The 121,896-nt window shown below is 36.3% G+C and overlaps 18 protein-coding genes across 26 annotated transcripts; 10 read left to right on the top strand and 8 right to left on the bottom strand.

The window, feature by feature from the left end:
• Positions 1-376: 376 nt before the first annotated feature.
• LOC117782304 (lactosylceramide 4-alpha-galactosyltransferase-like) lies at positions 377-1,747 on the bottom strand. The gene is made up of 2 exons (XM_034619394.1): positions 1,194-1,747; positions 377-1,134 (listed from the first exon to the last, which is right to left on the bottom strand). Exons 1-2 carry the CDS (start codon positions 1,721-1,723, stop codon positions 555-557), a joined length of 1,110 nt encoding a protein of 369 aa, XP_034475285.1. The 5' UTR covers positions 1,724-1,747; the 3' UTR covers positions 377-554.
• Positions 1,748-2,830: 1,083 nt separating this feature from the next.
• Positions 2,831-6,059, top strand: LOC117782302 (pre-mRNA-processing factor 40 homolog A). The gene is made up of 6 exons (XM_034619392.1): positions 2,831-3,382; positions 3,446-3,678; positions 3,737-4,791; positions 4,848-5,213; positions 5,282-5,362; positions 5,430-6,059. The coding sequence occupies exons 1-6, from the start codon at positions 2,949-2,951 to the stop codon at positions 5,718-5,720; spliced, it is 2,460 nt and encodes an 819-aa protein (XP_034475283.1). The 5' UTR covers positions 2,831-2,948; the 3' UTR covers positions 5,721-6,059.
• Positions 6,060-6,551: 492 nt separating this feature from the next.
• Positions 6,552-9,259, bottom strand: LOC117782303 (splicing factor 3B subunit 2). Its single transcript, XM_034619393.1, has 5 exons — positions 9,124-9,259; positions 8,432-9,066; positions 7,400-8,369; positions 7,096-7,340; positions 6,552-7,031 (listed from the first exon to the last, which is right to left on the bottom strand). Exons 1-5 carry the CDS (start codon positions 9,145-9,147, stop codon positions 6,659-6,661), a joined length of 2,247 nt encoding a protein of 748 aa, XP_034475284.1. The 5' UTR covers positions 9,148-9,259; the 3' UTR covers positions 6,552-6,658.
• Positions 9,260-9,430: 171 nt separating this feature from the next.
• LOC117780529 (histidine protein methyltransferase 1 homolog) lies at positions 9,431-10,844 on the top strand. 2 transcript variants are annotated; one of them, XM_034617090.1, is made up of 4 exons: positions 9,431-9,601; positions 9,877-10,113; positions 10,178-10,344; positions 10,408-10,844. In XM_034617090.1, the coding sequence occupies exons 1-4, from the start codon at positions 9,502-9,504 to the stop codon at positions 10,816-10,818; spliced, it is 915 nt and encodes a 304-aa protein (XP_034472981.1). In that variant the 5' UTR covers positions 9,431-9,501; the 3' UTR covers positions 10,819-10,844. The 2 variants fall into 2 exon arrangements, with proteins under 2 accessions (XP_034472981.1, XP_034472980.1); XM_034617089.1 differs by having other exon boundaries at positions 9,874-10,113.
• A 1,009-nt stretch (positions 10,845-11,853) lies between these two features.
• On the top strand, positions 11,854-14,324 carry LOC117781197 (palmitoyltransferase ZDHHC23). Of its 4 annotated transcripts, none has more exons than XM_034617949.1 (4): positions 11,854-11,886; positions 12,115-12,247; positions 12,940-13,830; positions 13,888-14,324. In XM_034617949.1, the coding sequence occupies exons 3-4, from the start codon at positions 12,983-12,985 to the stop codon at positions 14,069-14,071; spliced, it is 1,032 nt and encodes a 343-aa protein (XP_034473840.1). In that variant the 5' UTR covers positions 11,854-11,886; positions 12,115-12,247; positions 12,940-12,982; the 3' UTR covers positions 14,072-14,324. The 4 variants fall into 4 exon arrangements, with proteins under 4 accessions (XP_034473840.1, XP_034473837.1, XP_034473838.1 ...); XM_034617947.1 differs by having other exon boundaries at positions 11,865-11,886; positions 11,959-12,247; XM_034617946.1 differs by having other exon boundaries at positions 11,858-12,247.
• Positions 14,325-14,692: 368 nt separating this feature from the next.
• On the bottom strand, positions 14,693-20,066 carry LOC117781195 (calponin homology domain-containing protein DDB_G0272472). Its single transcript, XM_034617945.1, has 5 exons — positions 19,845-20,066; positions 16,583-17,964; positions 16,128-16,518; positions 15,020-15,543; positions 14,693-14,963 (listed from the first exon to the last, which is right to left on the bottom strand). The coding sequence occupies exons 1-5, from the start codon at positions 20,064-20,066 to the stop codon at positions 14,813-14,815; spliced, it is 2,670 nt and encodes an 889-aa protein (XP_034473836.1). The 3' UTR covers positions 14,693-14,812.
• A 690-nt stretch (positions 20,067-20,756) lies between these two features.
• LOC117780799 (serine--tRNA ligase, cytoplasmic) lies at positions 20,757-22,528 on the bottom strand. Its single transcript, XM_034617460.1, has one exon. It carries the CDS (start codon positions 22,434-22,436, stop codon positions 20,934-20,936), a length of 1,503 nt encoding a protein of 500 aa, XP_034473351.1. The 5' UTR covers positions 22,437-22,528; the 3' UTR covers positions 20,757-20,933.
• A 257-nt stretch (positions 22,529-22,785) lies between these two features.
• On the top strand, positions 22,786-24,142 carry LOC117780676. The gene has a single exon (XM_034617303.1). The coding sequence runs from the start codon at positions 22,877-22,879 to the stop codon at positions 24,011-24,013; it is 1,137 nt and encodes a 378-aa protein (XP_034473194.1). The 5' UTR covers positions 22,786-22,876; the 3' UTR covers positions 24,014-24,142.
• Positions 24,066-26,104, bottom strand: LOC117780678 (protein cornichon homolog 4). The gene is made up of 4 exons (XM_034617305.1): positions 25,925-26,104; positions 25,716-25,843; positions 24,624-24,818; positions 24,066-24,351 (listed from the first exon to the last, which is right to left on the bottom strand). The coding sequence occupies exons 1-4, from the start codon at positions 26,000-26,002 to the stop codon at positions 24,279-24,281; spliced, it is 474 nt and encodes a 157-aa protein (XP_034473196.1). The 5' UTR covers positions 26,003-26,104; the 3' UTR covers positions 24,066-24,278.
• Positions 26,105-26,210: 106 nt separating this feature from the next.
• Positions 26,211-26,877, top strand: LOC117780677 (zinc finger matrin-type protein 5). The gene is made up of 3 exons (XM_034617304.1): positions 26,211-26,426; positions 26,491-26,625; positions 26,682-26,877. Exons 1-3 carry the CDS (start codon positions 26,297-26,299, stop codon positions 26,795-26,797), a joined length of 381 nt encoding a protein of 126 aa, XP_034473195.1. The 5' UTR covers positions 26,211-26,296; the 3' UTR covers positions 26,798-26,877.
• On the bottom strand, positions 26,636-29,606 carry LOC117780675. The gene is made up of 4 exons (XM_034617302.1): positions 29,048-29,606; positions 28,822-29,014; positions 27,747-27,973; positions 26,636-27,689 (listed from the first exon to the last, which is right to left on the bottom strand). Exons 1-4 carry the CDS (start codon positions 29,458-29,460, stop codon positions 26,873-26,875), a joined length of 1,650 nt encoding a protein of 549 aa, XP_034473193.1. The 5' UTR covers positions 29,461-29,606; the 3' UTR covers positions 26,636-26,872.
• A 558-nt stretch (positions 29,607-30,164) lies between these two features.
• LOC117781806 (S-phase kinase-associated protein 1-like) lies at positions 30,165-30,981 on the top strand. The gene has a single exon (XM_034618673.1). The coding sequence runs from the start codon at positions 30,339-30,341 to the stop codon at positions 30,780-30,782; it is 444 nt and encodes a 147-aa protein (XP_034474564.1). The 5' UTR covers positions 30,165-30,338; the 3' UTR covers positions 30,783-30,981.
• A 1,041-nt stretch (positions 30,982-32,022) lies between these two features.
• Positions 32,023-39,783, top strand: LOC117780726 (RNA-binding protein 5-B-like). Of its 3 annotated transcripts, none has more exons than XM_034617363.1 (13): positions 32,023-32,147; positions 32,215-32,350; positions 32,434-32,796; positions 33,204-33,429; positions 33,490-33,559; positions 33,853-33,926; positions 34,326-34,403; positions 35,305-35,431; positions 35,543-35,779; positions 36,666-37,142; positions 38,279-39,098; positions 39,156-39,402; positions 39,466-39,783. In XM_034617363.1, exons 1-13 carry the CDS (start codon positions 32,144-32,146, stop codon positions 39,580-39,582), a joined length of 2,976 nt encoding a protein of 991 aa, XP_034473254.1. In that variant the 5' UTR covers positions 32,023-32,143; the 3' UTR covers positions 39,583-39,783. The 3 variants fall into 3 exon arrangements, with proteins under 3 accessions (XP_034473254.1, XP_034473255.1, XP_034473253.1); XM_034617362.1 differs by having other exon boundaries at positions 32,057-32,147; positions 32,209-32,350; XM_034617364.1 differs by lacking the exons at positions 33,853-33,926; positions 35,543-35,779; positions 36,666-37,142; ... (1 more) ...; positions 39,156-39,402; positions 39,466-39,783 and having other exon boundaries at positions 32,040-32,147; positions 32,209-32,350; positions 35,305-35,428.
• Positions 39,784-40,527: 744 nt separating this feature from the next.
• On the top strand, positions 40,528-41,985 carry LOC117781984 (queuine tRNA-ribosyltransferase catalytic subunit). The gene is made up of 2 exons (XM_034618881.1): positions 40,528-40,703; positions 40,764-41,985. Exons 1-2 carry the CDS (start codon positions 40,615-40,617, stop codon positions 41,917-41,919), a joined length of 1,245 nt encoding a protein of 414 aa, XP_034474772.1. The 5' UTR covers positions 40,528-40,614; the 3' UTR covers positions 41,920-41,985.
• Positions 41,986-43,479: 1,494 nt separating this feature from the next.
• Positions 43,480-57,457, top strand: LOC117780286 (dnaJ protein homolog 1). Of its 3 annotated transcripts, none has more exons than XM_034616745.1 (6): positions 43,480-43,705; positions 50,150-50,300; positions 50,372-50,673; positions 50,751-50,979; positions 51,037-51,406; positions 56,722-57,457. In XM_034616745.1, the coding sequence occupies exons 3-6, from the start codon at positions 50,448-50,450 to the stop codon at positions 56,947-56,949; spliced, it is 1,053 nt and encodes a 350-aa protein (XP_034472636.1). In that variant the 5' UTR covers positions 43,480-43,705; positions 50,150-50,300; positions 50,372-50,447; the 3' UTR covers positions 56,950-57,457. The 3 variants fall into 3 exon arrangements, with proteins under 3 accessions (XP_034472636.1, XP_034472637.1, XP_034472635.1); XM_034616746.1 differs by having other exon boundaries at positions 50,150-50,311; positions 51,049-51,406; XM_034616744.1 differs by having other exon boundaries at positions 50,150-50,311.
• A 3,913-nt stretch (positions 57,458-61,370) lies between these two features.
• Positions 61,371-61,975, bottom strand: LOC117780287. The gene has a single exon (XM_034616747.1). The coding sequence runs from the start codon at positions 61,925-61,927 to the stop codon at positions 61,394-61,396; it is 534 nt and encodes a 177-aa protein (XP_034472638.1). The 5' UTR covers positions 61,928-61,975; the 3' UTR covers positions 61,371-61,393.
• A 3,804-nt stretch (positions 61,976-65,779) lies between these two features.
• Positions 65,780-67,809, bottom strand: LOC117779688. The gene is made up of 3 exons (XM_034615961.1): positions 67,604-67,809; positions 66,155-66,277; positions 65,780-66,084 (listed from the first exon to the last, which is right to left on the bottom strand). The coding sequence occupies exons 1-3, from the start codon at positions 67,807-67,809 to the stop codon at positions 65,931-65,933; spliced, it is 483 nt and encodes a 160-aa protein (XP_034471852.1). The 3' UTR covers positions 65,780-65,930.
• A 35,311-nt stretch (positions 67,810-103,120) lies between these two features.
• LOC117781755 (cocaine esterase) lies at positions 103,121-106,271 on the top strand. The gene is made up of 2 exons (XM_034618573.1): positions 103,121-104,078; positions 105,033-106,271. Exons 1-2 carry the CDS (start codon positions 103,146-103,148, stop codon positions 106,173-106,175), a joined length of 2,076 nt encoding a protein of 691 aa, XP_034474464.1. The 5' UTR covers positions 103,121-103,145; the 3' UTR covers positions 106,176-106,271.
• The last annotated feature ends 15,625 nt before the right edge of the window (positions 106,272-121,896 follow it).

Genomic DNA, 121,896 nt, shown 5'->3' with positions numbered 1-121,896 from the left:
GAGCAAGCGGGAATGCTGATCTGAAGAATACTCATCTAAGAGATATGCTGTAACACAAATTTCGAAATCATGCCAACTCATTAATTTATACGTTCAAAATTGAAAGAGGTAGAGGTAGAGGCGAGAAACTGTGGCTCTGCATTTAGATTCGCCCACCTGTCAAATATTTAGAGCCGTAATTTATTTTTGCGTCCTAAAAGCTTATTCAAAAAAAACTATAAGAAGTATTCCTCTGGTTGGCGAGCAAATCTAGCGGGGGGCAGAGCCCCCTATTATACACGTATAATGTATAATATGTGATTATGTGCGCCTTCTAAGTTATACTTGAAGAGAGCAGACTATTGACAGAAGGTGTCCGTCGTTTACCACACATTACAATTAAGTCAGCATTTATTGGATTTTATTATAAAATACATACTTCAACTTATCTACTCAGACGTATAAGAATTTTACATAAACAATTACTAGAAAGAATGCTTATTTTCAGCACGCCGAAGATTTAATACTACATAGAAACAGACAGACAGAAGGAGAGGCAGGGAAAAAAAAGAAACTTAAAAATATTGACCAGCTGCCGCATATGACTTAGGACAATGCAATTCCGCGTACTTTCCATAGGCGTTATTGCTGCCTACTTTAAAAAGGGTCCGGAACGAAGCCTTATTCCATAAATGTATTAAATATGAATCCTTAGTCCTTGTCAAGGTATCGTTTAGGAACTTTGGTAAAATGAAATGTGTCCATTGTGGCCATTCCAACGGAAAAAAGGCACTTGAATTGAACACATGGAAACCAACACAAAGTTGGGGATTATTCAACAATTCTTTAACATTTGCATTGCAATATTTCGGTATCACACGACTTATTAAACTAGGCCCGTTAGATACATAGTCGTTTCCATTGTAATGTTGCTGATAGTCGCGTAAAAAGAGTTTCGCAATCTTGTGGCCAATGCCCCTGGGCTCCAGACTGATTACAGCATTACCCAAAGTCATATTATCATGGGCACCCACATAGTTCAATGGCACGTTCTCCAAGCTACGTAACACTACCACATCCAAATCCATATAGACGCCTCCAAAGCGGTACAGGGTCAATAAACGAAGCAGATCAGACATGTGCTCTGTCAGAAACCTGAGTGCAACAATAATTTTAGAAGCGGGTGAGGATTGTAATAAAGAAATAATGTATACTTTGACCGAAACAGATCTCGCTTTTCAAGCCAATCTTCTATTGGTGTATCCTTTGCGTAACGCCTGATATTTAACTGCCGGAAATTAACATTCTTGTAACTTTTAAGGGCATCATAAAGGGGATTCTTTTGATCATCAGAGATGTAGGTGGAACTTGCAAATAGAACAAACACCTGGAAATTTGGATTATGTAATGCAGCCGATTCGATGGAGCAGGCCTGTCTCGCCGTCAAGTTGAGTATATATTGCGAGTATGGAGAACGGCATCGCGTTTCGTGGAAAAATATGGATCGGCCTGCAGGAGGTAATGTATCTGAGAGTAGAACGTCTTCAAGTCTTCTAGGTCCTTCATTCCAGCTATCCGAATCTGTTTCCATAAAACATTCATAGGGTGAAAATGGTCTCCGTGGTGAAAGTGGTGTCCGTGGTTTCCGTTGTGCATGAAATACAATAAAAAACAGCACACAAAGAACCAGAAAGCAAAGCACTAAGCGTCGTCCACGGCTTAAATAACTCAGCCCTTGAAACATGACTATACTCACAGCCAGTCTAAACGTAACTTGTGTTTCTGAAATTTAGAAGTTTTTAAGAAGTTTACCATTTACCATTCCAATGCCAGCTGTATTTATACAGGGCAAATAGTGGTAACGATGTCAGCGATATTCAAAACGTGTCGTCAACAAAATTTTCTTCTTAACCTCTTTTATAAACTTCTCTATTTATAAACCCTTTCCATTATAACGTTTCCATTATTTAATAACTTTTATTCGTTGCTTGGTCAAATACCAATATATATCTGTACTTTTGCAATAAAGAACAGGGGGGCTCCGCCTCCTGTTCGCTTCGCTCGCGGTGTGGTGCGGCTACAGTCGAGCACGCTGACAGTAGGATACCCTGTATTAAAAGTTGATTTGGCAAAAATCATAATTTTGACGAAATAGATTGTAAAAAGTAATATATGCATTCTGTAAAGAAATCTTCAAAGATTACGAATCCAAAAGGGTTTTGAAATCGAGTAAAGATTGTGTGCGTGACAGCCTCTCAAAGTTGACTCATTTTTGAGTGCGCGCACAAATGAGCAAATTTTACAAGAATACAGACTTTTAAACCGAATTTGGACAAGTTATGCGACTGATCTTTACTCTAAAAAAAAGGTTTCTTAATTTATTTATTTGTTGTAGCAGCAATGTTTACAAAAGCACTTAAATTATATAAAGAAAATTAAATAAAAAATAGTTCATAAATGACTGAATAAATTCGCTCGTTCATTTTGATTCAGAACCAAACGACCCAACACTTGGCGCCACCTTTTGGATTGCTTTTAATCGCAAATGCGCCACCTATGGAACGTTCATTCAATCACTTTAGAGGATAGTTCAATCGAACTTAATCGGAACGAGGAAGTTTTATAATTTAAATGTAAACAACCAGTTTATTTGCAAAAAAAAATTAAAAATTCTAGCTTCAACATTTAGAAAATGGACCATGGTTGAAAAAATGGCATTGTAATTAAAAATGATCTAGATCAGCTTTCTAGGTCTGGCAACGTTCAAATCAACGGCAATCTTTCTTTCTGCTGGGTGGCAACATGGCAACGCTGCACCACGCACCTAAATTGTGAATGTCAAAAGGAAAGAGTGTAAAAGACTTGTTAAAATTTTCAATTGTGAAAAGCATCAAATTGGCTGGCGCTACCAAACGACCGGTACTCGTACCAAACGTTAAATTCATTCAATTTTATAGCAAAATAGTGAAATGAATGTTCCTCCTAGCGCTGGCAATGGCAATTCAGCAATGCCGATGCCGCCATCAGCAGCGATGGGCGGCATGGGATACACGCCGGGTATGGTGCCTGTGCCGCCATTCAATCTGCCGCCGCCAGTCTTTGGTGCACCGCCGCCACCCGAACTGGCAGCTGCATTTGGTGCCCTCGCCTCCAATACGGAGTGGACAGAGCACAAAGCGCCGGACGGACGACCGTATTACTATAATCAAAACACAAAGCAAAGTTCGTGGGAAAAGCCAGAGGCACTAATGACGCCCGCCGAGCTGCTTCACAATCAATGCCCCTGGAAGGAATACCGATCTGATGCGAACAAAGTATATTATCATAATGTGGCCACGAAGGAAACATGCTGGGAGCCCCCACCAGAGTATCTGGACATGAAGACCAAGGCTAAGGCCGAGGAGTAAGTAACAGTTACATGTCTTCTGATGGCTATAATTGGCTTAAAACTGTTTCCCTTTTGCAGAGCAGCCGCTGCGGCCAAAGCTGTGGCTGCCATGACGTCTTCAAGTCTGGCGGGAATGGTACCTCATGTGGCATTAGCAAATATATTGCCAGCTGCGTTACCCGCAGCGCCGCGCATACCCACACCCGAGATTCACTCGCCCCTGACACCGAGCAGCAATGAGAACAGCTCCTCAGCAATGGATCAGGCCATGGCTGCCACACTGGCGGCCATCGAAGTGCCCCAACAGAATTGTGAGCATTTTAATGCCCATTTTAACTAACCTACTTAACAATTTTATTGTTTAAATAGCTAAGAGAGATGACAAATCCGGAGAGAATGCCGCGCTTATGTTTAAGGACAAGCGTGAGGCGATTGAGGCATTCAAAGAGCTGCTGCGAGATCGGAATGTGCCCTCGAATGCCAATTGGGACCAGTGCGTTAAAATCATATCAAAGGATCCGCGTTATAATGCCTTCAAAACGCTGAACGAACGCAAACAAACCTTTAATGCCTACAAGACACAAAAGCTGAAGGATGAGCGTGAGGAGTCGCGACTGAAGGCCAAAAAGGCTAAGGAGGATTTGGAACAGTTTCTTATGTCCAGCGATAAGATGAACTCGCAAATGAAATACTTTCGCTGTGAAGAGGTTTTTGCAAGCAATCGAACGTGGACAACGGTGCCAGAACCGGATCGACGCGATATCTATGAGGATTGCATTTTCAACTTGGCCAAGCGTGAGAAGGAGGAGTCCCGTTTGCTCAAGAAACGTAACATGAAAGTACTGGGAGAACTGCTAGAATCAATGACCTCCATTACATACGCCAGCACGTGGTCAGAGGCGCAGGTAATGCTGCTGGACAATGCGGCATTTAAAAATGATGTAACGCTGCTCGGCATGGACAAGGAGGATGCGCTTATTGTGTTCGAGGAGCACATACGTACTCTCGAGAAAGAGGAGGAGGAAGACCGAGAACGCGAAAAGAAGCGTTTAAAGCGACAGCAGCGTAAGAATCGCGACGGTTTTCTAGCCTTACTCGATTCGCTGCATGAGGAAGGCAAACTCACCTCCATGTCGCTGTGGGTGGAGCTGTATCCCATCATATCCGCGGACATACGCTTTTCCGCCATGCTAGGACAGAATGGCTCCACGCCACTAGATCTTTTCAAGTTTTATGTGGAGAACTTGAAGGCTCGTTTCCACGATGAGAAGAAAATAATACGCGAAATTCTCAAAGAGAAACAGTTTGTCGTTCAGGCCAAGACATCCTTCGAAGACTTTGCCACGGTTGTGTGTGAAGATAAACGATCCGCCAGCTTGGATGCCGGCAATGTCAAGCTGACCTACAACTCGTTACTGGAGAAGGTAAGCTTCTAACTAACTTGCAGTTGTGTTAATAACTGACTCTTCCCCTCTTGCAGGCTGAGACCATTGAAAAGGAGCGCATGAAGGAAGAAGTGCGACGACTTCGCAAATTGGAGAATGAAATCAAAAACGAATGGTTAGAGGCAAATGTTTCCGTCGGAGAGCCCTATGAGAGCGCAAAGAAATTAGTTGAGCACCTGGAGGCATTTGCACTGTATGAGAAAGATATTGGAGTTGAAAAGATTTGGGAGGACTTTATTAAAGAAAGCGAAGATGCCTGCAGTCATCATCATTCTCGATCGCGCAAATCGAAAAAGAATAAAAAGCATAAAAAACGCATACGTTCCACCTCCAGATCGGATATAGAAAACGAGCTTGTGGAACTGGAAAAGTCCAAAAAGCGACGCTCGAAATCACGCTCAGTAAGTTGGATTTTTCCAATACTTAGATTGGGGTCAACATTACTCATATTTATTGTTATTCCTTGCAGAATTCGCTTAGTTCGATTGGCAGTATTGAGAGTGAAAAACTGCTTAAAAAGAAGAAAAAGCGTAAAAACAAATCGCGTGCTGTGAGTTTGCAATACTTTTACTTTGTTATTTCTATTTCAAAATATATATTTTCATTGCTTTTTGCAGTCCTCTTGCGAATCTGAACTTGGCAATCAATCTCCAAGCATGGGAGCTGCTCTGCAACAAAATGATTCCAATTCGCATTCACCGTCAAAAAAGAAGAAAAAAGAGAAGCGCTCCAAAAAAGATAAGGAAGCGAAACGGCATCGAAACATCCGATCCACAACACCTATCAGTCCCGCCGCTCTATCAGATTCGGCGACATCCAGGAATGAAGAGCTTACGCTAAGCGACGGTGAACTGGAGTCAAAACGTGCCGCACTCCTGGCACAACTCAATGAACAATTAGATGAATGACCAGTTAAGGTGATGAGGTCAACAGCTAAATAACAACAAAAGCAGTTAGCATTAGTTCAGCTATAGCCATAACATAGACAGTGTGCGCATTGCACCCAAGTTGTATACATAAATGCGTTCAACAATCTCCAAATCTGTGGACAAGTTGCAACGTACATCTTCTAGCGCACATCTCTATTTTGCTTTGCTCTGGAATACTTGACCATAGCAGAATCATCCACACAGGCAACAAATGTAAGTTTTTTGACAGCGATAAGTTTGAATGTAAAGAAATTACAATATTATTATAAGTGAACAACAAAATAATATTATTTGCACTTTGTGTGACTACAAAACCAACAGACTTATTCATTTACTTTACTAAAACAAGTGGGAAAGGCCATAGTCGGGAACCCGACCATAGCATACCCGTTACTTATTTCAATATTTATAAAAGTTCTTGAAAGATATTACTTGTATTACTTTAAAAATATTAAATCGTCATAACTGCCGTTCTACTTGTCCGATCTTGATGCGATTCAGTGGGATAATAGATAATATTACTGGTGTTCTTCGCGATTTGTGTAGGCCGAAGGGACGTGTCAAAAATGTAAAACAAACTTGTTCTTCTTCTTGTATAAAAACCAAAACAGCAAATCATATTTCAGCTACCAATTCTAATACGACTTTCATAGAGTAAATATCAAAGTGATATATTTGTTATACTGCATTTCTTGCAAAAAAAAAAAAGAATATATTCCTAAAAGTCTGCTTTAATCATTTCACAAATTGAATGGGCTAATAGCTATTCATAATCCTATTCTCAGGTAAAAGACAAAAAACCTTTTTAAATTCTGTTCTATTAGCTTTTAATGACATTATTGGCGTGTATCTACTTCGCTTATAAAATTTGAAGACTAAAAAAGGAAACAGAAAACTTCTTGATGTTGCTGTTGGTGTTAAAACTTGAATTCCTTGTACTTCTTTGTGGTTTTTGCTGGATCTGTTTGTTGTCGCTTGCGTTTCGACTTTTGACGCGCGACATGCTCCGCCAACATGTCGGACAAGTCCTCTTTCTGCAAATGATTCTGCTGCTCGCGCATTTGTTGCTCATAGCGTTGAGCCATTGCATCATTATCCAGGTCCAGTTCACTGGGATCCAAGGCCAGCTCGACAATGCCTTCGCGATCTGTAGTAGAGCGCACGGGCGGTTGCTTATTGGCCAAAGGCCCGCCCCCAATGTCGTAGACATGCGTAGAGCCCATCATGGAGGCACCTATGCGATCCGTGCGTTTCTCTGGCAGCACTTGATACAGAACGGGCGTTTCATTGCTGTTTAAAGAAGTGGAATATGTTAGTTTTTTGTAATTGAAATTATAAATCAATGATCGCTTACTCTTCCATTTCGGCTTCGATCTTCTTCTTGCGCAATTCAATATTCTCGGGAGTTTCCATGCCCGTTGGAACACTGGCTAGACCCGAGGGCGTGACCAGACCCTCAACTGGCGTAACTAAGCCGGTTTCATCTTGTTGATTACCCAGATCCTCACCATCCTCTTCCTCCTCCTCAGAAGACTCCTCCGATTCCGACTCCAATTCACCCCATTGATTGCGCTCAATGTCCGCTTCATCGATGCCGTTCTGTAAAGTAAATAAAATTTTTGTGTAGTACAGAATTGATGTATAATCTGCGTACTCACATCTAAATCAAGTGCATTCATTCCGAATACATCGCCATAAAGTGGTTTGCCATTCTCATCAACTGGCGGCTTGCCCCAGCCACCCGCATGGTAACCAAACGAGGTGCCCTCTGGTATGGGCGCGTTTAAGCCGGGTATTTTCAGATTCGGATACGAAGGCGGCGGTCCGTAACGTTGTTGAGCAATTAGCCAAGGTGGCGGTATTTTGTGCGAGTTGGGACCCACTGGCATGCCCAATGCAATGCGTAACTCCTCGGACAGATCACCGGGCTTCTTCTCCTTGAGTCGCGTCTCAAACTCCTTGCCCTCGTAGTAGAGATCACCATGGATGGTCATACGTGGCTTTGTTTGCCACTTGAAGAAGGCGTCGTGCAGTTTCTGGTAGTCAATATCAATTTTTCCCATCTTGGGGCGAACACGTTCGCGCATCTTTGCCTTGAGCGTTTTGGCATCTTCACGCTCCTGCAGCGATTCACGCATCTCCATGATGCCCGTCTTCTTGATAAAGGCGGGCAGATCAAAGGGCGGCTTCTCAATGCCACGCTTGCCTTGTAAATACTTGCGCTTGAAGCACCAATGACGTGGCACCTGCACCGTATTGCGATACGCCTTCAGCTGTACGAGCAACTTGGGATCGCGTGCGGTCACATCGTGCATTTCAACGACATCCGGACGCGAGACCAACTGCTTTAGCTCGGCCACGCTGAGACGTGTGAGTTTCTTTAGTTTTCTCTTTGATAGCTTCTCTTTGTCATCCTTATTGTCGTCGTCGTCGTCCGCATCATCGTCGTCATCATCATGCATTTTATTCGAGGACTTTTTAGCCTTGGCCAAAGCTTCGGCATCCAGAGCTGCCTTGTCCTTCTCAACGGGCTTCGGCTTGTTTTCCAGTTTAAAGATCTCAAAGACACGATAGAATTGACGGTACATGGGCGCCAGATCCGCAATTGTTATTTTTTCAGGCACATATCTGTGTTTTTAAAGCATTTACTATAAGCAATGATGCAGATTGAATATCAATGATGCACTTACTCAATTGTCACATCATCCTCGCCGTTCTCTGTCTGCTTGCGCTCTTTGGCCTTATCCTTGTCGTCACCTGAACGTTCCTTTTTCTTTTTGCTGCGACCCTCTTTCTGTGTATCCTTTTCTTTCTCCACAGGCTGCTCTTCATCACTGCCAGTCGCCTTTACATCTTCCTCGGGCTCTGCTTCCCTTGGCTCTGAGCGACGCGACAGCTGCTGCTGTCGTTCGTATTCCAATTTTTGTCGTATTCTCTTATTTTGCTTCTTTCGGCGTTTCTTCTTTTTGTTTTTGTCCGCTTTACTTTGTTTACCCGGTTTATCGGTACTGACACCGTTCAATTGGTTACCGGCATCGTCATCGCTGTCTTCGCCGATATCGGCAAAATCGCCGTCTTGCGACGCACCATCACCACCTGGGCCCCCACGTCCATCGACATCGGTGTCGAACTCAGCCACACGCTGATCCTTGAGAGCGAGCACATCTTCCAGAGCTTTTGGCAGCACTAAATCTTCATCCTTCTTACCATTGTCTGCTTCATTAACCTCGTCAACGTCGCCGGCTCCGCTGCCATTGCTAGCCGCATTCTCGTTCGTTTGTTGCTGCTCAAGTTGAATGGACATTATTGTCGCCGGTTGACCACCCTGTATGAATTGGCATGTGATTTATAATTCAACTTTTTCTACTGACAATACACTTACATCCCCGTGAATTTGGTCAGCCATTTATTATTTTAATAAATAATAAACAAAATATTCCAGCAAAAACGCAAATTCTAGTGATGTCAATGCTGTATTTTCGATTGACTTAGCGATTTCGATAGTGTCGGCGATACTCTTTTGACATCAGCATGTTTGTTTTTCGATAGATCAGTGAATTTGCAGCGTGGTTTAGTTTCGTCTGATTCAACAACAAATTTTTACCAAAAGTAGTAATAATAAAGCAAGGAAATAATTTTAATATTCTATATACAGTGTCTTGAATTAAATTCCAAGTTTATTTATCTTTTGCAGAATCAGGAACGTGCCGATAATACAATAAATAAAAACAAAACAAACAGGGTGATTCTAGTGCAAAAAATGTTTGAGTTCAATTTTGAAGTCAATGAACCGGACTCATCGGATATCGCTGAGAGTCCGTTCAATAAGCCCAAACTTCACCAGGATAGAGTTGTTCAACGTAATTTCAATTAAATGATTAAGCTCAGTCGTTAAATTTGTAGTAAGCTAATGAGTCGAGCATTCTATATATTAGTTTTTTTTCTACCAAATAATCATCATACGATAGTTATTGCCCGACCGCCACAAAATGTCGACGGTTCGGATCTAAGAATGGTCAGGCGCGCAATTTAAATCACAATTTTAATTAATTAATTTAGCAACAAGAATTTATTTTATTAAACCATTCACATTTAAAACTAATCTGAACTTTTCAATACATCTCTTATTTAGAAGCTGACAAAAAAATTGACTGGTATCTGGCTGAACAAGTAGAGCCAAGTAAAGACCTATTAAATAATTTGGATTTATACGAACTTAATGCCAAAGAGTTGTCTATTGGAAGCATCGAAATGCGTCATCTTATAGCTGGCTTTCTGCTTGAGGATATTAAAGCAAACAACGATGAAGTCAGTGGAGATATAAAAAAATCCGAAGAAACCCACTCAGATTTAATAGCCGGAGTTTATGAAGGCTTGTATCGATTAATATGTACTCATAAGTACATTTACAAAGTCTAACTGATTTTTTTCTGAAGGTGGAGCCAAAGTTTGGGAATGTACCGACGATTTATTGTCATATTTGTCAAAAACATTTGATGAGACCCACTGGAAGAATAAACGAGTCTTGGACTTGGGTTGCGGCTCTGGACTTTTGGGAATATATGCTTTAAAAAGTGGTGCTAAAGTTGACTTTCAAGATTATGTGAGTAACCACTAGTTTTTTGCGGATTATTAAGCATAATATAATATTTGTAAATTATTTTAGAACAAAGATGTTTTGGAGAAAATAACAATGCCAAATGTACTGCTTAATTATAAAGAGGAGTTAGCGGACGATGAGAAAATAAAACTGTTGGAAACGGATAGTAATTTTTATGCTGGTGACTGGTCACATTTTACGGAACTTACGAAGGATCTCGAGAAATATGACATAATCCTAACGTCTGAAACTATATACAACATTGAAAATCAGCAAAAGCTATTGGATACATTTAGAAATCGCCTAAAATCAGACGGTAATGTTCTAATAGCCGCCAAATCACATTATTTTGGAGTAGGAGGAGGACTTGAGCAATTTATTGAGGTTGTAAAATGTGGGAAAGTTTTTAAAGCCAATAATCTTTGGCAGGCTGACGAAAATTTAAAACGCGGCATTGTTGAACTAAAATTGCAATAAAGTAAAAAGAAGTACATATACAGGTATTTGTGTTTAATTATTAATAATTGAAAATTAAAATAATTAGGGAATCAGCCCGAAAAAAATATAGGTTACGGTTTCGGTAAGAGGTTCTATTTCAGTTTTTTTCTTTTGGTTACGGTATCAGTACCGGTACGTGAAGGTACAGCAAATCAATTTTGAAGCACTTTGAAAGTTTAAGGTGTCGTCTTATAATAAATATGACATCGAAATAATTGGCAAGAACTAGAGGTCCAAAAATATAAAATTTTCTAGATGATACAAATTTAAATGCAGAATCAATTTGGGGGCCAAATCATGATCAAAATGATATTCCGCTAGGTTAAGTTTTGATAAAGTTATAAGAGATCAAAGTTTTCGAAGAAAAATGTCAAGGGGTAAGCATGGAAAATTGGATGATAGATAGCTTTGAATCGAAAAATATCAAATTATTATTATCATCTAGATAAAAATTTAAATGCAGAATCAATTTCGAGGCCAAATCATGATCAAAATGACATTCCGCTTGAAAATCGGTTAGTTTTTAATGAAGTTATGAGAGATCAAAGTTATTGAAAAAATGTCAAGGGGTAAGTATGGAAAATTGGATATAATATTGAAAAAATACCAAATTTTCTAGGTGATAAAAATACAAATGCAGAATTAATTAAGAGGCGAAATTATGATCAAAATGATATTCCGCTTGAAAATCGGTTAAGTTTTGATCAAATTATGACAGTTTGAAGTTGGTCTTTAAACACAACCGGACCGGTACAAACGTTTCGGTATTCGTTTCAGTTCCAGTTTCAGTTCCGGTACTAAAAATGAAACAATTAGTTTCGATTAATGGTTCTGGTACCGGTTCCGATGTTATTTCCTGATAATAATAATTAAAGGCCGATAAAGGGGATTTATGTGAATATCCAAATTTGTTTGGTGCAATTAATTATTTGACTAACTGTATATCGGTATAATACCGACTATTTTTTATGCGATTAATGTATGCTTGAAGCACCCTGTTAAAAGGGGCGAATAGTTGGGGTTTTGTTTTTGTCGCGACGCGACTGTGTGAGTATTATGCCGATAAAAATTAATTATTTTTAATTATAATCAAATGTTTAACTGCATACATATGTGAAGCTTACAGTGGGCTTGTTTTTGGCCTTAAACTAATTTCATCAAATTATTATCCTACACGCTGCGTGGATAACGAAACAATTACCAACTCTGCCGCCGGCCCCACTGTTAATCAACGTCTCCTAATGTCAACCACAACCTCGAATTTTATTGCTACAGCAACGGAAGCGGAGCGGCAAGAGACGGAAACGCAAAGTCTTTGCTGTTGCGAATATATTGGACAAGATAAGCAGCACTTTCACATACTAGGATGCTGTTGTAATTGTGAAGACTTTGACTTGGTATGCACGCGGTAGGCAACAAAAATAAGACAAACATAATACACTTACACCCTGTCACAGTTGATCAACTGCAGAAATGCATTTGAGAGATCTGCAGGCTTATACCACATACCCACATTTTAAACTATACAGTTATGATATCCCGTGGGATTACGTCACAACATATCGATTCGTCGATTTTTGCTTAAAGTCCAGTTGGACTTTCTTCTAGTTGGGCAATTCTGTATGAGGTTACCGGACTATCTGCAGCCGGGTAAGCTAGTGAATTCCCAACAACGGCGTTTTTTGCGATGCTATGGAATTTGTAGTTTTTTCGGAAAACTGCCAAATGAGCAGTGAATGTCTTGAGGAAGATCTTACGAGATGTGATCTCTCTTATACATAGATTATGTAAACACATGACAGGAATGTCCTTTTATCAGGGAATCAATTTCGGCTTTATTTCTTTCGGTTCCGGTATCAGTAACGGTATGTAGCGGTTTAAAAATTAAATTAAAAGAATTAAAACAACAAATAATTTTTATAATAGTGTACCGAAAGCGCACCGGTATAACCGTTTCGGTTTTCGGTTCTTAAAAAATAATTTATTTCGGTTGACGATTCCGGTATTATTCCCTGCCTTTTATCCATCTTCAGCCACTCTCTTATTTCAAGATTTCTGAATTGCTCTCTTCAAATTAATAAAACTTTTGCATATTTGCAGCCTCATCACGTGTAAACGCATCAAAGCGCGCAACATAGACGGCATGTTGATTGCCTTCCAGGATCGCCTGCGTTTACCATGGCGCGGTGGCGCCAAACGCATATCACCAGCTGCCCTGGCGCCCGCTTTGATAGTGCCTCTTATGATGGGATTGGCGGCTTTAAATGCCAAGACTGCAATTGTGCTAATGCTATCGTTGATAGGATTTGTCAGCTGGGGATTGCAGATAGCGGAACGCACGGCGACGAGAACAACGTTCTTTTTGAGCTGGATTGTCTTTTCGATTATCTACATGGTGGTGATCTTTGAGTGCGAGGTGCCGCTACTGGAACTCTTGCCGGAGGAGAACTATATATTGCTATTATTTTCATTTGGAGCATTGTATGCGCTATATCGCACTAAGCAACTGGCGCCGCTGAATCTGGTGACAGCACAGTATGGCACCACGCCCAAGGATGAGCTGCCGGGCATCACGGAAGCCTCCAGTGGCGAGGAGCAGGCCGAACAGCAGTCACAAGACACTGTCCTGGGCATTGAAGATGATGACGACAATGAGCCGGGCATAAACTCCGAATCCGCTGGCCTCATTCAGCATGCCCAGCCCAATATTTGTGAGACATGTCGCAAGGTGACACCGAGGCGCGCCTATCATTGCGCTGTCTGCGGCAGTTGCGTTAAACGGCGCTCCCATCACAGCTATTGGCTCAACTGTTGCATTGGCGAGCGCAATTATCTCTGGTATCTGGTGACCCTCGTCCTGTCCGAGTGTGCCTTGTTGCTGGGCGCCAATCTGACATTGACAGCGGTGTGTCATCCGTTTCTGGTGGTGCGTCTGCTGGGCATTCCATTGCTCCTACCCGACGACTGCAGCGAGGTCTTTGAGGACTTTGAGTGAGTGCAGCACATCGAATTAGTTTATCCAAGAAGATTCATTTGTATTTCTTGTAGATTGGGTATATCCTTCATTGTGGCCGCCTATGCAATCCTCATCTCTGGCTACATCACCTGTGTGCTAGTGCGTCAATTGTATCTGTGGTATCGTGACACCACTTTGCATGAATATAAACGGGTTCCAGCCTCAAATGGCAATCGCAATCGCGTCTGGAGCAACTGGCGAGCCATTCTAAAGTGATTAAGCACAATCGCTAACTAAATTGTCCTAAATACTGGCACTTATTAAGGCCAAGACAATTGCAATGTATTCATTTTGTCTGACTAAGCTGAATCCTGAGCTATAATTAGGCCTAAAGTCGTAATATCCTCTTGTAGACATTTAGATTATACCTATTGTTTTATGTGATCTTATGTTTTTCTAGAGAAGGCGCACAGTTTAGGCTTCTAAATATAATAAATCTAATTATAATAAAATTAAAAGCATGTAGCATATTAGATAACGCTGCATTCTGATAATCTTAATAGATACTCATAGATAATCTTAATATGCTTCAGATAAAAGTGTCAGAATCAATATAAATTCTAAACAATTTGTGTTGAGGGAAAAGTAAATACTCAAGTAATAACAAATCTTTGTACTTTTTACAATTATTGTGTTATGTCAGCTTTAGTAATTAAATTTTCCTATATTTATTCTCTTTCCACCACAATAAAATTAAAATTTTGTCTCGGTTCTTACACATTTTATCCATTATAAAATGTAAATGGATAAAAAAATTATTAAAACAGGACTAAGTAAAATTTTTTGTAGTGCAAAGAGGATAAATTTTCATTAAATAGTTAATTGATAAGTTACTAGTTGCAGTCATTAGTCTAGTTGCAATTTAATCAGAAACAAAATTTTTAGAATTAAATAAAATCAAAACGTAAAGGAAAATTAAAAGAATATACAATACAATATATTAAAGAAATCCTTGGACTACCACAAACTGTCCTCCCTTGGCTTGTAGTCGGGCAACAGCTCCCAGATTTTCATGCGCCAACGCTGACGCCGCTCCTCGGTCTCCTTTTCCAGACGCAGAATCTGCGGCAGACGTTGCCAGCAGTCAAGGACCTTCCACTTCAGATGCCTGCAAAGAAGTAACCATAACAGTTTCGAAAGAGACTTCCATGGATAGACACTTACCACTCATGATGCGAGATGGACTGTCGCATTTTTGTGTCCTCAATCAGGCGACAATGAATTGTGTAGTTGAGCCAGCGATTGAACCAATGCTCTGTGGCATGCAGAGCATACCAATCAATGGCCACCTGCATCTTTTGGCGCTCCTCGTGCACATAGAGCACCCAGCCATGAAGGACACGACGTTTCAGCGCCCGATAATAACATTGATCTGCACGAATGCGACGTTCGCGTTGCCGGAACTCGGTGAAGCTGCGCCAGGCATGGAAATACTTGCGCTTGTAAAGGCGCCGAGAGAACTCCTCGCACTTGACCTGATTATCCCGCTTGCGTTGAAGCAAACGCTTAAATCCCTCCATGCCGACGCGACGCAACAACAGACGACGACCGAACTCCAAGGCCTTCCTTTGATTCTCAAGGAAACGTTGACGCTCGCGCTCCTTCAGCACTTTGGCCATCTTCTCCTGGCGACGCTTCTCCTTTAGCACCTCCATGCGCAACAGTTTGGCCTCCTCATCCTGCTGGCGCTGTAGTAAGAAAATACAAAAAAAATATATATATTAATTTGTTGACCTAACTGATGTCTGGAGATTAACGTACAGCACAAAAGGCAAGAGATAGACGACTGAAATTTGTACATTAACTAGGTGTGCTTTTTGAAAAATTCTACCTGGCGTGTGTCAAAATCGACAATTAACTCACAGTCAAAATGAACTGAGCTGGAAGGGTTTCATAGTTTCATTCTATTACTAAAGGTCCTTCTGGTGTTGATCAGACGTTCTGGTAGATCTAAACTCCATATAAAAGAACGGTACACTAAAGCAAAGCAGAAAATTTTGACAACTATTTGCTAGAAAACTTTCCGCCGACGGAAATTTCTGCTCTACTCTTTTCGGGACTTAAGCATGCTTAAAAATTTATGAAAAAATCAGGTTCTTACTTATTAATTTGTTAACATATTAAAATTTTTTTGTAAATTGAGAAAATATGACTTAAAAATGATAGTAAAAAATAATATATAACTGAAATGATATTAAAGAATAAAAAGTGTATAAGTGCCACTGAAATCGAAACCACCGAAAATAACACAAAGCCGTAACTTGGAACTTACCTTGGCTTCTTCAATGGCCAGCTTGGCTGCCTCCCGTTCCGCCTCCGCTTGTGCTCTGCGTTGACGCGCTTGCTCATGACGCACGCTCCGCTCCAGTGCCCGCTCCTGCATGTGCTGCAGGAAACGCGGCTGGAGCAAAGCCTTGCCTTGGAGTCGCTCCAGCTCCTCATCCTCGGCATCACGGAGACTGCCAATTAGCTGCAGGCACTTGGCCTTGGCCTTAGCCTTTGGATCACCGCAACGTATGACGGTCTTCAGCTCCTGCTTGAGATCCTCGCGTGCCTCCTTCGCCTCATCGCTGAGCTTGTGGAGCTTGAGCTGCATTATCAAACGCTCCTGTCGCTCCAGCTTGATGCGCTGCAAATCAATAATGTCCTGCTGCACCTTTAACCTGGAAGGCAAGCCGAAAGAGGGATTATGGAGGAGCAATCCTCTCAAGAAATCTAGCTACATACTTATTCTTAAACTGTTTAGCCATCTTGACCGCCTCTTCGCGCTGCTCCAGCGACTTTTGTGCTATTTTGTCGGATTCATTTGGAGTGGGATTTTGCTTGATGCAACGCTGTCGACGCTTCTCCTGCCTGATCTTGTCGAGAAATACGTTGATCTTCTGCACACGACTGCCTTGTGAATTTCCCGAGTCCCGTTCGATCTTCTCCATTGTTGTGTAGTGTATCCACTTGAGGAAATACTTTCGCATGAGATTCAGTTCGGAATTGTCGCGTGCTTGAAACAGTTGCTCAATTATCCGTTGCTTCTCGTGCGGCACAGATTCGGCTTGCTCATCCTCACTGCTGCTGCATGGCTGACATGACTGGACTTCTGGCTCCAACTGCTGCTTGGGCTGGACAATCACCCGGGGTAATTCTATACGACGGATCACCAAAGGCTCCAACGCGAGCTCAACTGCTGAAGGAGTCTGCTCCGGCTTTGAGATGGGCGTTGGAGAGTTTTTGTGCTTGGGCAGTTGGAACTGCACATGCTTGGAGCCTGTTGCATCCTCCAGTACCGCGTCCAGCTGCTGTTTCTGCTGCTCAGCTGCTTCCAGCTGCAGCTCGTAAAGAGCTTCCTCCGCCAGATCCGAGATGACGGAATCAATGCCATCGCTAGTGTTGGAGCAACTAGAGGATTCTCGCTGTAGCTTTGGCGGGTCATCCGGATCCGTCTCCGGTTGCTCCTGCCGGTGTTGTTGCTGCAGCTCCTCCTCGTAGCGCACGGTGCGCAAGTGCAGCATTTGACGCTCGGCAGCGGCACGCATTGGCTTCAGCAGCTCCTCGGTGGTCAGCAGTGGACTTGGCGTGCGGCAACGTTGTAGCAGCTGGGATCTGCTCTCGTCCAGCTGCACTTGCTTGGCAAACTTACGATACTCGAATGTGTCCAATTCCGCACACGCTTCCAGCTTCGATTGCTTCACTTCCAGCGCTTCCTTCACTTGCCCACGCTCCAGCCAAGTATGCTCTTGGTCTGCCTCCGGCTCAGCCTCCAGCTGGCGTAGCAATGACGTGGTGGCCACCTGCTTGTGTGCGGCACACAGCTCCACAGCCTGACTCAGAGCATCCACCGGTGTCTTGTAGAAGTCATCAATGTGCCTGGATGCCTGCGCCAGACTCTCCATCAGTGGACCATGATTGAGCTTAAAGTCTGGCTTAATGGGACGTACATGAATCTTCCGGTCCAGCGTGCGAGGAGGATGTTGTCTGGCCAATTGCTGGCGAAACTTTTGCAGTTGATTGTGAATGTAACGCTGTTCCACCTCCAGATTGTGCGCCTTGGTCGACTCCAGTGTGCTGCCATGTGCCACAGTCGCCAGTGGCAATTTTCGTGGAATTTGAGCAAACTTAAAAAAAAAATTAAAATAGAAAAAATTTATTCCAGTGTGCTCCACTATGAGATACCCTGTCTTAAATAATAGATGGCTTAGTATCGAAAAAATATCATATTTTCTAAATGATAAAAATGTAAATGCAGAATCAATTTAGAGGCCAAATCATGATCAAAACGACATTCCGCTTGAAAATCGGTTAATTTTTGATGAAGTTATGAGAGATCAAATTTATTGAACAAAATGTCAAGGGGTAAGTATGGAATATTGGATGATAGATGGCTCAAGGGGTAAGTATGGAATATTGGATGATAGATGGCTTAGAATCGAAAAAATATCAAATTTTCTAGATGATAAAAATCTAAATGCAGAATCAATTTAGAGGCCAAATTATGATCAAAATGACATTCCGCTTGAAAATCGGTTAGTTTTTAATAAAGTTATGAGAGATCAAATTTATTGAACAAAATGTCAAGGGAATATTGGATGATAGATGGCTTAGAATCGAAAAAATATCAAATTTTCTAGATGATAAAAATCTAAATGCAGAATCAATTTAGAGGCTAAATCATGATCAAAATGACATTCCGCTTGAAAATCGGTTAATTTTTGATGAAGTTATGAGAGATCAAATTTATTGAACAAAATGTCAAGGGGTAAGTATGGAAAATTGGATGATAGATGGCTTTGAATCGAAAAAATATCAAATTTTCTAGATGATACAAATTTAAATGCAGAATCAATTTAGAGGCCAAATCATGATCAAAATGACATTCCGCTAGAAAATCGGTTAAATTTTGATGAAGTTATGAGAGATCAGAGTTATTGAAAAAAATGTCAAGGGGTATGTATGAAAAATTGGATGATAGATGGCTAAATATTGAAAAAATACCAAATTTTCTATATGATAAAAATACAAATGCAGAACCAATTAAGAAGCCAAATCATGATCAAAATGACATTCCGGTTCAAAATCGTTTAATTTTTGATGAAGTTATGAGAGATCAAATGGAAAATTGGATAATAGATGGCTTAGTATCGAAGAAATATCAAATTTTCTAGATGATAAAAATTTAAATGCAGGATCAATTTAGATGCCAAATCATGATCAAAATGACATTCCGATTGAAGATCGTTTAAGTTTTAGCAAAGTTATGAGAGATCAAAGTTTTTGAAAAAATGTCAAGGGGTATGTATGGAAAATTGGATGATAGATGGCTTAGTATCGAAGAAATATCAAATTTTCTAGATGATAAAAATTTAAATGCAGAATCAATTTAGAGGCTAAATCATGATCAAAATGACATTCCGCTTGAAAATCGGTTAATTTTTGATGAAGTTATGAGAGATCAAATTTATTGAACAAAATGTCAAGGGGTAAGTATGGAATATTGGATGATAGATGGCTTAGAATCGAAAAAATATCAAATTTTCTAGATGATAAAAATCTAAATGCAGAATCAATTTAGAGGCCAAATTATGATCAAAATGACATTCCGCTTGAAAATCGGTTAGTTTTTAATAAAGTTATGAGAGATCAAATTTATTGAACAAAATGTCAAGGGGTAAGTATGGAATATTGGATGATAGATGGCTTAGAATCGAAAAAATATCAAATTTTTTAGATGATAAAAATTTAAATGCAGAGTCAATTTAGAGGCCAAATCTTGATTAAAATGACATTCCGCTTGAAAATCGGTTCAGTTTTGATCAAATTATGACAGTTTGAAGTTGGTCTTTAAACACAACCGAACCGGTACAAACGTTTCAGTATTCGGTTCTTGACAGGGCTTTATCTCGGTAAAGGTTTCAGTTCCGACAGTCAAACTGAAACGGTTAGTTTTGATTAACGGTTCCGGTACCGGTTCCGGTGTTATTCCCTGTTTATAACTTACCATCTCATGCCGCATATCCATTATAACACTCGGATTAAGTTGCTTTTTGGGTTCCCCATCGATGAGCAGTTGAGATTGCCGTTTATCCACGTAGTCCACCTCAATAAAGCGACGCACTGCATCCGTTTTAAACGACAGCGGATTTGCATTTAACTGCCTTTTCCGAATGCGATCCCAACGCGTAGGTTTATTCGCTTTCTCTCGACGTTTCTGATGCGACATTTTTAAAGATTCTCGAAGATTTCAATTGAAAACAAATTGATTTCTGATGAAAGAAAGGCAAGGACTGCTTGTAAACAAGTGGAAAGCGTTGCTCAGGCAACTATGAGTAGCCGGTGCTCAGCTGGAAACAAATTCTACTTGTATTATAATGTCATAAAGCCGAACTGGAGGCCGTTGCTACGGGCAGCAGGGAAAAGCAATCACCCAAAAAATTGATAAGGGTACGATAAATGTACATTAATCGGGATATTAAATTTAGATGATCAGAAAATTAATGCAATAATAAAAATTTATATTTTTCATAAGAATTGAGTCAAATTTCCGTTAAACTATTCTATTTATTTTACATAAAGAAATCATATTAAATTCTAAATTTTCCTTATAAAAAAATGAGCAAGAAAAACCAAAATAATATTTTTTCATGTCACTTTTATAGATTTAGTTTGCAAATTAAATCTAGGTCAGAAAAATAAATCGCACGAAAACCGTTTTAATCGGAGCAATTTTGGAAGTTTACCAAGTGGAAAAAACAGCAGACATTTCCAAAATTAACTATTCTCGAATTTGAATTAAATCTTGCAGAGGTAACAAAATAATTGGAAGTTGAAAATATAAAGAGTTTATATCCTTACAGATTTGAAAAATTCTTCGTTCAGCAGCTTTATTAAACAAATTTTCGAGCTTTTAAGCTTGTTGATAAAAAACTGTTTTGTTTTTTATTTTTTGTTGCATTTTGAAGCGCATTTAATAAAAAGGTTTGCTATAAATGCGATAAATATACGTAAAAAATAACACAATTTTGGACTTGTAAGCTTATAATATGCCGAGTGATAATTGGATTAGGATGAGAGTGTAATCATTAATGAATTATGCAGCTGGATCCTTTTTGTTCTTCTCCTTCTTGGTCTTTTGCTTATCAGCAGCGGCTTGCTCCAGATCGATGGGAGCTGGCTTCACGAATGGAATCTCGTCCTGAAACTTGGCCGGCATGTACTTCTTGAGTGGCTCCGGCACCTTGATGCCCGTCTCCGTCTGATGAGTCTCCAGAATAGCGCAAATGACACGTGTGGCAGCGCACATTGTGGCATTCAACATGTGCACATAGTCGACAGCGGCGTTCATCTTTTTCGTTTGACCATAGCGGACGAGCAGACGTCGCGCCTGGTAGTCCAAGCAGTTGGAGCAGGAGACCAGCTCTCTGTATGCACCGCTGCCGCCGAACCAGGCCTCCAGATCGAGCTTCTTGGCGGCGGCATGATTGAGTGCTCCGGATACAATGTTGACCACGCGATAGGGAATGCCCAGGGATTGGCAGAACTGCTCGGCGTTGCCAATCATTTCGTCCATCATCTCCCAGGATTTGTTGTCGTGCGGTGAGGTCAACACAAACTGTTCGACCTTCTCGAATTGATGCACCCGAAAGATGCCGCGTGTATCGCGTCCATGTGAGCCAACCTCCTGGCGGAAGCAAGTGGACAATCCGGCGTACTTAATGGGCAACGATGCTTCTGGCAGCCACTCATCGCGATGGTAGGCTGCAATGGGCTGCTCAGAGGTGGCAATCAGGTATTTCTCATCCGTGCCGACTTCCTCAGCACGTTCGCTGCCCTTGCCGACCACCTTGTAGAGCTCCTCATCGAACTGGGAGAGCTGGGCGACCTCCTGCATCACCTCTTTGCGCATAAAGAAGGGCGTATACAGAGGCACATAATCACGAGCGTATAGCAAGTGAAGGGCATGTTGAATAAGCGCCTGTTCGAGGAAGACAGCAGCTCCAGTCAAGAAATAGCCACGTCCACCGGACACCACAGCGCCCTTCTCCGCATTCATGCCGTCAATCATGACAATGAGATCCACATGCGAATACTTGCCGCGTTTCTCGCAGTCGCCGTACGTGCGCTCCACACGATTCTCGTCCTCATCATTGGAAACGGGCACCGATGCATGCAGATGGTTGCCCACCTCACGCAGCGCCGTGTTGCGGGCCAGCTCAGTCTCGTCCATGGCCTTTTGGTTCTCGGTCATGGCATCGTCGATGAGCAGACGCACTTGCTTGATTTGATTTACCGTCAGCGGATGCAGGGACTCGGCGGTGACTTGCGTCAGATCCGAGCGTATGTCCGCCGGCACTTCGACGCCCTCGGCACCAACCGGCTCCTTCTTTTTCATCTTCTCGCCAATGACTTTGCTGCAGACGTTCTTCACCTTGTTGAGATTGTCGGCGCGGTGACGTCGCTGCCGCCATTCGCCGTCTTTTTCGATGACCGTCTCGACCAGTGCCACATCCTTGAAGCGTCTCTTTTGATTCTCGCGAACTGCCTCGGGATTGCCTCCCTTGTCGCTGCGAAACAGATCCAAGTCCAGTACCATTTTAAGCGACGCTTTTAAGCTTTATAAAATTCACGACTAATTTCGTCAGCGTGTGTCACAACGTGGCGACTATAGATATGGGTCAATATTTAAGTAACTGCTACCTGTCACTTCTATTTTCTACCAACAAGCGGCAATTGATTTTATCAAAACATTTATCAAAAAAAAATTAGTAAAAACGAGGCGTATACAATTGTGTATTTACAACATTGACTCAGAACTGCAATAATACAAGCAAAGAAATTTGAAAATGATAAACAAATCACAGAAGTAGCAGTCACAATTTTTAAATTCATAATGCACATCACTAGTCGGCCAGAGCAAATTTATTCGCTGACTTTATCGATATTTGTTGCGATTGACGATATTTGCTAACAAGAAAACAGAAACAAACTCTTGCGAAATAGGTCCAATTGGAAATACTTTTAATAAATTCAGCCATGGATTTCATTGAGCGTGAATTGTGCGACATAAGAAATGAATGCAAGAATAAATTAAACCACAGCAGAATCATTACCTGCAATACAACGCTTGTGCGGGTGGATCTATTGCCGGACAGAGCGAATCGCACATTGACGGTTTGCTTACGTTTTCCGGCAGATTATCCACAGAGCTCATCCATCATGGTGGAGCTGAAAAGTCGCGTTTATTCGGATAAATTGCTGGCCGAGCTCACTCGACTCATGGATGAGCATGCCAAGGAGCATATGGGAAAACCACAGGCATTGCTTGTTTTGTGCTTTGCCTTGCAGTATTTATCGGACAATCCATTGTGCGTGTGTCTAGACGAGATCAAGCAGCTGCGCACAGATATTAAGTCCAGAGAAGTCGCCGGGAACGTTGCCAGTCAACTAAAGCTGCGTCAGCGCACCAGTTGTGTGGAATTAATTGCTAGAGGTGGTCACTACATCTATCGCATCACAGCCGTTGTGCCCGATGATTATCCCAACCAGTGTGTCGAGATGCGTGGCCAGGAGTCCAATTTACCCAATGTCCTGGTGCGTTACCTCAACGGACAATCGCGGGAGATTGCCCGTCAGTGTGTGGAGCCGCCGTTGCGTCTAAGCAAGGATGAACTCGCCAACTTTCGACCCGTACACAGTCTTTATCGCACCCTCAAGTTCTGTTTGGAGGCGACTCGCGATTTCCATCTTGAGCTGTGTCCAATTTGTGATAATCCCGTGCTGCAAACACAGCCGGAGACAGTGGTACTGGATGACCGTGAAGATGCGTTTGTCGAGCGCGTCTACTGCGGCCATCTGTTCCATCAGGGCTGTCTCAAGCACTATCTGTCCGAACCTCCGTTTCCCAAGGGCGGCAAACTCTGTCCGGCTAAGCGACGTCATCCACGCTCCGACGCACAAACCTACATGGGGAACAAGGCAACTGCAGCATTGATAGCAACTGGTAGCAGCTGTAATAAACTGGACAATGGAATGGGATTGGGATTGGGTGTTTGCGGCATTAAACTGGCCCATGATCGTTGGGTTCTCAACATAAAGACAGCCGAAGCACGCTGGGCACAAAAACAGGCCCGACAACGTGAACTGGAGGAGGTGGTCGACTTTCTACAGTGAAATACAATGCACCAACATTTCTGTATATAAATTATAATATATTTAAATTTAATTTGTGATGTATTCGAATACGCTTTAATGGCTGAAGATGCTAGGTTATGAAATAAATAGTAAGATGATTATGATTACAAGCTAATGACTTGACTTGGTGTATAAATTGTGAATTGGTCAAACATAATGCAGATCGAACAAATTATGATCTTGTCTGTTGTGCGACTAGTTTGCTTATATAGATAGTTGTGTACTTGGAAGCCCTCCCGAACTATTAGAAACCCGTGACGATTTCATCATCCTCGTAGCGCTTGATGGGATCTCCTTTAATTAGCGATGATATAAGACTGTAAAGATGCACAAAATTTGGAGATTAAATACGATTGGGTACAGTATGTTAGTAATTGTTGTAATAATATAAAAAGTTTACACATTTTTTCTTATTTTTCTTTTTAAATAAATAAAGAAAAGCTAAATCCAAAAAATTTTCTCTTTTTGTAATGAAAATTATTTGGATATTTATACCCTGTGCGGGTATTTCCAGTTTGTGTTACACAGATGGAGGCTTGGCAGACCCCGCTTATTTTTTATTACTTTTATTAATTTGCCATCAACTTACCAGTACAAACCAACGAAGAACATGATAAAGTAGTAGCCGAGGTAGATCATACAGTTCCTTAAGTGCACCTTCAGCAGACCACGACTGTGTATATCGACGGGATCGTAGACTCCGAGGCTGTCCCGACGCTGTCGATGTAGCTCATAAAACAGCCACACGACCATTGGCAGATTGAGCACAAACATTACCCAGTGGCTGCAAACAACAACAGATTTATAAATCAATTGTTATTATCATAGAATAACACCATAACCGGTATCGGAACCGTTAACCGAATCAAAACCTTTCATTTTTCGTACAGGATCTGAAACCGTAACTGAAATTAATTCCGAAAACCGAAACGCCTGTACCGGTACGGATGTGGTACAATTGCTAGGTCAAAGAGTTGACAAACTTCCTACTGTCATAACTTGAAGAAAACTGATCCGATTATCAATTTGAATGCCAATTTGATCATGATTCGGTCTTTAATTCAAAATGCATTTAAATTTTTTGCATTTAGAAAAATGTACTATTTTTCGATCATCATAGCCATAGTTCCACGTTAATGGTAAATTTTAAATCTCAAGTTTTTACTTTTAATCAACTCCTTACATCTTAATTATTATAAAACGACCCTTTAAACTTGATTCTGAGGCCTATCATTTTCTTGTAAAAAAAAACATGTCAAAATTAAGAAATATTTTGAATTGTAAAGTTGCTAGGTCCGAGGCTTTAGCAACTTCAAACTGTCATAACTTTGGTAAAACTTTACCGATTTTCAAGCGGAATGTCATTTTAGTCATGTTAGTTAGGCTCTATATTCATTCAGTATTCAAATTTTATTAAATTCATTGAAAAAATTGTATTCCTGTGGATCTAGATATTTATTCGATGTTATAATTATTATAAAACTACTCCTTATCATTTTAAAATTTTTCTAAATTGATTTGGTGTACCGTTACGTACCGGTACTGATACCGAAACCGAAAGAAGAAAAATGAAATATAACCTTTTAGCAATATAGATGTTTCGGCGCGTACCGGAACTGAACCCTTAACCTTTATTGGTTTCGGTTTGATTTCTTGATTATGAAAAAAATGTGTTTTTTACCCGGAGATGAGCAGAAGGAAGCAGAGTAACGCATGGGATCCAAATTTAGGTATAACCCAGAAGTTTAGGCGTCGACAGCATTCCTGGGCATTTAGATAGTCACACTCCAAGTCGGCCAGCGTTAACACCTATCAACAATAACAACCAACAATGTTTTAGATTGATTTTTATTCCTTTCCGGCTGTTTTCGCACACAAGCGGCAACTCACATAGTAAATTAATAGCAAAAGTATGGCGCCATAAACCAGTAGCGTAATGCAGAATACAGCTGTTTCGGGCAGAAACATAATTGCACTAGAGATTCACTTTTTACTTAGAAATAGCTTTAAATTAATTCATATAAATAATTTGCGACATTTTCGCTATTGTTTTTTTTAATTGGCTCACATGGGCAGTGCTGGAAAGTGCCTCCAAGGTATTTTATGTTTGGTGATGCACTTATCTTCGATATATTGATGGTATCGAAAGTGTCTCGATGGTTTTACAGCACTAGTTTAGAACAGGTTGGCAGCTCCATACACTTTACATTTTTTGTTTTGCTTGTAAACAAACAAGCGAATATTAATAATTTGCATAATCTAATGGGAGGAAAGAGTTATTATTGTGACTATTGCTGTTGTTTTATGAAGAATGATCTCAATGTGCGAAAATTACACAACGCGGGCATCTCACACACCACCGCAAAAGCAACTTACATGCGTCGCTTTGAAGGTCGACAAAGTTTTCATCTATACTAAATATTAATTAATAACAATATGACTTTGCATATATTTAGATCCGCGCAAGATGTTGGCTGCGGAGCGCATGAAAAGGCCGTGTAAACGTTATTTTGCTGGCTTTTGTAAATTTCAGCTACTCTGCAATTTCGGACACTACAGTGAAAAACAGCTAAAGCAGCTGGAAAAAATTGGTAAGCGATATTTTTGGTTTAACTCAATTTATTAGTCACTTATAAACTATTTGCAGTGAGTCGATTAAAAAATAAACGATCCAAAAGGAAAAAGAGCTCACACAAAAGAAAAAGTAATCTGCCGCCGTCCCTTCAATCCATGAATTTGTCCAAACTGAAGAAAACCAATTAGCAGTTGGACTGGGGCTAAATTTAATTAATATTAAATAATTTTCTAGTTAAATGAAATAGCTGAACAATTGTACAATTAAATTGATTTTCCATTTAAAATGCTAATAACCTTGTCCATAATGCGGGCAATTTTTAAACTGATGCGCAAAAGACGAGCAAATTCATAGTGATATGATTTTGGGCTGTGTCCACTAAGGTTCTCCTCATCGGGATCGCTCAGATGGGCCAATAGGAAGTAACATAAGTGTTCCATTTCTCCCTCAACGGCAAAGTATAAACTAGCATTTCCCGCACGTGCTTCGCTCGCATTTAAAATCTCATTTTTGAGGCGACGTCCCATTAGTTTCTCCTTGTTGTGATGCAATCTGTCGCAGGCACGTTCATAGAACTTGGCAAACGACTTCTCATCTCTGAGTTCAAGACTTCTACTGCTCTCTTCTGTCTTCCCGCCGTCTGACTCCTCACGCTGATAGACGGGTGCACCCAACTGTCGCTCATCGATGATGTTACAAATGATCTCAGCCATTTTATAACGATTGTGACGCACTGCAATGTGGAGAGCTGTGTATCCATCATCGTTGGTTTGCAGCAGCAGATTCAGGTCTATGTGTAGCATTAACTGACGCAGTGACTCTAACTTGATGTTGTTTATGATGGCCAAGTGGAGAGCCGTATTTGAATCCTCATAGATATGCATGGGAAGTACGCCGGCATTTAGTATAATTTTTACTATTTCTGGATGACAATCGGTGGTTATGGCCAACTGTAGGCAATCCTCTCCATCCGCGCTAAGCAGCTCATTGAAATCCACATTTTCCTTCATCTTTGACCAAACGAAAACCTGACGTTGCAAACCTTGAATATTGCTCCTCAAAATGGCATCGTGTATGGGTCTAAAAAAACATTGTAAGTTACTGTTATTATCCAAAGGATAACCTTCCTATACATACAAAAGTCCTTCCTCGGACATAACATGAGATATTAGGAACTCATTGGACATTGTGGTAAGAATTGTACGTTGAATGCCATCGTTGATATAATCATCTATTTGATCGCAATACTCATTTAAATTGATGTCACTGAGGCAAGCGGAGAAATTGGATGCAACTGAATCTCGACGTTGCAAGGAATTTGTGTTGGGGCTGCTGGATGTCGCTTTGGGACTTGGACTAGGTTCCTGTAATTAAAAAATTAATAAATATTTCAAAATGTATCTTTAAATCAACTTAATTTACTATCTTAACTTATTTCATTCACAACATAAAATCGTTTTTAAGTTTTATAATTTTATTGTTAATTGATTAATTTTTATTAAAGTCCTTTTATTTTTATTTGTTTAATTTTTGTTGTATTTTATGCATAAGTTAACTTTTTGACGACAGATTTTAATTGACGTTAATAAATAAAAACAAATACAAATCAAAAAGGCTATTTTGACACTATTGTTCTTATGGCAGTCGTATAATGATTAGTTCGATATAAGCTAATTTTAGTCGGGTTCTATATTACACATAAACACAACTTCTGAGTTTGAAATACAAACAACCATCAAAATATTTAATCTTTAATTTATAACTATTCGTTCCTATGGCAGCTGTTTAATTTATTAGTTCAATCCGACCGATCTGAATTATTATTATTTTTAAAAATAGTTAACCCCAATGACTCTCCTTATTTCTTTTATTTTCAAATTGTTCTTTAAAAAAATGCTTCCATTAAAAATCCAACCAAGAACAGGTTTCTTTTGTGCTTTTCTCTTTGTCAAAGCAATTACTTGACATACTGTGTATACTGTCAAAATGGCGGATCTGTTACCTGTACGTGTAAAAAAGATATAAGTTTCATAGAACTCAGACAGACCTGGTTTTACAGATTCAGGTGGACCCCTGAGTAAGAATATATAGTTGATCAAGTAATTCTCTTAACAAAATAAATTATTAAAAATGTTATTCCTTATTTTTTTTTTTCGAAAACAATTTCTGGATACTATGCAATAATTTTAAATTAAAAATATGTTTAACTTACGGGAGTTTCCAGTTTCTTCTTCTTGATCGGCTGCAATGGCGTTAGTTGCTTGTCCTCGCGTTCCTGCCATGCCATTTGGGCTGCCGATCTTTTGACCACCTGTGGAACACATGTGTTCCGTTTTCTTCCACGTTTGCGAGGTACTTTCACATTTGGATCGGGGGGTTTATCATTAACCGTGCTCTCCACGACTGTGTCTGTGGAGAGTTTGGAGGGGGGGCATTCTTTCTTAAGGGGTGACTCTGGTTTCACACTAACTTTAATATTAGTCTCATTTTTAATAGGTGACTTGCTTTGTGTCTCTTTAGTCTCCAATATTTCGGATTGTGTTTGTGTTGACGCATTCACTTTTAGGGGCTTTTCTTCATTTTTGGAGCAGTGCTTACACTGATTAGGGTTTGAGATAACCGATTTATCACTACTACGCCCGTTGATAGCGTCAATTACGCGCTGTTGCAAAGCCTTATCGGGTAGACGCATTAGCAATTTAAATATATCCTCGTAAATGGACTGAAAGGACTTGCGCTGCATGTATGTATTCGTGATTACATTGGTTTGCACCCCGATTTGTGGTTTCATTTTAATATCTGACGTTGTCACACGAATCTGTTGAGATTTTGTTAATAACACTTTCTTCATGGTTGTCACTTTATTTGTAACTCCTGCGCTTGCTAAATCCGTTCACTCGATGTTGTCACTTTCGGGGGATTTCTCGTTTTATTTTGATTAAATAAAATATTAAGTTGGTTTTTCCCCATCAAGCGTGCACAAGTAAAATAAGAGTTGTATTGCATCGTTCACTTGAACTACACTCAAGTGAATAAACGAACTAAATCTGGTGACGGTTTGCTCAAACGAGTGAGTGAACAAAAAGTAGTTGCTCCATAAAGTGAGCAAGTGAACATGTAGGAGTTAAGTTTTTTTTTTTTTATAGTTATTTCTTATTATTTTTAAAGATCGATTGCTAGAACTTCAAATGGGATATCTGCTTAGTAGATTTAGTCATCCCTGAGCATGCCGATATTATTAATAATTATCTATTTTTTAATAAGTAAACATACTTTTTACTATCCAAAGATTTCCGATTAAAAAAAATACATTTTTTTTTTAAACGAGCATGTTTTCTTAACTTAATTTAACGTATTATTATGTTCATAAATTAAAAAAAAAAATGGTGTAGTTTTAATATAATTTTAAGTGAGCTTGTGAGCGAACTGAGTGTGTTGGCTCACTTTGAAAAAAAAAGAACAAGTGAACATGTTCACCTAAATGAGCAGTGTTTACCAACACTAGCTTAAAACAAATCAAAACCAAATCTGGATCAGTTTATGGAATACCCCAGATGCTTGCTCACATTTATCGTACAACGCAACGTAGTTTACGGTCTTGTACTTATCGCTACAGAGTAAATTTCAATTTATAATTTGTAGCTAAGTTTATTTCGTGATTAATCAAGGCAAAATCGCAGGAAATCGAATAACCACGCTTCTGCAAATATTTATTAATTGTGATTCAATATGCCAACCATCAAGTTACAGTCGTCGGATGACGAGATTTTTGATGTCGATGTACAAGTTGCCAAGTGCTCTGTTACAATTCGCAACATGTTGGATGATTGTGAATCGGAGGAGGATGATAACGCCATTGTGCCATTGACCAAAGTGAATGCAAAGATTTTGGGCAAGGTCTTGGAGTGGGCCAAGTATCATAAGGATGATCCTCAGCCAACCAAGGATGATGAGAGCAATAAAAAAAGTACCGCTGAAATGAAATCATGGGATGACGAATTTCTTAAGGTCGATCAGGACCAACTCTTTGAACTGATTTTGGCCGCCAACTATTTGGATATTAAGAGCTTGCTTGAGTTAACCTGCAAGGCTGTCGCCAATATGATCAAGGGCAAGACTCCAGCGGAGATACGCAAGACATTCAACATCAAGGATCCCGCCGAGGAGAAGTAGATTGGATGGAAAATCGGCAGGACGAATGGGGAGAACGCACTGTGGCTTATTGGCACCCGCTAGTTTTGGAAGGCTTCGTTATTAATACGATAAAAAAAAAAAACAAATTACAATAAATAAACTGAAGTGATGAAATTCATGTTCGCAAGAAAAATGAATATGCTTAAGCAATTACGAATTAAATAAGACTACAGAATCTCTATTCCGATTTGAAAGATTTTTTATTTCTTAGAACTTTTGACTTGTTCACTTGCGGTTTATGCGGGTATTGTTCTGAAAAAGCTCGTATTTTTTAAATTCAACGCATTTACGATAAGGAATATTGTTTAATAAGTGAGCCTAGCAGTTTTATATATACATATGTAGAAGATTAGTCATCAAGAAATTCGGAAAATTTTTAAGGATTTCAATACAGTTGCCGTCTGACAATCTATAAATATCAAAGGCTTGACATACATTGTCTAATATTTTCAGCAAACAAATCAAAAATTTAAAAATTTTAATAGTACTATATTGTTATTTTTATGTTGTCAATAACTTTCTCCATGTATATTTTTACATATTTACACATTTGGGTTTCTTTTGTAGTGTTTCTTGAAACCTATACGATTGACAACACTTGTCAAACCTAAAAAAAAAACTTTCTCAACTGACAGAACTAACTATAAAATACCTGAGTTGGCAACAGCGGTTGCTTTCAATATAGGGGCTAACGTTATTTTGAAAATGTTAATCAAATTTATCATGTTATTTTCCATTGATTTAAGTTGGCGCTGGTTAGCAACGCTGCAGGTTTTGTTTTAGAATTGTTCATCGTAGTTCAATTGAAGGATTTAGTTCAGTAGCTTAATTTTTGATGAACGATTTAAACTTTCAATAGTTAAGTAGTTCCCTTTTTTTTCATTGTTCGTTCAGTGATTAGAATCCCAACATAGTTCGTTAAGTGGCTAGGATTAATATGGACTTGAATTTTATATTTTTTAATAGCAAATTACTACATTGAACTGAATTTTTGTGAAGGTTCTAAATTTGTATATGTGTTATCATTCTACCCAAACATTCTATTGACTCTAAGTAAACTATTTATTCCATATTTATTTAATTTAAATTATTTTTAATACTGTTTTTCAACGAATAAACATTATTTAGATTTTAGTCACTGAACTAAGTGACCTCCAATCAGGGATTAAGTTCGTTCGTTCACTTTGGGGACTAGTTCATTTGATACAACCCTAATTTGTGTGAGTGACAGCAGCAGGCCAAGTTTTTTCCATAAATTTTTTATTGTATGTGAATCTATTGTTAACTAATATTAAATGTACTTTAGAGCTTGTGCGATAAGGTTTTCGTAAAAGTTTCAAATGAGTGAGTTTTGTGAAAGTAATTGTTAGTTGTACGTGCGTATTTGGAATTGATACGAATTCAGCCTCAGGTACGCGTAATATGGAATCGCATTCACGATATGGACGCAGTTTTTCTGGTGCAAGTGGTGGCGGTGGTGGTGGCGGGGGCGGGGGCAACAATAGCGGCAACCACAGACGCTACAGCCGCTCCCGATCTCGGTCCCGGTAAGCATAACCGCACACTTGCTTATATAAATATAGAATCTAAATCAATTTGCATACCAATGCAAATTATTTATGTCTTGCAGCGAACGCAGCCGGGAACATTCCGGTTACAGGCGCCGCAATTCTCGTTCACGCAGTCGGGAACGTTCGACGCATCATTATCGCAACGCTGGCAGCGCCGACAAGGATTTGTATCGCGATCTGATTAACGACGATTATAACGAGGATCGGGGCAGCAACTACAGCAACTATAATAATTCGCGAAATAATAATTATCACCATCGGCGCGACGATAACTACGACAGTGAGCGAGATCGGGAACGTGAACGTGACCGTGAACGTGATCGTGACCGTGATCGGGATCGAGATCGTGATCAGCGCTGGAAGAACTACGATCGAGAGCCACGTGAACGTAACTCCGACTTTGATAGAGGCGCAGAACGCAGGTAATTATTTCCAGGGATTGTGATATTTTCAAATGTATCTTTATTCAATGTATCTTTATGATTATATATATGCAGAAATGCAAAACAACTGAAAACCAACCAAACACCTATACATTTTGGTTAGATTTCGGTCTGTTTACATAAGCACCCACTAATTTTTAATGGGATATCCTGAAAAATAAAATCTACTTATTTTAAATGGGTGTTAAAAATTTAATTTTATGATTTTTAAATAATAAAATTTTGTAATCATTTTTTTTTATTTATATTCAAAATAAATATTATTTGGATAAAAAACCAGAACTAAAAAATAATTCTTTTATTAAGAAAGAGGTATAAAATGTTTGTTGTATAAATCTATTGCTGCTCTTGTTCAGATATATTTTTAACTAATCCTTTTCCCCCAGTCGTGACTTTCGTTCTCATAATAATGGCAATGGAAGCAACAACAACAACGCTTTGGCTGTTGGCAACAATCGTGATCGGGATAGACGTTATTCCACCGAAGAGGACAGCTATGATAGCGACGAAAGCGATGATAGCCAGTATCGTCGTAATCACATCAGAACCAGCAACGAGGCATTGAACCAAATCATTATATTTGGTCTGAAGAAGCACATCACTGAGGCGGATGTAAGTATCTCAAGTAAAACCCTTTACAGTTCTATTAATCGGAGGTATTTTGCTTAATAGATTATGGGAGCGCTGATCCAAGTAAATATGGAGCCCTCTTCCATAAGGCTCATAAGGAAAAGACCTACAGGTGGGTTATAATATCGATGCAGTTAGTTTACCATATCTAGTAATACGAATTATAAACACAAGGCGTAAGTATTTCTAAGTGTTAACTTGGCAGTAGTCCGGCAAAGTTCGCACCAGCAACCAAATTGAATATACATTACTTGGCCTTCAATAAAAAAGAAAAACAAAAACAAAAAAAAAACGACAACAAAACTATAAACAAAATACAAACAATACCCAAAATGTTACAAAAATATTAAACAATTTACATTTTTTGACAAAAACATTTTGTATCTGCTTCTATCTAAAATTTAGGTGCATCACGCGGTTTCGCATTTGTCGAGTTTAATACCGTTGAGGAAGCAACACGTTGGATGGAATTAACTCAGGTATCACAACAAGAAACCAACCAAGAAAACAAGCTCGGCATCAATAATTGCGAAATATGTGCCTTAAGTTCAGTTTAACCCCTCCATAAATTGCAAAATTATAATATCTTTTTAGTTAAGATATTTTAAAATATTTATTGTCTGATTTTCGAGATGTCTTCGTGTGGGAACTGAACTTAAAGTAAACATTTCAATTTATTGCGTTTACCCAATGCAATAATGCAAATGGAGAACCGACAACAACAATCAAGTGCAACGTTATCAAATCAACAAACAACTGCGCGTTTAAAACACAGAAGCAACCTGGTGACTGTGTACTCTGTGCAACTTATCCAATCCCAAAGAACAAACTCTAATCGTTCTCATTCTCTCTTCTCTCTTCCTTCTTTTTCCGCTCAGGGCAATCTGAAATTGGGCGATCAACGTGTTTTCCTGCAATACAGTCATAAACGCATTACAGACTGGCATTGCGTGAAGGTAAATAATTGGGAACAAATACTACTTACTTATAATTGAAATTAATTGGCTTGTCCTATGACATAAAAAATTAATACTATATTTTTGTTTCCTTTTATAATTGTACAACCGTTGTAAAGAATGTAATGGCTTTTTCTGACAATTAATTTATGCTTACTCATCCTGCATGTTACTAAAACCTATAATATATTCTTACCAAGCCTGCAAAATTTTGAGAAAGGTTCGGTTCGTTGGTTCGCACCATAGAACAAGATTTAGGTTCGGTTCGCGAACCGTGTTGTATACTCCTTGATCACAATATTTTTGTTCAAAAATTAATAACTGGTTAATTTTAATACATTAATTTTAACGACTTTATTATTTTAATTTTTGCTTGATTTTTATAACAAAATATTTTTTAATAAAAAGTTAGTCTTTTGTGAGTAATCTAACTTATTGCTATGATTTACAAATGACTAAATATTTTATGCATTTGGTCGCAGTCTAAAATTCTTGCGTAAAAAGCACGAAATTTATGAAAATATTTTTTTCGAACCGAAGCTTTATTTTAAGAAAGGGATTTGGGTTTGTGGGAAAAATTTGTTCAAGGTTCGGTTAGTGGTATCTGGTTAAGGTACCCCAAAAACGCGACCCGAACCGGCTCAGCGAGGTTCAGTTCAAAATCGGTTTGCAGCCATACTTATTTACTATTGATCTGATTGGGGATTTCCTTAAATATGTCAATAGTTTCGATTTTATTTTTCATAGTAAACGTAGTAATTTAAATTTGTGTTTTTTTTTTAGATTTACTTACATTTATTAAAATGTATTTATTATCTTTATTTTTACTTTTAAACTGTATTTTAAATCCTTGCTGACAATTAATAGGTAAATAATCAATTGATAAATTCTTTTCTTTCAGTGTGGCGTCTACAATTTCAAGCGTCGTTTCTCCTGTTTCATGTGCACGGCATCGCGGGCGGAAAGTGAAAGCATCTATTCTGGCGGCGGCGAGGGCATTGACGAAGTTAGCCCGATTCTAACAAAAAGTATACAAATCAATACAAATCTCCATTTTGTCAACAATTCCGATTCAGTTGCGTTGTGATCATTTTAATTGAAACGCTTTCCCCCCTCAACCACTTCCTAATTCAATGCAGAGATCATGTTGCGTAATCTGGATGCGCTTACCACCGAGGAGAGTGTTCTTACCGCCCTGCAGAAGGTGCTGCCAAAGTTGGCCAAAACAATTACCAAGGTGCTCATCAGTCGCGACACTTTGACCCAAACTTCTCGTGGCTTTTGCTATCTACATTTCGAGACCCTTGTCGATTCGATGGATGTTCACAATGCATTAACAGCACTGGAGACGCCGCTGCGAATCGATGATCGGGATGGTGAGTTGACTGCTTTGCAATTAATGATTATTAACTAGTCGTTGTGATAGAAATATGCATTAATCAGGTGAGTTCCGGAAATGTAAACCAACCAAAAACAAACCAAAAGTTTTTGGGAGTACCACTGAGTAACATAGATTTCACAAAAGTTAAACGTAATTATCGAAAGAGGCAAACATCTTTAATTGATAATAAAAATCAAATAATATCTAATTTTATTCTTATTATTGTTTGTATTTATACAATTTCGGTTAAGAAATAGTCTGATTCTTGCTAACTCAAGTAAAACTAATGAGAGCGTTGTAATGTTTTAAATTTGCATATTTTGCAAATAAATACTATTAGTCCAAATTTAATTTCTGATTTTAAAAATAAATATTACAGATTAGCTTTCGATTGGAGCTTTTGTAATAAAAAAAATTATAATTAAAAATAAATAAGCACAGTTTTAAAATCAGGAACGTTAAATAATGATTATTTTGTTTTTTTTTTTTCAATTTAAACAAATAATTCACTTTTAGTAACCTTAAAAGAACGTGAAATTTTCCAAAATTTTTCCTTAAGGCCTTATCTATGCGATTTCACCATGATCTTAAACTTAACTTATGAATTATAAATTAAACAATAATTATTGCTGAACAAAAAAATATAACTCAAAAAATTATCATTATTTTTGAGCAAAAAAAATAAAACTCATTAAAGCATGATTATGATTTAAATTATTTTATTTTTTGATCAAAAATAATCAGAAGTAAAATAATAAAAATTAAAGCACTGATTATGCTGTAATTTTATATTAAGACTAAAAATGATTATAGTCCCTGTTAAAATACAATTATTTTTCCTGCTATATTTTGATAAATATGTGATTTAATTTTATTTTCAGTATGCGTCAGCTATTGCATGGACGCAGAGGATCGTCAAGTGGCGTCAAAGGATTCACAAGGTGAAAATGTCGGCGGCACTCACAATAGTGCATTGGCCGCCGTGCCGCCTTCAGATGCTGGCGGGGAATATACGTTGGCGGATGTGCCACGTCTGGCGGAGTACAGTGCCTCATTGTATGCATCGACGCCGGCAGAGCATGCACATTATGTGCAGTATTATACGGATTACTATGTGGCCGAGATCAAGAAGGGCGGTGGACATCTGATTGGCGGCGGTGAGGCGCAAGTGACGGAGGCGAATTCAGGTGCAGCCGTCGCACTTTCGGCCATTCAGCGTAAACAGAAGAAGATGAGCAGCATTGAGACAACGGCCACAGCGGCGGCAACAGCTGCAGCCCAGGCGGCTGCCGCAGTAAAGGCGACATTTGCGGCACAGGCTGTGGTTGCACCCAGAGGGAATGATGGCAAAACTTATCGTAAGTCAAGACGTTTCTTTTTACCCAGGGATTTCAAATAAGAGTTAAACCCAAAGAATGGGGTATCCTATACCCAAAAGACAACTTTTTGGTGTATATTGAAAATTAAAAACTTCATTACAATTAACATTTATAATGAACAATTTTTTATAAGAATAAAAAATACGAGTTATTTTATATTTTTGTAATAAAACCAGGGAATAACACCGGAACTGCAACCGTAACCGAATGAAAATTGTCTGTCAAGAACCGAATACCGAAACGTTTATACCGGTACGGTTAAAGAGTTGACCAACTTCAAACTGTCATAACTTGATCAAAACTGAACAGATTTTTTAATGGAATGTCATTTTGGTCTTGATTAGGCCTCTAAATTCATTTTGCATTCAAATTTTATTAAATTCTTGATTAGGCCTCTAAATTCATTTTGCATTCAAATTTTATTAAATTCTTAAAAAAAAATATTTTCCTCTTGATTTTACTAGATATTGATTTCGATGCTAAGGGTCCCCCCTTTGAAATTTCGAAAATTCAAAATTTTAAATCTCAAGTTTTCACTTTTAATCAATTCCCTATATCGTAATTAGTATAAAACATCATTTTAAACTTGATTCTGAGACCTTTAATTTTTTTTTAAAAAATCATGTGAAATTGAACAATAATTTGGACTTGTAAAGTGACCAAATCCGCAGTCTGACCAGCTTCAAACTGTCATAACTTGATCAAATCTGAACTGATTTTCAAGTGGAATGATTTTGATCATGTTTTGGCCTGTTAATTCATTCTGCACTCAAATATTTGAAAATTCTTTAAAAAAATTTGTTTTGCCTTTTTTATATCGATGTCATATTTATTATAAAACGACATCTTTACATTTTAAAATGTTTTAAAATTGATTTGTTGTGCCGTTACGTACTGGTACTGATACCGAAACCGAAAGACAAAAACTGGAATAATACCTTTTACCGAAATATTATTTTCGGGACGTACCGGAACCGAAACCGTAACCAATATTTGTTTCGGTTTGATTCCCTGAATAAAACATTTACATATTATTTATTTTTTCAGTTTTTATTTTAAAACAAAATGTTCAGGTCCCTTCTATTTACTAATTGTTAGCTAATTTTATTTTACAGCTGTACCCGATGTGAGCCGTTATCAGTATGATGAAACCTCTGGTTATTACTATGATCCCAGCACGGGTTTGTACTACGATGCACACTCTCAATACTATTACAACAATGAGACTGGCGCCTATCTGTACTGGGATCAGCGACGTAGTACGTATATATTGGCTACGCCTGCCTCGACACAAGCAGCCTTGCAGGAGTCGCTGGCGCTGGAGTCGCAGGCCGAGCAAAAGGATGAGGAGTCGTCCAAGAAGGAGAAGGGCAAGGACAAGGACAACAATAAGCATGACAAGGTTAAGGTGGCTAAGAAGATCGTCAAGGACATGGAGAAATGGGCTAAACAACTGAATCAGAAGAAAGACTACACTGTGGTGGCCACACCGCAACCCATACTGCCTGGACGTGGTGATCCCGGCGAGGGGCCGAGCACATCGCGTGCTGCAGCCGGCGCCTATGCAGATGTGGGCTTCTCCATACTCGAAAAGAAGGAGCGTGGCAAGTTGAGCGACTATGTGGCAACACCAGCCGCTGCACCAATGAATAAACTTGTTAATTCCTATGGATCCGACTCCGAGGAGGATAATGCTGGTGCTGCAGGCGCGCAGAATTTGAATACGGCTGCTTCCAGTGGCGCTGGCGTAGACGAAATGGACTATGTGGACTTCCAGAAACTAACCTGCCTACTGTGCAAACGTGCATTTCAATCCCATGACATACTGCAGAAGCATTTAAAGATGTCCAACTTGCACAAGGAAAATCTTGCCAAGATCAAATCGGGCAATGCTGCTGGCGCCAGCAACGATGATGCAGCAGGTCCAGGTCTCTCGTAAGTTTGCCAGTCTTCAAGTCGAAAATCAATTCATGATTTCGTCTTTATTTCCAGCTATCGAGATCGCGCCAAGGAGCGCCGACTAAAGTATGGTGAGGGGGATCCGCCGCCGCCGAATCGCAGTCGTGAGCGTTTCGAGCATGAGATTAAGAGTATGCAAACACGTCAAAAGGATGGCGGTCCCGCACCCGCTTTGCCCATCAGCTCCAATAATGTGGGCAATCGGTTGCTTCAGAAAATGGGCTGGTCGGAGGGTCAGGGATTGGGTCGCAAGAACCAAGGACGTACGCAAATCATCGAGGTAACTTGTCAATAATATGAATTCAAACTATTGCTCATTGTGTTTTCTCCGCTTTATTATCAGGCCGAGGCGCGTTCCAATAATGTGGGATTGGGTAACAAGAGCGGTACACTTGCTCCGGGTGATGATTACAAAACATACATTAAGAAAATGATGAAATCACGCTATGAGAATGCTTAAAGTTGTTTAGTTATTAATTGTTTATTTGATTGCAATGCAACTAAGATAATTGACAAACAGAATGTTTACCTCAACTCTCACAACTTTACATAAATTATATCATCCCAATCAAGAAACTGATTTAGTTAAATACAAGTACATAGCTTATAAATGTATATAATAAATAAAGGTTCGCAAGAATGTCAAATCGAATTAATTCTATTTAATGCAAAGATTTCGTTTTAAATTAGGTAACGGTCTATTTGTATAAAAGAAGCGAACAAAAATGTCGGTTTTGTTTTACATTTTAAATTAAACTGTTAGGAAGTGCAGATTGTGTTCAATTTCCAAAGTAAGTATATCAAAATCTGTATATTAAAGTTGAAACTTTGAAAATATTTGCAGAACTTTTCTCGATTTTTAGGATTAAATGAAACTAAACTTATTTACACGACAAAATCCCAACATATACTAAAATATTATCTAGTTTCGAATTCAAAATGTTTATTAAATTGTTAATGTTTTGCCAAATCTTTGCTAAAACGAACTTAATTCATTTAAATTGCGCGCCGTTTGCAGATTTTTATCATTTTTTGCATTGCATATTTCTAGTATTTTGTATCGATAATAAATCGATTTTTGGAATTGTACTTATTTTTTAAGTACAAAAAAATCAAACCAGATCGGGAAATTTTGCAGGGTGGCAGCCTTTGCACCGGTTGCAATCTTCCACACCAGTGCTGGCAACTTTTTAGGGGAAAAACAATAGCTGTTTCTGTCTGGAGGGCATCTAAATTTGTTATTGTGGGCAGTTTGTACAGTTTAACTGAAAATATGATTAGCAAAACTTAACTGAATATATATTTAAACTTGCCAGTTTTCAAGCTAATAGCAAATTTGAAATTATTCTAGCAAACGAATTCTGAAAATAGCCATATCTAGCTATTAAATAGCTAAGTTGGCAACAGTGGTTGTTTACGTTTTTGTTACACGTGCTTTAAATTTAATTTTTTAATAAACTGTGCGCTTATTAAGGCTGTATTCGTAAACAAAATGAGTAGCAGTAAAATTCCGCCGTTGACCTATAAGGTTGTGGCCGAATGCTCCGTCTCCAAGGCGCGAGCGGGCCTAATGACGCTGAGGTAAACATGGAATTGTACAAGTTTGTGATTGTTTTGCTAATTTATTTTAATTTAATACAGGCACAGTGAGGTGCGGACACCAGTATTTATGCCCGTGGGCACGCAGGGCACGCTGAAGGGCGTGCTGCCGGATCAGCTAATTGAGATGGACTGCCAAATTCTGCTGGGCAACACTTATCATCTGGGATTACGGCCCGGCATTGAAACATTACGTCGCGCCGGAGGATTACACAATTTCATGGGTTGGCCCCGGGCGATACTGACGGACTCGGGTGGCTTCCAGATGGTGTCGCTGCTCCAACTGGCCGAGATCGATGAGCAGGGCGTGAATTTCCGATCGCCGTTTGATAACAGCGAATGCATGTTGACGCCGGAGCACTCGATGCAAATCCAGAATGCCATTGGAGCGGACATAATGATGCAGCTGGACGATGTGGTCAAGACCACGACGACCGGTCCACGCGTCGAGGAGGCCATGGAGCGCACCATACGCTGGGTGGATCGCTGTGTGGCGGCACATGCCCGTGACGAGGATCAGTCGCTGTTTCCCATTGTCCAAGGCGGACTAGAGATTCCACTGCGTGAGCGTTGTGTCGCCGCACTGATGGAGAGACAGGTGCGAGGATTTGCCGTGGGAGGCTTGAGCGGCGGCGAGAGTAAACATGACTTTTGGCGCATGGTTCACGTGTGCACGGATCGCTTGCCGCGTGATAAGCCGCGTTATCTGATGGGCGTGGGATTTGCCGCCGATCTGGTAGTCTGTGTGGCCCTGGGCATTGATATGTTTGACTGTGTCTTCCCCACACGCACCGCCCGGTTTGGCTGCGCCCTCGTCGACAGCGGACAGATGAACCTGAAGCAGCAGAAATACAAGCACGACATGCAACCCATTGACAAGGAGTGTGAGTGCAACACGTGCAAACGCTACACTCGCTCCTACTTGCATCACATTGCCACCAACGAGAGCGTCTCCTGCTCCCTACTCAGCGTCCACAATGTCGCCTATCAGCTGCGCCTCATGCGCTCCATGCGAGAGGCGATACAACGGGATGAGTTCCCTCAATTTGTGCTCGACTTCATGGCTCGACACTTTGGAGAGCAGCCCATACCTAGTTGGATACGGGAAGCTCTGAGCGCCGTGCATATTGAATTGCCGCCTGACTCGGTGCAGAATGTGCAGGAGGTGCAGGTCAACCGCAAGGAAAAGAGCAGATAGATATATTTGGACAGAAAATATATTTAAAGTATATTTTTAATAAACAAGATAGATACAAAACTTAAATTAATTTAAACCCATTTATATGGATTCCTTATACGAATGTCGAAAGCTACTACTCAAAATACGAAAATTCAAAAAGAAAATTAATTTGGAAACCAAAGCTAAGAATACTGTTATTAGGAATTGTTTCAACCGGTTTCTCCTATGGCAGCTTTGTGATATAGGAAACCAATCAGAACAAAATTTGGTCAGGATGTATAACAACTTAATTGCATATTTCACCAATTTGGTTAAGATATCTCAAAAAAACAAACAACTTTTTCAAACTAAAACTTGATTTTCGACTGAGAGTCTCTATGGCAGCTATATGATATAGTGGTCCGATTTGAACCAAATTTGGTAAGGATGTATAACCCCAGCCCAGATGTATATTGTGTCAGATTGGTGCAGATATCTCAAAAAACCAAGAAGTTTTTCATACTATAACTTAATTTTCGACCTATCGCTCCTATGGCATCTATATGATATAGAGGTCGGATTTAAAAATAAAAACAAACTTGATCTGCGTACGTTAACCAGGAACCTACGTACCAAGTTTGAAGTCTCTAGCTTTTACAGTCTCTGAGATCGACGAGTTCATACAGACGGACATGGCTAAATCGACTTGGCTGTTGATTCTGATCAAAAATATACATATTTTATGGGGTCTGACACGCCTCTTTCTGCCTGTTACATACATTCGACCAAACACATAATACCCTTTCTTGCTTTATTTTAATGGCCACAGGGTATGAAAATTAATCAAATACAAGCACCCAAAAGTATGCAGTAGTTTTTATTAGCTAGTTATTTATATAAAGAACTTTAATATAGATTTAAATAAGTAACGGGTATTCTAAGGTCGGGATCTCGACTATATATAGCCTTTCCTACTTGTTTTTGTACTGTAAATATTTTTTGTGGTTGAAATCCTATTTTATGATTCCTATTATTTTCTTTTATATTTTGGAGTCCTAAAATTTTATTCTTTGTTTTTTTTTTATATAAAACTCTTGGTTCCTTATAAAATATTCGGAATTCGAATGAGGTACCATTTATGAGTTTGACTTGCTATAATTCTTGCATACCTTATGTAAGGGTATTAAAATACTAGTTTTAGCTTTGAGAGCTTTCTGTATTCTGTCCGTGGCGTTAAAAGCTCATTGCTTACCTATGGGAAAAAGCTTGGCAGACATGACGCATGCGAGAGACATCAGAAGCGGCAAAAAGATCAATTCATTTTCGATTTGTACTTTGCATACATATATTCGCTTTTCTTTCTTTCCGTAAGGCACTTGAGGTGTGTGTGTGTAAACGAGCATTTACACCAGTAATATGTATGTATTAACATAAATATGTATGCCCCAAAGCGTCTGCTAGTGCTTCAACAACAAAAAAACGTGCGAGACTTGCTCTTTAACTCTCGCGCGCTCTTCGACCATAACACATGCATATACAGATGTATGTACATACATAGATACATACATACGTCAGACAGAGATCAGCAGGCATTTGACAGCAGTGCGGCCAGACTGGCCATTCAGTGAGTCTCAAAGCGTCGTCGTCGTCGTTGCTTGTCGGTGATCGCTCGAACGAACGAACGAACGTTTCTGTCGTTGTTGCGCTTTACGCATTTCTCGGTCTACGCGAATTGACAGTTTTCATTTTTCTTTAAGCCCCAAAATACAAATAATAATCACCGCGCTAATAAAAACAGATTTATAATTTGAAATCACTAGCACTTGTAAGATATTATTATTGTTGTTAATTTATAGGTAATCATCAATCACAACAACAACAACAACTGTTGTAAGTGCGTGTGTGAGTGAGTGAGTGAGCGATAGTGAGTGAATTGTTGTTGTTGTTGCCGTTGCTGGAGTTGTTGGTGTGCGTGTTATGTGTATGCGTAAGAGTGTGTGTGTGTGCTACGTTCTGCCTGTTGCCAAATGTGGTCAAAGCAAAATAACAAAAATATATGCATACATATGTACATATATACATACTTACGTGCATTGTAAAGTGCTTTTTATGGCTTGAAATATTTGGCGAGTTTCTGTCGCATTTGTTGTTGTTTGCAGCAGGCTGCATTCTTATTGGACTAACGAGTGCGTGTAAAGTAACGGTTATTCGTATCTATCTACATAAATACATACAATTTACCTTTTTTTTGCCCAGAAATCATCTGCACATCTGCAAACTAGCCAAAATCCAATCAGAATTTTACTTTTCATACAAATATTTAAATAAACGTTTGGCTTTTAATTTTCTTCTTCTTTTATTTATATTTTGGTAGCCATCGTTTTGCTTTTGGTTTTGCCTGTGTTTTTGATTTTTCATGGTTTCATTTCTTTAAATAAGTTTTATTTTTAGCATTTTTAGTTATTTTTGTGTATTTCTTTTTTTTCTCACCAACTTTTTGCTTTTCTGCTGCTTATTTCGTATATTCTTAGCGATTCTTTGGAATATATAAACAGCATACATCTCTACATTTTATGTGTGTGTGAACAGATTTGTGGGGGATGCTATAAAGGCTGCAATACAGGGTGTCTTAAAAGGGCCTGCATTTGCAGGTGGTCAACTCCAATTGGAATGCTTCCTATAAGAGAGCAGAGAGGGAGAGAGCAACAGCCTCAAAATGTCAATAAAATTATATATTGCTTTCTTTAACCCTCCACTCTTATTACAACAGCAATGCAAGAGTAAACAGCGATTGAACAGAAGAAATTGAATAAAATAAAGATTTTTGGCCTCCTAAACAAATTTGAAGTAAGTTGTGCCCTGTTAAGTGGGAATGTGTGGGAGTGTGGGTGAGCGTGAGTGACAATAAATAAGAGAGTACTAATCATAATCGTAATCACTTACACACACACACACTAAACTTATACACATGCAGACTGTCAATCTTTACCGTTAGCAGTCTATCGTTTCTGCAGCTCTTATTTGTATTTTTAAATTATGACACACACAAATAAAACAACAACAAAAACAAAGCATTGCTCCTACTTACGCTCTCTCGCACTCTCCTTCACTCTCTTTTTAAATGAGCGATATTGTGAGAGAGCGCAAACAACTCTTTGAACAGCTGCTGAGTGGGCGGGTGGCCTCTGTTTGCTGTGGTTGTTGTTGCCTTAAAATTTGCCACACTTAATTCAAATGAGCCGCAAAATACAGCTCGTCATAAAAGAAAGAGACGGCAAACACGAAGAATTGTTGTGGCTGGCAATTAAGCAAAAGTAATCGGAATTATGGTGGAAGAGCAAACTTAAGGAAATACACTTTAGCGCTTTTGTGTGTTCTTTTCCTGTTATTGTAATTGATTAATTACAATTTTTTGTGCGATTTTCGTGTTGTCGTTTTCGTTTTAACAAGTGTTAAAAATATTTTACTTTTTTTTAAAGACTCATACATCCCCCTTCTGTTGAGGAAGTATTGATAAATGTGTGCACTGAAGTTTTCTAAAAAGTGCAAAGTAAATAAAAGTGAAAAAAGGTTCTTAAAAATAACGAATATTTACTTAATTAAATTTAAGTATTTTATAAAGCAGTGCAAGCAGTTTTCAAGCAGTTAAATCTAAGCTTCCTTTAGCCTTTATTTCTGATACTCTTTTTAAAACTTTTGTGATTGATGTTGATTTGAAATATATGTATATATAATAGAAACAAAATTTATTTGATAATCAAAATGATTTTTAGTGCATATCAATCGCTTACAATTGATTTTTTTTAAATTTTATTGAGCACTAATATTTAAAACGAAAACAAAGTTCACACAATATTATTCCATCAGTAGTAAAAACATTCCGAAACAAGTTCTCATCTTCATATGCAAATTTGTCGACAAACTGTAGAGAATGTATATATGTATGTGTAAATGTTCCATATGTTTGTACTATTTTGTTTTAATAGTTATTCTATGCAAATTGAGTAAAAACACACAGGTTATGATTTTAAATAAAAAGCAAAAATGAACGGAAATTGAATTTTTAGCAAGGAATTTAAATGAATTAAATTTGCAACTAAACTGCAACTTTGACTAAAAGTTGAGTATGTTTAATTATTTTTATAGTAAGCTAAATTAGTAATTACACAACTTTTTTTAATTTTTGCAACAATCTCTCATTGAGAGCAATGCCATTGGAAAATGTGATTCATCCTAAAATTCGGCTCGCACATGTTTTCTCCAAAAATATTTGGCTTATTTGCTTAGCATGTGGGAGTCCACTGTGGACAGGTAAATGCCGCTAAAAACTATTTGCGCTGAGTCATTTCATCTATTTTCATAGCGGATTTGGGGCTTAGAAACACCTACAAATCAACATTCTGGAATCAATCGTAGATACTTATTGGTTTTGTTGTTGTTTTATGTAATTTTGGCCATTCCAGTCTCTTTGGCTAATTGTTATGAACGTTTTTAGCTGTTGTTTATTTTGGCTACTTTGTTTGAAAAACATTTTGCACAAGTGTGGGTGAATAAACTTCATGCTGCTTGACTTTTTGCTTAATTTTAAATAAACAGCTAAAAAAAAGTAACCACGACAATAACAATGACAAAAATAATAAATAAAATGTGGTTGTCAATGAATGAAGCTGTTGTTGACTTTGAAGCAGAGAGCGAGAGTGAATGAAGTCGCTTTGTGCCCTCATCACACACAACTCAAGACAAATCGAGTTGGTCAACCCAACATATAAAAAATAAAAAAAAAATAAGAAAAAAATATAAGGTTTACTAACCTTGAAAACTGGAAAGTGGAGTTTTTTCAAGATGCTTGAATCATGTTTAAATTGAGTTAAGATATTGAGCTATGGTGTGATTGAGTTACCATACCAAGTGTCTGAAGTACACGTTAATATCATTTGTCATGCCAATGAGCATCATTCGTGTCATTTTGTATAACTTTTCTTTGATAAATTGGCTGCAGTGCAGATAATCCAAAATTAATGGTTCATATTAAGACTTTATTGCAAATAAGAAAGTCTTCACAATCACTATTATGTTAAAATAATCATAATTCAAATTCTCTTATCTTAGAATTATTACTATATGTGATTTATGTCATTGAGTTTAATCTTAACTTTTTTCCATCATTCCTCAAAATCAATGTTCCTATTCATTAATATTTTTTTATTTGTTGCACATTCACGACATTTATTCTAATAAATTAAATTTTAAACTTAACTATAAATCAAAAAACAATTTAGATTTTTGTAGATTTTTAATATGCATACTATTAAATGTTTACAAAAGTTTACAAATATAGTGAAGTCTGATGCTTCTGTATGCCCTTACCTATAACCATATTATCTATCTAAGTGTAATCAAAGTTTTTAATCCCTTCCTATTCCAATGTATTTAAGTTTGCATGATATTAAGTGAGCAGAAGACAAAATAAATATACTCAATACAGGGAATTGGCCAGTCGTGCTCTTTCATTGGTTTACCTTTGGTTTTGCTTTAAAATCCGTGGCACATAAGTTTCGGTTGCGCATTTGGTTGCAAATTTATGAGCAAAAAGGCGTTTTGAGATCATAAAAATTGGATAAAAGTAAAGCGCGGCATTATAAATCAAGTTCAATTCAATTAGAGCGCAGGGGGCGCCATAATTTAACGTTGGCCTCATAACCTACGACAATTTATTAATTTTAGCCCGCACAAACACACACACATGCACAGTTATATATGTATACACGCACACACAGTGTTTATTACACTCTCAACCAGAGTTAACTAGAAATTTTAAATTGAAATTGCATATGCAAAAATGGCAAAAATGACACTAAAAACATAAAAAGCAATACGATAATAATATATATAAATTAATGGAGAATATATGTATGTTTATTCCTCTACCTACAATATGCATACGATATTGCCATAAATTGTTAAACAAATGTTATATTGTAATCAATAAGTAACGTTCTTTCTCTGTGTGTGTGTGTTAATAATTTATGCGCCAAGCCCACCCACACAGAGAAACATGTTGTAAATGTCAATTGGAGAAGGTGGGGAATATTCATTCTTATATATAATTCGAGCACTCGCCAACAGCATGAATTTATTTGCAGCTTATACTCATTATTTTAGCACGAACAATGCGAATCTTGTTAATAATTCAATAACAAAAACATCGAATGAAACGTGCGCGAAAATTTCAATTAAATTGTCGAAAGCAAAATCACAATTTTTTTTTTATTTTTAAGTATTCTGAAGTGAGATGTAATCGCTTAATAGATACCCTGTAAGCAAATAAAGCTATAGTGTCAAAATGTAGAAAAGTTTTAATTATTTGTATATGTTTGTTTGGAAATTAAACAATCAGAATAAGCTTTTTAGGTTTACGCGTGCTTTTATCGATATATATATAAGAGAAAGTTGAATAGTAAGTGGACCCTAATGAACATGATTGCAGGGAATATGATTTATTATTTTGATTGCAATATAGAATCTGTAAATGAAATAAAAACTCGATAGACACAGAGATTGTGCCCACACTTGCATTTGATTGCTCATATTTTATTACAGGGTATATAAAATAACTGCAACATAAAAGAGAAATATATTCACCTTGCGTAATAATTTTCAAAAATTATTTTTGGCCGTACGCAACGCAGAGCAGAGTTTTTATATGCTCGTCATCAAAAAAAAAAAAAAAATAAAAATAAAAATTTAAGCAAATTTGCCAGAACCGAAATGTGTGGAAAAAATGATATTTATGAGCACGACGCAATGGCCTTGCTACTATCCGCAACCCCGAATCGCCCCCGAAAGACGCGCCCATGTGGCACACATTTGGCACGATTCAACGATCGGCAGAAAAAAGATAGAAAGATAGATAGATATATGGAATACTCGTAGATAGCAATTATATATGCATATCCATACGATTGCAGCCGACAAATGTCTGGAATGGCGCTGATCGCATCAATCGGCAAATTGCGCGCATTATTGACAGCGAGTCCCCCATGAGACATGTGTGTGTGTGTGTGTGTGCGTGAGTATGTGTGTGTGAGTTACGGCTTCAATTTGAGAAGATTGCAAATTTGGATTTGGATTTGGATTCAAGGCAGGCGAATTGGCAGCAGACATTTGCTTGACAAGTTTTATTTGTTGCAAACAGCAGAGAAAAAATATTATATTCCAAGATGAAATCAGTTAAATTCAAGGCAAAAAATTGCATTGTGAATGGCGTTGTCAGGCGTTGACATGTTGAATGTTAATGCATTTGACATGGGAATTGCATTAATTTCAACTTGAACTTGACTAAGGGCAATTCAGATCAAAACTGGGACAACAGTTTAGAATCTTAATTAAAATGCACAAGTAGACATATTGCATTTGCATGATAAATACTTTTAATAAACATACTACTGCACTATTAATTGACAAACATTAAATGCCTGTTCAATTTGTTGATTTACCAACTTTTAGAAACTATTTTCCTTATTTTGTCATAAAAAGTGCGGGTCTATTGTTGTGGTTAGTAATTATACTTATTATACTCAATTCCAAGCTTGATTAAATTTTCACAATGAAATGTCTTATTAATTTTGTGAGTGACTGCCGATAACCGCAGATAAATCTTATTGTTGTTCTCAACAAGGAACAGTTCATATTACATACAATTCCTAAGCACATATATAATTTAGTTGCTATGATCTGATGTTGTCAGTTTTTAATAGAGACATTCATAAATGTCATCGTCAATTTCAATTCTTGCGCTTGTTTCCACTCAATTGGACTTTCTCAGCTCTTTGTTAAGGTCAATGTGAATTGGCTAGCGCACAAATTTCATAAATATTTCGTTAGATATACATATCAACATATATAGATATAGATATGTGTGTTTATTGAAAGATATTAAAGAGTTTACCCGGCTCTTGTGTTTATTTGTTAAATGCTGAACGAAAAAATAAATAATTTTTAATTCCATTTGTATTTGCATTCGCAAAAATTTAATTGAATTGTGTTCATAAATATATCCATCTGTATTCCGTACTCGTAAACGTACTCTTGTACTGATCTAAGTAAAAATATCCAATGCCCAAATCTCTCGTTTCTCGTATCTCTCGAGTGCTAAATTTAACAAATTGCGTGGGCAGAGTTCGTTCGGCATTGAGCATGGCCAAGGCGACATCTTGACTATCATCATAATACTTATTTTTGTCGATTTTCAATATTTTGTTTCTTTCAGAAAAGCAAAGAAAAACAAACAAAACAAGCTACAAAATGCATGTGCCATTATAGAAGGGAGGAGCATTAACATAGAAACTAAGTCACGCCTGAAACCAGAAATATACACATATATGGACTGTAGACAAATAATTTCTACAACATATGGTATAGTAAATCATCCGTGAGTATTTTTCAACAAATGTCAAGGTATTTAAATAATAAAAAACTTTCAATATTGCAGATCTTAGAGAAGAGCGCATAAAATTACTTGGGAACTTCATAAATCTATATAAAACTAAGAACACACATCACACAATATGGGCAAAGATTACTATAAGACTTTAGGCATAGCGAAAACTGCCACCGATGATGAGATCAAGAAGGCCTACAGAAAGCTGGCACTACGCTATCATCCGGATAAGAATAAAGCCGCAAATGCCGAGGAGAAATTCAAGGAGGTCGCCGAGGCATACGAAGTACTTTCGGATAAGAGCAAACGTGAGGTATACGATAAATACGGCGAGGATGGATTAAAGAGTGGCGGTTAGTATTTAAATATACATATACAACAATTATGCCTGTGACAACTATTTCATTCATTTGTTTATTTAATTCATCAGGCACTCGAAATGGCGGCGGAAAGAACAATTCATTTACATATCAGTTCCATGGCGATCCACGAGCAACATTCACACAGTTCTTTGGCAACAGCAATCCCTTTGCATCGTTCTTTGACATGGGCGATAATCTGTTTGATAAGAATGTCTTTGATTTGGATACCGAACCAGATTTCTTTTCATCGCCCTTTGGTGGTCTCGGCTCTCGTCATGGCTTAGGTAGCGCCTTTAGGTAATTGAAATTATTATTTTTATTATTATGTATCAGTTTTTTGCTAAACTTTCGTAGGCCATCTTTCAGATCACACTCCTTCAATGTGCACACGCCGTTTAAAAAGGAACAGAAACAAGATCCACCCGTCGAGCATGATCTCTATGTCACACTGGAGGAAATCTATCATGGCTGTGTTAAGAAAATGAAAATCTCACGTCGTGTCGTCCAACCTGATGGTAGCTCAAAGAAGGAGGACAAAGTGCTTCAAATATCGATAAAACCCGGCTGGAAATCGGGCACAAAAGTCACGTTCCAGAAGGAGGGCGATCAGGCGCCTGGCAAAATACCAGCGGATATTGTGTTCATCATTCGGGACAAACCACATGCCATGTTTAAGCGTGAAGGTAGCGATTTGCGCTATACGGCGAGATTAACCCTCAAGCAGGTGAGTTCTACCAAACACTTTATACCGGGGACCGTAAATAATGAGTATGTGTTTTTTTTAATAAAAAAAAAACACAAACTTATAATTCTCCTAGAAAATATGGATCTACACCAAAATCTTTATAAGTTTACAATCTCTGAATTTCCGCCATGATTTTTATAATTTCCTTTTTTTTTTTTAATGATAATCATTAGTTTTGAGTAATTTAATAAAACTTACACCATAATCATTATATTTGATAAAAAAAATAAAAATCAAAAACAATCATTATTTTTGATTAAAAAAAATAAAAATCAAAAATAATCATTATTGTTGATAAAAAAAATAAAAATCAAAAATGATCAAAAAAGATTTTAATTTTTTTTCGCTTTTTTTGATCAATAATAATGATTGTTTTTGATTTTTATTTTTTTGATTAAAAATAATGACTATTTTTGATTTTTATTTTGTTTTGATCAAAAATAATGATTATGATGTAAGTTTTATTAATTTACTCAAAACTAATGAGGTAAAACTAAACCAAGTAATTTTTATAATATAACTTATAATGAGTACGGTCCCTGCTTTATACTATTAAATTAGGCTAAAATATTGACTGTCAGGGGTGCCACAAAATCGAAATCAATCGAAAATCAATCGAAAATCTCTCAAAAAATGTATGTAGTTTATAGATATATTCATTCTTTTCTATATTTATTTAACAAATTTGTGACGATTCTTTTTTATTATAGTTTAGATCTTTAGATTGACATTTCATTTATAACTTTGCGACTGAATTTGGTACCAATTGTAAATTTTGAAATCTAAAATTGGATTATTTGTATTAGTCTTCTGTGTCATGTTAGTGTTGAGTTTAACCTAAAATTGCGGCTATTAACTTTACTTTGCTGTTAGGTAAGATGTTCATCTCCATGTTTATTTTAACTTGACTAATAGCTTAATTTTGTAGTGTAATAAATGTAAATGCAATTTGCATCATATCTATTAGAATTTCTGATAATAATATGCTTAACTGAGATTATAATTGGAGCCTTAAGGAGTCAATTTGCTCCACTGTCAAGTGCTGTTTTGATCAACAGGGTGGATAAAAGACGACTTGGGCTGGGTTCTCACAGTATGGCGCTCAATTAAAGTCTGGCCAGCGCCTAAATCAAATTATAATGAAATCAGCGTTATGGTTATGGCAAATTTACCATATACGCTGCCAGTTGACCAGACAACGTTGTCAGAGCCGAATGCTGAGATATGGCTGGCAAATTTGGTCAACATGGTCAAGTTTCAATTAAGCGTAAGTCAAGCATTCACAGCAGTTGGTCGGAACCGGGCCTACACACGTACACACAGTTAACAGGTAACAGGTAACTTGGTAGGCAGTTCATGACGTTGAGGTGTTAAAGTATTTCACAGCAAACTGCGTTAAAATTTTCGAGGCGCAAACAAACTTCGCGCTCATTCACAATTGATATTCGCATATGGCGAGCGAACCAAAAATATATTTTTAATGACCACAAAAACAAAAACAAAAAGAGAATTCAATAATAGAAAAAATGGAAAAACATCAAGAAATAACATGCCAGGTGGAGTGTAGTCATGTTAAAATTGTTAATTGCATTAACTAGATTAAATAGTTGCTATCTAAGTCTTGACATTTTTAACATTTTATTGCTTGTTAGTGCGACAAATTTAGTAAATACTTTTGGGGTCTCAGTCTTGCCCGGTTTGGCGAACATTTTCACATTTTCCATCGTGCACATATTTTTTAATTCTATAAATTATGAATACCATTTTGGTTGACTCTCAGTTTAGCTAAAAGTGTCATGTTGTTGCTTCTATTTAGAAATATTTGACACGGTTTTTTCGCCGACTCGTGATAATTATGATGCCTTGCGGAATTTGGAAATATAGAAATATATTTTTTTTTATTTGATTTTTCAATTATATGCATTACAGCTTGTTTTTCTTCAAGCCAAAGTGAATGAGACTGTAAATTTTTGTCTTGTCAAAATTTGATTGAGTTTCTTTTGTATTTTAGATGATATATTGTTATCGACATTGAAAAGTGTAGATAACCAGATGGAATATTGTTTTAAAAATGTTGTTCTCTTATTTTCAAACATATTTTGCATTTAGATATCTATCATATTTTTGTTTTACTTAAATTAAAGTTAAATTACTTTCAAATTGTTGTATTTTGCAATGTCTCTCTTTTCTATCTTTGTCAAACAGTACTATACTTTTTTATTTAAGCAGTTGACTTGCAATTATTTAAAATCGGTTTCTTTTATGGAGAAGAAAAATTAAAAAAACTAATTGTAAAATGATTTTAGTATTCGTCTCAATTTGAATTTTTTCAATTTACAAGCAGCCCATAAAGCAATTAAAGCGCCATATAAGTACTTCACATAATTGGTCGCAACAAAATTTAATATTTCCCATAAATTACATTAAATTTAATATTTCCCATAAATTACATCATCGTCAACGTTAATAATAAGAATAAAAAAAAAAAATACATCATTCTAAACAAGGTTCTTATAACTCCGTAATATTTGGCTGCTTTACAAACGAAATGGGATCATTAAAATATTGATGCACTGATGGCACTGACCTACTATAATAATGATTGAAATAATAGATAGATCTATAGATATATTTGTAAATTTTAGATGAAATGCAAACACTGCGTTCGAGTGTCTGCGTCAGAATCTGTGAATGCAGCTCCCTAAATTGATGAATGCCAAACAATTGAACGTTGGTTATGTGTTGTCTATCTATCTATATAGTATGTCTATGGATAGTATGCTTGTGTAACTGATGGACGACGCGCCAGACGCCACAAATTTTGTTTTTTTTTTTTTTTGTTGTCGCTGTTGTGAAATGTTGTCTGCCATTGTTATTGTCTTTCATATTTGGTTGGCGTTTTCAGCGAGAGTCTGGGAATGAGAATATTTCGACTACACCGAATCGGTAGCTCAATACAAAAGCATTCGACGGTTTGGTTTGCATTTTGATGACAGTCGTCATCGTCCTTCACATTGCAAAACTCGGCAAAAAAAAGGAGAAAATGCTTTATGACATGCGATTGAATGTCGCTGATTTGTGTTTCAAACACTTTTTTGTCTATGCTTTTTATTTATATTTTTCCGAGCTTAATTGTCTAGCTTCGCATCTGAAAATGTCTGCAGAACAGTGAGAAGGTTCTTATGCTTACTATTATCCCAAAAACAAAGCTAACTAACGTTAAAACAGATAAAACTGACATTTATCACAGTTTACAAATATTTAGTTCTTGTTAAATTCGAATAATATACTTGTTGTCTATTATTTTAATTTTGAAAAAATTTGTAAAGTATGTTTAGAATAAACAAGGCGAAACTTGAAAGCTTTAACGTGATTTTACAATATTTATCGATAAGTGTTTTTAATTTTAAATAATAATATATGACAATAAGTTATAAGTTTTATAAAATCTTACAGATTTCCTTATCTTTTCGTTACGCTTTACAAGCTTTCAAGTTGCCATTTTAGGTTTTAGATTTGTGACTAAGCATAGTAAAAAGTATTCCCTCTGCCCTCTTTGTTGATCAAGTTTTAGATGTTGCTTTTGACCGTAACGCAATTCGCATTTGTATTCCCTGTGTTTCCTTTTTTTTTTTTTTTTTGGTTTTTATATGCCTCAGCTTCCGTAAAAGGTAGCAAAGTATTTAAGCGGTTTTTTGTTACAGATTTTTGTAGTTGTTTATTTTGATTTACTTTGCTTTGCTTTTCTTCTTTATTTTTATTTATTTATTTTTGCGTTGCTTTACGACAACATTTCCAACATTTCCATTAAAAAATATCAATGCTGGCGGCGACGTCGTCATCATCGACAATTTTCGTAGTTGTTGTTGTTGTAGTTGTTAGTGTAGTTCTTAGTGTAGTTGTTGTTGCCGCTGCCGTCGTCATCAGTTTATGTTGTCATCGCTTTAAATTCACCACTCGGCGAACACTCGGAACATATATTTAAATATTCATAAGGTGTGCACTTCGCCTCTGTCGCAATTTATTTATGTTCTTTATTGGGTGGGTCAGTTCGCACTATTCGCATACTTTATGTTGTGGGCGACTGTCCGACTATCTGACACAGTCCGATGCGGGCTGTCGAGATATCAAATCACACAGACTTAGACCTACAGTAAAGCATATATATAAAAAAATGACAAGGGTCAGTTAGTTAGGTAATTTTTCTAAAATATTATATTAAATATTTAAGAAAAAGAAATGGTTTATTAAACATAATGAAGTATATTTTGTATTTGTAACCAGCAAGTAGAGCTTTTTATTTAAGTGAGCTTTATTTTCAAGCTTTTTACGTTTCTATTGCCCCATTACAGTTAATTAGTCGACCATTTGGATTTCAAAAGCTTGATAACATTTAAAGCTTCTAAAAGCTTTAATGAGCTTTCAAAGTTGCTCTACTTTTGCTGTCAATAAGTTCAGCTTTGTGCTATCAGTGAGCTTTTAATGTTCCTTTAAGCTTTTAATGTGCTTTTAAAGGTAGTTTAACAAATGTTTTTGAATAAAAATAAAAGTGACTATAACTAGAATAAAGAGTTAATTAAAATATAATAGTTTATCTTCCCAATTAACTTGGTGTATCAGTAAACTTTTTGGTTTCAATTATGGTCAACTTTTTCATTAACAAATTTAGCTAGACACATTAATGTCCAGAGCTAAGCTTTAAATATATGTAGAAGGAAAATCATGATTGATGGCTATCTTTTAGCCAGCCAATTAAACAAATCGAATGTTCAGTCGGGCAAATGAAATCGTCTGAAAGTCCCCGGCCAAGTGGACAAACAGGCAATACGACTGTGGATTTTGGCTGAAAGGAAAACACACACACAGAGAGAGGAACATGTCAACAACATGTTTAAACACGAATTAGGCACATAAAAAGCATAAAAAGGATTTATGCAAGACACAAAGCAAACAATAAGAAGACGATAAACGAACTGGGGAGTCTTGCGACATGTTGCGACATGTGGATATGTATGTAATTGGGGGTGTGGCAAGAGGCAAGTGGCAACTATGAACATAAACAGGATTACCGAAAAAAAGATTGATAGATTCGCAGTTAAACCCCATGTGCGTTTGTTTGTCCAGCATTTTTTTCGTTCATTCCTCTTTTTGGGGTAACAACAACAATTTAGAGGAAATTGAGTTGTTTAGTTATGTGTGGAAGGGGAAGGGTCATTTGATTGATAAGCCAATCATTTCATTTATTTATTTATTGATACTCATTTTCCTATATTTCGTTCTTTTCTTTTTTGTAGGCGCTCTGCGGCGTTGTCTTTCAAGTTCCTACAATGTCCGGCGATAAACTGAGGATCAGCACCATGCAGGAGATCATCAAGCCGAACACTGTGAAACGGATTCAGGGATATGGCCTGCCCTTCCCCAAGGATACCACACGCAAGGGCGATCTCCTTGTGGCCTTCGATATACAATTTCCCGAGAAATTGACTGCCGCACAAAAGGAAGTGCTCCGAGATATGTTATGAAGATGATGATGATCAAGATGATCAACGACGACAACGATTCACCCATTACTCAGCTACACTCAGTCTTCAATGCATAGTTAGTCATACTAAAAGATAAAAAAAACTTACTACGTAATCAAATCAGTCGATCTGATCATTATTCACAACTCATCAATAGTATGAGTATTGAATGTGTATTGTAATGTGTCATCATTTGAAGTTATTCGTTTGGATGCGATTCGAATCGATTCGATTTGAATCAATCGAATCAGCAGCAGCAGCAGGCGCATTTTGTTTTGTGTTCAAAATTTTTGTGCTTATTTTACAGGAATTTGTGTATTGTCTTATTTTGCTCATTGACTCAAATCCCACTTCCCTTCCCTCCAAAAAAAAACCCCCGCCATCAAGTTGCAATAATACATACATATGTTGACCATAGTTATTATATCGTATAATTCTTAATTTATTTGTCTAAATTAAAGCTACCTATAATAAAACACACAACAAACATTTGTGAAAAACAAACGAATTAATTGATAATACTCTCTTTTCTATTTTCTTAAAAAACCACATTTGTTAAGCGAAAAACCTGCATTTAAAGTTAATTTTCTTTACAGTGATTAACATTTTGTTATAAAGAATTAATGGATTTTAATTACAAATTATATATTTTTAAATGACATTTATAGACTAAGTGTGAATATACTGCATTTTTCAGTAAACATTCTGTGGAACATGTTGTATAAAGACTCGAGAACTGTCTTTTTTGCTCAAGACTCACACATTGTATATTTCGAATGATTTCACAATTTTATATATTTTACATATATTTAAAATAACATTTTTTTGGTTTTATCACGTTCCTTAAATTATTATTTGAGAAAAAGTCGAGAACTAATTAATTTAGGTAAAATTTCTATTTGGTAAAATATAATTAATTAAGTATTTATGGTAGAAGTTGCGTCTGGTTAAATTAGATTTAATAACATAGTCAAATACCTAAGGCTGAACTGATACATTAATTTGTTGCAGCTTAATTGGAATTTAAAAAAACATCTATGAAAAGTGGGGCTTTGTTCATAACAAAAAGAGAGAAACATTTATAGAAAAGGCATCAAATTGTATTCGATTGACAGCTAAGTTTTTGATATCTTTTTAATTAATTGCCAGTGGAATTTATACAAGAATTAAAAATATGTTAGTTCCAGTTAAGTTATTCAGTCAGTTGGTTTCTTGCTAGTAGAAGAGTAAAGTGTATAAAAGTTTTTGTTGGCCTGAAAGGAAAAGTGCAAATTGTGTGGTAATCGGAACGCGTTTGCCTAATTAGCTGCCATTGCCGTTGCTTTTGCTTTTGCCGGTTTGCCAGTTGGCAGTTGGTTGTTTCCTTGTCAAAAGAAACTTGGCCAAACGCAGCGCTCGTTAAGTCATTAAAACTGCATGAAGTCAAAACTTTATGGTCTGCAAAGTTTGCGTCAAAGCAGAAACAACCCAAACAAAAAAGTGAAAAAAAACGAGATGAGAGAAAACCTTTTGAAAAGCTGGCAGCAAATGCAGAAAAGTCCCAATCTCAGTTAGAACATCAAAGCCGGCAAATTGTAATTCGTTTAAAAAGAAAGCCAAGGCCAAGGGGACTCTAGACACATTTCATTTGCAGACAATAAGCAGGACTAAAACAACAACAACAACAACAACAACAACAGCAACAACGTGTAAATAAATTAAATTTTGAGCATCACTTTGCATACAAAATAGACGCCAAATAAACCCCGAAAAGTTGCCTCAGATTTCGAAACACATGCCACAAAAGTGATGCGACGCTTGCAACCGATACCGAGTCGACGCATCATCGTCAGACCCAAAGCCAAAGTTGTCGAGCTGCACGTGCCCCATGCCCCATGCCCCATGCTCCAGCAAGTGGCATGTCATGTCTGCGGCCCGATCCTGTGTCTGACCTGAGACTCTACGGAATCTCAGAGTCAAGCCCCGGCAACATTGTAACAATTCGTTGCTGTTTTCCACTTATTTTAAAAACGACAGACCTCAAAATGTTTGTGTGTCTGTGTGGAAGGGGATCCAATAGGGGGGCATCCATGCCACACGATGAGCCGACAGAAAGCGTTGCCAAAATCACAGCACAAAATCATCGACAACTGGCAAATGTGTGAATTGAATTTTCAAACAATTTGCCGTCAGTCAGTGGCAAAGTCAGTTGCAGTGCCACGTTCCCTTTATGCTTTCCCTTCCTTACAGCCCCAACAAACCGCTGTGCCTCTGCCTCTGTCTCTGTGTAGACCTTCACAATTCCTGTGCTTCTTATAATACCCTTACAGCGGTCATTACAATTCTGTTAAGGTGAATGTAGCGCCATATGATTTTAAGAATTTTCCTAATTAGTACGACACTTTAAACATAATTCTGAGGCCTTTTATTTTCTTGCAAAGACTCATGTCAAAATGAAGAAATATTTTGACTTGTTATTAGGTCAGAGGCTTGAGCAACTTCGAACAGTCATAACTTTGCCAAAACCCAACCGATTATCAAGTGGAATGTCATTTTGATCATAGTTTGAACTCTTAATTCATTCTGTATTCAAATTTTCTTCATTTAAAAAGTTTAATTATTTTTGAACAAGACTCGATTTCGATGGTAGGGCCCTTTGAAATTTCGGAAATTCGAATTTTTAAATCTAAAGTTTTTACTTTTTATCAACTCCTTATATCTTAATTAGTATAAAATGACACTTTAAACTTGATTCTGAGGCCTTTCCTTTTTCTGTAAAAAATCATGTCAAATCGGACCAAAATTTTAACTTGTAAAGTTGCTAGGTCAAAGGTTCGATTAACTTTAAACTTTCATTACTTTGTTAAACCTGGACCGATTTTCAAGCAGAATGTCATTTAGAACTTGGTTTGGCCTCTAAATTCGTTCTGCATTCAAATTTTATTAATTTTGAAAAAGAAATTATGTTCCTCCAGATCATGGGTTCGATGCTAAGGGTCCCCCCTTGGAAATATCAAAAATTCAAAATTTTAAATCTCAAGCTTTTACGTTTAATCAACTCCTTTTACAGTAATTCGTATAAAACAATACTTAAAATTTGATTCTGAGACCTTTCATTTTCTTGTTAAAAATCATGTAAAAATTAAGAAATATTTTGACTTGTAAAGTTGCTAGGTCAGATGCTTGAGCAACTCCGAACTGTCATAACTTTGGCAAAACATTTGACATTTTAAACATGATTTGGCATCTAAACTTACACTGCTTTCAAATTTTATTAAATTCGCTCATAAAATTGTATTCCTCTGGATCTAGATATTTATGGATGTCATAATTATTATAAAACGACTCCTTATCACTTTAAAATGTTTCAAAATTGATTTGGTGTACCGTTACGTACAGGTACTGATACCGAAACCGAAAGAAGAAATCTGAAATAGAACCTTTTACCGAAATAGTCGTTTCGGAACTTACCGGAACCGAAACCGTAACTTTTATTGGTTTCGGTTTGAGGAACTATTTAGTTTCTCCAGCTTAAATCTGACAAGTTTTCAGAATCTATCTTTAATTAGATTAATTTAGGTAGATTGGCTTAGCCTTGCTTTGATTTAAGTTTTTATAAATAATCCAAGGGTATTTTAACTTCGTCAGCTTACGGAAAACAGTTTTACTTCGTCTTTTTTCACGTAGTGTTTTTCTTCTCTTCGGTTTTGGACTGGAACGTGCATGATTTGAGATTTGATTTGCTGTGCGGCTACGGAAAACTCGCTTTTGGCTACATTACAGCCACAACGAGAGCTGATTCCGATTCTGATTCTGATCCTGTTTCCTGCACCTCAACTCACAACTCTAGTTCCAACACCAACTCCAGCTTTAGCTATGACTCTGTGGGTCCTGTTTGTTTGTGGCGCATATTTTAAACATTTTACTCACGTTTCGGATGTTTATGCCATTAGCGTTTAAGTTGCCATACAAAATGCGTCTCGTAAATAACGAAATGGTTTTCCTTTATCCATTGTTCAATTCAGGCAGACTGGCGAGTAATGATGAGGAGAGGGGAGTGTAGAAGGGTCCGTCGATTGTTGTATTTGCCATTGGTAATCGATGCTGTTGTAAGCAATTTTGTAGGCCATTTGTTTTTTATTTTTCTAAGCCTACAAATTATTTTATTAAAAATCCGCAACACTTTAAAAATATATCTTAATTTAATAATTTTATTATTAATTTTCTTTAATTTTTCAGCTGAAAAATTACTGCAATAATAATTCAATAATAGTAAAAGGGGGAAAATTAATTTATAAATTATTTTTTAGAAAGAGGAAGAATAAATATTGAAATATCAGCAACTAATGAATATTTTTTGATAAATCCAAAAACCGATGGAAATGCTGTAGTCAAAATTACATCGTTATTATTATCATATTTATTGTTTTATATATTTTTTTTTTACAAACAAACCAAACAAATTTTAGGAAGTCAAGTTAAAATAAATAGTTGTACAACGACATGAGGAACAGTAATGGGTATTACCGGAGCAAAGATTCTTGTCTGTTTCATCAGAGTTCTCCGAGCTGCAATTCCAGTCATTTCCAAACTCTTCCCAGTCCATTTGAACAATGGACTCTGTGTCAAAGTACCTTCTATTGTCATATCTACAAATGAAACTGTCATCAAACTTTTTCTGCTTGTGTATATCCTGATCTTCAGTCTTTTTTTTCTGGGTCTCCATAGTTTGTGATTTTTTCGCAGTTCTCTTTTTACATTTCTTCCTCTTTTTACGCTTCTTCTGGCGATTGGAGATCTTGGTGAATGTTGGCTCTGTGATGGCCGCCAGTATTTCCGATTCGTAGGACTGCTGTCGCTTGTCAGCTTTTCTCTTTAGACCCGAGACAATATTATAACGATGATTTATCTCATCGATAGTACGCAGTGTCTGCTCGAAGACAAACTCCACTTGCTCCACAGCATTAAGCGTGCTCATTAGTAAACTTTTTCTCATCATTTTGAACACTGTAAATTTATCATTAACTTTATTTTTTGAAAAAAATCAAATATTTGAGTGCAAAATCAAGGGAAATTTGAACATTATTTAGTGAAGATATCCTAAATCTCCTCATAACTTATTGTGCTGACTTTCTCGATAGTTACTCACTATATGATTTAATCTGTCTTCGCTCATCGTAGAACTCAGTTTAATTTTTTATCAGTGCTAAATTGCTGAAAGTCCTTCATCTAGTGGCCAGAGCTTAAGAATTTTCAAAGCATTGGAAGTATTGCATTTCATTAATAGTTTAATGTATTATTATTATTTATAGTTCATCTACAACTAAACTCTTTGACCCTTCAACCTCGGTGACCAAAGCAAAAGGCCCCCTTTGCCTCCTTTACATTAATTAAGGAATCAGTGGGCAGTCAATTTGCACACTAAACTCAAATTGGCGTCACAAGTCGACTTCCTCATTGTCGACGAAGAAAGAATAAAAATGCAGTGGTCATTGGCACAGCTGACAATTAATTAAAAACTTTAGCAAAAAAAAACAAAAACAACATCAACACAAAGAATTTATGATCGCAGCAAATATAAAAAAAAAAAAAAAAAACAAGTGGGAAAGGCTGTCGTGATACCGACCATATGATACCCGTTACTTATTTCAATATATCTAAAAGTACTTTAAAGAAATTACTACCTAATAAAAACAACTGCATACTTTAAGGTGATTGTATTGAAATAATAACTTTATTAATAACGTTGGTTAGCTTTTACTCCCGTTCTACTTGTCCGATCTTGCTGCGGTTAAGTGAGGTTATGGATAATATTAATAGATAACGTTATTAACCATAAAAACTGTATAATCTTAAAATCTGTAGGTATGGTGGTTTTTCACGATTTGCGGGGGCGGAATGGCGCGTATCAAAAATGTAAAACAAACTTGACCTGCGTTGGGTCTATAGAAATTTTGTATCTCTATCTCTTATAGTCTCTGAGATCTAGGCGCTCTATCGCTATATCGACTCGGCTGTTGATGCTGATCAAGATGCTCCTTCTCCCTGTTACATACATTACAACGAACACAATATACTTTTTTACTTATTTTTTAAGTAACGGGTATAAAAACAATTGCTGATGCTGTTGTAGAGCTCACATGCAAAATAATTGCTGGGCATCTCTGATTTAAACATATAAAAATTCATATGGGTATGTTTCTCATGTTGATGCTATTTTTATAGTAGCTAAAGATGTTTTTAAATTATTTCGTTCTTGATGTTTGAAATTTTTTCATACAAAGGGGAAATTATCAAATTGTAGTGTTGTCACTATGAAATTATTTTTTTTGCTAATAAAAGTTCTTATTATTGCAACGAAAAAGTTAGCTACTTTAATAGAAAGATCAGAAATAATATGATTATGTGAAGAAATAGAGATGAACCTTATAAAGCACATTATTAAATGTGTCGCATATGAATATGTATGTAACATATGTATGTATAGGAAACATATGATGATAATCTTTGGATTTACGACAGCTCATTTCTAATCAGAATCAAATGGCAAAGCCAGACAATCAGTCAAGCGTTTAATAACTGAACTCAATGCAATCTGCTGCTGGCAAAGATGAGGAGAGACAGAAGAGTTTGAGAATGTAGGCGAAGCAGAAGGCAAACAGCGAATAAAATTTATAAGATATCTAACACGCATACATCATTTTGATATGCATGCCACGGGCACGTTTACGAGTCTTTGCTTAAGAGCTGGAGTTGGAGTTGAAGTGCCCAAAGGGAAGTGGTCAGGAGAAGGGAAATAGAAAGGGGAGAGGAGCATGACAGCGGCAGCTGGCAGTGAAAGGGGTTTGAGGAGGAGGAGGTGGGAGCATACTTGGTATACTTTGCTACTCACCGCACATGGACAGAGCCATTAATTTTGCTGCTCGCTCTCGAGACCGCATGCAATTTTTCTTCAACTTGGCTGCAATCGCCATTCAATGGCAGGAAGCGAGCAGAGCAACCCGAGCAAGCAGCAGGACCAAGACTAGGAGCACTGGCTGGCAGGCAGGGAGGCATTCAGTCAGTTAGTCACTCAGCCAGATAAGTGCGGTTTATGTGCGGCACGTAGAGCGTCCGTCTCAATACAGTCAATAAATCGCCGTTGGCCTGAGCCGTTAACTTGACCAAAAGCAGGGTGGAAAGAGTTAAACAAGAGGGTACGGGGTTAGCATGTGGTTCATGTCTAAATTGATGCTGTGCATTTTTCTCTTTTACCCAAAATCAATGTACTTTAAATACTTGAAGCTAAGTCTTTTGATAAAAACAGTTGCCAAGCTCTCAAGTTGCCCAAGTTGAATTCCAATCTCAATTAACTTTGTATTAAGAGCTCATTAATGAGGCAAATGCCTGAAGTTTCAAACGGGACAACTATGCAGACAACTGGGGGCGTGTCGGAGGGCAGCGAGTGCAGAGGCCTTCCAATCCATGCGTATACGTAATATAAATCAGGACGAGCCTCGCATTCAGTCCCAGCTCTCTAAAAACATTCCACAGCAAAAGTCTGCCGGAAAATATGTTATTAATTCAAATTAATATAATCCAATGTTTTCTTTCCCTCTCATTTTCATTTTTCCTGCTCTGTTTTGGGGCGGAAATGGAAATGGAAACTACTTTCTCAGCCGCTGTCAGAGATGGAAGCTTTCTTTTCATAATATGATGTACTGACCTGTTTGTATCTAGGCTGACTGCTCCTTGGGCTTGGTTATTTTCCGGATGTGCTATAGCTGAAGGCGGAGAGAGCAAAGGCAGAGTTGGGGACTGCTGTGTGGGTTAATAATGTGCAGATATGCCAGCTATGACAGCGTCTAAATTTGTGCACATTTTTCACATTTTACCATTAAATTTGTTCCTTTCGGTTTGGTATTTATCATCGGGGAGGACAACATTTTTTATGGTCCTCGCTCCATTTGCAGTGTGTTGGAATTCTGCTCTATACAAATCTATCATCCTAATAGGCGTGCAAATTTTATGGATAAAAAGTCACATGAATTATTGTGTAGGACCTAGAGCTCGTTGGAAGAAATATGGTAATCATAAGTATACAGTAAGTATACTACAGTGGGTAGTTTCAATTTGAACTAGTTACTCTCTTCTTCACTGTTAGAAAATTGCTCTGAATTTTTAATATTTACACTCTTAATCAGGGACTGTAAATAATAATTATTATTATTTAAAAAAAAAAAATGACACCAACTTATAATTGTCCTAGAAAAAACTCAATCGCACCCCAATCTTTATTATTTTATAATCTATGTATTTTCGCCATGATTTTTAAGTTTCTGACCTTTTAAGCTTTTCTTTAATAATAATCATTATTTTTAAGTAACTTAAAAAACTTAGACCATAATCACTATTTTGGATCACAAAAATAAAATAAAATAAAAATTTAAGTAAAATAAACAAAAATCCAAAATGATGATCATTTATGATTTTTATTTATTTTCCAAAAGAATTGGTGAAATGTCTAACACAGGAGCTGTTATTTTTATAATATAACCTATTATGATTACGGTCCCTGCTCTTAATTAATAAAAATAATAATTGATTAATAATAATAATAAAATCATTAGCATTTTCGTTTTAAATTTTGAAGATATTTACCATAGTTAAAAATAGACAGATTTCCGGCTAATACCACATATAATAATGTTCCGACAACCGATCTTTAAAAATAGTTAGAACTAACTATAAAATGGCTAAATTGGCAGCATTGCTGCATGCTCCAAATTGACAGTGTTTAAGAGGGGGAACAACAAAGTATGTTTTCGCTTTAAATGAAGTGAAAGTCGCACTTTTATTTGTATTAAATATTTACGATAAAGCATCAACAGAAAAAGCAATTTTGCGAAACGTGAAAACTGTCTGGCAAACTGAAAATCAAGTTTAGCAAAGAGAGCAGGTGTAGAGGAAGTGTAAGTGCTATTCTTGAAAGCGTTTCTCCTCACAATGATGAAGACAGAGACTCAACGTCGCGTTCGCAGAGATTCGCCACGTTTGAGTATCTCCTCGAGGCGTCGTCTTTCCTTAACTGTCAAAACCTTTTCGAGGGTCTCCAGCGTCGAGTTGATTTCCCGCTTCGAATGCAATGGCAGCCAGAGGGTCGTTATGGCAAAAGTTCTGTGTGCAACATGACAAAATTCTTGTTACAAAATCGATGTAAAATTGGCTAATTGACAATTTCTCTCACCTGTGAACGCGCATGGCGTCGATGGCGCAACGTTGCATCTGCTCGTGCATTGACATTTCCCAGCGGAAACGCTCATTGTAGCGCCGGAAAGCGGCCACATAGCGTCTATGGCATATGTCAGAGCTAGATAGGGCGGTAGGAAAAGCCGAGAAAAGTGGAAACAGCAAAAAAAATGTATTAAATCAACAGGAAATTGCAATTTTCACACAATTCGATTCGATCTGTTGCGATGCCTCCTCATCATTATTGTATCCTTGCAGAGGGTACTATAATTTTGACAAGAAGTAAGTAGTGCATTAAAAAAGTTGTGTCAAAGTCTCAAATTTATATACTAACTAGTTTTCCTAAAATTAAAAAAACTTTATATTTGTTTTTATTTATTTTTTATTTTGAAAAATAATTAATCCCAATGGATCTCAAAATATTTTTTAGATCGTTCTTAAATTAAACAATTCTAAAAAAATGTCTTTTTCTTTTGTGAAAATAAATAATTTAAGCATAAATATTTTTCAAAACAAATATACAGTTATATTCTTGATCAGAACGACGAGCTGTTGTTGTATTTAATAATGTTTTACCCATCTTGATTTAATTTAAATAAGTAAAATATGATAAGTATTGCTTATCCATTTAGTGTTTTCTTATACATTCTAAAATAGTTACCATAGGAATGATTGCTCCAAAATCGAGGTTAGCTATAAAAACCAATTATGTTTCTTGACATAATTCTATCAAATTCATAAGTTGTGCATTATATCATATATCATACCATATAGATCTCATAGGAACTTTGTAACTTTTTGTGTAAAAACCAGGGACCGTTAATAAGTGTTATGTAAGCAAATTTTAACAAAATAAATCAATAGGATAGAATTATGGTATTCTTATTCTGGGCTTCAGCAAAAAACACCAGCTCCGGTTGGCACAAGTATAATAAGAATATCTTTAAATTTTTTTAACACACCAATTGGTTCAAAAGACATTCAACTGAACTTTTGCTTATTTTATTTTTACTTAAGAGTTATTGAATACCTCTTATTTGTGACATTTAAAATAAAAACCAAAAATAACACTTATTTTTTGTTGTAAAAATTAAGAATAAGTGCTATTTTACAAATTTGTTAATAAAAATTGTTATTCAATTATTATTTTTTACTTTTTTAATAAAAATTAAAAATAAGTGTTATATCGTAACTTTTTAAAAAAAGTTTGTAAATAATTCTTAAGTTGCAGTTTTTATTTTTAAAACTTATAACAGCAATGGTCCCTGGTAAAACCATTTTCTTTATTTCACGACATTGTTTTATTTTTCATTTTTTTTTTTTTGGGAAAAATTCAAAATGCTTTTGGTTTATTAAGACCACTTTAAAAAATCTACAATTGTTAACTGTCAGCTAGCGTATTAAGTCTTCGGTTTACCGCAGCGCACATTTCCTGCTTGCTACTTACTAGGTAATCTCCTTTTCATCCTGCGGAGGCCTTTGCCCGAAGCCCACACGTCTGGCGAGCAGTACACGATACCATTGCTTCTGCAACGCATTCATCGGCCGCTTGAAGGGATTGGGATTGGGCCTGGCATTGGGACTAGCATTTCTATTGCGATTGCCATTGGTATTGCCAGTGTCTGCCTCTTGGTTGCCTTTCAGTTTTTCCATTTTCGTATCACCGTTTACAAGATTTTCTGTACTAAGTAAGAGATTGCTTCCTTCCCGTTGGGCTTTTGCCAATCCACTGCCCCTAGAAATGTTGCTCTTTATTGTTGCTCTTGCTCCTACAGCTCCTTCTGCTCCTAGTATTATTGGTGTTGTTGTTATGTTGTCAGCCAACAGCTCCCAGCACCATGACGAGTTTATCGAACCAACAAGGCAAATGGGTTACACGCCAGACAGAGAGAGAGAGAGAGAGAGAGAGAGAAAGAGAGGAAGAGTGAGTGTGTGAGCTAGAGGGAGAAGGAGGGAACTGTAGGTGCACTTCCGCTAACTGTTGCATATATGCGAATGCATTTTGCGTGTTTCTGCTGACAACGCCAAATGAGTTGTCTGTAAAATGAGAGATTGATGTTCCATACAAAACGTTTCAACTTTGATTGAGTGCGGTTCAAGGATCAAAATGTGTGTGCGCCAAATTGCAAATCGATCAATTGAGAATAACTTATAGAAGACCTGTTTGATAGATACTAGATTAAAGATACTATCAGGTCTGTTCCGGTTTCACGTTGCATTTGGGCTAAACATTTTAAAATTATATTCTATCACTTTATTGGACTCGAAATCACCAACTCAAAGTGAATTCAATACGCAAAATTTTTCCAGATTGATATCAGAAAAGGCTAAAGATTTTCAATTCCGACAAATCTTGCCGAAAGTGAAAACCGGAACAGGCCTGTATACATCAGGTATCAAAATACGTATATAAATAATAGTTATTAAAGCTTAATTTACTTTTATGATGAACTATTCTAGAGATTATTTACAGATTATTTTTTATCTTATTAAATTTTAGCTAAGAAGTGTCGACCAAATCTATTTAAAATGTTAAAATAGAATTCGAAAACTGTATTTAACAATTAATACAAAACACATCTTAATTTAAAAAGAATTATATTTAAAATGCATATTCATTGTTGTTTCCAAAAATGTTTTGATAAATTCAAATTAACTTTCAAAAAAAAAAAATAAAAAAATAATAAAATTTATTGAAATAAATACTTGTTAAATTAAGTCTACATTAGATAGTTATTATCCGTCCCTCAAAATTGTATTTAACAATTAAAATAAAGTACATTTTAATTTAGAAAGAAATTAAATTTTAAAAGCTTATCCATTGCTGTTTCCAAAAATGATTTAATAAGTTCAAATTAACTTTCAAAACAAATAAAAAATAAAATTTATTGAAATGAATACTTGTTAAATTAAGTCTACATTAGATAGTTATTATAATTTCTCTCAAAATAAAAGCTTAATCCAAAGTCTGGAATAATTATGTTGATTTGATTACAAAGTGTTAACAGTTATATATAACAAATTTAAAGCTAACTATTTAAGTTAAAAATGGCTTCTAACTGATTTTGTATTTCTGCTTTGTTTATCTTAATCAAAAGTCAATCAACTTTTTCATAGTCCAGAATTTTATATTAATTATATACATTTCTTTCAGTTAGTGACCTGAATCCATAACTGGATAAAATGGAGCTAGGCAAGATAAATCTTTTAACTGTAAAGTACACACAAAAGCTTTTCAATTGTTCCATTTAGATGATGGACGGTTTCGACATATTGAAATTGCCTTCCACTTTCGATTGCAGTTTGCATAGAAATAGATTGACAAGCGGAAGGACAGGAAGAAAGTTAGTAATCAATAAAATTCAGCAAACAATTTAGTTCAACAGGTCAAAGTTGACTTCATTGTGATATGAACCTATTTCTCAAAATCTGTCTTACTTTAGCTAACATAATAACTAAAACTAATGCCTCAAGCAGCTGAATTTGATTTCTGATTGTCTGTCTAATCATGTTCTAAAGTTAAGAAGATAACACACACGTGTGTGTATGTGTGTGTTTGACTTGCAGGCGTTTGGTTAAAGCTCTACATTTAACGCGGTCTAAAGCAAGTATCAATGACAAAAGCACATTTGTTGCCTAGCAAAACAGTAGGCCAAAACGACAAAAGGCACAGCCGCATCCTAGCAAACAGACAGAGATAGAGCAGAGAAAGAGAGAGGCAGAGAGGACAAGCGACAAAGGGGCGGGGACGGAGCTGCTCGTAGGCGTTGTTGAGAGGTCGCAGCTGTTGCTGTTGTTGCTGTTGGCATTTTGCCGAGTAGACAACAAACAAAACTATTGAACTGAGTGGCGCCTGTCGCAGTTTATGGCCCGGCCAAAAGGCAATCATAGAAATGTGCTCTAATTTAAAGTGGCATAAAAAACAAAGAGCAAAAAAACAAAAAGCGCAGCAGCTGCCAGGACAACAACACACACATATGAAACGAATTGAAAATGTTGCCAGAAATGCAGTTGGCTAAAATGATTTCTTATATTTTCTGTCTGTTTGACTTGGCCCCTTGTTCGGGTCGCTTGGGGTCGAGTCAAGTCAAGTCAAGTCAAGTCGAGTCGTATCGTAGCAAGCCAATATCAACATTAGTTCGCAGTAATGTCATGAACTTTTCGCTTGTCTCTATTTTTTCTCTTTTGTTTTTCTTTTGGTTTTCCCTGGTCTCAGCTGTTGGCAGCGGCGTCTTTGTCAGCGCTTATTGATGGCAGCTACAGCTAAATGTTTTTCAATTTATTTTATTTGCCAGTTTTTGTCCTATAATGTTCAGCTAAATAACAAAAAAAAATATAAAAAACAATTTATTGGCGCCTTATGTCTTGGCTTTTATGGCCCATGCAGGCCAATTGTTTTGGCCTCTTTGTGCCCTTTTGTGTGTTTGGTGCGCGTATCAGCAATTTGATTGATGTTGCAACAATTTTGCAGCATAATTTTAGGCTGACATTTCAAATTACTTATATTCGCTTGTGATAGAGCGAGACAACTAGCTACTACACTGCACAGACACGTAGGTGCCGTTTATTTTCAAATTGCCATCTTCAGCGTTGTTAAAATACTTTACAATTTGATCATATATCATTTATTTTAGGAACTGTATTTCAATTACTTGATAGTGATGGATGAGATAATTGCGTAAATTATTTATTGAAAATAAATTGAAAATAAATACTTAGATATTTTGAATTATTTTGAACTACAAATTAAAACTGCCTTTTTTGGTTAATAAAGTTACTTTTAAAATGAATCAAAATTAACTAAAAAAATAATTTTTTTCAATATCAATTGACAATGACTGTTTAATTCGGACTTTATTTCCAACTCATATGTAATGAAAATAGTTGATTAAAATAGTTAAATCAATATAATCAAATTTTAACTTTAATTTATTTATTTAAAAGCTATCAATTATTTTGAGTATTTTTTTCAATTGCTGGGAACTATTGACAGATGCTTTGAATATAATTCTTTTTTTTTACCTTAATTTGTTAAAATTGTTTTATTTTAATTTTCTAGTAATGCTCTCAGCTATTTTGACACAAAGAAATATAGAAATATATGTCAGAATTTAAAAACTGGTATAGCTGTATTGCTTACAAAATTTTCTCTATTTTTTCTGTACTGCTCCGTCTTCATCATAAGTATTTGTACTTCCAGGCTATAATCATTAGTTGAATAAAGTGGGAAACTTTAATATCTTGGGGGCATTGCTTAATTGATTAAATAAAAATTGTTTTAAAGTAATTAATATATTAACTGTGTTCAGTTCATCAGATATCAATCATCACTTCTAGCTAAACAATGAAAATATGTGCTTACGTTATATTTCCTTATTTGTATAACCGCAGTTTATTTGAATTTAAATTTTCCAGCTGCCTGAGAATAAGCTTCATTATAATTCATTGACTCATTAAACCAATGAATGCAATTATGTTAAAAGCAAACAGTTTAAGGCATTACTGAGACAAAGACGAGAACTGACAAACTGTCAAATGAGTAAAGGGATAAACGGATAAATGGATAAAGAGGCAGGCAAGTTAGAGAGAATGGGTATCTAGACATAAGCGTAAGCAAATGCATATAAGTCTTCAGTCACAATGAGTTGATAATCCCAAAGGCAAACAGACAGAGAGTCACCACATATGGAGATAGACCACAGAAGAGGCGGAGTCAGAGGAATTAAGTCAGAGGAGTAACTGGAGTCAGGGTAGAAAGGAAGTGGAGTCTGTAAATATATTCGTATATGTATGCAAAAAGCCAGAAAGCAACAATAATAAAGGCGCATCATCATCAGCGGTTGAATTGTTGCCGCGCTGTCAGCACAAAAGTATGAAATATCATCTAAAATTGGAAATGCGTAAATGCGAAACTCTACGCAACGGAAACTCAACTGAAAGCGACGTTGATTCCATTCCACACACAGAGTGCATGAAAGTCAATTTTTCATTTAGATAACTTTGACATACGCAAACGTCATGACTGGTTTGAGACCTCAGGGTAGCATAACTGTATGTGTATATGTATATATGTGTATGAATATGTGTGCTTCTACACATAACGATTTAGATTCGAGTTCAACTAAGTTCCTGACATGCTGCTACTGATGGCGCCATCCAGTTTTTGGGATGCGGGTAACGTTTTGATAAATGAATTTTCGACGCAGCGGCACAAAGCTCAAGGGGTGTGTGTGCGAGTGTGTGTGTGTGTGTGTGTGTGCCATAAATGAAATGTTAACAATTAAACGCAGCAAGCAGAAATCCAACAAGCGACACGAAAAGACTATCAAAATACATAATAAGCCGGCAAAGCTGTTTACACGCGGCGTATGCGCAATATTCTCGCATATAAATTCAACTCGGTTTAAGGGATGCTTGTTTAGTGTAAACTAAGCTAAACATTAAAACGAAGGTGAAACGCTAATAACGCCAGCACAAGTGCGCCAAAAAGGGATAAAACCCGAGTGAGATTTTCATTATTATACACGCTATCTAAAATATAAATAAAAGGGTATATTGTGTTCGTTGGAATGTATGCAACAGGGAGAAGGAGCCATCTCCGACCCCATAAAGTATATATGTTCTTGATCAGCATCAACAGCCGAGTCAATCTAGTCATGTGTGTCTGTCCGTCCGTCCGTCTGTTTGAGTGCCTATATCTCAGAGACTATAAGAGATAGAGTAACCAAATTTGGCACACAGATTTCTATAAACCCCACGCAAATCGAGTTTTTTTCAAATTTAAGCCACGCTCTTTTCCGTCCCCACAAACACCCACAGTTTTTAAGATAATACAGTTTTTATGGCAAATAACGTTATTTATTAATATTATCCATAACCTCACTTAACCGCAGCAAGATCGGACAAGTAGAACGGGAGTAATAGCTAACCAAAGCAATTAATAAAGTTATTATTTCAATACAATCATCTAAAAGTATGCAGTAGTTTTTATTAGGTAGTAATTTCTTTAAAGTACTTTTATATATATTGAAATAAGTAAGGGGTATCCTATGGTCGGTATCACGACTACAGCCTTTCCCACTTGTATTTCACTAAGTTGTAGTTGATGTTGTTTTTGTTGTTTTTGTTGCTATCTTTGTTGTGTGGCAAAATGAAAACAAGTTGTTTTGTATTTGCACAGTGTACCTTACACATTGTTATAATCATAAAAAGTATTAAAAAGTAACAAGACAGCACACACCCAGCTAAAGAGGGGGATGGAAAGAGAACTCCACCAGAGAAAGAGAAGGTGGACAGGGGTGGGAAAACTCTACCAAGATGGTTGGACAGGTGGGTCTTGCTGCCATTTGAAGTTGATTGCCCATTTTTCGGAAGCTACACTTGTGTTTACCCACTTGAGATGCTAACGGGAGTGATGAAATGCGGCACGGGGAGGGTTCGACATGCTGTGTGTGTGTGCTTGTGTTTGTCGGAGAATCTGGTCGCGGCTTATGTACAAAATTTGCGCTTAGGTTAGCGTGAAATGATGTTCGGGTAATAAAGTGTGAGGCCTGTGGTTCGTTCAGAGTATTGCACAGGTGCGCTCTGTCTAGGGATGACATCTTCAGGATGAATAGTGCTATCAGGCAAAGCAATAAGTGGAAAAATAGAGCGGGAAATTATGATGGAAAAGAACATGATGGAAATAAGGAGTTATTAATATTAACAACGTAAGCAAAATATAAATAAACCAAATAATATAAAAAGGTATAATGTTATAAATAAAATATAATAGACTAACGATTATTATACATACAACATATATGTATTACTACTGTTTCAATTTCCCCATAACGTTATAAACCAATACATTTATTTTATAAATTAAACTAAGGATCGTAAGTTTTTAAACAAAAACTAAGTCGAAACAACTACCTTTTTTTCCAATTTGAACTTAAAATTAACGGAATAACAATTATTTTAAAATAAAAAAAATTTCAAAGTCAGATTTATTTTTTATTATTGTAAACGTAACTGAATATTATGAACTTTTAATTTTTATTTTAAATAAAATATAATTCAACGCTGATATTAAATAGGAATATTATAGCTAGAAGATCTAAGAGACCAACTATGCAGCTAAAATTATATAATCAATATAAAACTAATTTATTATAATAAATTAAATAAATAAATAAAATTAAATAAACATTAAAAGTAGGAGTACGATATCAGAGGTTCACGAGTGAGAGGAAACAATAAAACCAACGGAAAATATTTAAATAAATTGAATTTATACCAAAATTATGAATGTGAGTAAAATAACTGAGGAGTTTTTAATTTAGAGAAAATCCAGCTAATTCAATTAACTATATAAATAATTATTTTAAAAACAAATTTAATACATACGGAATAAATTAAGAAAAAACAGTAGTCGGGAGTCAATCTATTAAGGCTTTTTAAACTGATATGCCCTCTAGTTCACGCTGTAGCGCATTACAATCATATTTCACGCTTTGGTTCATCCAAAGCAGTCACCGAAAGCGGCAAGAACTGGGCATACAATATTTATATATATACGTAATATTTAATGGGAGTTCCATAACGCCAGCTTTTCTCATGGATTGTAAATTTTAATTAAATCTCTTTAAGATGCAATCAAACTGTGGGATTTTCAGCCTTAAACTACATGTTTATGTCATCTCTTTTAGCACCTGCAAAATACACAAAATATATAAATATATCTTATTATGTTAAAGCTTGTGCTGGAAACTTAACCTTCAATATGGCAGCCGTAAATGTGCACAACCCAACACACACTTTCACACACCCACACACCACACTCACATGCGCACCTGTAAGTTGTCCTTTCCATTTCAATGGAGGCAGCTGGACGCAGATGCGAGTCCTTTTGAGTTCTAGTTGGTGGAGGATAACAAAGACGCCAGACCGAGAACTTGGAAGCCACAGAGCAACAGCAGCAGCACCAGACGACCAAGCTGGGAAAACCCGAGCAGAAAATATTTTTCGTTTTTTTGTCTGTGCACCTTAAAAATCCTTAGACAGTTTATTTTCATTTTATTCCTTTGGCCAGGAGCGGCAAGGAACAAGCAGTAGCTGCTACAGTCGATGCATACCTTTTTGGCACTTTGTTGAATTTATCGCATAAGCTTTTCGCATACTTCCGGGTAATTGGCAACACCATGTTCTACACCTAAATGTGCCTGTGTGTGTGTGTGTGTGTGTGTGTGCGTTGCGCATTTAAAGGCGTTAAGGTGCAAATTTATTTCCACGAAACCTTTTTTTTGCCAACGTCCATCGTAATGAGCACTTTGTGTGCGTTATATTTCTCGACCCTGACATATGGCCAAAGGTACCAGGAACCAGGAACCAGGGACCAGAGACCAGGGAGCCTGATATTCCCACTCAACTGGCACCCCTCATGGCACAAGGATATTCTGACTGTCTGGAGGCTCGGCTCGTTAAAGACGTCTGGAGTGCTCTGGCATTTTTGCACTTGTGGTTTTCCATGTTATTGTTCAAAATTGTTAAGCACATTTAAGCCTGATTTAGTTGCATATTTATTGTATTTACTGGGTTCCCTTGCTTTACACATCCCCGACCATTTTAATGAGTTATGTTAACTGTTTGGGTTTCTCTGTACTTTATGTGCACTCCGCACTTAATGTGAGCTGTTGAAAATGCCCCAAAATGATTTTAAGCAGCATCTATTTATGATGGGAAGTATTTGTTATTAAGGTTTAGTGGGAATTTTAAAACAGCTAGTTTATGCATTTTTAGATTAGTTTTTAGAGTTGGTAAAAAGATGAAATGTGATTTAATAGAGTCACAGAAAATTGAGTTTTCTTCAAGAACAAATAAATGGGAAATACAATCAGAGTTTCAGCTAATATAAAAGTATCAGTAGTCATTAAACAACAGTGCATAAAACATAGTATTAGCAGCGCCTTAACAGTTATGCTTATGTAACTGTTAAGTTTTGTTCCGCAAATCAATTGTTGTGGTTAAAATCAGGGAATAACACTGGAACCGATACCGGAAACGTTGACCGAAACTAACCGTTATATTTTTAGTACTGAACTGAAACCGTAACCGTAAAACTGGCATAACTTGATCAAAACCGAACCGATTTTCGAGCGGAATGTCTTTTTGATTATGATTTAACCTCTTAATTCATTCTTCATTCAAATATTTTTTAATTCGTTAAAAAAGTTTTTTTGCTCTAGGTCTAGTTTTTTATTTTGATACTAAGGGTCCCCCCTAAGGATTTTCGCAAATTCAAAGTTTTAAATCTCAATTTTTAAATTGTAACTCCTTATATCGTAATTAGTATAAAACGACACTTTAAACTTGATTCTGAAACCTTTAATTTTTTTTTTGTAAAAAATCATGAAGAATTGGATAAACATTTTGATTTGCAAAGTGGCTAAATCCGAAATCTAACCAACTTCAAACTGTCATAACTTGATCAAAACTAAACTGATTTTCAAGCGGAATGTCATTTTTATCATGATTTAGGTATTTAATTCATTCTGCATTCAAATATTTTTATATATTTATTTTGTGTTGCTTACAACTGAAGAACACATTCAGTAAAATAATAGCGACAGCTACTCAAGTGATGAAGAGATGCCCTCATGTATTATTCCATTGCCATTTCAGCCTCGATATAAAAACGTTGCCAAACTAACCTCAGCAACTACTTGCCACACTTTTTTGTTCTGGCCAAAAACTGTCTCAGCTAAAGGACAAAAACCATGTCTCTTATCGTAATCTTTTCCAGACAGCTGCGTTGACTTCCGTTTATGGCAAAATTCTCACACCAATGCCATATCTCTTTTACTTTTTCTCTCTCTCTCTCTATCTCCCTCTTGATGTTGGCGACCCTTTTTCGATGATGATGGAAAGGCCAACGTCGCATTGCTTTATGGCCATAAATATTTCATTATGAATTTTTTCAGCGTGGTCGACAAACGCATTTCGAAATGCTATCTACATTTTGTCTAGAAGTAATTCAGCTAGCTTTTGGGCCGAAATAAATGATAAAAAATGCAATCCGTTGCCGCTTCACTGAACCTTTTGGGGGAAGTGGGGTTAAGAGGTGGAGGAGGTGGAAATTTTTTGTTTTTACGCGTCAAAATGTGCCGCACGGTAGGGTTAAGAATAGCTAAGTATTGATGTTTGGGGTTGGGCTTATTTTTTCTGTTATCCTTAACTTATTCTGCTTTCTTCATTCTCTGTTCTGTGTTCGTGACATCTGCAGGTCGCATTAATAATTAAATCAAGCAATAAAAATTCAGCACGAGTTGCGGCCATGCCCCCGCCCCCCAAAAAGAGCATAAATAGGTACATAATTTGAGCTTTAATGTTCTTGACGTTTAAGATACCCTTTCTTACATAAGTTTTATTTAAAGCAGAATTCTTAGACTTCTTCTCTTTCAAGAACCGGAACTTTGCATTAAGAAAATTTTATTATTTTTCGACTATCGAAGCCATGGTTCTATGTTGATGTTAAAGGTCCCCCCTTTGAAATTATGAAAATTCCAAATTTTAAATCTCAAGTGATTACTTTTAATCAACTCCTTATACCGTAATTAGTATAAAACAACACTTTAAACTTGATTCTGAGGCCTTTCATTTTCTTGTAAAATTATGAAATATTTTGACTTGTAAAGTTGCTAGGTCAGAGGCTTGAGCAACTTCGAACTGTCATAACTTTGCCAAAACCCAACCGATTTTCAAGTGGAATGTCAATTTGATCATGGTTTGGCCTCTTAATTCATTCTGTATTCAAATTTTGTTAATTTCAAAAATTTAATTATTTTTGACCAAGACTCGATTTTGATGGTAAGGGTCCCCCCTTTGAAATTTCGAAAATTCGAATTTTTAAATCTAAAGTTTTTACTTTTAATCAACTCCTTGTATCGTAATTAGTATAAAACAATACTTTAAACTTGATTCTGAGACCTTTCATTTTTTTGTAAATAATCATGCGAAATTGAACAAATATTTGGATTTGTAAAGTGGCTAAATCCGCATTCTGACCAACTTCAAACTGTCATAACTTGATCAAAAGTGAACCGATTTTCAAGCGGAAAGTCGTTTTGTTCATGGTTTGGCATTTAAATTTATTTTGCATTCAAATTTTATTAAATTCTTTCAAAATTTTATTCCTCTGGATCAAGATATTTACTTCGATGTCATAATTATTATTGGGCGACACCTTACATTTTACACAAATCTTGTTAATTGATCTGATTTTAGTGTCTAGTATATTATACCCTCTCTTTTAAATTATAAATTACTGGGTAGAAAATACATAAATCATTAAGTTTCCGCATAGAATTTTGTTCTCCCCTAAAAAGTATGCTATGCAAAAGTTCAATTGACATTTTCTTGCCTGTGTTCTTGGCATTTGTTGTTGCTGTATTGCTGTTGTAAATAATATACAAACAAACAATTAGATATGTACGAGCATGTCTATTATTTATTTTTGCACACGAATTGCTAAACTCATAATAAATTAACATTGTCTTGGAAAATTGAAAATGCCGCCCTGCATCAACAACATTCTTACGCACGAATAATTCTGTAATGAAAATCGCTTCGTCATTGCGCGGTCCACGGACCAGAACAGAGATTCCGGTGGATGCCACAGTGAAGCTGGCACAGCTGCCCCTCCCCTGTCTCTCTCTTCGAACGTCTGAGCTAGCAACATTGTTGTTAATATTTCGCTCAGTACTCGCAAATGCGATTAAAATTGTTAGAGAAAATTAAGTCAAGAGATTTCCGCGCATTGTTGTTTTGCTTCTACAAATAAAGTATGTTTTTACTTTTCTTATTTTTATTTAATCTAATAAAAATAGTTTGTGCGCTGCTCATAAATTTGCAGATAGAAATTCCAGCAGCGTAAAGGAAATTACAACAAAATTAAGAAAGTTCTTGGCAAACAAAACGACCGCTCACAGTGCGTGCAACTTCAACTTTAATCAATAAAAGCCGCATGGGGGCTTTCAAAAAACCTTCACACACACAATACCATGCATACATATATACACTTTTTTCTTTTCATACATATAGTACATATGTATGTCTTTATGTAGTCATACTTCAGAGTTATTGTTGTTATCATGCTACCCCGTTGCGCTTTGTTATAAACTTGCTGAAATTTTTATGAAAAGCATTCTCATCCGGGCTTAAGTCCTTTTCCCCCCTCCATCCCTTACCCTTTTATAAGCCCTCCCCCGCCTGACATTGGGTTGCGCCCTTTGACGCTGTGCTCATATCTCGTTTCTGTTTCCAAGGCGTTTGTAAATATTTTAATTGAAATTAAATTTTAGCTGCCTTACAAGATTTAAGCTGGCTTTTTCTTTGCTTTTAACTTTTACCTTTTGAATTTATATCTTTTGGCCTGGTCGTGACTTTGGCAATTCGCCAGCACGTGTAATATGAAAATTCCTTAGGTCAGCAGTTGCAATGCAAATTCTAAATATATATGCAGTCTCTGGAAGGGACTGAAAAGCTGTTCCCTTATATATTTTATTAATAAAGAAGAATCCAAATTAATCTATAATAATTTTAATTTTTTTCACAATCCGAAAAGTGGCTCATGTATTTATTGTAGTTGGAAAAGAAATCCAAACCATCAAGCTGCAAATAAAATAAAAAGTTATCTAAAGATTTAGTAATTACCTACTTAAATTAATAAATTTTATTTTGAGAAAAGTAATCAAAAAATTTTTAAAGTTTTTGGTTATACATATATTTTCAAGTCTAACAAAATCTGAAGTTGATTTTCTAAAAATCGAAAGCAAACTGAAAATAGTTGATATTTCGACAAAGTAATGGAAAAAAATGTATAAATTTTATATTGGAAAAAGTAAACAAAAAATTATTTAAGTTTTTGATTATACATATATTTTTAAGTTTAATAAAATCTGAACATGATTTTCTAAAAATCAAAAGCAAACTGAAAATTGTTGAAATTACTACAAAGTTGTGGAAAACAAAGTAATCTTAAGATTTTGTAATGAAGTATAAGGATTAATGCATTTTATTTTGAAAAAAATAAACACTAAATAACTAAAATTTTTGAAATAATATTCACAAGTCTCTTAAAATCTAAAGTAGATTTTCTAAAATCACATAAAATAAAATACATCCAAAAGCTAATTGGAAATAGTTGAAATTTCGGCATAGTTAAGGAAAAAGAAGTTACTTAAATCTAATATGATAATAGCCATCTGTTGGAAATATTTAAAATAATATGTGGCCATATCTGTGTCTTTTTGTCTTAAGTTTTCCTACACATTCAAAAACTGCACAAGTTGAAGCCACAGTCAGAAAGTGACTTTTGCATTCAGTTTCAAAGGCGGTCCGAAAGTTTTTCAAAGCAATTAGATAAGGGGTTTTGCTGATTTTAAAGTTTTTCCACTCGCATATCTTTTGAACAGAATTCGTTTCAAGTATTAGGCATTAGGATGGGAGGGAAGTAGGGAGTTTAGGTTGTAGATAGTGAAAAATCAGCTTGGCTTTGTGTCGTGCTATCGGAAAGAAAGACTTTTTGGACAACATTTAATCAGCATAAAGTGTTTGGGAAAGCAGCAGAAGTTGTAAAAGTCGCCAGCAGATGCAGTTGACCAGGAAAATACCTGTGTGAAAGAGGCAAGGGAGGGAGAAATCTCATTAAAGAGCAGACACGCAGAGAAAGAGGTTGAAAAGAGAGAGAGCGTGCAAAGTTCTATTTAGCTTAAATAATATTTAGGCAAGCGTTAACAAATATGGCCACTAACTTGAGTGTTTTTCTGGCCCGAACGCAATACAAAGAATAATATTTAAGCACTTAAGAGAGCCTGCTTCTCGCCATAGCCATCCGGAACGGTTCGTGGTTCGGTCCACTTGAAAGTCGGCTCAGAGTGTGCGTGCGTCCACTCAGAAATTAGTTAGAAGATGAATGGCCGAAAAGTCGCAAAGTTTTGCAGCTTTTACTTGGGATTTAGTGTGGCGACGGCTGTTACTGGCTGGTAAGGTGGCAACACAACCCCCCCCGTCCTTTTCCCCGCCCCTCTTTGTACTCCATCCACTTGCTGGATGCTGCTAACTGCACGTCTTTGACTCTACATCATGCTCTTTAGTCTTTATTTAAAGCACAAACTTTTTTAATGAATGCTCTTAGTACTGCACATATTTTTAATGCATAGTTCATTAAAAAGCAACTTTTCTGCCTCCTCGACTTTTTAGCAGTGCATTTTACTTAGTTACTTCAGATTTATTATGCTCACAAAGTAGCTTAAGTGTTGGGCTTATAACATTAGTTAACAGCAGGCTCAAAATGAACTTGCAAATTGGCCTCACAAATAGTTTATATACGCATTGACACTCTTACACTGCAATAAATTGGTGGGGGTGGGGGGTCTTTAAAATATCTCACTATCCAATGTATAGTCACTATAATTTACAGAATTTTATAGTAAATACTAAGGACAAAATATTTTGATAATTGCCTAGAGAATTTGTGTTAATAATATGTCAATATCTATAAGTTAAACTTGCATATTAAAGAGATAACTTTAAAATTAAATTTTTAAAGATTTTATAAAAATAGCTTCCTGCTAAAAAAAATAATGTAATTTTTCTATATATTAAAATATTTAAATTCAAAATGTATGTAAGATAAGAAAAAAGTAATATTAGACCATTTATTAAAATAAGTATTAAGAGAATTATAATTCCACAACTAAATAAATTTATAACATAGTGCGAGACAGGCTTGAATTTAAAAAAAGCATCATTAGTAACTTTTCCAGTTTATTATAAACCTATTATGAGTAGTTCTGAAATTTAACATCTCCATCGTTCCATTAAAAGTAGTGATATATTTTTTTGCGCTTGTCAAATTGCATTTTCAGCGCTTATCGTTTTCAAAATATATGACAGGCAATTTAATCTATCATGGCAGTATATTTTATGTTGTTATACTTTTTTGGTAGATAAACCAATTTTTATAATTTCACAACTAAATAAATTAATAACATAGTGCGAGACAGGCTTGAATTTAATAAAAGCATCATTAGTAACTTTTTCAGTTTATTATAATCCCTTTACGAGTAGTTCTAAAATTTAATATCTCCATCGTTCTATTAAAAGTAGTGATATATTTTAATGCGCTTGTCAAATTGCATTTTCAGCGCTTATCGTTTTCAAAATATATCACAGGCAATTTAATCTATCATGGCAGTATATTTTATGTTGTTATACTTTTTTGGTAGATAAACCAATTTTTATAATTTCACAACTAAATAAATTAATAACATAGTGCGAGACAGGCTTGAATTTAATAAAAGCATCATTAGTAACTTTTTCAGTTTATTATAATCCCTTTACGAGTAGTTCTAAAATTTAATATCTCCATCGTTCCATTAAAAGTAGTGATATATTTTAATGCGCTTGTCAAATTGCATTTTCAGCGCTTATCGTTTTCAAAATATATCACAGGCAATTTAATCTATCATGGCAGTATATTTTTTGTTGTTGTACTTTTTTTTGGGAGTTGAACTTTTATATTCCGTGATCTGTTGACAGTCATATCACGTAGTATAAGCGAAAAGCTGATGTGCCGTGTTTAATGGGATTTGTTTATTGGTATCATTTGCGCCAACTTTTGTTGTTGTTTCCGTTGTTTTTTGATAGTGTCAACAATCCTCCCCTTTCGCCTCTGATAGCCTCACACCCTCACAGTTACTTTAGTCCGCCCCATGACTGCAGTTACCTCACCATGCCTGGCCTGGGGATCAGCAAAAAGTTTCGTATTGCGTTTTAGAGTGCACAACGCTACAATAAGTAGCTAAAAGTGGACCCAAAAACGAACGTACAGCTCGCTAATCCCATAGAAGAGCAACAGCAACAGCAACAACTACAACAACAGTTGACAGCTGGATGCCGTTGAGCATAGGGTTGGAGTTGAAGTTGGGGATGGCATTGAAGTTGGGATTGAGTTCCAGGTGCGGGCACGTGATGCTTGAACGCAATATTGACACTTTCCAACAACTTGACGCGCCAAAAGTCATAAAGGGAAAAAAGTTAGCCAAAAACGCCTCAGATTGCACTAGGGCAAGGGGATGGTGCTGTGTAGTAGTCGGTGGTGCTGCATAAAAGTAAATCCATGGATTTTTGTGTTGCCACTTAAACTTTTTTCACACCCAGACCTGAAACCTTTGGCACAGTGTCTTTAAGTGCTTTTGGGGGCGACTGCTGGACGTCTGTGGTGCCGCGAGAGATGAGGGATGGGGATGGGGAGGAGCAACTTGCTTGGGAAGGTGTATGTGTGTGTAGGGTACTTGTCTGGGTATGCGTGTGCCGAGCATTATTTTCATTGTCGCATTTTTCATCATCACACTGCCTGAAGTTTTTATGGTTGCCCGTTCTCAGTCTTAGTGTCTCTATCCCTTGCAGACACTCTTTCTCTCTTTACACTCATAAAAATCTAACCGTAAAATCAACCTAAAACACACTAAAATATTAAAAATTGCCATAGAAAAGGCGTTAATTTAAGAAAATTTTTTCTAAATATCTAGAAATATCTTTCTGAAATTAAGAGATAATTTTCTAAAATTATAAAAGCTTGTCTACATTTTAAAGCGATGCCCCTTTAATTTTGGATTAATTTTTCAAAAAATTGGCGCGAATTTTCTAAAATAATAAAAGTTTTTTTTTAAGATTTGAAGGTGATTTTCCCTAAATAATAGAAAATATTTCTTAAAAAAATACTCTGAACTTTTATCAAATTTTTATTTGCATTAAAGTAAAAACAAATTTTGTTTATTATTTTTTTTATTTTATTTTTATGAATTTAAAAAACTATTTTATATGATGTAAGGCATTTATATTTATTTATTTATTTATGCACGACTAAAATCAGTCGGCAAAGAAAAAATTACCAAGTATAAAAATTAAGTTAAAGATTACATATACAAATAAAATTATAAACTTCTGGTTTTTAGTAAAATTAACCCTAAAACATTTATATTAGGGTAGTGCTTTCAACTTTGAAGAAAAATATCTCTCATAATTAGAAAAATTTTCTCAATTTTAGCGCAGTTCTAATTTTATGTCGATTTTTTTGAATATAGAAAATAAATTTTTCTGAGTGTATGTGTCTGTCTATGCCTCCGGCTTTGGCTTACGTCCTCCACCTGTGCGTCGCTTAGAACCGGAAGCTGCACATCAGCACTATGCCATGTGCGTGGGTGCTCCACCTTGTCTAGCCTTTTTCTAGAGGAGGGGGTGTGGCAGCAGAGGATTGGGAGTCACGCTGTCTGCTGTCTTTCTAGTCTCGTCGTTGTCGTTGTCGTTTCGAGCAATTGCCACTTTTAGCCCTGTGCGCATTGCAACGTTCCGTTCATTGTCTCTGTACAGGTTTTTCCTTTTCCTTTTCTTGCTTTTTTTTTTTTTTTGGTAGCAAATCTCTTTTGAATTATTACTGTAATTACCGCCGAGTTTCGCCCGGCAATATAGCTGCGTCCTGCCAGCATCATCATCACCATCATCCTCATCATCCTCATCATCTACAGCTACCGCTTTCCTTCCCCTTCTGTTTGCTTCCTCTTCTTTGTGGTGTGCCTTTCTAGGAGGTGTTGTGACACCGCTGATGACTGTGTTGATCCGACGATTATGATTTTATTACGTTTTCGTGTAGTTGTGCTTTGTTTCCTTAATTTCACTGGCAACTCCTGTGCGCCCACAGATCCTGTGGCGTGAGTTATGGCACTCGATTTGGATGCTTACCAAAAACTGTTGCCATCTCCTTCTTCTTCTTCTTGTTTATCCACAATCAAATCTAATCGCTTGTAATGTAGCTTCCACTAGGTTTTTCCCAGTCTCTGGGTCTCTTGTCACTGGATTTCTTCAAATGATAAACGATGTTGTGCCGCGCGTTTAATTGTAATTGTCCCCCAGTGCGAGATCTGTTTATAAGACCTCTAATATAGAGAGACCCTCTATATGCTCAGCTATTTCTCTTGCTCGCTTACCTAATCAAAATTAATGCATTTTGGGCACTTCGAGTAGATCCTCATTTTTTTTTTTTTTTCTGATGACACTTTATAGCCGCATTTTTATTCTACGCACAATTTATGAGGTGTTTGCAATTCTTTTTACCTTCTTTCCAATCCTTTCTAGATATTTATTCATACTTTTTGGGACTTAAATGTTTTAAGGTTAGTCTACCAGTTAAGAGGATTTTGGGTTTGAAACATAATGTGGTAATAAGAAATATTTCATAAAAAAAGTACTTGGATAGGAGACAAAAATTGGTTCGGATAAAGTCCGTATATTTGTATATAGTAAACCGTTTTCATAATATAAATTCTTTTTTTAAGTACGGGGTCTAAAAAGTGGTTCCGAAATATATATAGTTAGTTGATTCGAGAACCGCTCAATTTCCACAATTTTGTTTGTTATATTGAACAAAAATATTGTTGATCAGTTGATCGTTTAGACAAGAATGGGAAATGGGATCATCAAAGATGTTACAAGTGCGTGAAAGGATATTTTAACAGAATATATATATTCCTTAATGAATTACTTTTAAAGGTTTTTATTGCCAAAGTAAAATTATTTATATATTAACTGAAAAGATGAGTTAAAGTTATCAATATTTAGATTATTGGCTTATAATAATCTTGTCAATATAACAGTGTCAATATGCCTTACATTAAATTGTCATTTTTAATTTAGTTTTAATGATAGTTAAAGCAAGCTTACATTTAAACACTTAGTTTTGGAAAGCCAACATATTCTTGGTGTTGCTAAATTTTTTCTCACATTTTATTTTGGTTTAGTTCAGAACCGAATAAGTGGCAATATTCTTTTCTCAAAATAAATTACGCTGAATATCTAAAATAAACCCAAGACTTAAAACAAATTTTGATCCGAATAACGTACCTATGTAGGGATTTTTTAAATTTCGTATATAATGATTATAATTATCAGAATTATAAGAAGCATAGCTTACATAAAAGTCAAGGTCTAACTTAACTTTATCACTTTTTGAACATGACTAAATAGGTTATATTTTATCAAATAAAAAATAAACTATACATATCTACTCAGATATGCTATGGCAAATAGTTGCATTATTAATTCAGTTGTTGAAAAACCTCAATTTAAGCAAGTCACTCGCTGGTCTCTTTAAATGTCATTCTGTTAATCCTACTAAAAGTCTGACACACAAGAAGAGTTACAACTCTCTCTCTTTCGCTCTCTCCTTGCTCTCTCCCCAGTCACTTTCCCACTCTATGACAGACATTTAACTCTTGCTGTCGCTTCGCTCAGCTGTTAAGTACAATGTAAACCGCGTCGCACATTCCACAATCCGAACAAGAACAACAACTATGACATACACTAACAGACAGACGGAATGGACTCTGTAAATGTGTGTGCTTGTGTGTGTGTGTGTGGTATAGTCACAGCACTGCCATGTGGCTCATGTGGCATGTGGGTGGGCGCAGGGAGGGGAGGCGAGGGGAGGTGGGCAGCTGGTTTGGGGCAACGAATTTCGACACATGTTGCCGCAATAAAAATGTCAACACACACATAAAACATCTTCTAAAATGGCATTTGCACAACGGCGTAAAATTCCAGCAGCCGAAAAATTTGAAGCATAATAAATGGCGCTATGCCTGGGCGAACAATTGCCATGCAGAGAGAGAAAGACATAGAAAGAGAAAAGAAGAGAGAGAGGTAGAGTAGTAGCACGTGCTTAAAGCTCTCACACTGCCATACGCACATTGTTGGCCATTAAATGCGCATTCCTTGGCCATATAGAAATTTATAGACCAGAAGCACAAGACGTCCAAAGCGAAAGTGTTGGAGTGAACGTGTGTGTGTGTCTGTGTGTGAGTGTGTCTGTGTGTGAAAAATGAAAATGCGAGCAAGAGAAAATGGTGAATGTGTCGCACAAGTCGCAAGTCGCAAGGCGCGACTTTCACTTTCCTTTATGGCCACCGAAACTGGCAACATATTCGTTTTTAGTTTGCTCCAGCCAATTCCCCTCATTTACCCTCCCCTTGCTCTTTCAGCAGTCTGCTGCTGTTCCATCTTCCTTCTCATTCTCCTTGTCCGCGGTGTGTGTGAGCTGAATTTTAAAAAATATTGTAGTCGACTTTTAGGCGTGCGCGTCTTTAATGAGATAATCTGCGATTCTCAGTGCTCATTTGCTGTAATTGAAGGTTCACTTACTTTCCCTCTCCTACCACCCATCCTTCTCGTCACCCCCCGCTGATTACAAGTGCTGCCAGAGGGGGCGTTACTGGGAGGGGGGCTGTGTAATGATAGTGCCTCTGTCTGTACGTGCGTACAACGTTCCAGGGCGTGGCTGCACTTTGTGGAGCCCTGTGCCACATGCAACAGCAACAACAGCAACAACAGCAACAACAACAGCAACATCAGCAGCCACATGGAGCAGACGGGGGCATGGTAATCTGCAATAAATGAGGCATGTTGGAAGATTTATTTGATTGCTTTATTTAATATTTTAGAAAAGGCAGATGTTCCGCTCCCGATAACCGTCACTCCACGGGGTCTACAATTTTCAGACAGAAGGTCGCGTAGAGCAAGAGGGAATGAGATAGGGAAAAAGAGAGAGAGAGGGAGATAGAGAAAGGGAGGTGTTGTTGTTGACGTTGAGTTATGACTGACGTAATGAATTTTTTGAAGAGTCAAGCACAAAACAGCAGAAAGGTAAGTGGCAATTTCAGTGTGACAGCTGCAGATGGTTAAAGTGTTGACTTAATAATATATACACCTAGAACATAAAATATTATATTCAGTAGGCCCTTTTTTTATTTTCCTACTATTTTTTCAATTTTCCTAAGTTGTTAAAGCCTATTTAAACAACATATCTAAGTTTTTTTAAATAAATTTTTATTTAAAACAAAATCTAAAGTCCCAATTAGAATTTTATTATGTGTGTTTTTAAATTCGAAATAAAATTCTAGAAAGTAAAATACAACAAGGCCATAGCAAAATTGAGTTAAAAATTAAATGCCTATTATTTTTTGAATGATTACTTTGAATTGGTGATTAATATTCAGTAACTAATCATAGTTAAAAAAAAATATAATTTACATTTAATCGCCGTTAACCTATTTCTATAGTTTTATCAAAAATTTTTAGAATTTATTTCACATAAGATAGTTGGACTTTTTTATGTTCATGTCCAAAAATTTTTTAAAGTTTGTAAATGTTTGCGAACCATTATTTAATTATACGATAGTTAAATTTTGTTTGTTCATTGCATTTTTCAGCTAAATTGAATATACAGATTTTAGCGGTAGGATGAAAAATTTAAATATGTTCCAGAAACAAAAATTTGTGCAATGTAGTCGAAAGAAAAGCTTCAAATTTATGATTTATGATAAACTATAACAACAATAATAATCTTATACTCAACCTATTAGAAATATTATTCCTCTTATCGCAATACAACATTGCGCATACGCCCTGTAGTTTCCAGCAGGCCAGTAAATGTAACGCCCACATCCATATGGTTAACTCTATTGGCAGAGGAGTTGCCACAGCAATTACTTTTATGGAGGCTGGCTTGGCAACACTGGCAGGGCAACACGCATACGCACCGTCGACCCAACAAAATGACCCGCCATCTATCAGCAATCTATGCACATAAACGTGCAGCAACTAACAACTAAATTTCATTAAGCCGCATCGCACAAATTGAACTACAACAGGCAGTGGCAACAACAGCAGCAACAGCAGCAGCAACAACCCCCACAACAACAACAACAACAACAGGGAAAAGGTCCATGCAGAAAATTTAAGTGCCCGAGCGACCGAAACTTTGGGTCATACGACCAAACGAACCAATTTCGTAGCGGGCAGCCATGTGCCCCCAAAAAAGTGGCAGCAACAACGGCAGAGGCAGCTGCAAGTCGTGCATGAAGCGCAGGACGAAGGACGAAAGCACAAAAATCAGGCAACGGACCATGACAAGCAAACGCAACGTAGCGCATCCTGTGCCACCGCCATTGCCACTGCCACTTGCCACTTGCCACTTGCCACCGCTGCTGTTGATGCCACAAGCCAACAGATCGCCTGCTGGCCAAGTTCAAAATGTTGCCGTTGTCGTTGATGTTGTTCTTGTTGTTGGTGTTATGTGCAGCTGCTTGGGACTGTTGTCTATCGGTTGAAACAGTCTCTTCCTTGCGTTCCCCTTCTCTATATGCTTGGGTGAATCTCACGTTCCACAATGGGTAAAAAGGCTATACTAGTTTGTAATAAATATTAACTTAAAGCGGCGACTTTTCAATGTCTAGTTATGGAGTTTGATAACTATATCACAGATATTTTGACATAAAATGTACAGAAATTCAGGGCAAATTTGAATATATATCATTGATAAAATTTAAGAAGACATTGAAAAACCGGACTGATTAAAAGAATAAATAGCTTAAAAGAACGTTTAAAAACAAGAAAAGAAAAAAAATAGTTTATGATAAGCAATAAAAAAAAAGACATCGTTTTTTCCTATGCTTATTTTCAAAATGAATCTATTTAATATCTAACTTTTCTTTTCTTATAATTGTTTTAAAATATATTATTATTTAATTTAATTTGTATTTAAAAATATAAGTTACAATTATAATTACTTCTTTTAATACTTTTAAAAATTATTAGGAGTATACAATAAAGTTTTCTTAAGCAAATTCTAATAGTAAAAGTTTTAATTTGTAAAAATAAAAAATTTTAAATTTAAAATTATTTCAAAGTTTAGCAAAAGCAAATAAAATAACAAACAATAAACTACATAAAGTACTGTTTATCGTATAGATTAGAAAAATTATCTAATTTGAGGTTTAAAAATTTCAATTAATAAGGGCTAACTTAGGCAATTCATCCACTGTGCGCTCGTGTGATAATAAAATGAAAACTTTCGGAGAGTCAAGCAAAATCGAGGGCTAACAGGCGACCAACGGCGCACCGCATGTCTGGCATATTTAATTTATTTATTTTATGCAAATTTCGGATAATGTATCTGCGGCCGCAGGACACAAAACAACAACAACACAAACAACAACACGAACAACAGAAACAACAGGAACAACATCAAGGGGTTTCTCTAAGGTGGATCATCAGCAGTACAGCAGCACGAAAAATTCTAATGAAAGCAATTGTTGCCAAACCGCGTAGCAAAATTATGCTGCATAGCCACGCCTCCCACTACCCACCATTGTAGCCGCCCCCCTTTGACAACTCCTCCGTCCGAGCAGGCAACGGCTGGTTGTGGTTGCCAGCGTGATATTTAGCATTACACGCTTCATTGTCTAAAGTGGCGCCCGGGGAGGCGTCTCAACTGAGCATCTATATCCACCTTCCGCTTCCTCCGCTATCACCCCTCTCCGCCCTAACCAACTCTTCCACATCTCTCTCAATCCACATGCATATTGTATTTATTCAAAAGTTTGAAGTCGCCTGCTTGCACTAACTACTAATATGCGGTTGTCTGTGTGTGTGTGTGTGTGTGTGTGAGAGGTGGGCGTGGCATTTTGTACAAGTTATATCCAGCGGCATTTGCTTTTTATTGTTAAACTGCTGAAAAGTTTTACCATAATTTTGCTAGCTTTCATATTTTTGTTGTTGTCTTTTTTAGCTGCATTAATGAAAAGCATCGCAAAAAAACTAGAACGGAATAGTCGAAATTTTAGTATCCTTCTGCAAATACTTTAAATAGAGAACGTAAATGAAAGATTGATGCTGTCAGCTGATCATTGAGAATATAGCTAAATGATAAAATATGGAATCCATCAAATATTCACTCCGAATACGACTTCGTCTGCTTATAAATTAAACTTTTCAAAGACACACTTAAGTTTGAAGAATAGCTTATAAGGTATATTTAATAAATATGTAAAAATTCCCAGACCTAATTATATATTTTAACATGCCAAAAAAAATTTGTAAAACTCCCAAACACGGTATGCAAAAAAATGTTCGCGCTGCATTTATCAAAATATTACGTATACATGCAGTGGGAATTTTTACTAATTAAAATGGTTTTTCCGCTGACGCTTTATATGTAATTCCCACACAGATTTGTAAATTTACAAAAAAAGCAAGGGAAATGAAAAAAAAAGAAATACTTTTCTGCAGCTCATAAATAAATCGAGAGAGCCTGCCCCCAAAAGGATTCGCCTTGCCACATATGAATGCCCGCGCAATAAATTAGCATTAAAAATGCCTTGGGGCGTGGATTTTTTTATTATTTTTTGTTTTATTTTTTTTTTTGTATATTTGCTGCACCTTTAGCAACTATCACGTGCAGCTAATAAATTCAGATTGGGGCATTTAAAAGGATTGCCAGAGTCTGAGCAGGAAAATGGAGTTGGGTTGGGATGGGGATTTGAATCGAAAGGCTGTCGGAAAAGTGATTAACTCTGACCGCGTTAAGGGGGGCTTCAACCTTTTCAAATTGAATGACCCTTTCAGCTGTCGTTTGTGCAATTGTATGTGAAACATTCTCGACTTCAACCCTGGACACTCTCAGCATTTTTGTATGGTGCTTTTCCTTTTTTTTTTTTTTTTCTCCCTTTTGGGGCATCGAAATGTCGCTTGCAGTCCATTTACCTGCACAATTGACTGATTTTCTAAGCGCCAACATTTGTTGGCAAATGGCGTAACCATTTTTTTCTTAATATTATTTTTTATTTGTTTGGTTTTTAGCCAAAAAATAAACGAAAAGTTTTAACTGATGCCATCAATGTTTATAAAGCTCGTTGGAGGATTTCAATTGTTGCCTAAAAGTGAAAGAATTAATTTGCTTAAATGGTTAGGATTACTTTGTTTTAGCTAACTTCTAAATGATTTAGAGATTTCGGAAAAATTATGTGTAATTCTAAAGAGGATTTTTAATAATAATAACGTTATAAATAAATACTAACAGAAATACTAGAAATACTAAAAAGAGCGTTCAATTTTTTTAAAGGTGGGTCTGGTGGATTTAAAAAAAAAAAATAGAATGAAAGCCAATCCTTAGGCAGTCGTTGTTTCTTCGTTGTTTCAGTCGTTGTTTCTTCTTCTTGAATAACCAAATCCCTTTCATAAACAAAACGAGATTTACATTTTCTCGTTTAAAAATAGTTTCATTGACACTGATAAATGTAATTAATTAGCTCACATTTCAAAAATATAAGCCACACAAAAGTCTGCTGTATATTTTCAACTAAATCTTTGTTATTTGCACAAAGAATTGCTTAAAACTGTAGTTCTTGCTTTATTGTGTTTATACTCTCTCATTCTCAACATCGTAAATATTCACTAGTTCAGCGACAACACAAAAATTACATTTCTCGTGGTCAGTTCTTCACATTCTCTTTGTATTGTCTATTTTTTTGTGCACTTTTTTCTCTTTTTTTTTTTTTTTTGGTTTTTTGTGTGTTATCTGACTACACACAAAGAGAGGTTTTTCCTGCTTTTCGCTGGTTTTCCGGCTGCGTTGGTGTCTCTGGCATATTTATGCGCATGTTGGTCCGAGGCAGGCAATTTGCTGCTTTACAATAAGTGCCAGGACATAAAAATAATAATTATGCTTGTACCTTTTATGATTATGGTGTGAAAACAACAATTGTTCGTACGCAGCGTGTTTTTGGCAAAGGACAACGATAGCGATACACACACACACACACACACACACACACACACATTTATACACATACAAACACTGTAGAGTGTAGATTTACGAGCCATGTACGTAGGTGGAGCAAATTATGAAAACAACAATGCTTAAAAACAAGATCCAACACAAAAAAAAAAAAACTAGAGGGCGGTTACAGTCGAGCACGCTCGACTGTAGGATACCCTGTGCCCAGGTACTCTGTACTGAAAGTTGATTTTCGACCGATTGTTCCTATGGCAGCTATATGATATATGGAACCGAATTAAACCAAATTTGTTCAGAATGTACAAAACCAACTTCAAGACATATTTTAACAGTTTGGTTAAGATATCTCAAAAAACACTTTTTCATACTAAAAGATGATTTTTTACCGATCTGTCCTATGACAGCTATATGATATAGTGGCCCGATTTGAACGAACTTCGGCCAGGATGGATATTATATAAGCTTGATTAAGATATCTTAAAAAACAAAAAAAAATTTGTATACTAAGACTTCATTTTTGATTGAGCGTCTCCATTGCAGCTATATGATATAGTGGACCGATTTTAACCAAACTTGGTCAGGATGAATAATACCAGCCCAGATGCGTATTCTATTAGTTTGGTTCTGATATCTCAACAAACAATAAACTTTTTCATACTAAAACTTCATTTTCAATATAACGTTCCTATGGCAGCTATATGATAAAGTGGACCGATTTTAGCCAAACTTGGTCAGGATGTATAATACCAGCACATATGCATATTCTGTTGCCTGTTACATATATTCTGCCAAACACATTATACCCTTGTTTAGCCATTTTCAATGGGTTCAGGGTATCAAAATGAAACAACGTAACCACAACGAGAACAACTCAATGTTATTGCTGGCCAGGGGTGGAAAGAGGGGGTAGGATAAGGGGGTTGGGGACGCCTTACCTTGGCCTTAACATTAAGCTTAGCATGGCTTTCAGCACAATAAACAAAAAGTAATTTTCACAAATTTGCCAACTTGTAAGCTACGTCGAAAGTGGGCGATGCCAAGACCATTGGAATTTATGTGGCGTGCAGTTGCCGCATCCCCTATCCCCCGTGATACAGTACTCACTGCTGAGAGTGGACACAGGTGTTTCGCTGTGGTTCTTGTAGATGTTAGCTAGCAAACCAGACGACAGTCGAAAACCGACAACCGACAAACGACAAACGACAGACACAACGTACTTCGTTCTTAATACCGGATACACAAAGTTTTGTTAAAAGGAAACTGTCGCGACGCCATTTATTATGGCCGTCTGAAGGGTCGTTGTCGCCCCACAGATATCGCTAATGTGTGTGCGAAGCGAGGTCCTTAAAACGAATCGTTTACACACACAAATGTACATACAAACATATGAATACGTACATATCTCTAAACGGATTGCCCATCGTCCTTATCATGCGCGCTTAATTCAATCAGCCGTGGCAAATTAAAGTTCCATCTTTTGGCCAAGTCAAGCAGTGAAGCGTTTAAATGCCAGAAGAAAAATTACATGGATTGTGTGACCCTTGCGAGAGGGTCAAAGTTCGTTTTTAGGCTTATTGTGCAATGACACTAGCATACGACAACAAAATGTATTCGATTTATTTAAAAAAGTAGTAGGGACATTAAAAGCATTTTACGAAATACATACAATTAATTTGTTGTTGCTTGCTTTAAATTGTTGTTCGTTAATTGAGCCTTTATTTATTTATATCATTAACTCTTAATTATAGCATTTAAACTGTTACTAGTAGATGAATTAAGGCTGTTAAATCTCGAATAATACATTTTTTATGCTTTTAAAGCCTATTTTACAATTCCTGTATGATATTTTATTTGAAATATTCACTTTAAATGATGTCATTGTGTTTTAATGGCTTTCAAATCCCAGAGCATTCATAAATGTATTGCATAATTTTTTTTGTTAAGTATTAACTAGTTTTTTTTAATTTTTCAGGTCTTTACTTGTCAACTTGACTGAGCTTAAATACGGGCTTTTTCTAAAGCTTTAAGCTTTAATGTGCTTTCATAGTTCTAGCTAAATTATCGTCATTTTGCTTACATCTGAATTAAACACACTTTCTCAAATATCTTTTCTTTTTCATAAGATTAATTCTGGTATTATAAGCTAATGGCATTAGACTTTTAGCATATGCGCATAAATCACATGCTCCAAAAGCAGCAGGACAATCGAAATTGCTAAACGCTACAAGGACAATTCAAGCATGTAAATTAAAGCGAAGCGAGTGAAAGAAAAGTGGAAGCCAACAAACGGACAATGCAAGCCAAATCAAATTCCAAAGGGGGAAGCCTCCCTTTTGTCGGCAGCTGCGCAGCCTTAAAGACCAGCAAGGATATTGGCAGCGACGCTGACGCCGACGTCGACGTCAATGGTGGCGCGCAAATGAAATTAAAGGCGAGCAAACAAGTTACGGTCAGACAATCAGCAATGGGCCAAAAGGACACTGGATAAGGACAAGGAACAAGGGACTTGAGGACAAGGGACTTCAGGACAAGGAACAAGGAACAAGGGACAACAGGACAATGTGCATTGGGCTCTGCTTAAAGCAATTTCATTTAACAACGCCCACTTTCCTTTATTTTTTGCTCTGTGTAAGATCTGCCTTTGGGAAAAGAGATTGATTTGTGCTGCCTGATGCTTCTGTTTTTCCTGCCCTCTCTCTCTCCGTCTCTTTCTCTCTTTGCTGGCCTTCTTGCCCTTTGATTAAATTAAATTTCATGGTACATATGTACACATTGAACTGAATTGGGAAGTAAACAGCTCAACTGTTTTTCCCTTTTTATGTTAAGCTCTTTTTTTTTGGGGGGTTCTTCTTTTTTTTTAGCGGATTTAAAAGAAAAAGTGCTGAAAAATTGCTCGTAATTTGCAGCAAATCCTTTGTGTAATTTGTTTGTCAACAAATGAGTGTGTAAATGTTGCACGTTTAAAATTCTTCTGCCCTTAACTTCTTTTGATTCTTTTTTTTTTTTTTTGTTCTCCCCTCACTATTTGAAATGCTGTGACATTGTCTAATGAGTTAATTAGGCTACTTTATACGGGTAGGCTTAGGATATATATAGTATGTTGTTGGGGTCCATCAAATAGATGGGTCAGTGTCCTTAATGATTGGGCAATGTATGAAGATAAATGCTGGGAGGGCTACTAAATGTTCTTTTCAAATTAGCTGCAGACGTTTTGCATAGCTGAGAGTGTGGGGAAGAGTATTAAGACATCACAGTAATAAACGGGAAAGTATTCGAAAAATAGAAGTCTTTCACAGTGTCAAATGTATTTATATCTGTGATAAAAAATTGAGAAAAATGAAAGCTTTTGTGAAAGAACTATGTAGAAGTCTTATTAAACATGAAGAAATCAGTTAATCGAAACAGATAATATTTTTGAAAATAAAAATCTGTGATAAACTTGGAGAAAAATCAAGACATTTGCCAATAAATAAATTTTATAGAAATATCAAGACAATTATGGGTCGGGATAATAGAAGTTTTCAAATAAATTTAAAGATCGCATATTAAAAATTAATATTGATACATATAATAATACTTTATGCTGAAAATGGTAAGATCTTAAGTATGTATAGAATGCAACTCTATACAGAAATCACAAAGATTGCACGACACAGAAAATGTTCTAAAATATATTTGAATATTGTTATGATTGTAATTATTATAAGTAAAAAGTATTAAAGTGTATATTTTCTAAACTTTTAAAGTAAATATAATTTATGAAGTTTACTTCAAACTGAAAATCATTGCTTAAAATTCCAGCGAAATGCTTAAAAAATGTCAATAAAAAATTTAATAAATGAAATACTTTAAATTCCTTTATTGAGCAGTGTAAACTCACAGTTTCACAATTTACAAAGTGCAGAAATTCAACTCACAAAATTTTACCTATTTTGTTTGTGTACAGAAATTCTTTAAAGAATTCTTTATGTTTTTTTACAACCACTGTTGTGTTCACATGTGCCCCAGTCAACTATAAAAGGCACAATAGCGTAAATAATGCAAAAGAAAATATGAAATACATAAATACAAAGAGAAATGCATAAAACTTCGACGAGAGAAAATGAGAGAGGGGCGAAAGAAAACAGATGAAGAAAAACAATGTACAGCGAAACAAAAACAAAGTTAAACCCAATACATTAATGGTATTTGCATTTGTACTGATTTTATTTGGTTTTTATTGAATTGATAAAATCACGAAACGAACAAACGAACAAACGCCCAGGACAAACGAGAGGGCTGCGGTCCTGTTTCGTCCTGTTTTGTCCTGCTGCCAATTTGATATTCCGATTGCAATTTATGTGCGTATATTGTAATGTACATGTGTTTGTGTGTGAGGGAAAATTCTCGATTCTCTTGCTCCTTTTCCTGTTAGCTGAAACATCTGCAATATGCTGTGGCAGGAACAGGGGAAAGGGGAAAGGAGTCGGTGTTTTTCGGGTGGATCAATGCAGTCAGTTGTGGAGTGTTTGGGCTGCGGCTGTGCATATGTATGAGAGTGTGTGTGTGCGTGTATATTGGCACCACAAATGCGTTTCCTCTCTGTGTGTTGACGGTGTGGGTGGTTTGGGTGTTTGGATGGTTTGTATGGTTCGGATGGTTCGGATGGTTCGGATGGTTGGTTTCGCGTTGTTGGCTTGCTGCCTGTGGTTGTCGTTTAATGGAATTCCGCTTTTGCATTAAATGTGACACACAGAAGCTGCCACATCAACACACACACACACACACATACGCACACAGTAAACGAGCTACAGTTACTGCCACAGGACACTGTTGAGGCTGTCCTGCGGTTTAGCTTGTTTAAGTGTTAAATTCACGTTTTAACAGCTTCGATTACTCCGCCAGTTAATTTTTAATGTACTCAATTCCCAAAAAAAATAGTAACAAAAAGTAGACATTGAATTTCAGAACATTTTGGTATCCTTTAATCCTTTTACTTCTCCAGTTATCGAGTTATGTCCTTAGCTCTACATTTTCATTAGTTTAATTAAAATTGTACATGTTCGTATGTGTGTGTGTGTGTGTGTGTGTGTGTGTGTGTGTGTGTGTGTATGTGTGTGTGTGTGTGTATGTGTGTATGTGTGTCCGTTTCCTTTTCAAATTGAACCGCAAAAGTTTTTGAATGCAAACGCAGTGGGATAAGGAAAGAAGTAAAGTAAAGGGGAACCAAGGATTACGTTATTGCTTTTGTCATTTATGTGGTCCATTGTTGCACTTCAGCTTGTTGTTGTTGTTGTTGTAGTTGTAGTTCTTGCTGAAGTTACCACAAAACTTTTGCCATATGGCATTCATTTCAATTTGCTTTGTTTTTTCGATACCCTGTAGGCATTTAAGTGCTGGGAAAGAGTTTTGTTAACAAAGTTATGTCTGTCATTCTAAAGTCTAAACTTTCATAAGCGATATTGACAGCTTAGTCCTCTTTTATATGTGCCAAAGTTTAGAAATTTTAATAACTCAGGAAAGCATTTGTCGGTTCTTAAATACATATTTTTAATAATATCATTAAATCACCGATTCAAATTTCAGAAACTTTTGAAAAAACACAGATCTTTTAGTTGACTATACCATGGCTACATATTTGAATTTTATATTTGATCTACAGGGCATCTATTTAGTCAAGATTCTAATTAAATTTTCCTTTTACTTACAGACAACTAAAAGGATTGTGATTCCTGCTAGTTCTGGTCATTGACAGACATTCAAACCGCAGTTTTCTTCTCGTTTATGGCCATTTCGGGCTAGTTTTCTCAGTTTTCCATAATAACTAAAATAAACGTTTGACCGTCTTCAGGCCACAAAAAATAATTGCGGTTTTTGACCGAATTTCTCTGGTTTCTTAGAAAAGAGATACAATTTTAATGTGCGTTCAGAGCAATGAATTAGTGTTGAGTATAATTAAATACATTGTATTTATTTTCAAAGGATTTATCGCATTTATCTATTGTGATAAGACGGCTTTAATGGAGAATTACGTGTATATGAATTGTGCAGTTAAGAAATACAATAAAAAAGCTTGTGAGCATTGAAAAATAGTGAGAATATTCGCAGAGAAAACTCTTAGTGAATACTTAATAATAATTGCATCACTAAATAAAGAAATATACATTGTTTCCCAGTTAAATTTGCTGGTATATTTATTTAAAGATATGAGTAGCTCGAGGAATTATAACTGCACAACTATGTTTATGTTATAGAAAATTAATTGCATTGTATTTGTTAGATAATCTATTATTTATACAAGTAATTAATTATAATTTTGCATCAATTTATCTAAGAACAAGCAGCTAAAGTTTGTTTAGTTAGTTCTACATATTTTTAATCTGTTATCAGACTCATTTGTTGATCCTATTAAATAGTAATTCCAATTTATGAAATCCAACAGATGTGCACAATTTGTTCTTTCTCTCCGGCTGCTAATGAACTCTTGGCGTGTGAAGGATATCTAAACAATAAGGTCGGTGTGGGAATTGTGCTCACCTTTCAAGGAGGCCTGCCAGACAGCGAGGCAAGCACAATTCAATTATTATTTTATAATTAATATTTTGCACATTAGAAACGCATCAGCAGCAGCTGGAACCCAGTCCAAGGGAACAGCACACGCAATCGTGGGGCAAAGAAAACTGGAGCACCATCAAGAGCGTGTTGCGTGTGGCACAAAAAAAAAATGAAAAAAGAAAATTAAGAGAAATTGGGCGAAAAGATGTAAAAGTTTGTGCTGAAAGGTGCAATTAATAAAAGCAAGTGGAGAAGATCTAAAGACGATGTAGACAGGAAATCTCCCTAACAGCGCGACGTTTGATATACTTCTCAAGGAAATTATGCATATATCATATTAAAAGCAATTTTCGTTACGATTTAGAAACGGAAAGAAAAAGGTATTTATATTTATTAATATGAAAACATACTATATATAAGCTTCAACAAAAACAAGTGTGAGCTATTAAACTTTCTAAAATTAAACATTGAAACTTTTTCAGTTTTTTTCACCCTTTTTCATTTGCAATTTCATCTGTCTGCTTCGACTCTGTTGGCGAAAAATTGAATTAAAATTCAATCTAGCATGTAATTATGACTTTTATCAGTTGCTTTCACATTCTGTCTATGCCACATGATAATTAAGTAAACAGGCAGTTCTAAGGAATACTCAGAGATAACTCTTGTCCTGTCAACAGGCTCCTCAATTTTTATGCAAATTGTCTCATGCTGCATTTAAAACTCAATTAAAAGCAATATCTTTACTCGATAGCAGAAGATTAATAACATTTCATAGACTAGAATCTTTAGAAGGGCAAGTAATTCTGTGCTAGCTTGCGTATACTAGACTAATAAATACCCTGCAGATTGGTCTTTTCATTCGGGATTGAATAAATTATGTGTCCTTAATTTTATTTTTACTTCATGACACTCTTAAAGATGGGAAGTATTTTCATCAGTTTAATAGAAACTTGGCACATATAAAATTTAGAAAATTTTTGAAAAATTTTAAGTATTTGTAAAAATTATATCTATTTTTCTATTTTAAGGCCGAACCTCGCAGAACCGGTTCGATTCGAACGGTTTGCGAAGCGAACCTTAATCATACTCTATGGCTCGAACCGAACCTTTAACAAAATATTTGTGGGTTCGCTCTTCACACCCTTCTAGGTGATTTTACCAGTTACAGGGTATGGTAAATAGATAAAGCTTGTTAAATGTGCAGGCGTGACTGTCTCTGACCAAGTAGGAAGTGGCAGGAGCAACGACTTGGCACACTTTGTGCCATACAAAAGTGTTGCATGCCTCTTGTTGCTGCCACACAGACTGACATACGAGTATATTCGTATGTATATAATTATTCCTTGGCTGCCACTTCTGCAGGCAGGCACATAGAAATTCGTTAGATTCAAAGAACATATCAAATAAGACCAAGTTCTTATATTAAGAATAAATGTTCTTTAAATTAAAATTAAAAATTAAAAAAATAAAAATAAAAATTGATTGTGATTTATTGGAACTTAAAAATTTTATTTTACATTGTTACTAGTGGGACTCGAACCGGCGCCTGCTGCTTTCACAACTGAAGCGGTTGCTCAAACCAGAGAGCCACGGCGCTACGGTTGCCACACTTGGCGATTTTGCGCCAAAACTGGCTTTTTTTCCCAGTTGGCGCAATGGCACTTTTTTTTTATTGGAATTAGCTCTTTTTTGGTTTATTTAATCAAGAGTTTCTTGAAAACTACTAAGAATGTAATTTAGATATATATTTTTTCGCTCCCAACAATATAAATGTATTGTACCATTGTACTGAAATTCTCAATGTTAATGTTAATTTAAAAAAATATGCTTTTTGATATTAGTTTCATTTGAATATTTTATTATTTAAAGAAATTTTTTATATACATGTGTTAAAAAAATTCCGTTTTGCAATTAATTTGGTTGTTTTACAAGAATTGGGTAGTTTTCATGAAATTGACTTTTTTAATGAAATTGGCTCTGTTTTAGTGAAATTGGCTCTTTTTAAACATTTCTTGGCGCTTTTTTATTTTATTAAGTGATCGGAGTTGTTCTTTTTTTCAGTGTAGCAATGCGTGCCGTCTGACTGGCCTAATCCCGGACTGCTCTTTCATCTCGGGCAAGGCGTTCAGAGGGCGTCGGGGGTCAAGAAACTTAAAATCACAACAGGCATTCGTTTCATGATATTTGCCAGCTTCCGTTTCCGCTCCCCCTTTTTACTCCCTCTCTCTGTCTCTTACTCTCTTTCTGTTCCTCTCTTGTGCGTGACTATGCAGTGTTTAGTCGTAAATATGCTGAGCAAATAATTCATCTGGGCAGATAATGCTGCACAGCACTGTCAACTATAGGACGACTTTATGACAACAGACATTGCAACTGCTGCGTTGAGTTCAAGTTGAGGCTTTAAAATTATTGTTTTGCACATTATTATTTCGCTCAGCCAGGTTACTTAATTCTGCGAATTGTTTGCTGCGATCAGCAACAACATCAACAACAACAACAACAATAACAATGCTTGTGAAAAACCCAACTGACCAGTTCCACTGTATGGCTTTGCAAATTTGTAAAATAATAAAATAATTCAAGTGATTATCATTTCACATGCATTCAAACCCGTGAATTACATGATGAATAACTCAAAACTGTCAGATACTTAAACTGTGCAATTGATGTGCATCTTGAAACTTATAAAGTTGCATAACGACTGGTAGTTTTTATTGTTTTTATCATTGGCTTGTTGACTACTGAAAAGAGTACATGAAATATATTAAATAGTTTTTCAATTTGATAACTATTTATAAAGCGTTTCTTTTAAATAGTATACAAGTTTTTTGCTTACTGATGTAAGTAGATTCCATTTAAAAAAAATTATGTCTGTTGAAAAAATCAATAAATACATTATTTTTTAAATAAAAAAATTAAAAACTTTGTTAATGCATGTGAAATTTAATTTGTCAATATTTATATTAATAAGTGATTTATTTTGTTAAGCTATTGTATAATTATAGATCAATAATAAATTCTTTCAACTCTCTAAGGAGTTGGTAATATTCCATTCAAATATATTTTTAAAAATTTTTAGTTCGATCTTAGTCAACTGCGGCTTTTAAAAATAAAAAAAATAATAACACTATATATAATTAATATGCTTTGGAATGAATATTAGGAGAGAAAATAATTTATTCGAATGTTTCCGGAAATATTTTATTAAATATCCATAAGCTATAGCAAGTAATAGAATTTTTCAGAAATATTTTTTTTCATACCTTATCGCTAATTCAATATCTGAATAAATTTTGAAAGTAACTTAGTTATTTTTTTTTTTTGACTAGATTATTGTTAATTTATAATTTATGAACAACGTAGCTTAATATGTTGTATAGAGCATTTAAAAGTCGCAGTGATTTGGTGTTTATGTTGAACAAGAATTCCCGCTTATATTTGGTATTTGTTGCTGTGATTGTTGTTGTGCTTTACGTGATTAGAATGCTGAATGGATACACTCTATATGGTACAGTGATACATCTATCTACTTATGTGACTGGAGTATATTATATATTTTTATTTTAAATATAGTCTTAAACCAGCTGCCGGTTGAAAGTGTGTGCGAATATAAAAATGCTAAAATTTTATCAACCGAGTTTGTTGTTGTGGTTGTTGTTGTTGTTTATATCGCCAAGCCGAACTAGTTGCCGGCCTCGTGAAGCGACGCTGAGCTGAGCTGAGTTTGAGCATTGAGCATTGAGAGAAATTGCTCAGTTTCAAGTTGACAATCGAGCGAATTGCAATGCGATCGCTGGCGAAGCGGAACATTTGTTTGCTGCTGGCGCTGCACTTAACCGCATCAGTGTTGACCTTGAATCAGTCAAAGCTCGAGTCCGAGTCTCCATCCTCCTCTTCGGCTCATCATCGTGTGAAGCGCATTGTGGGCGGCAGACACTCGAAGGCGCCGCCTGTGGATGATCCGGTTGTGTTTGCACGTCTCTTCAATCGGGATGCACGCGTCGAGGGCATCCGGAATCCCAGCACGGGCATCTACAGTTTCCTGGGCATACACTATGCCGAACCGCCGGTGGGTCAATTGCGCTATGCGCGTCCTGTTTACCGTCGTCTCGGTGGCGATTTGAATGCAACGCGCCATGGACAGCCGTGTATTCAGCCGCATCCACAGCAGCGGCAGCGCATCATTGGAGATGAGAACTGTTTGCTGTTGAACGTGTATACGCCCCAGATGCCGGATGAGACGACAGGATTGCCGGTGTTTGTCTGGATACATCCGGGTGGCTTTCGTTATGGTTCCGCTGCGCAATACGATGCCACGCCCATGGCACAACAGGGCGCTATTGTGGTCGCACCACAGTACCGTCTCGGCTCGCTGGGCATCATGGGCGATGGCACAAAGGAATTCGATGGCAATCTGGCCATGTTCGATCTGTCCGCGGCCCTGCGTTGGGTCACCGACTACATCGCCAACTTTGGCGGCAATCCCAAACAGGTTCAGGCCATCGGACATGGCTCAGGAGCGGCCAGTGCCATGTACTTGTCCATGTCCCGTGCAGCCCGTAGTGCTGGCGAGGTTCATGGTGTGGTGGCCATGTCGGGCACTGCTTTATCTCAGTATGCCACCGATAAGGAGCCCGTGCAGAGTGTCCAGGAGGTGGCCAAGATCAATGGTTGTCCCACGGGCAATGAACTGGAAATTGTGGGCTGCCTGCGAGGGGTGAGTAATACACTAGAATCTTGTTAATTAAAGCCACTTGGTTTCCATTATGGATACTACAAATCTGCGATAAATTTCAAGTTACGAAATATTTTAAAACCTATAAAAGGTGATTAAAATTTTTAAATATACACACCTTTACTTTTTGCAAACTACACGTAAGGCATTGATATTAAGAAATCGCTTTGCACAATGCAATTTCTAAAAAAAAATTTAAAATTCCTTTTTTTTATATCATTACATTTAATATAATTTGCAACTTATGCATGATACAAATTTGCATTACTTTATTATTTTTATAGAAATATGTCTATTGGGAGTTTCATCTTCATTTACAGGGTATAAAATGGGAAAATGCTTTTTTTTTTAAAGAATTTTCTAGAAAAAGAACTTAGAAAATTCAAGTTGTTTAATAAATTATTTTTTTTTATTGCTTAATGTATCGTCTTTAAAGATAATGTGTTTGTAATGATAATGCATTTTTAACGATTATTTTTATGACTTATAATATGCACCCTATGGAACCTAATTGGAAACTCGCCTATTCTTTTCTTTTTATAAGTAATTAGTAGACTCTGAGTCGTTTTGATTTTCCACACATTTTTATAAACAGTGATTAGAAAATTAAAACTATGCAATAAAATGTTGCTATAGTTTAGTTAATTGCAATAATAAAATAGTTGTTAAAATGTTTAATTGACGATTTTCTTATAATTTTATCTACTTTTAACTTAAACACTTGGGAATTACTAGAAATCTTTAATTTTTTTATTTTCATTTTTTCCCATTATTTGTATGTAAAAGAATCAAAAATTAAGCTCCTGGATTCTGTTCACAAATTGAAAGCAATAATTGCATTCCATCACTTAAATTTATAATTTTTAATTTAATGGTGTAACTACATACTTCTTTACCTTCTAGAAACCTTTTAGTAATTCTGTTTTTTTCCCTTAGAAATCCGCCATGGATATCATCAAGAACGATGACAAGGTGCAAACGGAGCGTTTGGCAGGACGTGCTCTGGTCAAAGGACTCACTGGCAGCGTTGGCTTCCAGCCGCATGTCGAATCAGAGGATGATAGAAGAGCATTGCCCAGTTTGATCATTGGCGAGCCGGAGCAGCAGCTGCGCAGTGGAAACTTTACGGGAATACCCTTGCTGACAGGCGTGACAAAACATGAGACGGCAAACTCGGTGTCGGTGGATACATTGAACAAGGTCTTTGGCTCCGCCGAGAAGTTCCTGGGCTCATTAAATGATGCACTGCATCAGTTGACGGGATTCCTGCGCATCGATCAGTTGACTGGCAATATTGCCAAGCCCGTGTTGCCGGGATTGACGAGTATACTGACGCCCACGTTGCAGGAGTTGTGGAAGGTGCCGGAGACATTGAATGTGGATCAAGTGCTGGCCAAGGTGGTGGAGTCCACCACCGATGTGCTGTTCAATCTGCCCGCTGTGCTGACAACCCAAGTGTGGTCCAAACTGGCACCTGCCTACATGTACAGCTTTGAGTACAATGGCAGCCAATCGAAGGGTATCAATTTCCTAAGTGGTCTGCCCATTGTCTCGGAGCAGGCACACGATAAGCCTGAGACGGTGGCCCATGGTGATGAATTGGGTTATATGTTCGATGCGAATGATATTTTTGGTAATCCTCTGCCAGAGACACGTCTCACCAGCTCCGATGATCTGCAGGTGCGCAGGAATCTCATCGATATGCTCATCCAATTCGCCAGGCAGCAGGAGACGGGCAAGGATGGCAACTCTATAAGCTCCAAGCTCTTTCAGAGCGTTACGGGAGGCGGCACGCCCTTCATCAAGATTAACACCCAACTGGAGGCGGCCAGTGATTTTCGGTTCTGTGAATTGTCCGTGTTGGGCGCCTCGTTGTCACCGCTAAGCTCGACGAGCTGCGCCGCCTTCGGAAGTCTGTTGGGACAGCTGGGCGGTGGCCTGGGACAGACGCTGGGCGGCGTGGGAGGACAACTGGGACTGGGCAACGTGGGTGGAAAGCTTGGACTAGGCGGCGGCAATAGCAATGGCAATGGAAATGGAAACAGACGACCTGGCGGCTTGGGATTGGGATTGCTTTAATAACGTCAGTTCCCTGAGCAAATATGTATATAATTTCACAGAATGTCACGAATAAGCAATAAATACAAATATGTTGTATATTTTTTTGAAAAATTATGTCGCTTCGAATACTTTCCAAAAAAAAAAAGAGTTTGCGAGATTTTTTCATAGAAATCATATAAATTGCAGACCGATAATCACCACAAAGATAATACTATATTAAACATTAAAAAAAACATATAAATCCTTTATCAAAGCCTCTTAGATTACTTACTATTACTTACAGTATAATCTGCTTAATTGCACGAGCCCTCAATAATTAATAATAATTATTATTATAATAAGCATATCTACAAAATTGAAAAACTTAGAGTAATTCAACAAAAATTCCAGCTTTTTAAGAAAATATAAATACAGTTGCGTAATCGATTATCACACATTTTAATACATTTATTATTATTTTTATAAATAAGGGCTTAGTAAAATTAATTGTACAACTGCACTTTCTCTTAGAGCCATCTTTTGTATAAATTGTGGTTTTAAATAAATTTGAACTAAATACAGTTGCGTAATTAATAATAACACATCTTAATACATTGATTTTTATTTTTATAAATAAGTGCTTAGTAAAATTAATTGTACAACTGCACATTCTTTTAGCGCCATCTCTTGTATAAATTGCGCTTTTTAATAAATTTGAGCTTTGGAAGATAATTTGTTGCGGGTTTGCACCAATTTAAAAAATTATAATTGTCAAATATAAGGTAAAAAACCCAACAGACCGCTGTACTTTTTTTAAGTACGGGGTCTAAAAATATTGTACTATTTTTTATTGGAGTTTAATATGCTATAAATGCATATTAGCGATACTTGGAATATATTATGCGTAAAGTTGCATGTACAATTGAATTTAGTATACTTATGTAAAAATACTCAAACAGACAAATATTTAAAAAAAAAAACCAATCAATCAAATGTTTAAATTAAAGCTTGTCATTTACATGTTGATATAAGTGTAAAATATATATATATATCTCATTGGAATGAGACTTGAAAAAATTATATACATATCAAAATATATCCATATAGTGAAAATGGGAAAAAACGTTGTATGTGTGTGTGTGAGTGTGTGTGTTGCCTATTAAACAAAGCCGTTGGTATTGATATAAGCTGTTGGTTGCCATGGCCCGTGGCTCAATTAGCACAGTTTGGAGCTCTGCAGCTCTGGCTGGCACTAATCTCTCTATTGACATTGGTCCACCACATTGCCCCACAGCACCACAGCAGCACAGCAGCACAGCAGCAGAGAAGCAGAGAAGCAACTGAAATGCGCCGATAAGCAAATTTCCGGCCAACCGCGCACAAAATTTAAACAAAAGCGAAGCTAGCACAAGTTTTAAAACTTGTTGGCAGATTCATGCCACTTGGGAGCTGAAGGGGGAAGGGGGGACAACGTTGGCAGTGGCAACCACCGTGCAAACAATGGGCATAAGCTTCAAGTGAAGCAGACTGGGACAGTCTACGGGTTGCCCTGACGCCTTTTGTATAAATTCCTTGCACGCGCTGAACTATGGCCAAAAAGCTAAGAGCCAAAGCCGGCTTACCTAGAGCCGGAGACTCATTGTAACTGCTCTTTCATGTGATGATATTATTATTAATATTATTAAAACTAATTTCATAAATTGAAACTGCCTAGCATGCCAGCTATCCGGGAAGACCATGACCGGAAGGAGGAGGCGATAATTCCAAGTTTCGGCCAGTTTCATTTAAGCCCACAGCTGGCTATCAGTGTTGAATACAGGATTGGACAGCTATTATAAGCAGAGATTATGGTAAAGTGAAAGTTTACGTTAGATACTACACTGAAAAAAAGGATCAACTTCTAAAATTAAGAACATTCATCTTATATATTTTATTCTTAAAATAAGACCATTTTAATATCATATTACAAGTTCTATGAATAATAATCTAAAAAATTGCTAAGTGTAAATATGTCATATTTTATTATAAGATAAATGCAGGCACGGGTTCGAATCCCACTCGTTACGAGGAAAAATCAAAGAAAAAATAACATTTATAAAATTTATCAAAAACAGAACAGTGTTTATATATAAAAAAAAATGTTTAAATTAAAAAAAAAATTTTTTTTTTCTTAATCAAAGAATTTTATGTTCTTGACGCATTTTTTAGACCGAAATTCTTAGTTTTGAGACCAAAATCTAAATTTTAGAACATTTTTTTTATCAGTGTAAGTAAGCATTTAAAGATGCGAATAATGTAGTAAATTCTTTAAGTATTTTCAGCTTAGCAAAGCAGAAAAATTCAGAAAAACTTTTCATACCAAACTGCTATAGAAGCCGATTTTTTCTTATCTTTAAATTACAATAGCTACTATAGTTATGTTCGCTGACAAATTGGGAAGATCTTTTGCATACTTTCTGTCCATTTTAACTGGCCAACTTTGATGTATTAATCATTTTGGCCAAGTTGCAATTCAAAGGCGCGACATCTGTGACAATATTAATGGGTCGCTTGGCTTAAACAAAAACTTTTCAATTAATTAGAGTCCAGCAAACGGATGACAAATGATAATTATAATTTTGAGTAAGTAAAGTAGTTGCCAGTCTGGTCATAAATAGAAGATGTCTCCATAACTGGTTGAGCACTTTTAATGATGGTAATAAAAATTACAAATGCGAAACGTAACGTAAAATTTAGCAATGGCATAGAAACAGAAGTTTTCTTAGCAAGGCATTATAAATGATCAGAGGCAATGATGTAGCTTGATTTGAGGAGGGGTATAATCAAAGCAAGCTGTTAGTTACCCTACCTATAAAACCTATAAAAGCTGCCAAGCACATGGGCACAGTGGAACTGACAGAATGTCTAATGGCCAAAATGTTGTAATTATTGAAATAATAAAGTAAATAATATAGAAAAGTAAAAATGGTTTAACTAATTTATTTAATATATGTATAATTACTTACAAAAAATTTGTATTCTTATTGTCAATATTGTTAAAACAAATTTTAAAATAATTTTATATTGAAAAATTTAGTACAAATTGTCATTTTTAATAACAGAGCTTATATCTTAAGAATAGAAATAAATGTTTTTTTATTTCCCTGATATTATTTGTAAAGAAAAATATTCCAAATCCATTTAGCTCCTTAACATAAATAAAATTTCAAGATCTATAAGCTATTATGATTGTATTATCGAACATTTTTGCAAAATTTTCAGTATACACGTGCCACTGTGCCTTGACAGCACTCGGATAATCAGTTTCCCCTTCTCAGTCAGTTCATTATGAAGCTGTTTACCTGGGGCGTACCTCAATTGGCATAAATCAGAGCCGTTTTATGGTTAAAGTGTCGCCCAATTTCCAATGCAATTTGCCAGTTCCCAAAGTTTTCTGTAGTTTTCTTTTCAATGGGCTGAATGGCCGTTAAAGGGGGAGGGATATTCGACCCCACCGGATGTATAGAACCATCTCCCCGTACGCAATTTTTCTTCATTAATGAGTAGTTACGCAATTTGCGCAAAAACTTTTCTACCGTTGCGTTAATTTTGGCCAATTCAGTGGCCAGCGTTGGTTAACAGCAGCTGAAATTGCAGTCATTCCCCTCATCATTGTACATTCGCCGACTCCAGTTCTAGCTCCATCTATAACTATATCTCCATCTCCATCTCCAGCTCATTCTCATCCGCATTGTCGTCATGTCGTTCTGTGGTTCGAGTACAGCCTATTTCGAGTCTTTTGCCAAATTAGTTCCGCCTCTCGATTTATATTGTCATTTCGTGCGTTTCGATTGTGTAAAGCAATTTCATAGGGCCTTCCCTCTCCCTTTCTCTCTCTCCCTCAGCTCACACTGACTCAACTACCCTCTTCTTCCCCTGCTTCGCTTCCCAATTTCTATGTACTAAATTTGCTGCCATTTCATCAATTCTGGAGCAGAAGTTACGGCATTGCGTCGTGTTTTAGTCTCTCCAATAGATGTTTTACCCATATACGAGTCAACTCGTACCCATGCATACACAATTGTATCTGTGTGTGTGTTAGCATCATGAATTAGGCTAGTCATTTACTGTTAATAGTTGCAGCAGCTGCTTTTGTCCTTGTTAAAACTCATGTTGTTGATTTTACATGAGCTCAATGTGTACTTTATGAAATTACTTTACTTCAAAAGCAATCAAAATGTCCGACATTTATGTCCAGGAACTAGGATGTTCTCTTCTTTTTTTTGGTTTCACTGTTTCCATCAACTTTTCAGCTACGTTTTCTTGAAATCTCTTCATTTTAACTGCTGTTTTTCGCTTAAATTTTAGCAATTATGGACTTCAATGGATTTAAGTGTGAGAATTCTGTACATCAGCATAATAAGAGACTCTAATTAATGATGTACATCGCAACCAAACAATGATTGTAAGTATCAGATCATTATTCTTTTTAATTTTTTCTTTTAAAAAGTGTAAGTTTATGTTAAATTTCCAGGGATACTTGTGAAAAGAAACAATAGATACATTTAAGTTTTGCGAATGACCAATAAATACCAGAAATAATTTCAAGGTGGAGGACTGGTCAGATATAGACAGTTTTAAATAGAAATGGGTTAAGATATGAATTTTTATTATTTTTTTAATATCAAATATATACCGTTTAAAAATGTTTAGCTTTGTTCTCTTTTATTCGCTTAACATTCTAAAAAATTTACAAACACATACATATTTTTATCAAGTGCTTTATTCGTTCTGATGCAGGCCAGACAAGAATTGGTCTAATCCAAATAAGGGAATTTGCGTGTGACGTTTATCAGTGTCTTTCATGAGGGAGGAATGTCCTGCATATGCAGGGAATAGGCCAGTTAACTGATAGCTGGTATAGCTGAGGGTTCAGCCTTCAGGCGACTGTCAGGCTCAATTTTCGGGTAAAGCCACTTGGTCATTGTTCGAGTTTTGACATAAGCAAAAATCTGCTTTGTATGCTACTCTTTATGATTTTGTGTGTAAGGGACAGGTCTCTTTTCTAATGGGAAGCCCTTAGCTATGGGATTATGATGTCTTTGTTGTGGGACTGCACTTGGCTACGCATTGACAACGTCAAATGCAGGCACAATTCAGCTCTCAGGAATAGACTGGGCTTTTGAGTCTAGTCTAGTGCTGCTGTCAAGCTATCAGGCTCTAATTAAAATTGATTACAATAATGTGTATTGATTGCCAAGTGACACGCACAATGAGCACACGCAGAGTGCATTCCGTATAGTTTACTCTGCCGTCTTTATTTGCTGGAAAATTCAGAAATTTGGCCAACTCGCTTTGGTCAGTTCAAATGTTAACTATTTTGACCGACCCCATTTCTTGCACCTTCACAGGACAGTTTAATAAATAGTTAATAGCTATTTATGAGCAACACCTTTTGGTCAGAGGGTTCATTGTCATAGACACTAATTAACTGCACGCAATTTGGCCTGCTGACCAAGTTTATTGATTGGCCAATAGAATTGACCGCTTGGCGCCTCTTACAAATACATATGTAATGACTTATTTATGCCGTTGATTGTCTTTGACATTTCGCAAATCAACCTTATGTCAACTGTCGATTTAAATTGTGTTATGTAAATGCCATTAAGATATCATGGACTAGTTCAATTTTTTTAATTTTAATTTAGTTTTTGTTCATATTAGCTAACAACAACAATACTAATTGAAACTCAATAAAATAAAAAATCTTCCTAATTGATTTGGTATTTGGTATATAATTTTCGCTATCTTATTTAACTTTTGAAAAAAAAAATGTATATTATTGCTGTTAATTTTTATACTGTATTAATTGATCGTTATTACAATTATTTACCACGCTTTATATTTACGACAGTTTTTAAAATTTTATAGTTAATTTCGTAACTGAGTGATGTATTTTGGAATGTGACATTTATTTGTATTCATTTCACTGATAAAAAAAATGTTTTAAAATCAAGATTTTGGTCTCAGAACTAAGATTTTTGGTCTAAAAAATGCGTCGAGAACATCAAATTCTTGAATTAAGAGAACACATCTTGATTTTAAGAACATTTTAAATAAGACCAAGTTCTTATTTTAAGAATAAATGTTCTTAAAATTAAAATCAAAAAATAAAATAAATGAAAATTATTTTTTATATTTATATTTTTTTTACTTTTAAATTTTGATTTATTTATATTTTATTCTGTTTTAGTAATTTTATAAATGTTATTTTAATTTGTTACTAGGGCATTCGAACCGCTGCCTACTGCTTCACAACTTAAGCGGTCTCTCTAACCAGAGCGCCACGGTGCCAGCATTTGTTTGACACGAAATAGTACCTATTTATACTTTCCTAACAATTTAAGATTTTTATTCTTATATTAAGATTTTAAGATTTTTTAGATGAATAATCTTAGTTTTAGTTATTTGGTCTTAAAATAATCTTATTTTAAGAACAACATATTTAAGATGAATGTTCTTGATTTTAGAACTTTGTCTTTTTTTCAGTGTTGACGTCAAAAAGTATTTCGTCTAAGTTTTAATATCGTCAATCCAAGATAAAATACCTATCAAAACGATATACCTTATAAAATTATTTATTTAAGTAACTTATGCATATTATGTATTTATTTATTATTCTTCCGATTGCTACGGAAATTTATTGGTTTTTTAGTAATTTATTAGTAGTGATAACACTGCACGTCAACTTATACTCTCTATTTAAACTAGGAAAAATTAGATTGGTTTTGAAAAACTATGTACTCACAATGTAAATAAAACATCTAAGTCTACCATAAAATAAAATCAACTTAAAATGCACTTGAAGTGGATTTCGTTCACTCTGCCCAAAATCCACGTTTTATATGCGATTTTTACAAGCGCAGCGGGAGCACTGAGAAAATGCCCTTAACTCGCATCCCTGCATCCCTGCATCGCCTCACCGCTGCCCGCTCTATTCAAAAAGTTCATGGCGAACGCCATTCCAAAGACGAGTTCCTCTTTATATGTATGTTTATGTACACTGAAAAAAAAAATAAAATTAAATTAAAAATAAAATTAAATTAAAAAATAAAAATTTTGGTTCTTAAATTTAACTCAATACCAAGAATATTTATCCAAATAATCCAAGTTTTTAATACAAGAATAAAAATCTTAATTTGTTAGGAGTTCAATATTTATTTGTTTAATATGTAATAAATATGTGCTACTTCATACAAAATAAAAAGAAGTGCATCCGTGGCGCTCTGCTTAGAGACTCTAGTACAGTTACAAACAGCCGGTTCGAATCTCGCTCGGTAACAAGGTAAAAAAAAACATTTATAAAATTACCAAAGACAGTATAAAATGAATGCAAGTCAAAATTAAAACCACAACAATAAATTATAAATTTAAAAATCATTTCTAATTTATTAAGTTTTTGAATTAAATTTTAAGAACATTTATTCTTATAATAAGAACATTTATTCTTAAAATAAGAGCTTGGTCTTGTTCCAAATGTTCTTAATATAAAAATGTGTTTTTTTAAAGTAATGAACTTTATGTTTTCGACGCATTTTTAAGACCAAAATTCTATATTTTGAGAACAAAATCTTGTTTTTAGAACAGGACAGAATAAAATGTATGCAAGTCAAAATTTAAACCACAACAATAAATTATAAATTTAAAAATCATTTCTAATTTATTAAGTTTTTGAATTAAATTTTAAGAACATTTATTCTTATAATAAGAACATTTGTTCTTAAAATAAGAGCTTGGTCTTATTCCAAATGTTCTTAAAATTAAAAGACCAAAATTCTTTATTTTGAGTACAAAATCTTGATTTAAGAACAATTTTTTTTGTCAGTGTATGACTGTACCAAGGGTTGGTGGTTGGGGGTGTGGTGAGGCGTGGAGCGCGTCAAGTGCATTGGAATGTGTGGCAGCTGCAATTGTGCGGCAATAAATTATTGTGCAACACGCAGACGGCGGCCTCACTGACTCCAACGCCAGCAACAACTCCGACTGTGACTGTGACTGGGTCCCTGAGTGAGTGAGTGGCAGTTGCAAGCTTGGGGCATCGGGGGCGTCGGGGGCATCGCATAATGAATGCTATGAAAATTTTTAACAATTTTTTAACTTAAAAATTACGACAGCGCTGACAATTTGCCATGGAAAAAAAATATACGAAAGAAAGAAGGAGGTGACACTGCCTGCGGCTCCGTCGGGGGGAAGGTCGAGGGGTTGCTGACTCTGCTGACTTTGCTGATTCGAATGCAGACTCCGAAATTGCTGAATTCGTGACAGAGGAGTGATGGAATCAGAAGGAAAGCTCAGGTCCTGTTGGCTTTTGCTTTTGTTACACCCATTTGATGTACCTTCAATTTGCATGTGTGTGTGTGTGTGTGAGTGTGTGTGTGTGTGTGTGTGTGCGAGTGTGTGGGTGTGCGTACGTGTGTGTGCGTCTGCTGGCAGTGCAATATTTTACTTTGCCAAATGTGTTAAGGGGGATGACGGGGATGTGGGAGAGTGGGAGGGTGGGCGGATGATGGGGTTGAGGTATGGCTCATTTGTCAAATGTCACGACTTAATGATGCAATGTTTTTGCTGTTGTTGTTGTTGCTCCCATTGTTGTTGCTTTGTGCCCCTTGCTGCATTGTTGTCATTTAGTTGCGCATGCAGATTTATTGTCTCGTTGCTGCACTTATTTATTCGTATTTATTTTAAATGCAATCATCCCATTTATGGCTTATTCCCCTTAAAACAAAAACTCTGTCAACTGTCACTCAAACGCCATCCAGACAGCTTCTCTGTACATACCTGATGTCTGATGCGACCTCAGTGTAACTTAAGTAAACATATCGTATTTCTAACAAGGGTTAGTTACCAAAGAATAACACTTAAAGATGAGCACACCCCACCTCCACCCCCATCACCATTCACTATGCGCACAGTGGGGGAAGGTGAAGGGCGCCTTAGACATCAAACAACCCTCTGTGCAATGTCAACCTGAGTGGGAAGCGGGGAGCAACTCACTTTCAATACAATTTATGCGTTTTTAAAGACTTCTATTTCAGTCACAGCGCTGTGTTTATGTTTTTCTACATCTATGTGGATTTTTTATACCCTAACAGAGGATACTTTGACTATTTATGGCTTAAAGAACGTAACTTTACTTGTAAGCGGAAATTAAATTACGTTTCCATACATTAAATTTTAATCTTTAAAAAAGTATTGTAGTGAAACATCGAAATAAAATTATTGATTTCAGTAATTATTAAATTTCAGAAAAGATAATCCACATATTTAAAAAGTGTTTTATATATTGAAAACAATTCAAGGTTGAATTTCTCAAATTCAGGGTGAAAAACGAGTGGTTTTTTTCTGAATGTACAAATATTAAGGAACACCTGTATTTTATTATCAACATCTATTTTTCTATCTCTACAATCAATCTTACAGTCAACATCTTTATAAGGATAATTTTCTATTTCAATTTCCAAACATTTCTCTATATAAGCTCTAACTTTATTTCAGCTTGCTCCTCAAATTCGATCCCTATCTATATAACTGTATCTATGCATTCATGTCTGTCGCTTAGAGTATTAAATCTTCGTCAAATCAATATCATATTTTTTTGTATTTCTTTTCTGCTCTGCATTTTTGGTTTACCGCTTGCCTGCATTTCGGCTGTAGCCCTAAGAAAATATTATTCTTTAATTTCTGCACTGCTGCATTCTGCTATTGGTTTGGTCCCTTCCCTTTTTTTCCGTTTTAGTTTATCCGCCGGCAGCCAAAAGGCATAAATATACAATGCATTTTTTGTGGATTGGATGTTACCTTTGGATGTGGAGTGTATGAGTTAGCGCTAGTTCTGCCTTTGCCTTTGGCTTTGGCAGCTGCAAAGCTTGGCAAACTTTCGATTGCTTCTTTTATGCGAAATTCGTGGCATAAGTTTTGGGGCGCGATTGCCATAACTTTGGAATTGGCGCATAAACTTTTGCTTTACTATCATGTAAGAATCTTTCAATTTTTTTCGCTCTCCTTTCGTCTCAAGCTGTTTAATTGTCAGGCAAATTTCGTGGTTCATTGAGTTTTCGTTGCTTGAGCAAACTTTGTGCTAGCTTGAAATACAACGTTACAATTGAGTTTAATTTTCGCCATAAATTCGCAAAAGTTTCGCCAAAAAAAAAGAAAATTGTAAAAGTTTACAGTCTTATTGACTTGCATAGAATTTGATTTCCGCTCTTTATTTATTAATAAATTAATTTAATTTTAAATTTTTGTGAGCTGCAGAGGCATGTGCGAAAGTTGGTTGAATGTGAATGCCGGAATGCGTCGAAATGATTGTGAAATCGCTGGTCTAAGCACATTCTATAATACTCGCAGTCTAAAAAGCAGGAGCGAAAAAGAAAGAAGCCTTGTCGTGGAGACGTGTAAATATTTTGCGAGTCTGCACAGCATTAATCATATTAAACGCGATTTCTTGTGCCGTCACACAGTGCGTATGATTATTACCACTATTATTAATATTATCATGTGCATGACTGCCAACGCTCGCGGCTTGTTTTTCCCCATTTTCCTTTTGTCGTTGCTGTTGTAGCTGTAGTAGTAGTAGTTGTTGTTGCTATTGCCACACGTTGGCGTCGTCATTGCAATTATTTACAAAATCAAAGCACGTGCGAGCTGTGCTTTTATGCGCTTACTAGTGTGTGAGTGTTTGTGTGTGTGTGTACTCTGTGTACTATGTGTTTCTCTGTGTGTATGTGTGTACACACTAAAATGCTTTGAGCCGCCTCGCTTATTACACCACACAAACACACACACACCCACATATGGAACAAACAATGCACAGTCGTTGACAGCTTCAAGTTCTGTGCTTTGTTTGCCTTTCTTAAGTCACACGACATTATAGTCTTAAAGGGAGAATATTCTACTCTCGATTGCAGCATAAAAATATAGTTCTATTACATTTTTAAAATAAGCATTTTATAACCAAGGCTGTTAAATGCTAACCAGATAATGGGAATAAGTATAATTGGTGCACCATATAGTCATATTATTTTATTGAAAAACTAATTGAATGAAGGATACTTACTTGAATATATATTTTTTTTTAGTTTTATGTGATTGTTTCTCATCATAGCTGTATCAATCATCGTCACTTAAGTTGTGTCAGATCTGTGGTACAATAAATAAACAGTCAAGTTTCTAAAATCAAGATTTCATTTTCGTTTTATGTAGTCTATTATATTTCAAAAACACACAAACAAAAATTGGTATAATCGAAACTTATTCTCTATTTTAATTTATTTGGATTCAAAATGTATTTTTTGACCAAATTTGTTAGTTTGGAGACAAGATGCTAAACAAATTTATCTCTCTCTTGTGTACTGACTTTTATTTAATGTAACATTTAGTTTTTATTTTTATGAAAGGCAATTTTTGTTAATTTGGAACACTGCCTGCATTTGTGATTTAATGTCAAGGAATATCAGCTTATTGAAACCTTCTCAATCTGCAATTTTATTAGTTTTTTATGAGTTTTACCATACTTGCAATGCAAAACTTACGGTTTTAGCCTTTGGAGAAAGTTTTAACAATAATAAATACTCTTCACTTTTGTTGGGGCTTTACTCACATTAAGTCACTTGTTTTTAACGACTCGACATTAGAAATTTTATGCCAACAATTTTTAATTTCCCAATGCGCTCATGCTGAGCCGGGGACCCAATGCATTTGCATATGGACTCTGAAACATTCAGCAGACATAAACAAAAAGTTTTCTCTTGTTGTTGTTAATCCACACGTTCGCTAATGAAATATCCATTTGCCCCACGCCTTTCGACAGCATTGCCTGTCACTCAGTTCATATAGCAGCATAAGGGGGAGTATATTTAGGGGGTATATAGAGGAGCTTATGTCTTGTCTGGATGTCTGCTTGCAACTTTTGCGGCAATGGTTTTAATTTAAATTGACAACATCAAGCAGTTAAGTACTTGCAGCGACATTTTAATAGCTTGTAAGCCTCGGGAGTATCCAGAAAAAGGAAACCATGAAGCATGGCAAGGGTGTTGAAAGGGGGGAACAGTGGACTGCAAAAAAGACGCTGTGGCACAAGCTAAAGGAAATAAATACAACGGACTCTTATTTACATATTCCCAAACGTAAATACGCGCCATTTTATTTGCCTGACTGTTTTTTTTTCTTTTTAATACGAGTATTTGGGCACTCTCAACGCATCCAGTGAATCCTGCGAATCTTGTCTCATTTTCCTTTTTTTTATTTGTATTTTTCTTCTTGCTCTTCATTTTATTTTAAAGAAAAATTTGCATAAAGTGAAAACAAGCATTTTAATTTCACTCGGCGTAGTCAAAAAATGAATTGTACGATTGCATACACTAAGAGTTGGTTGTAGTAAACGTTAGCATTTACCGTTTGCCCCCCCGTCCTCCTCTCCTCCTTGTACCACTTGGTCCGATGTGACCAACTGGAAACTCCCCCGAGCAGTAAAAACTTTTACGGCGACGCATCCATTGCAAAAAACGAGTGTTATAGAAAAAAATCATTTCACTGCGACGAATTAAATATGCACTTACAGGCTTATTATAAAGAGAATAGCAATAATATTCAATAGAATATTGAATGTGCATATTTTTAAAATCTTTTTTATGAATAAAGTTGTAAATTCAAAAAAATGTTTAATGCAAATCAATAATAATCAAGGCAAAATTGATAAATTTGATGGGTATCTAAAAAATAATTGAAAAGACTAGTTATTTTCTATATTCATAAAATATTTATAGCATTATCCACAAAACTAATCTAGTAAGCAAAAAAAATGTGAGACTTATGCTTTAAAAACTTGTTGAGCTAGTTAAAATTCCCGAAGTTTAGGGTATTAATAAACAAACGGTAGAATGAGAGTTGCGTCAGCAGTCGTAATTGTTGGGGACCTGGAAAAAAGCGCAATGGCCACAGACAAAACAAACCAATTTAAATTAGACTACCCGCTGGGATCGTTGTTACCCCGAACCAACCGTGGAGAGGTGGTGAGGTGAGGTGAGGGTAAGAGGGAGAGGGAGGGGGCTAATATTTGGGGAAAAGTGTTGAAACTTTGGCGAGTTCCAACTTTTGACATTTGTAATGCACTAAATGTAAATGCCTGAATTTGAGGCAAGGCTTTTTGAGAGTTGGCAGTAGGGGTGTTCATGATAAATGTGCATTTTGTTTTCGTATAATACAAGAGGAAGGAGAGAAGGAAAGGTGGAAGTGCTTTGAGAGCCCACGTACTCTATGAGGAGCCATTATGAAAACAATTTCGACAGATAACCGCAACCAGAAACTGAATTCGAGCAACATTTGCTCATTTAACTAGTTGCAGAGTGTAAAGTTCGGGAGCTTTATTTGAAATGGGACACATGCCACGTTGGCAGTTTAATATAATTTAAACCTAAACACATACCAAAAGGTTACACTATGCGTGTGTATGTGTGTGTGTGTGAGTGCCACTGTCAGGGGTTATTTGTGTGCGCTTGTCAAGTATCCAGCCGTCTGCCTTTTGACGCTGTGGCCCATAAATTACCGAGCACTTGGAGCTGAGCATCTTCACAATTTGGTTAGTCATTTGCCTTGGTCCTCCAGGCACAAACAAAACTATTAAGTGGGCATAAAACTCTCGGATATGTGAGCTATTGGAGTGAGAATGGACACAGACGAAAGCCAGCGAAAGACCCCAAATTGAAGTACTATCCAGAGACGTAGACAGTTAGTCGGGATCTGAGTCTACGGTTATTTCTGTCTAATTTTCATTTGGCAACCCCTCAAAAAAAAAAGAACCGTAAAACATTAAATAAAACCCGACAAATATTAAAGCTTACAAGCTTAGAATGTTTCTCTAGTAAGCAACAAGTAAAACCATTAAAAAATATTAACTTAATTGTAAAAAATTATTTACTATATAATTAATTCAAAGATCATTCCATAATTTAGTGACACATTGTCATGTTAAATTTAAAATCAGTCACTAATTATAATCTAAAAATATTTTAATATGAGAACTGAGCATCAAACAAAATTGAAAATTTATGTTAATTTCGTTAATTCAGTTTATATTGAACTGGACTTAAAAATTTTTTTTTTTGTAATAAAATAATAAGTTCATTTATTGGGTTAACACGCTCGTGATAATCAAAGCACTTTCGTGACATGAACGTGGGAAAACTAAGCAGGGAAAATTGCAGGTTCTAGACTTGAAAATAATGAATATTTATCTAAAAGATAGATAATTTTTTAATTTAATAGAGAACAATCTAAATATAAACCTTAAAAGGTAACATCCATTGATATCCTTATATGATAAAAACGTAAATATTATTTTTAAATAGATTAAATAAAATGACAGTCATGAAGGTGATATTTTCTTTTTAGCCATAAGATTTGTGTTCGAAATAGACTAAAAAGATCGCGACAATATAAATTGCAAATAACACAATTTAAAAGAATTCTTAATTTTATACGGTAATTGCCATTCGTTTACTCTCAAATGGCCTTCAGTTAAACACGTGTTCCTTGTACATGACAATTTCGTTGTTTATCGGCAACTAATTTTGCATTGATATCAATAAATTAACATTTAATTGCTCGATTCGTGTTACTTTATATATATATTATACTTTTTTTAATTTAATTTTAATTTAATTTTTTTGAGCAATTTATTGGCTTAATTGAGGAAACAAAATGAATATGCAATGAGGGCCGAGCAACGTGTGCAGTTTTAATTGGATGATGTTAACTGAAAGTTGCATCTACCAACTGTCAAATAAATAAAATATAGCAGCACTCTCGACATGTATTTGTTTTAAAGAACGAAACAGAAACAGATAGAGAAGGAGAACAAGGAGAAAAAAAAGTTTTGTGGCAACTTTCAAACTTTTTCCAAAGACATTTTCAAGTGCAAAGTTTTTGCTAGGCAAGTGAAAATCTCCTGGGGACCAGCCACCGGTTGAATTGTTTGTACAATCCATATAAGGAGAGAGGGAGTGGAGTGAGAGAGGGTAGAATGAGTCTTGGCTGCTGTTCGAGGGGTGTACAAGTATTTAGCGAGGGTTGGTCGTTGTAGTTCAAGGGTGTGTGTCTTGCTGGGTCTAAAAAGTCAATCACAATTCCCAGTGCAATCAGAAGACGCGTATTAATATTTAAAGAGGTCATCGAATTGGTTTCCAAACCAAATACCAAGACATTTCGACATTGCCTCGTGTTGTGGCTGCTGTGACTGCTGTGTCTGCTGCAACCTCGACAGATAAGAAATGTTAGCAATTTGTGGCTTGCAATATTTTCCACTTATTTGCCGATTTATTGCAGTTAAGTGGCTCAACTCAATGGCTGAGTTGATGTCTTAGCAACCCCAAAAAGGAAACAAAAAAAAAAAGATATTGTATCTTTTGTGTCAGACTCCTTTCTTTTATGTCTAGCAATTTGGATTTTTATGATTTGCAGCATTGTCTCATCTGCTCGCACATCGTTGCATTTTTAATGCCACATTGAATATACATTTGCATTTGACCCCACTCTATATTTATTTATGCTTTTCCGCTTTTCCATCACAATGCCAGACTTGTCTGGTATAAAAGTGAAAGCTTTCGCATCCCTGCCACATTCCTCAACATGCGGCCATTCAATTACATTCTCTTGCAATCAATCACACTCGAAAGTTCAACAGTTTTCCCTACGGATGCAAAAAACCTTTACTTTACTTTTGTTT

This window comes from Drosophila innubila, assembly GCF_004354385.1.
Source record: "Drosophila innubila isolate TH190305 chromosome 2L unlocalized genomic scaffold, UK_Dinn_1.0 4_B_2L, whole genome shotgun sequence".
Taxonomy (NCBI): Eukaryota; Metazoa; Arthropoda; class Insecta; order Diptera; family Drosophilidae; genus Drosophila; species Drosophila innubila.
Note: the sequence above shows the minus strand (reverse complement) of the source record. Positions and strands in the feature narration are given on the sequence as shown.

Excerpts from the sequence above, each read along its gene's own strand:
- LOC117782304 (XM_034619394.1), bottom strand. The coding sequence starts at position 1,723 with ATGTTTCAAGGGCTGAGTTATTTAAGCCGTGGACGACGCTTAGTGCTT. Across the intron at positions 1,135-1,193 it reads CGAGATCTGTTTCGGTCAAA|GTTTCTGACAGAGCACATGT; the intron begins GTATACATTATT and ends TGTTGCACTCAG.
- LOC117782302 (XM_034619392.1), top strand. The coding sequence starts at position 2,949 with ATGAATGTTCCTCCTAGCGCTGGCAATGGCAATTCAGCAATGCCGATG. Across the intron at positions 3,679-3,736 it reads CGAAGTGCCCCAACAGAATT|CTAAGAGAGATGACAAATCC; the intron begins GTGAGCATTTTA and ends TTGTTTAAATAG. Across the intron at positions 5,214-5,281 it reads GACGCTCGAAATCACGCTCA|AATTCGCTTAGTTCGATTGG; the intron begins GTAAGTTGGATT and ends TATTCCTTGCAG.
- LOC117782303 (XM_034619393.1), bottom strand. The coding sequence starts at position 9,147 with ATGGCTGACCAAATTCACGGGGAT. Across the intron at positions 9,067-9,123 it reads CTGACCAAATTCACGGGGAT|GGTGGTCAACCGGCGACAAT; the intron begins GTAAGTGTATTG and ends CAATTCATACAG. Across the intron at positions 7,341-7,399 it reads TGAATGCACTTGATTTAGAT|AACGGCATCGATGAAGCGGA; the intron begins GTGAGTACGCAG and ends TTTACTTTACAG.
- LOC117780529 (XM_034617089.1), top strand. The coding sequence starts at position 9,502 with ATGTTTGAGTTCAATTTTGAAGTCAATGAACCGGACTCATCGGATATC. Across the intron at positions 10,114-10,177 it reads AATAGCCGGAGTTTATGAAG|GTGGAGCCAAAGTTTGGGAA; the intron begins GCTTGTATCGAT and ends TTTTTTCTGAAG. Across the intron at positions 10,345-10,407 it reads AAGTTGACTTTCAAGATTAT|AACAAAGATGTTTTGGAGAA; the intron begins GTGAGTAACCAC and ends AAATTATTTTAG.
- LOC117781197 (XM_034617946.1), top strand. The coding sequence starts at position 12,081 with ATGTCAACCACAACCTCGAATTTTATTGCTACAGCAACGGAAGCGGAG. Across the intron at positions 12,248-12,939 it reads TTTGACTTGGTATGCACGCG|CCTCATCACGTGTAAACGCA; the intron begins GTAGGCAACAAA and ends GCATATTTGCAG. Across the intron at positions 13,831-13,887 it reads GAGGTCTTTGAGGACTTTGA|ATTGGGTATATCCTTCATTG; the intron begins GTGAGTGCAGCA and ends TATTTCTTGTAG.
- LOC117781195 (XM_034617945.1), bottom strand. The coding sequence starts at position 20,066 with ATGTCGCATCAGAAACGTCGAGAGAAAGCGAATAAACCTACGCGTTGG. Across the intron at positions 17,965-19,844 it reads TGGATATGCGGCATGAGATG|TTTGCTCAAATTCCACGAAA; the intron begins GTAAGTTATAAA and ends TTTTTTTTTAAG. Across the intron at positions 15,544-16,127 it reads TGGCCATTGAAGAAGCCAAG|CGCCAGCAGGATGAGGAGGC; the intron begins GTAAGTTCCAAG and ends TTCTTACTACAG.
- LOC117780799 (XM_034617460.1), bottom strand. The coding sequence starts at position 22,436 with ATGGTACTGGACTTGGATCTGTTTCGCAGCGACAAGGGAGGCAATCCC.
- LOC117780676 (XM_034617303.1), top strand. The coding sequence starts at position 22,877 with ATGGATTTCATTGAGCGTGAATTGTGCGACATAAGAAATGAATGCAAG.
- LOC117780678 (XM_034617305.1), bottom strand. The coding sequence starts at position 26,002 with ATGTTTCTGCCCGAAACAGCTGTATTCTGCATTACGCTACTGGTTTAT. Across the intron at positions 24,819-25,715 it reads TTCCTTCTGCTCATCTCCGG|CCACTGGGTAATGTTTGTGC; the intron begins GTAAAAAACACA and ends TGTTGTTTGCAG. Across the intron at positions 24,352-24,623 it reads TTCTTCGTTGGTTTGTACTG|TCTTATATCATCGCTAATTA; the intron begins GTAAGTTGATGG and ends GCATCTTTACAG.
- LOC117780677 (XM_034617304.1), top strand. The coding sequence starts at position 26,297 with ATGGGAGGAAAGAGTTATTATTGTGACTATTGCTGTTGTTTTATGAAG. Across the intron at positions 26,427-26,490 it reads TTACATGCGTCGCTTTGAAG|ATCCGCGCAAGATGTTGGCT; the intron begins GTCGACAAAGTT and ends GCATATATTTAG. Across the intron at positions 26,626-26,681 it reads AAAGCAGCTGGAAAAAATTG|TGAGTCGATTAAAAAATAAA; the intron begins GTAAGCGATATT and ends AACTATTTGCAG.
- LOC117780675 (XM_034617302.1), bottom strand. The coding sequence starts at position 29,460 with ATGAAGAAAGTGTTATTAACAAAATCTCAACAGATTCGTGTGACAACG. Across the intron at positions 27,974-28,821 it reads AGAAGAAACTGGAAACTCCC|GAACCTAGTCCAAGTCCCAA; the intron begins GTAAGTTAAACA and ends TTTTAATTACAG. Across the intron at positions 27,690-27,746 it reads ATGTCCGAGGAAGGACTTTT|ACCCATACACGATGCCATTT; the intron begins GTATGTATAGGA and ends ATGTTTTTTTAG.
- LOC117781806 (XM_034618673.1), top strand. The coding sequence starts at position 30,339 with ATGCCAACCATCAAGTTACAGTCGTCGGATGACGAGATTTTTGATGTC.
- LOC117780726 (XM_034617362.1), top strand. Across the intron at positions 32,351-32,433 it reads CGCTCCCGATCTCGGTCCCG|CGAACGCAGCCGGGAACATT; the intron begins GTAAGCATAACC and ends TATGTCTTGCAG. Across the intron at positions 37,143-38,278 it reads GAATGATGGCAAAACTTATC|CTGTACCCGATGTGAGCCGT; the intron begins GTAAGTCAAGAC and ends TTTATTTTACAG.
- LOC117781984 (XM_034618881.1), top strand. The coding sequence starts at position 40,615 with ATGAGTAGCAGTAAAATTCCGCCGTTGACCTATAAGGTTGTGGCCGAA. Across the intron at positions 40,704-40,763 it reads GCGGGCCTAATGACGCTGAG|GCACAGTGAGGTGCGGACAC; the intron begins GTAAACATGGAA and ends AATTTAATACAG.
- LOC117780286 (XM_034616745.1), top strand. The coding sequence starts at position 50,448 with ATGGGCAAAGATTACTATAAGACTTTAGGCATAGCGAAAACTGCCACC. Across the intron at positions 50,674-50,750 it reads GGATGGATTAAAGAGTGGCG|GCACTCGAAATGGCGGCGGA; the intron begins GTTAGTATTTAA and ends TTAATTCATCAG. Across the intron at positions 50,980-51,036 it reads GGCTTAGGTAGCGCCTTTAG|GCCATCTTTCAGATCACACT; the intron begins GTAATTGAAATT and ends AAACTTTCGTAG.
- LOC117780287 (XM_034616747.1), bottom strand. The coding sequence starts at position 61,927 with ATGATGAGAAAAAGTTTACTAATGAGCACGCTTAATGCTGTGGAGCAA.
- LOC117779688 (XM_034615961.1), bottom strand. The coding sequence starts at position 67,809 with ATGGAAAAACTGAAAGGCAACCAAGAGGCAGACACTGGCAATACCAAT. Across the intron at positions 66,278-67,603 it reads GATGAAAAGGAGATTACCTA|CTCTGACATATGCCATAGAC; the intron begins GTAAGTAGCAAG and ends CGCCCTATCTAG. Across the intron at positions 66,085-66,154 it reads GACGCCATGCGCGTTCACAG|AACTTTTGCCATAACGACCC; the intron begins GTGAGAGAAATT and ends TGTTGCACACAG.
- LOC117781755 (XM_034618573.1), top strand. The coding sequence starts at position 103,146 with ATGCGATCGCTGGCGAAGCGGAACATTTGTTTGCTGCTGGCGCTGCAC. Across the intron at positions 104,079-105,032 it reads TTGTGGGCTGCCTGCGAGGG|AAATCCGCCATGGATATCAT; the intron begins GTGAGTAATACA and ends TTTTTCCCTTAG.